General features: G+C 44.3%; 11 protein-coding genes across 12 annotated transcripts; 6 read left to right on the top strand and 5 right to left on the bottom strand.

The window, feature by feature from the left end:
- The first annotated feature begins 1017 nt into the window (after positions 1 to 1017).
- On the top strand, positions 1018 to 4475 carry zbtb45 (zinc finger and BTB domain containing 45). The gene is made up of 5 exons (XM_038978897.1): positions 1018 to 2088; positions 3006 to 3140; positions 3391 to 3537; positions 3647 to 3911; positions 4075 to 4475. The coding sequence occupies exons 1-5, from the start codon at positions 1018 to 1020 to the stop codon at positions 4473 to 4475; spliced, it is 2019 nt and encodes a 672-aa protein (XP_038834825.1).
- Positions 4476 to 10459: 5984 nt separating this feature from the next.
- LOC120032702 (delta-like protein A) lies at positions 10460 to 14896 on the bottom strand. Its single transcript, XM_038978896.1, has 11 exons — positions 14801 to 14896; positions 14385 to 14687; positions 14055 to 14115; positions 13681 to 13938; positions 12822 to 12882; positions 12555 to 12685; positions 12158 to 12327; positions 11777 to 11993; positions 10811 to 11627; positions 10590 to 10713; positions 10460 to 10465 (listed from the first exon to the last, which is right to left on the bottom strand). The coding sequence occupies exons 1-11, from the start codon at positions 14852 to 14854 to the stop codon at positions 10460 to 10462; spliced, it is 2202 nt and encodes a 733-aa protein (XP_038834824.1). The 5' UTR covers positions 14855 to 14896.
- Positions 14897 to 23205: 8309 nt separating this feature from the next.
- LOC120032701 (rho-related GTP-binding protein RhoU-like) lies at positions 23206 to 25118 on the top strand. The gene is made up of 3 exons (XM_038978895.1): positions 23206 to 23458; positions 23782 to 23840; positions 24621 to 25118. The coding sequence occupies exons 1-3, from the start codon at positions 23206 to 23208 to the stop codon at positions 25116 to 25118; spliced, it is 810 nt and encodes a 269-aa protein (XP_038834823.1).
- A 14373-nt stretch (positions 25119 to 39491) lies between these two features.
- On the bottom strand, positions 39492 to 41616 carry LOC120032700 (centriole, cilia and spindle-associated protein-like). The gene is made up of 3 exons (XM_038978894.1): positions 41253 to 41616; positions 40133 to 40482; positions 39492 to 39671 (listed from the first exon to the last, which is right to left on the bottom strand). Exons 1-3 carry the CDS (start codon positions 41614 to 41616, stop codon positions 39492 to 39494), a joined length of 894 nt encoding a protein of 297 aa, XP_038834822.1.
- Positions 41617 to 43522: 1906 nt separating this feature from the next.
- On the bottom strand, positions 43523 to 47468 carry LOC120032577 (actin, alpha skeletal muscle 2-like). Its single transcript, XM_038978716.1, has 7 exons — positions 47386 to 47468; positions 45723 to 45862; positions 45087 to 45411; positions 44810 to 44971; positions 44487 to 44678; positions 44205 to 44386; positions 43523 to 44059 (listed from the first exon to the last, which is right to left on the bottom strand). The coding sequence occupies exons 2-7, from the start codon at positions 45849 to 45851 to the stop codon at positions 43916 to 43918; spliced, it is 1134 nt and encodes a 377-aa protein (XP_038834644.1). The 5' UTR covers positions 45852 to 45862; positions 47386 to 47468; the 3' UTR covers positions 43523 to 43915.
- Positions 47469 to 49761: 2293 nt separating this feature from the next.
- Positions 49762 to 61996, bottom strand: LOC120032601 (nuclear pore complex protein Nup133-like). The gene is made up of 26 exons (XM_038978764.1): positions 61869 to 61996; positions 61658 to 61773; positions 61423 to 61526; positions 61080 to 61184; positions 60653 to 60784; positions 60202 to 60372; positions 59948 to 60103; positions 59255 to 59325; positions 58981 to 59128; positions 58570 to 58720; positions 58076 to 58233; positions 57787 to 57878; positions 57139 to 57308; positions 56883 to 56977; positions 56371 to 56595; positions 55979 to 56101; positions 53686 to 53785; positions 53203 to 53460; positions 52823 to 52956; positions 52139 to 52297; positions 51809 to 51944; positions 51469 to 51587; positions 50776 to 50856; positions 50618 to 50682; positions 50293 to 50381; positions 49762 to 50036 (listed from the first exon to the last, which is right to left on the bottom strand). Exons 1-26 carry the CDS (start codon positions 61994 to 61996, stop codon positions 49900 to 49902), a joined length of 3423 nt encoding a protein of 1140 aa, XP_038834692.1. The 3' UTR covers positions 49762 to 49899.
- A 362-nt stretch (positions 61997 to 62358) lies between these two features.
- LOC120032773 (TAF5-like RNA polymerase II p300/CBP-associated factor-associated factor 65 kDa subunit 5L) lies at positions 62359 to 65744 on the top strand. The gene is made up of 5 exons (XM_038978954.1): positions 62359 to 62517; positions 62961 to 63102; positions 63343 to 63447; positions 63605 to 64386; positions 64568 to 65744. The coding sequence occupies exons 2-5, from the start codon at positions 62964 to 62966 to the stop codon at positions 65363 to 65365; spliced, it is 1824 nt and encodes a 607-aa protein (XP_038834882.1). The 5' UTR covers positions 62359 to 62517; positions 62961 to 62963; the 3' UTR covers positions 65366 to 65744.
- A 2034-nt stretch (positions 65745 to 67778) lies between these two features.
- LOC120032775 (calpain-9-like) lies at positions 67779 to 76293 on the top strand. The gene is made up of 19 exons (XM_038978958.1): positions 67779 to 67949; positions 69010 to 69079; positions 69326 to 69444; positions 69662 to 69795; positions 70062 to 70230; positions 70514 to 70683; positions 70797 to 70874; positions 71045 to 71205; positions 71513 to 71670; positions 71843 to 72051; positions 72285 to 72321; positions 72411 to 72491; positions 73236 to 73293; positions 73547 to 73611; positions 74952 to 75020; positions 75158 to 75236; positions 75467 to 75583; positions 75747 to 75805; positions 75937 to 76293. Exons 1-19 carry the CDS (start codon positions 67779 to 67781, stop codon positions 75961 to 75963), a joined length of 2031 nt encoding a protein of 676 aa, XP_038834886.1. The 3' UTR covers positions 75964 to 76293.
- A 1940-nt stretch (positions 76294 to 78233) lies between these two features.
- On the top strand, positions 78234 to 90366 carry LOC120032817 (protein LTV1 homolog). Of its 2 annotated transcripts, none has more exons than XM_038979003.1 (11): positions 78234 to 78408; positions 78839 to 78970; positions 80063 to 80269; positions 80649 to 80736; positions 80841 to 80973; positions 81207 to 81432; positions 83460 to 83587; positions 83742 to 83887; positions 84080 to 84132; positions 84353 to 84553; positions 89782 to 90366. In XM_038979003.1, the coding sequence occupies exons 1-11, from the start codon at positions 78406 to 78408 to the stop codon at positions 89893 to 89895; spliced, it is 1431 nt and encodes a 476-aa protein (XP_038834931.1). In that variant the 5' UTR covers positions 78234 to 78405; the 3' UTR covers positions 89896 to 90366. The 2 variants fall into 2 exon arrangements, with proteins under 2 accessions (XP_038834931.1, XP_038834930.1); XM_038979002.1 differs by having other exon boundaries at positions 80646 to 80736.
- A 1133-nt stretch (positions 90367 to 91499) lies between these two features.
- Positions 91500 to 100936, bottom strand: LOC120033013 (interferon gamma receptor 1-like). Its single transcript, XM_038979301.1, has 7 exons — positions 100776 to 100936; positions 98117 to 98234; positions 95826 to 96001; positions 93357 to 93508; positions 92774 to 92933; positions 92430 to 92572; positions 91500 to 92175 (listed from the first exon to the last, which is right to left on the bottom strand). The coding sequence occupies exons 1-7, from the start codon at positions 100840 to 100842 to the stop codon at positions 91780 to 91782; spliced, it is 1212 nt and encodes a 403-aa protein (XP_038835229.1). The 5' UTR covers positions 100843 to 100936; the 3' UTR covers positions 91500 to 91779.
- Positions 100937 to 129061: 28125 nt separating this feature from the next.
- LOC120032699 (small integral membrane protein 28-like) lies at positions 129062 to 130634 on the top strand. The gene is made up of 2 exons (XM_038978893.1): positions 129062 to 129172; positions 130236 to 130634. Exons 1-2 carry the CDS (start codon positions 129062 to 129064, stop codon positions 130632 to 130634), a joined length of 510 nt encoding a protein of 169 aa, XP_038834821.1.
- The last annotated feature ends 6017 nt before the right edge of the window (positions 130635 to 136651 follow it).

Below are 136651 nucleotides of genomic sequence, written 5' to 3'. Positions count from 1 at the left end.
GCCAGCTAGTCAAGTTAGCCATGCTAATTGGACCCTGGTAGGTGTCAGCTTTGGTTATTATAATTTATTGTAATGTCAATAAATGTCTACCAACCACATGCTCGTAGTTGCTCATGCAAATGCACACCGACGGTGTTTGTGTGTTCACGAGACTGAATTCGTAAAGAAGAACGTCAACATACATAACATTAGCTTGATAGCTAGCTAGCATATGGTAGCATTTACTGTGACAATTTGACAGTTATTTGCCTGTCTGGTTGCATAGATATTTTTGTCTGAAATAGTCTTATTGACATAGCTATGTCTTACGAAATATAATATCATGATGCATTACATTTATATCATCGACATTATTGCAATTCACACATACCGCTCTTTCCACTGTCACTCAACTACACAAAAAGGGCTTTAGTTAGTTATGCAGATAATTCTTCCCAAAAATGATTAGCATGGGCTGTTGTCTGCCCCACGCGCCCACTTATTCCCGCTCTTATAAATCACTTGTCATGGTCAATCAGGCATGTTACCTGTGGTCATTTAGTACAGGCCACAGCCACCTGCTAATTATTTCCTATTAAATGTAAGTTTGTACCTGTGAGATAAAAACAAAATATTGTAAGGATTTAGCTAGGTCAGTTATATTATGTTACAGCACATACAATACTCTGTTGAACACAATTTTATATTTTCTTCCAGCAGGGTTGCACTGAGAGCTTGAGGTGACAGACTGCATGGTTAGGGGAGCCCTGCAAGACTGCCAAGGAAACCCACTGATCAAAGCAGGTGCATAACTCAGTTAACCTCACACATCCTATTATACCTGCAGACACAGTGGATACAACTTCATTACCTCTAAGCAGCCCGATGATTGTTTAAGGGGAGGCACCCGGCCCCGCAGTGGCCCATGCTCCGTACCCACTTCCCTCCCTGCCTTCCCTCCCCTTCAAGCTGATTCAGAGCCGACAGACACCCTCCCGGCACCACCTCCCCACCCACCCCGTCCTTCATCCTCAGGCCATGGCTGCGGGCACGGAGACGGTGCACTACATCCACCTGCACAACTCCAGCCAGTCTGTTCTGGAGGCTTTACGGACGCAGCGGCGTGAAGGCCTCTTCTGCGACGTGACGGTGCGCATACATGACGCCTCGCTGCGTGCCCACGCCTGCGTGCTGGCCGCTGGCAGCCCCTTCTTCCAGGACAAGCTGCTGCTGGGCCACTCTGAGATTTCGGTGCCGCCGCTGGTCCCCGCTGAGACGGTGAAGCAGCTGGTGGATTTTATGTACAGCGGCTCGCTAGTGGTGGTGCAGTCACAGGCCCTCTGCATCCTCACCGCCGCCAGCATCCTGCAGATTAAGACGGTCATCGACGAGTGCACCCAGATCATCTCCCAGAGGAAGGTTGCTGCTGCGGCAGCAGCCGCAGCAAGTGGAGGTGGAGGTGGAGGGGGGATGACAGTTGGGGTCCTGCCCAAGCAGGAGGAGCGGGGAGGGGGTAAAGGTAGGGACAGCGGTGGTGTTTGTATTGGTGGTGGTGGCGGAGTCAGCGGTGGTGGGGGTTACCAGAGCTTCTCGAACTTCGCCTTAGGGGACTGCGGAGCGAGCAACATGGTCACAGGCCTGGGCGGATCTAACTTGAGCGTTAATGTTAGCGAGAGTGGCCCAGGAGGCGCCCTGGAGCAGGCTAACCCAGTGGGGCTGATGGCTCTAGCTGACATGGGCAGCCCCGGGGCCCTTTGTGGGGCTGACGGGCTGAGCTCAGGGGCCGGCGGAGTCCTCATGAAGAACTCAAGTTGCACTCAGGATATGAGGTACAAGCTGAGAGACCTGCTAGCGGCAACCGCTAACGGCGCCAATGCCGGAAGCTCAGGGAATCTCTCGGTCGGCTGCAGCTCTGGTGTCAGCAGCGTGGACAGCATTGGCCGGGACAGTATCCGCAGCAATGCGGCTGACCTCTCGGAAGAGCTTGTGGGGATGGACAGATACTGCGAGGCGGAGGAGATGGATGGACATCACAGAGGGAGAGACTTGGAAAGGGACAGAGGAGCAGGAGGACACAGCCGCAAGCAGAGGCAGCCACTCAGGCTTCAGGTAAGATCCCCATGGTTACAGTTGTAAGGCAGGCATATATGCAGCCAGACATCCTAAAGTGAATAAAGCAGGACTTCAAGACGGCAATTACCCTCATTGTGTCATTGCTGGAATTAAGCTATAGATCTGAACGTGTCAGCAATAAACATAATTGAAAGGAAGTTGCTGTCCAGAAGTCTTATATTAGGCTATCCTCCTAGATAATGTTCCATGGACTGATTAAACAGTGAACACCCCTTCTATGGGTCATTAAACATGTTAAGTCTTGGATATAGTGCCAGCTAGCACCTCTTTTCAGTTGTTGTTACATTATACCTAAGCCAATTCTGTATACTCAGAAAAAACGGTTCCAAAAGGGTTCTTCGACTGTCCACATAGGAGAGCCCTTTTTGGTTCCAGGTAGAACCCTTTTGGGTTCAATGTGGAACATGTAAACCAAAAGGGTTCCACCTGGATTCAAAAAGGGTTCTTCAAACCCTTTTAGGTTCTAAATAGTACCTTTTTTTCTTCATTTGTACATTGAGAAATTGATATCTAAGCAATAAGGGGGTGTGGTCTATTGCCAATAGTCCACAGCTAAGGGCTGTTCTTATACACGATGTAACGCATAGTGCCTGGATACATCCCTTAGCCGTGGTATATTGGCCATATACTACAAACCCCCAAGGTGCCTTATTGCTATTATGAACTGGTTTCCAACATAATTAGAACAGTAAACAAGTATTTTTTTGCCATACCCATGGTATATGGTCTGATATACCACGGCTTTCAGCCAATCAGCATTCAGGGCTCGAACAACCCGGTTTATAATTCTCTTTTTACTGTCTTCACATTCCAGACCATACACCACAGTTTGAAGCACCAATTTTAGACTCGATACTCTAATTGACTATATATTTTTCTTTAACTTCTCTTAGGTTCTTGTAGGAGAGGAAGTGGTGGTGAAGGATGAAGGAGTACAGGAGCCGGAGGGAGGTGTCTTCGGCTTGGAGGAGGGAAGACGAGTTGAAGGGCAGGAGGGCACACAGGAATCCATGGCAACCTTCGGCCAGGTGAGTCTTGTCTTGTCCTAGACAGTAACTTGTTGTTGGAGCATGGTGCTGGCAAAAAACACCAGGGTTGTGGGTTCAAAACCCATATGGGCTGGATGTTCTGAATCTGTAAATTGCTTTGGATAAAAGTGTCTATACTCATTCTTTCATCATTATCACACTTTTTTAGAGACTTTTCATGGTTATGTATTAGGGTCAATTAAGTTAGGTAATATTCATAAGTGAATTTTGTCTCTCTGTCTTACAGGAGGGTGTATTCTATGATGAGGCTGGCGTTTTCTCCCCCGAGGCTTTCTGGCCCCAGAACGAGCCAGCTCAGGCCATGTCCTTCAACCCCAGAGGAAGAGGAAACAAGCTACTGTCTCCCCCTACCTCCTCACAGTCCATCAACAACCAGGTCAGTTACAAATGTAAACATAGTTTTAAAATAGTCATTGCAACAATTTGTCAACTTGAATCATGAAAGTCGTTGGTGGCCATTATTTCAATACCTGTTTCCCTTTCAGCTACTTTTTCAGTACCCAGTCAGCCAATCACAGCCATCAGCCTCATTCTTTGTGGGTGGACCGATGGTTATTGACAGCATGGCAGGAACAGAGCACAGCCAACAGGCTCCGCCCCCAACACCAATGACCCCTGTTCTGTCAACCTGTGGCACGCCAGGCCCCTCACCTTCCTCCCAGGGATCTGAGACGTCCTTCGACTGCACTCACTGTGGGAAATCGTTACGTTCCAGGAAGAACTACAGCAAGCACATGTTCATACACTCCGGTAGGCCACCACTTTCTATATATACTAGTTACTATCACTTCCTTTAAAACATTTACTGTTCATGATTGTTGTATACACATGTTAAAACGCCACATAACACATAGTCCTACTCTGATACCTATGTCATACTAACAAATCCTATTTTCTGTTGTGTGTGCCTCAGGTCAAAAGCCTCATCAGTGCAGCATCTGCTGGCGCTCCTTCTCCCTGCGCGACTACCTCCTCAAGCACATGGTGGTGCACACGGGCGTGCGCGCCTTCCAGTGCTCTGTGTGCGGCAAGCGCTTCACACAGAAGAGCTCACTCAACGTGCACATGCGCACGCACCGGGCCGAGCGCACCTTCCAGTGTACCGTGTGCCACCGGGCATTCACCCACCGCACCCTGCTGGAGCGCCATGCTCTGCAACACACCCACCATGGGGCCACCCAAGGGCAAGGACAGGGCCTCCAGCAGACCCCTAAACACAGCCCTCCAGCCCTGCCAGGGCCCTCGGGCATGTGCGGCTCAGCTGGGATGGGCGGCACCATGGCCAACATGCCCAGCCACGGGCCGCCCTCCTAGAAGGAGAGAGAGGGGGAGGAGGGCCCAATCCCAAACTGATCCGTCACCCCTATCCTGGAGCCCTTTTCTGATCTGAGAGGATTGCTAGGGATGAGCAACATGGTGGATGCTCCATCTAGACCTATTGGAGGCTGGATGGGGTTTGTGCCATATTTCTTACACCTATGAAGCCCTTGCAGATATGCAAGAGGGAGTTGCCAATAATGGAAAAAAGGGGAGATAACTGGTTTGGGATTGGGAAAGAAAAGGAGAGGAAAAGGGAGAGAGAGGCAGAAAGCTGTTGGAGACTAATTGCAGGAGATTGAAGGGAGGAAATGTAGGAGGGCTAAGAAAGAGAGAGACATAAAAGGGGGAGGGAGAGAAAGCAAAATAGGAGAACAAGCTACGGCTAGAAAAAGAGTGCAGGGTGATGAACCGATGAAGAAAAGAGCGTATTAATCTATGAGAGTTACCATCATACATCAAGACGGCATAGGAACACTATTACATGCAGGAGGCACTGGACGACCCAGGATCATATACCTCGAAACAGGAAGAGACAGGAAATTAATTAAGGACACAACTTTTATTTTGAAATGTGACAAACGTTTTAGCATGTTTTACACACCTCAAAGAATACCTCGGCGGTCCAAAGACAGGCATTATGCTACACATGTTTAATAGCTACATCAAACAGCAAAACAGTGGGAACTAAAGCTACCTGAAATCCCTTCCTTTTAGAACCGTACAAAAAAATGTTTTACATAATATTCCTTTTTCATTGTCGATATGAGTTTATTTGTCGCTCATTTGTGATTTATTGATGACGAAAACAATAAGGCAATTCATTTAAAAAAGTGAAAAAGGATCTTTCAACTACAGTGGGGCAAAAAAGTATTTAGTCAGTCACCAATTGTGCAAGTTCTCCCACTTAAAAAGATGAGAGAGGCCTGTAATTTGCATCATAGGTACACTTCAACTATGACAGACAAAATGAGAGAAAAATCTCAGAAAATCACATTGTAGGATTTTTTATGAATTTATTTGCAAATTATGGTGGAAAATAAGTATTTGGTCAATAACAAAAGTTTATCTCAATACTTTGTTATATACCCTTTGTTGGCAATGACAGAGGTCAAACGTTTTCTGTAAGTCTTCACAAGGTTTTCACACAGGCCTCTCTCATCTTTTTAAGTGGGAGAACTTGCAAAATTGGTACTTCTTTCAGGCTTTTTAATCCATGTGTATGTGGGGTTATTACAATTGAAGTCGTAAGTTTACATACACCTTAGCCAAATACATTTAAACTCAGTGTTTCACAATTCCTGACATTTAATCCTTGTAGAAATTCTGTCTTAGGTCAGTTAGGATCACCACTTTATTTTAAGAATGTGAAATGTCAGAATAATAGTAGAGAGAATTATTTATTTCAGCTTTTATTTCTTTCATCACATTCCCAGTGGGTCAGAAGTTTACATACACTCAATTAGTATTTGGTATCATTGCCTTTAAATTATTTAACTTGGGTCAAACGTCTTAGGTAGCCTTCCACAAGCTTCCCACAATAAGTTGGGTGAAATTTGGCCCTTTCCTCTTGACAGAGCTGGTGTAACCGAGTCAGGTTTGTAGGCCTCCTTGCTTGCACACGCTTTTTCAGTTCTGCCCAGAAATGTTCTATAGGATTGAGGTCAGGGCTTTGTGATGGCCACGCCAATACCTTGACTTTGTTGTTCTTAAAGCCATTTTGCCCCAACTTTGGAAGTATGCTTGGGGTCATTGTCCATTTGGAAGACCCATTTGTGACCAAGCTTTAACTTCCTGACTGATGTCTTGAGATGTTGCTTCAATATATCCACATAATTTTCCTCTCTCATGATGCCATCTATTTTGTGAAGTGCACCAGTCCCTCCTGCAGCAAAGCACCCCCACAACATGATGCTGCCACCCCCGTGCTTCACGGTTGGGATAGTGTTCTTCGGCTTGCAAGCCACCCCCTTTTTCCTCCAAACATAACGATGGTCATTATGGCCAAACAGTTCTAATTTTGTTTCATCAGACCAGAGGACACTTCTCCAAAAAGTACGATCTTTGTCCCCATGTGCAGTTGCAAACCGTAGTTTTGTCTTTTTTGTGGCGGTTTTGGAGCAGTTGCTTCTACCTTGCTGAGCGGCCTTTCAGGTTATGTCGATTTAGGACTCGTTTTACTGTGGATATAGATACTTTTGTACCTGTTTCCTCCAGCATCTTCACAAGGTCCTTTGCTGTTGTTCTGGGATTGATTTGCACTTTTCGCACCAAATTCCGCTAATCTCCAGGAGACAGAATGCGTCTCCTTCCTGAGCGGTATGACGGCTGCATGGTCTCATGGTGTTTATACTTGCGTACTATTGTTTGTACAGATGAACGTGGTACCTTCAGGCATTTGGAAATTGCTCCCAAGGATGAACCAGACTTGTGGAGTACTACAATTTTTCTAAGTTCTTGGCTGATTTCTTTTGATTTTCCCATGATGTCAAGCAAAGAGGCACTGAGTTTGAAGGTAGGCCTTGAAATACTTCCACAGGTACACCTCCAATTGACTCAAATTATTTCAATTAGACTATCAGAAGCTTCTAAAGCTATGACATCATTTTCTGGAATTTTCCACGCTGTTTAAAAGCACAGTCAACTTAGTTTATGTAAACTTCTGACCCACTGGAATTGTGATACAGTGAAATAATCTGTCTTTAAACAACTGTTGGAAAAATTATTTGTGTCATGCACAAAGTAGATGTCCTAACCGACTTGCCAAAACTATAGTCTGTTAACAAAAATTTGTGGAGTGGTTGAAAAAGGAGTTTTAATGACTCCAACCTAAGTGTATGTAAACTTCCGACTTCAACTGTATATGTGCTTTTGGGGGCGCTTGCCAATGAATGGGAAGGTTTGTTGCTGAGAACTATAACTTTTTTCTCCAACGGCTTCATTTAATACTTTTAAATGTTTTTATTGTAACTAAATAAATCATGAGGAAATACAATCACCCAGAGTGTATTTGATTACCATGGTAATATTTATTACAATTTGACAATGATTACTATGCACAGTACATTTTTGCACATTGTGTAATTTAATTCTGCTTTATATGTTGTCCTACCCTAGATATTTGCCTTTAGAAAAATATATTTGCCCTAAGATTACTAATGTATATCATGGAGAACATAGAATGTTTTGTTTTTTGTTTCCAACTTCCCACCTTAAAGGTGATTTTAGATATGCAGTATATAGACCCTACTAGACATAAAAGCCAACTGAGCCAGTGAGACCAGCAAAACCCTTTTAAGATCCCTTCTGGTCCTCACTATAAACTCTAACATAAAATGTCCCTTCACAATGAAGAAACATTCTGCTTGATCAGGATGATCTCATTGAGCTAAGCACTGTTCTGCTGATTCACTAATCTCTATAATGGGAATCTGTTAAAGCCCTGTTAATAGGAAGCTGACATGATTTATAGATCAGTTAAATCTGTTCTGCATATAGTTCAGGCCAACCCTTGTGAACAAAAAGTGATTAGGCTGTTCCAGAGATTTTTGTATCCTCAGCAACTCAAATGTTTCTTGTACATTTTGTCTGAGGTGGACCTGTGTACAGTACTGTATTATGTGTGCTTAAAGCCATGTCAGAAGAATGCATCTCATTGTAGTGATGTACTGTGTTTTGCCTTTTTTATTTAGCTTTCTTTGAGTGAGGGGGATGATAAATGTTATTTTTTTTTTTTTTTTTGCAAATTTGAGTACAACTGCAAGTCAAATATGTCATAAGAAAATAAGTAATTTTATAAAGCACCAATCATGCTATGTATACCACGTTTTATGTATGGAAAAGCTAAAAGGCATGATATTACTTTTTATGAAAAATTACATGTACGTACTTCAATGACTTTATTGAATTTTAAAACATCATTTTAAACATTTCAAACATTTCTTTCTCCAAATAAAGTCTTATGGCTACAAGCCAACTTGTTGTCCTATAGTTGATTATTTTACCAAAAGGTATAGGGGGTAAAACAAGCATATTTATTCTTATGAAAATAATTTTGAATCTCTTCTTTGTTTTAGGTTTGGTTTTATCCCATTCTAAAAACAAGTAATACATTTTGCTGTTGACCAATTTCACAGTTTTCTGTTAAGTCTATATCCCCTCGATCCTAACCAATTTATATGAAAGACAATATAAAAAGCTTGCTTTTCTTAAACGCTATAGATAATCTGTTTCTTTCCAGATCGAGCCTTTGAACGTCTGGCTGGTAGTGCCGGAACTCTGGCCAGAGGGCATCTGTTACTCAACAACATCTGTTCCTGTTATTCTCTTTTTTTCCCAGCATGCCGAGGGACACAGGCTCTCCCAAGGGTGGCCTTTTGTGTGGCCCCATTGTCAATTCCATCATTGTCTACTGCTGAAGTCTGTTCCCATGATGCCACGAGGCAGGCTATAGTAGTATACCCGCCTTTAGAGGCCAACCTTAGGGGTGACAATTTACAGTTACTTTATTGTGTCCCAACTTTTTTGGGCTAAAAACAAATATGATTTTATTCGCTAGGCAACTAAGGAATCGAATGTGTAGAAAATAGAAAAATGTTAAAGAATCGTAAATGGGTAATTCCATGGGGAAATTCTAAAATCTTATTTTTGAAGAATTTGACTACAGATATCATCAAATATTATTGTAGATGTATTATAAAGCATATTCAACAAGAAAAACATTTGGATAAGTTACATTGACTGGGTGTTTGTCAGTTTTCTGGACAGAACTTTCATCAATAGTTTTCATATAAGGATGTTTTAATGCAGTAGTTTGCATTTATCACATTTTTCCACCGGAGTAGAAATCGGAGTAGTACATCTAGCGTGGGGACATTGTTTTTTATGAATAGCCCCCGTTGGTCTCCACGGAAACACTTTCAACTCCTGGCAATGACCAACAGCATCGGCATAGAATAGCCCACCATGGGGTAGCCAGGGGAAGACAACAGATGTTACTGATTAACTTTCCTCACAGAACCCAAAGAACGGCTAGGCATGGGCTCACAAACCACAGTCACACACAAAAAAGTTGTACTTTCAATTATATTTATTCATTAAAAAACAGTAGCAGAGGCAGTAACAATAATAAAATGTTGTACAATCCCTCTTACTTTAAATAACATTTCTTTAAAAACAAATTCCTTGACCTGAAGTGCCTTTGCAAATATCAGCATTAAAAAATGTACTTAAATAATCATAACAAACATAGCAAATATACAATATAATTAAAAAATAAAAATAATACAAAATTATTAAATTAAATTAAATCATACATATTTTTTTCATCATACATTTTTTTTTAATTTTTTACAAATGGACAAAATCCGTATCGAAGCAAAAAAATATTTTAAGACAACGTGTTCATCTCCAAAAACAATCAATACAATGTTATAAATGGTTCGGAGGGCTTTGAAACAGCACACTTCAGTTTTACACAGTGATATAGTATACGTAGTACAGTCCTCACAGGTCTAGAGATTGGATCAGAATCCATGTTAACAGCCTTGTGAAGGACAGGCCAGTATGGCCAAACATCCACCTTTTGATGCAGTTCATGTGCTCAGCAACGGCTTGTTGGGCTAAAGAAAAGGGCTGGGTGCAAATGTTGCAAAAACTTCAAACCTACATTTCTGTTACAACCGAAACCGAAGACATCGTACATCACCTCTATCGTGACGGTTTGTCCATTTTCCAATCTCGTTATAAAAATCTTCGCTTGAGGTCGCTTTGAAAGGTTAAAAAGATTTGCCCCACCGGTTCCTATCCCACAGGCCTCCACTGCCTGCACTTATTTTCCAGTAGAGAACCAGCTCACTCTGAATATCAGTTAAACGTCTCAGTATCAGCAGCAGTCTCAAGGCGGGACACCTCCCCCTAGGGTTAGAGCAGCATTTAAAGGAGTATAAAAACTCTCCCATAGAGCAAATTGGTGGCTTGCATTACACCTATGGAGACAAGAGAGAAACAAAATGGACATTAGTTGTTGTTTACAAAGCTCTTAGTGAAATGCAGTGACTTTATCAAACAATTATAAATGAGGAAAAGTGAAGAAAAGTATCCCAAACTCACCTCAGTTGCAATTATACATTCATCCTTCTCCTCTGACATGACAAACACGGATTTGTACTTGGTGTCTGCACATGCAGACATTTCTGGAAGTTTAATTTCATTTCTTGAAGTTTCTGATGCGTCACTGATGGAAGATAGACAAAGATCCACATTAGTCATCTGACACTCAAATTTTTTCATGTTATATGATTACATCTATTATCTTATTGGGTGTGCTTTACCTTTTTAAATGTTTGCTGCGTTTATTTCTGCACTCCTCATACTCAAAACCCGAGTCCAGAGCTTGGCATTTCTCTTCACAAGCCGAGGCCTCCAGGCTCAGCATCGACTCTTTGGCCGCCTGCTCGTACTTCACCTCATGCACAAGGTTATAGTCCGCCGGCAGGTGGCGGCTCTTGTAGCTGCTCCGACACGACGGTGGTGGTCCGTCCATGTCGGCATCGCTTCCGAAATCCATTTTCTTGTTGATGTTCTTGATGCCTGGCTGTGGCCCGAGCCCTACGACGCTTACCGACAGGTCCTTATCACTCCGGTGACAATTATTGGTCAGGTTGTTTATTGTCTCGCCTTCGCCGACGGTGGCGTCGCCCTGGCTACCGCGCTGCATCTTGTTGCGGACACAGCCAACCAGCACTGCACACCCTGCTAGCAGAAGCAGCACCAGAGCTGTCCCAGACCCCACCGCCATCCAGGGGATCTCCGAGCCTCGAATAGCTGCATGGTCCGGGAGCAGGAACTGGCAGTTGCGGCCACCATAACCAGGCACGCAGGCGCACACGTAGCGGTTATTCCTTTCGTGGCAGGTGGCGCTGTTGTGGCAGGGGTTGTGCTCGCAGCGGCTTATGGGAGAACTGCAGTTGCGGCCCGTGTAGCCCGGGGGGCAGATGCAGGTGTAGCCGTCAAGACCCTCCTGGCATGTACCATCATTTTGGCAGGGGTAGATGGAGCACTCTTTGCCGGTGTGGTCGCAGTTCATGCCTGTGAAGCCATCAGGACACTGGCACAGGTAGGAATTGACGAGATCCACACAACGGGCACCTGGTGTGAGAGGCAGAGCGATTGGGAATTAATGGGTGGTCAATAGTGTGGGGGCAGGCTGTAGTCTGAAAGGTAACTGTTTAAATTTAAGAAGTCGATAAATTGAGATCTGAAACCACATCTGTGTAAGTTGTTCGATTAGCCCTTACCATTGGAGCATGGGCTGGAGGTGCAGTGGTCAATCTTCTTCTCACAGTTGAAGCCAGCGTAGCCGGTGGGGCACTGGCAGAAGTATCCGCCATCAGGGTTGTCGGCACAGCGGCCTCCGTTGAAGCAGGGACCATCGGCGCAAGTCATGGCACTCAGTTCGCAGGTGTTGCCGTAGAAACCAGGAGGGCAAGCACAGGCATGCGTGTTCTCCATATCCTTTGAGAAAAAGATTGAAACATAAGCTTAACAAATACATTCCTCCAAAATGCATTAGATCACCATCACAACAACAGTGCTATTCATGATTGCCCACATCTTCCTGATCCTAGTTGTAATTGAGTGTACATTTTAACACAATGATGTAATTGTACAGTACTTACAGTGCAGCTTCCTCCATTTCGACAGGGGTTCAGGGTGCATTCGTTGACCTCAATCTCACAAGCATCCCCAGTGAAGCCCGGTCTGCAGGAACAGGTGTAGCTCCCCTGGCCAGTGTTGCTACAAGTAGCTCCATTCATACAGGGCTTGTGGTGAGTGCAGTAGTTCAGATCTGGAGAAGAAGAAGCAGCACATGTGGATTAGTCCATTAGTCCCATTGGAACATATGGCAGAACAACAACAGCAGCAGCCCAGCTAATGTCTTTCTGCCACTCTCACACTTTTTTCTTACACTTTTTCACATTTTCTCTCACAACACTATCTCTTTGTCTCTGTTTGTGTCATCTCTCTAAATCCCCCTCCCACTCTCTCTCTCCCTCCCTCTCCAGTGGGACTCACCTTGGTTACAGAAGAGGCCTCCCCACCCCTCCTGACAGTTGCACTGCCATGGCTGCTGGCAGGTCCCATGGAGGCAGCCTGGGTAACGGATGCACTCATCACAGTACCGCCCTTTGAAACCCACTCTGCACCTGTCACACAATAATTACAACACATTGGTTAGAAACCCACTCAAGTTTCTCTTTATGTCACAGATTATTTCTGAAAATATTAACTGAGGAAGTGTTTTAATATGTGAAAATCATAGTTGTCTTTTCTCTAACTTACTTGCACTCCCCAGGCTTCTCACAAAAGCCGTGTTCGTCGTCACATCCTGGAAGGCAGAGAGCTACAAAGGAGACAAACACAAGGTAAGAACCATGGCAAAATAAAAACACTTCTTACACATATGCTCTTTGTTTAGTTTGGCGTTGAGCAAAAAAAAAGTATTGCTTAAATCTGAACAAATTCATTAAAAAGGGGGGCAACTAAACCCATTAGCTGTTTTACCCCCAAAAAACACTCTCCTTGTCATGGTGAAAGAATATTCCGCATAACATAGTGCATAGAAACAATGGGAGGGTGCACACAGCAAACTCTCTCTCTCGCTCTTTCAGTACAGGCCCCTTTTTTCATCGCTGTGGGTCAAAACTCTTTTATTCATTCTGTGCACACAACTCCCCTTAATGTCTCGGATTGGGGCAGATAAGAGTGGACAGCTGGTGAGTATGTTGCCAGTGCGTGACAGCTGCTCCATTGTCTACTCTCTCCCCGCAGCTGCCCACTTCAAACAATACATCACCCGCCTCAGCCAATCAGCGACCAACCAACTCCAAGAGTAACGAATCGGACGTAGCATGTAAATTTATGGCACGCGTGAGATTATTCCGAAAACTTTCCTCCGCCCGATTTGAATAAATAAAGTGGTCGTGTTTGTGGGAGCGTGGTGTTTTCGTACAAGTTGCCTCAATTTTTCGATGTTTATAGACACGCCACCTAACATAAAAAGTAACCTCTATTCATCTACCATAATAATGTTATTTGACATGACCCCAAACGTATCTATACGTAAAACATGAATAACATTGTTCTATCATATTTTGTAAAATATTTCCCCCAAAACAACTGAACAACAAGTTTCACTTACGTTCTGTGCAGTAATGGCCTTTCCACCCGGCGTCACAGACAATCTCTCCGCGCTCTCCACAGGTGAAGTGGCCGAAGGCATCGTCTCGTGGACGGCAGAAGACCGAGCAGCCATCGCCATAGTAGTGCTCATCACAGACAAAGCGGTAGGAGTACTTCAACTCGGTTCTTCCTCCAGTATGCAGGTCCTGAGACCAGTCATCTCCCACCGTCAGATGTCTCTGAGTGGTCATTGTGCTGATAACACGGTCTGGGTTTTCTGCAGATGGAAATAAGAACGGAACTTTAGCTAAATGTGTGTAAATGTAAATTATCCTTGACTAGATCACACCACGTAAAGCCAAACAACTGTACGGCAGTGTATTTTGATCCTACCTATCGAAAGATCGTCTTTGGAGTCGGTGTGCAGAGCTTCAATGATCAGCGAGAACGTCCCCTGAGGACATAAATAAATATCATCATAAAACAGGTGGCCAACGGAGATGGGGAAAGAGATAGGCCCATCTAACATGTTCTCTATACTTGAAGATAAAATAACTATAATACAAACATATACAAGACTAACATGTTTATATATACGTTTAGTCATTAATAGACCACTCTATATAAATTAACCAACTTGTACGCACAGATTTTTAAAGACCTCGTGGGTAGAGGTTTATATTAATTACTTGTTTATTAATTATTTCAAGGCAGAGTACTCACCGGCCATGTGAAACCGAAGTTAATTCTGATGGGATTGGTGAATGAACTGTCAGACATGGCTTCCGGAACTTGGAAAGAGTTTGACCCAAGAACAGGCGTTATAGCGCCGCCGTAGTTACAAGGTGGCTCTGGTGATGCGTTTGGCTGATAATGTTTCAGACAGATTCTGAAAAACGTTTTACATTCACACTGTTGCTGATAAACCGACGTCAACCCTCCCTTGCAGCAGTTCATGTTGCCCTGAACCCCTTTCTTGTTCAAAAACTCCTGCAACTTCAGTTCGAAAACTCCTGAACAAAAACCCTGTTGAAATAATTGTATTTATTACACAATCATTAACATAGGCTATGTGATGTAAAATCTTGAAATTGTTATCAATTGAATAGTACGGTAATTGTGTTATGTAGTTGTCTTACCTTGCATATCAAGACGAACATAACCGCAACTGTCAGAAGAATAGCGCGCCCCATATTAAATAAATACAAATAAATAAATAGGAAAAAGTCTTGGAGCGACTCAGCTCAATTTAAGCTCAATATGCCTCCTTTCAAATCATGTTCTGTGAATGAATCATTGAGCACGTTTCTTCTCTTACGATGTCTTCTCATCAGTTTCTGGTGTCGGCCACGCCGATTTCATTCATGTCCAAGAAACAAAAAGATAATCCAAAATAGATATTGGAACTGCCCTGAACTGTCCTCAAAATTCCGTTACAATGCGATAATCCCACTCCAAAAATGTTTTTAAAAAGTATAATTATAATTGACACAGTTCGTTCCCTGTTGAAACGAAGAGGGCAACAAATGTAGGAAATTGCTTTTGTGTGACGTGGTCTATCCCAAGGAAAGATTTGTCACTGATCCAACATACTTCCCCGCCACCTTCTTCCTTCTTTCCTCAACATGAATTGTGCGTCTGTCTTGAGTGAAGGCCGCCTGCCGCCAGTTTTATATGGCCGGCGCATGCTAGGGTAATAAGATGCAAATGAGCCCCCCCCCCCCCCCAATCTGGCTCAGGGGATCACAATGGATACCTCTCCAAGCCCCATCGTCTCAAATCACAAGCTAGTATTGGGTCAGAAAATGGAAAATGGAGGAATGTCAAAGTATTCCAGCAAACTGCATGAGACTGTCTCAGCAACCTGTCCTAGAATGACTCACTTTCCACAACATTAGAGATTGAAAAATGTAGCACATTATAACAAAACAGAATGGCCAATTTATTTATTCCAGTTTAAACCAGATTTCAGTTATAACTATATATCAGTATTTCACATTAATGTATTGTACAAGTCTGCCTACACTTAGTGTTTAAGCTTATTTATGAATATAGATGGGGTAGTTAAATTGTATATTTTTATGTTAGGAAAGAAAACAACATTTATGTTAAGAAACATTTTCAGGGAGAGGTCTGAAAAAGCCAAAATATGTGGCGTGCCATGCGTAGTGTATTTGTCAAACCCTGACTCGGTTGATTGTGCAGCATAACTCCACCCTCTACAAACATTTTGGCATTTCTAGTTGTGGGAAAATCGAATGCTTTGAATTAAGGCTTGAGTAATGAAAACATTCTCTGGCAATGGTGTGTGATGAGGTGAACTAGAAAAAAAAACATTTGTATGGGCACAGAGTTTTTCATTCACTTTTCCTTTTTTCATTCTGTGAGGCGAAGGTGTGTGTGTGTGTGTGTGTGTGTGTGTGTGTGTGTGTGTGTGTGTGTGTGTGTGTGTGTGTGTGTGTGTGTGTGTGTGTGTGTGTGTGTGTGTGTGAGAGAGAGAGAAGTAGAGAGACATCCGCGTGGCCGTCCTGAGGGCACTTTGTTATTGTGTGCTGAAGGAATAAGTTTGCTCTCTCTCTCTCTGTGCGCTCAGCTGTATGGTAATTCCGCAGCACCTGCTCTCCCCTTAATATACAGTGAGCGGAGCTTCCTTGGGCGCGCGCCGCTATCCTCACACAATTACAATGTACCCAACATTTAGAAGAACGAGCCCCTTCCTGAACAAAACTCAAACAGGAGGTCAAATATATATTTGGGTTTTCCCTCTTTGCTCGCATATGTAATGAATGCTCTCTTTCTGTGTTAAAAAAAAATTGAACCCAGCTTAGGGCAGACTATTATTCAAGTAGGCCTACTTTTGTGTAAAGGGAGGCAGAATGGGGGGTGGGGTATAGGGGTCTCTCTTAATTAGGTCGTTCATTATAAGTGTGATTTTCTTTTGGATAATAGGCATGGCCTGAGGTCCATAGTTACCATGCACAGATACATTGCGTCACTGCTAAGATATGCAAGTCGAGGTTCGGGCTTGTTTAAATGACCTTTTATCGAACAGCCAGAGTTGTTGATGTTGTACCTGTTTTCCATTCCTATTGACAACACAAACAGCCCATAGACAGAACGAATACATCGGTGTTGTTTGTGATGAGCTGTGCTGTGATTACGCAAATCATTCACATTTATTTCACAGTAGAAAGGGCGTTGTTTTTGTCATTAAAGTCTCTGAATAACTTTTATAGTAGAGTTCATTCCGTTTGGGTTTGTCATTTCTTCTCGGTGGCCATGACCCAGAAACAGCATGTTGCGTCTAACCATTGCCCAACATTTTTACATATGGCACACTTTGGGCAAATAAATTGCGCAGTAGTTATACATGAGAAACTGCTTTCTCCATTGCACAAAACCCACCCCCATAGGCACCCATAAGAACAACCCTCCGCATACATATTTTTATTCGTGTGCTGCCAACCCACTCAGACTTGAGTTTGGCAAAATGCCCACTTCTCTACTTTCCTACCTTAATTCCTTTCCAAAAATGATGGCTACGGGGGTGACTGTTTAACTAAAGTGCTACTGTAGGGGGCTGTTGTAGTTTAACTCCTGCCCACCAGTAGCTGCTGCTAACAAAAAGGGTGACTCGAGGTCTGACTATTCATCCATTCTCTGCGCTTCAATTTTCATTGATTCTGAATGCACGGGTAGCCCTTGGGGATTCTCCGTGAAGGGAGACACGCCTTCAGACGCGGCCAGACCCTTACAAACCATCTGCCACTACCCAAACGTCGTTTTTTCCTCCTCCCCCTCCCTCCTCCCCAGCTTCCCTCAAGCGCACGGGTCTCTACGCCAGTGTCCACTGGCTGGCTCTGTCTACATTGAACTGGAAGCATGTTAAAGAACCTGTAACGGTATGGCTATGCTGGGCCATATGGCGAGGGGAAGCCAGAAGTTTTCGTCCCCGAAGAGTAGACACCACATGGTAGCTCGTGGGAACGTAAACACGACGCGCATCACACGATATCGATCATAAGTATGTGGAGAAGATGATTAGCTTGAATGGGGGGTTGGTGACTGTTACCAAGTGATCAGTCGACTTACTATTGATTATTTCTGAGCATTCAGACTGTTGGCACGATTCACCTCGGCTACTTATCGGTTCGACCAAAATCGGCAATTTTATTTTCCAAACCCTCACCCAGGCAATAGCTTCTGTCTCCTGAAAAGAAAACGTTGTATGGTCATTTTTCAGCACAAAGAAGATTGGCGACTGAAGGTCAACTTTACATTTGTCTTATCAGGGCTGAGATAGGCCTAATAACAGCAACTCATCTTCCCTGGTCGTGGTTCTCTCCATTTCCATCATTTCTGACCCGCCTGTTTACCTGCTGAAATCCTTGGACTCTGCAGGAGCAGCGCGGCCTTTGTGTCCAGATCAGATTACTATGGCCAGCTGCTTGAAGGGGGGCACAGGCCAATCCATGGGTGCCCCCTAGTCGTGCTGCTGTCACATTTGCATATGTTGTGGCTGAGGACGTGCTGGGCTTAAATTTGGGGAAGAGTACCGCAATAATTACGCGGTGGCCCCTGAAGGTGCACCCGCGCGTGTGTGTGGCGCGAGTGGGATGTGTGAGAGTGTGTGGGACAGAGAGAGAAAGAGGGAGAGGGACAGAGGAGGGAGAGGGGGAGGAGAAGGCGTCGAAGTTTTTCAAGGAGCAGTGGCCTGTCGCGTGCCAGTGTTTATCAAAACACATCTGCCACGTTCCCCCGGGTAACGCCCATGCGTTGGTGCATCACAACATATGCTGTCCCTATGCATAAATCGATAATTCAACATCTGATCATTTGTATGACACATATCCACACACAACAAATACTCATGGTGATATGTGATAGATCAGTGCTTAATCAATACAGATATAGTGAAATGAAGTACATGAAGTAGAAAGTAGTTTTTGATACCCCCAACTCTTTAGTGTTGATAACTCCAACCACATGACATGGAAATATGGGCTGATCAATCATTGTATCGTTCTAGTTTAGTTCTAATAAGAATTACCCCAGGCATGATCGATATTGCTTATGAAAAACTATGTGGGAAGTATAGTTTCGTTAAGACGATCATTTATTTGTAGTACCTCCGAGATTTTTTAAAACTCTTTCTCAATTCTGAAACAGTGAAATCTGGATGAAATTGTCTGCCACAATCTATGAATAGAGAGACCTTGTGAATGGGAAAGTGACACCTCTCTCTCTATTTCTCCCGTCGCTCTCTCTCTCTCCACGACATCTGCCTAGCCATGAACAGATGTAGGCACCTGCGTTGTCGGCCCACATATGCACACATGCCCCTTTCAACCTCTCTGGGACCCGGACCAATCACAATGGGATAGACCAAGGGTGTGGTAACTAAATACTCCCGATCCCCCCAGGACACACGCTCTGTTAGAGGCATTGTCACAAGCAATATCATGTGGCCAGGCCAAGCAATCTGTTCTAAGACTGTTCATTTGAGAGATGGGGGTTTGTAGCATGTAGCATGTATCATGTATTAAAGGGGCTATATAGAGTTTCTTGTTGTTGTTGGAAGTTGAAGTAGTAACATCACACCCATGTTTTAGAGACATGAATAAAACAGCATAGAGAGAGAAGCAATGGAGCTGTATTCAGCCTAGTTTATCATGCGATAGCCTAAGTGGCCGTTTGGGTAATTCTGGAGTGGCCAAGCCAGTGGCAGCAGCAGGCAGGTGTTAGTTGTGGTCCAGTAGAGGAGGCTGATGGGAACAACAAGGAACAGGGCGGGAGCAGGTTAAAGACAGAGGAGGGTTTTGTTCTATGAGGATGAGCGGGGAAAGTAGCCTGAAATCCCACTGGCAGCCCTAGATAATAGGGATAATAGCCCTGTCCCTATCCCTCAGCTGCTGCTGGACAGAGGATCCACACACACCTGTTGTCTTGTCGTCCCCATTGTGTGTGGCTAGCTGGCTAGCGTTAGCGCTACACCTCAGGAATGCTCCAGCCCCATCCCTGCTGCACCACAACCATTAGCCTCTGTCCCAAGAGGGAGGAGGGGAGCTTGGGTGGAAGGTGGAGGGAGGTGAGGGTAAGCTAGGCTACGTGGTGTGGAAACCAGCAGGGGGGCTATAGAAAAGGGTGTGTGGTGAGGGGGTGCCGGTTTAGAAGCAGTGTCCTCTTCATAAGGGGTTCCCTCCAGGGTCTGTCCGGAGAGCCCTGTCCTAAATCACTGCCCCCAGGGGAAAGGCCCTCCTTTGTGAGGAGATGGGCCTGCAAGCTGGGATGCCAGCTGCCACCTCTGTAGCGTCACAGTCTCCACTATGACAATGCTTCTCTCTCTGGTCACACTGGCCAGGCCAGCAGAGCCCATTAAATAAAGGACTTGGAGGGACTCATAGAAGGGCTGTAGGGCCACAACATGTTTTTTGGCTAAATGTTAATGATGACAAACTACCATGTGGGTTATGGTGTATGACATAATAACCTCTAGTGATATCGATTCTCTCTCTGTGGTGAATAAAATGGAGTGTCTAAAGACAGACGAGTCATGATTTGGATGTTATTACATCATGAGATAATCAATAAAACAATGCTTTAAAGTGGTTTCTGGAAGCTGTGTACTGAACTATAGGGCTGTATTGGCTGTTGTCTTGTTGCTTTCATTGAATTGTATGGAGTGAAATGATAAAGGAAAACCTTTCAGTTTGTTTGTAAAGTAACCATTACAACCCTTGAGAAAAGCACAGAACATTTCCTTTCAGTCAAAACTGTATTTTGGAAGGCTGGTGTGTATCCTCTGATTTGAGACTAACAGCTGGTGAAGAAACAATGAAAACAAAAGTACTAAAGCGTATCGCATCCACTAAATTATAAGATGACATCATGAGTGTACCATAAGTCTTCCTCACTACAATATTAGACGTTATATAGCCTAAACGTGAACGTAATATAAAGTACAGCAGATCTCCAATCATGCTCATATAAGCATTTAGGCATTTGTGTATGATATTCCCATCCATAGCTCAGGGAGTTTGTCCCCCCATTGTATGGAGCTCTAATGGTGATTCTAATGATGCCTTGTCCATCTTTGATAAAAAACAGCACGCCCCTCATTAAAGACCCAGGGCTGGTTCTCATGGTCCTCTCCCCCGTCCCCGGAGCTGGGTGGACAGCAGGCGCGGGAGTCGGGACAACACCGTGGCACACGCCTGTTGACCGAGCCACAAAGCAAAAGCGTGTGACACTCACCCCCCCAACCCCCGCCCTGGCCCCATTGTCCCCCGGGGTCCTGCAGCACAGGCACAGACAACCAACCCCCCCACCCCCCCACCCACCTTACCCTCTATCCTAAACTCATACCCCCTCTTCCTTTAGAATCAATTTTACCAATCAGCTGATCCCTAGCTCTCACACCACCAGGAATATTAAGACACACCCTCCATCCTCCTCCTCTCTTTTCTCTCCCCCCCTCCACCCATTCTAGTAGCCCACCCTACCCGACCGACCCTGGGAACATCAGCTGCTAAGGTGGAAATCCATCATTGTGTGTAAGAAGGTTCCCCCTCTGCACATTGCACAGTCATTACCATTCACCATACAGGGGAGGAGGAGGGGTGGGGCTCTAATTCACTGATTCACATGCAGACAGTATTTCTTGGGAGGGTGGGGCCGGGGCTGGGATAGCTGGCTGAGGATGGAGATGGGGCAGGTTGGGTGATGGGGATGGAGATGGTGCTGGTGGGGGGGTACAGAGGGGTTTACGGCTGCCGGGGTCAGGCCTGTCCTGGGAAAGTTGGATTTTTCATTTAAGTCACACATGTTGTGGCCTTCTGGTGGCTGCGTGAATGCCTCACGCTGACAGATGGCCGCGGCCCATAACTATAGAGTCCGAGCGCCCGGTCCCCGAGGGATACAGAGAGAGATGGAGAGAGGGAGCGAAAAGGAGAGAGGGAGAGAATGCGTCGCTCAACTGATCCCATCAAAAAGAGAGAGAGAGGGTAGAGCACGAGGGAGGGATAAAGATAGGAAAGGACGGCAGGAAGGAGGGAGGGGGGTTGGGGGGGAAGAGCCTCAGAGCCCCTTAATCCCAATCCCTAAAATTGAGTAAATATATTTGCCAGCTCTGCAAACTTTAAAAGGGCGCCTGGCGCTCCTGAAGGTTCTGATTAGGTGTCTAGTCTATCAGCTTGTGGGTCTTTGGGAAGATTGTTTGTCCACGGGTGGAATAGTGGCTTTGTATGATGATGGTGTTCACAGAGGATAGGTTTATAGTACCATCTAGTAGAACTGGGGTGCTGGCTGGTCGTCAGTCCTCATTGTGTGACGCTACCTTTTGTCTTTTCACCATGACTCTTCGTTAACCCTATTAATGAAACAAAGTCATCGCCTGGTTAAAGATACCACGACTCTGATTTGCGTATTTTAGGAATCTTCTTTGAATAAAGAGTTAAAATATCACTGGTACGGGTAGACAATGAAGCCCTGAGATGCTCGTCACCATATATACGTATATTGTGGAAATGAATAACAAGGGCTTCCTCTACAACTGTAATATAATAGTATGATAATGGATTTTCTATCTACTATAGTTCTTACGTTACAGGATTTTGTAAAGCAGTATATCATTCCCTGTACTCCCACTTGGTCTCACTGCTGCTCTGTGCATACTCTCACTCCCACTCACTTCTGCTGTGGCTCTACAGGCAGTGTTCTGTTCATTAAGAAATGTGTTCAACTTCGAATAGCATATAAATAGTCCAGTGATAGAAATCAACATTTTCTATCAATTCTACAGCTAATACTCCAGTCATGATTCCACAGCCCTGCCATTCTGCTTGGCCCAAGGTCTACCAAGAGGGAACTATGTTGCGGTATGCCTGTGTTGTGGTTAAAACTGACGTGGGAGTCCTCATTTACTTCATGTAAGGATAATGCAACTTTGTTAGAGATAAAAACTTGTTTGGTTTGACGGGCTACACATTCTTCTTATGTTGTTGCTAAAATTGAACAAAAAAAGAAAACAAATGAATATTCAGAAGACCATATCCTTAAAAATTAGATAAACAAAAATGTGTAGACCTACATTGGTCTAGATATTCACCATATTTACTTGTGTAAATGACAAAGTGGATCACATTATTTACTACAGGGGGATCAGAATTTCAAATGATCTTAGTTTGTTTCACTTTGAAAGCCCTGGGACACGCACCGCACCTCATGTGGAGGGCAGTAAGCCTCTTACAACTATTAACACAACAGATGCAGAGGATGCCAATCAATAGACCATGGGGCGTGGATACATTTAAAGGCAGTCTTGCGTTTACAGAATGCTACACGAGTTCAGCTGTAGTTTACCTGAGTTATTATTTCTCTAAATTTCTATGACTTACTGTCAGAAACGGACAGTCAGGTGCGTGTTGGTTCCATACACTTTGGGAAGTGAACCAACATATGCGATTTCAAGGTGCAGAGATCCAGACGGCTCTGGCTTTATTGAAGCGTTATTCCTCGTGAATTAGGCCAGTTATTCAACGGCACAATGCTTCCACAAGATATAGGAGTGCAGAAACCCCGTCGGATCTCGGATCCGGCTCCACCCGTACCGCCACCGCGGGGCAAGAACAGAGACTGTAATCTTTCAAAGCGCCGGCGGTCGGGCTCAGTACCTGAGCGCAAGGTGAACTGCGTCCTCGTCGGAGATGGAGCTGTGGGGAAGACAAGTCTTATCGTCAGCTACACCACAAATGGTTATCCAACAGAATACATTCCAACAGCTTTCGATAACTTTGCAGGTAATTTGTGAGAGAAATCAGAAAACCCGAAAACGGGATTTATTGTTAATTTGGCCGCTTTTGTCACAGGTTTTACTCATGAATTGATTTGTCCAAATGTTGCAGTTTATATGTTTTCTTGTTTTTGTTTGTGTCTTTTGTGTGTGTGTGTCTGTGTATTATTTTAGATCTCTCTGAATCAATAATAGGTTACTATTTGATATCGTTTGATGGTGCAAAGTAAACGTCACTGATGCATAGTGCTATGACAGGTAGGCATTGAACAGGTGTCTTAACGCTGTCACCATCAATAACGAATCTGTGTACACTCTTCTTCTTCTCAGCTATGGTTGTGGTGGACGGAAAACCTGTGAGACTGCAACTCTGTGATATGGCTGGCCAGGTGAGTCAAAGTTTTGTTTTTGAATCCAAAACTAAACGAGTGTTATTAACCTATAGACACATTAACAAGGATATTCTATTGTAGTGGTAGAGCTAACACATTATGCTTTCTTCACATGCTCTGCTCAAAATGAGAGAAATGGGGGATGGAGGAGGACACTATTAATGTAAGCCGTTCTCTATCAGTGGTCAGTAGTTTGTTTAGATTCCACAGCTTCACTTATTCCAACATAGGTTGCCTCCATATTCTACCTCGTGTCTTGGTTGCCCCCTATAGGGATTCCCCTGCACTCCATCCCCTCTCTGATCCTGTGTCAGTAGTTATCACCCCCTGGCAGAATATCTCTCATAGTCGTTGCCTCCCCCTTGATCCTCAGACTTATATCGCCCCCTGTAGGAGGTTCCTGTCCGTGCCCCCAGAATCTATACCTTCTTACGTTCTCTCTGGCTCTCTGTGCTTTATCGCCCCCTTTTGGACGACTCTCATAGACCTTTCTCTTCCTGACTCATGCCCAATTCCAAATCCAACTCTTCCCCTACTTCTTAATAGGCACCTTTGTAGATCTGAAAGGATTGGATAGGTGTAATAATCAATATGCCCTGAACTCAGAGAGGGAAATGGAAGTATTAGCGGACCACATTGCTAACCATCCAGTAGTCTTTTCAAAATCAGATCTACATGGTATACCATAAGGTCAGGGCTAAGAATCAATTTGGGATTGGGTATCTCTGACCCTTCCACTTCCTCAACTTGAAACTTTTCCCTTCCTGTCTCCTATAGGACGAGCTGGACCGGATCCGCCCTCTATGCTACCACAATGCCGACGTCTTCCTGCTCTGCCACAGCGTGGTTCGCCCCTCCTCCTTCCGCAACACCACCGACCGCTGGGCGCCCGAGATCCGCCGTCACTGCCCCGGGGCGCCCATGGTCCTGGTGGGGACCCAGCTGGACCTGAGGGAAGACGTCCAGGTGCTGGTCCAGCTGGCCAGGAATCAGGAGCGGCCCGTGGGCACCGAGGAGGCCCAGCAGCTGGCGCAGGATATCGGTGCCGTGTCCTTCGTAGAGTGCTCGGGTCTGATCCAGAAGAACCTGAAGGAGGTGTTTGACCAGGCCATCTTGGCCAGCATCCAGCCGGCGGAGAACGTTCAGCAGCTCCAGCAGAGGCAGAGCCTGAGGAAGAAGACCCCGGATAAGATCAAGAGTCTCTCTGAGACTTGGTGGAAGAAGCTGAGCTGTGTTGTTGTGGCAGGAGAGTGTGTGGGAGGAGAGTTTGACTGAACCCCCAAACAGCTGTTTAGGATTTGATATTTTTCTAAGCTTGTGTTTAGTCTTTCGTTTTTTTCACTCCATATATAATAGCACTCAGGAAAACAGACCTGGATCAATAATATGTTGGAAAAAATGTAAATGTATTATCCAAAGATTTATGGAATTGTTTAATATCTAAAAAGGAGAAGCACTAGAAAGAATTATCATTGCTGGCAAGATAATGAATGAAATGCAGAGTTTCAGCGTCAGTGATACCTTATGTGAACTACGGGTAGGACAAGGTTTTGTGTTCCAAGGCCTTGACGAGGGCACAACAAGTCTGAATTAAGTGAATGGATAGCTGGGGAGACTACTAATGAAATGACTGACTTCACAATGATCTCTGTGTTTTTTCTGTGTAACCCCCATTAAGGGTCAAAGGTCACCATTGGAGAATGTTGTGGAGGATTACGAGAAACCAGCCAGTAGAAACTCTAACGCCAAACCATAAACTTACTTTGTGTCTGCCATTTTGACAATGTCTCTCAATGTTATTTACTAACCTAAATCAGATCATGTACAATGACTGCTCTTTCAAGTTCAAGTAGTCCAAAGCACTGTTCCTGTATCAGTTGTTGACATTGCTGGACATCCCAACCAAACACAGCTAAATGATACTGTAGTTTCCCAGTCAGATTGACTCTAATCTGACTCTAATCTGCAGATCAGTTGGTATGACTTTCCCCCCTGATCCCTGGTCAGGTCTGTTGTAGTGATGAATCGTAGTGGTTCTCCGGTGGAGGCCGTACACAGCTTTCTAATAGGACGAGACAGGACCACCTGGATTGGATTAGCTGGGCATATGGTGGCTGACCCAGTCGCCTGAATCCATCACACCTTAGCCCTGCTCTGATGTCAACCAAGACTGTCTGCCTAGGAAGACGAAGCAAGACTCAGTTGCTTGAAATTGGATCTCTTGCTTGTACCAATCCTGACGTATGACGTAAAGGTAACGTAAGGGTAATGGCGGACTGAAGGGATTTATGTAGAGCACCTCAAGATAAAACATAATATTCGAAATATCTGCTAAATTAGACTAAAATATTAGCACTACTTAATCTGGTGAGTGATAACCTTCAATCTGGACAATAACACAAAACAAATCCTAAAACTAGAGACATTTATCGACAAATATTACGAAAACAGGCAACAACCAAACATGACGGAGAGTAAGACAGGGGAACCGATTACAAAACGAAAACGTGACTCTTCTACAGACACTGATGACTTAATATTCTCACCACCGGGAATGGTAAAGGTCGAAACCGATCTGTTAAAATCAATAAATGACAAACTGGGTATACTTGAATTAGTTAGTAAGGATATAAAAGAGTTGAAGGCAAGCCTAGAGATGAGTGATGAAAAAACTGCGACATTGGAGAAGCAAACACACGCGCTAAAAGGGACAGTCAATAAGATTGAAACCGAAATGAATGGAATTAAAAAGGAGAACACCGTTCTGAAGGAAACCTTACTAGACATACAAACTAGATCCATGAGAGAGAATTTGGTACTTACAGGTATCCAAGAAAAAGAAGGAGAAGTTCCTGAATCTATAGTTAGAGAGTTCCTCCTTACAGCGCTTCAGATTCCACGCGAAGTTATCGACAAAATCCAACTTGAACGCGTTCACCGCTTCGGACAGAGAGGGCAGAGGTACGAACGCCCAATCGTTGCCAAATTTGCTTCATTTAAAGATAAAATAATGGTTAAAAGCCTGGGTAAAAGACTTGCTGGGACCAAAATTGGCATGAATGATCAGTTTCCGAAGGAAATTGCAGAACGGCGCAAAGTTCTGTATCCAATTTTCAAAGAAAATAGATTAAAAGCGAAACGAGTAGCTCTCGTCGTTGATAAACTATATATTGATAACCAGTTGTTCAGAGACACAAAGACTACTCCATGGTTATTTTAAAAATTACAAAGTTCTCATAGACGAGGGAAATAAACACAATTCAAGCCCGGTTACTGATTGTAACAATACAACAAAAAATATAGCTTTTCTATAAATCTTCACATATAACTAATTAAACACACAAGCACTAATTCAACATAGTGAAGATAAAAACTAAGTAAACAGAAGGCACAGTATGTGTGGATGGTATGGTTTGTGTTTATTTTTTATTTTATTTGTTATGTTTGGAAAGTTGAGTGAGTGAGTAATGAAATGGTTGCATATCCCAGAGCCAATGTATTGCTGTGAGCCGGGTATGAGAGGGCTTTCAATGTTGTTCAGATGATGGATATACCTTTATAATGAATTATACGTCTTATTTATTTATTGTCCTATCATGGAGAACTACATTTTTTATTTATTTTTTTATAAATTATATCTAATTATTTATTATCCTATTTTAATGGTACGGTCCATGGCACTATACCCTAGACACCCACCTGAATGACCCAGATACTAAGGAGAAGTCCCTAACTGTTTTATGTGCCCGCTGTAAGCGGTCTGTATGCAGCTAAAATGAGGTCAGAGACCAAGAGCAGCACTGCCCCCTCAAGATTCTGAGCCTGCTTGGCAGGGTTGGTCCTGCAAAGCCAAAGCCCCATAAAGGGAGAGCATAATATACAAGGAAATTCTCAAAGCTGCTAATGAGAACCTTGACGACCTTGTACCTAGCCGGTGGGGATTCCGGTGGGGTGCCCCCACCCAGGCAGTGGCAGTGCTGGCAACACTAGCTGCAGTAACCCATGGGGAGGGGGTCACACTCGGACATTCAGAGAGGGGGTATATTATTGTGGCCCTGGCGGCACAAAATCAAAGTCGGACTGCATGGAGATGCGTGGGGACATGGTCATGACGGGAGGCCGTATTGTGGGTGTTTCAGGAATAAGGTGTACATTTGACCTCCATTATCTAGGATATGACAATGGTAAATAAATCTCTCAATTTTTGCTAATTTTTTGTGCGGTCTTGCAGGCCTTCTCATGCAGCTGCAACTGCAAGTGCATTTGTTAATCATGACCCATTTTGAGTTGGGCTCTGGGATGGTGCAATTGTTGAGAAAGTGAGCTTATGGTTGTGTGGGGGTAAGGGCTGAGTGTGTGTGGGTGTATGTGTGTATCCCACAACTGTTGCGAAGGAAGAAGTAAAAGATGTTAGGGACAATAGAGGATGATCCACAGATATATATAATACAAATCGAGGTGAGGGCAATGGAAATGCATATGGTAATTGATCTTCTTCAATTCGGTAAATGGCACTGTATGCTCTTTTCAAAGAATGGATCCCAGTCGGTTCAGGGCTATGGGATACAGGGGGTCGAGGGTGGTCTACCGGGCATTGGGATGACAAGCCATCTCGAGATGAGGCCTTTTAGCGGGTGGAATAGTAGGGACCAATTGGAGGTTTACTTAGTAGAAATGCAAATATCATGGTACAACTATATAGACACTCAATCATTAGGTTACTTTTTAATAGTACGTTTACAAAAATATATTCTGATTAAAAGAATGAAAGGTGTGTCTCATTATGGTAAGTGGTGAAATAAGTATAGCCAGTTACAATTGTAATGGCTTAGCAGATAATAAGAAAAGACGATCAGTATTTACCTGGCTAAAAGAGAAGGATTATAATATCTATTGTTTACAGGAAACCCATTCAACAGTTTTAGATGAAGTTTTGTGGAAAAAGAACTGGGGGGGCAAAATATATTTCTCCCATGGGCAAAGAAATTCAAAAGGGGTGATCGTTTTAATTAACAATAATTTTGATCCAAATGTGCAAATTGTCCGAACAGATCCTCAAGGTAGATGGATTATTTTAAATATGTTATTGGACAATAAACAAATATGGCTTGTTAACCTATACGGTCCGAATAATGATGATCCAAGCTTCTTTGAAAATATATATAAGAATTTATCAACTCTACAAGCAACACTAGACTCTATTATTATAGTGGGAGATTTTAATACGGTCTTAAATACCTCTATAGACCGGAAAGGAATTCACACTACAAACTATCACCCTCAGGCACTTAAGGAAATCATGAATGTCATGGATATATTGGAATTAGTGGATATATGGAGACTTAAATACCCTGATTTAGTGAGATATACATGGCGGAGGCTGAATCAAGCTAGTCGTCTTGACTACTTTCTTATACCATTCTCTCTGGCACCAAAAGTTAAAAAAGTGTTGATAGGGGACAGAATGCGGTCGGATCATCACATAATTGGCATATATATTTCTCTTACAGAATTTCCACGTGGGCGAGGATATTGGAAATTTAATCAAAGTCTACTAGATGATAAATTGTTTAGAACTAGGACAGAAGATTTTATAACTGACTTTTTCAGACATAACATAGGTACAGCAGATCCCCTTATTGTATGGGACACTTTTAAGTGTGCCTTTAGAGGCCATGCAATTCAGTACTCATCTATAAAACAAAGGGAATTTAGATCAAAAGAGTCCATATTAACAAAGGAAATTGAAGGACTAACAGTACAGTTAGATAGCAATAAAAACGGTACCATAGAGGCACAGAATAAGTTAGAGGAAAAACAAAAAGAAATGGAGGAACTTATTCAAGAAAGATCCAGTGTAATATATTATAAAAATAAAGCGAACTGGATGGAATATGGGGAAAAATGCACCAAATTCTTTTTCAATCTTCAATATAGAAATGCTACCAAAAAAAATGTATTAAAACTTGTTACAAATGATGGAGTCACGCATGATTCACCAAATGATATTTTGAAAGAGGAAGTAAAGTACTTTAAGAATATGTTTTCGTTTCAGGCTCCTCCATCTCCACTAACTGAAACTAATTGTATGGATTTTTTTCCTATTAATAATGTAAAATTAACATCTGTACAGAAAGACTCATGTGAAGGCCAAATTACAGAGGAGGAACTGCTTGATGCAATTGGGGCCTTTAAGGATGGGAAAACTCCAGGGCTGGATGGCATACCAGTGGAAGTATACAAAACTTTTTTTGATATACTCAAAGGACCATTATTAGCTTGTTTTAACCACTCCTATATAAATGGTAGATTATCAGACACGCAACAAGAAGGTCTGATATCGTTATTACTGAAACAGGACCCAAGTGGTATATATAAAGATCCAGTCCAATTAAAAAATTGGAGACCTCTTACACTTCAGTGTTGTGATGCAAAAATCCTAGCAAAATGCTTGGCGCATAGAATAAAAAAAGTTTTGTCAGATATTATTCATCCTAATCAGACAGGTTTTTTACATGGACGATACATTGGAGATAATATAAGGCAAGTACTGGAAACAATAGAACACTATGAAATATCGGGGACACCAGGTCTGGTTTTCATAGCTGATTTTGAAAAGGCTTTTGATAAAGTACGACTGGAGTTTATATATAAATGCCTAGAATATTTCAATTTTGGGGAATCTCTTATAAAATGGGTTAAAATTATGTATAGTGACCCTAGGTGTAAAATAGTAAATAATGGCTACATCTCAGAAAGTTTTAAACTATCTAGAGGAGTAAAACAAGGTTGTCCACTATCGGCATATCTATTTATTATTGCCATCGAAATGTTAGCTGTTAAAATTAGATCAAACATTAATATTAATGGATTAGAAATCCGTGGCTTAAAAACTAAGGTGTCATTGTACGCTGATGATTCATGTTTTCTTTTAAAACCACAACTAGAGTCTCTCCACGGCCTCATAGAGGATCTAGATACCTTTGCTATCCTCTCTGGATTAAAACCAAATTATGATAAATGTACCATATTACGTATTGGATCACTAAAAAATACACATTTTATATTGCCATGTAGTTTACCAATTAAATGGTCTGACGGAGATGTGGACATACTCGGTATAAAAATCCCAAAAGAAAGAAATGATCTCACTCCAATAAATTTTTATAGAAAGTTAGCAAAAATAGATAAGATCTTGCTACCATGGAAAGGAAAATACTTGTCTATTTGTGGAAAAATCACCCTGATTAACTCTTTAGTCATATCACAGTTTACCTATTTGCTTATGGTTTTGCCTACACCTAGTGACCTGCTTTTTAAATTATATGAACAAAAAATATTCCATTTTATTTGGAACGGCAAGCCAGATAAAATTAAAAGGGCCTATTTATATAACGAATATGAATTCGGAGGGCAGAAATTATTAAATATTAAAGCATTAGACCTCTCACTAAAGGCATCAGTCATACAAAAGTTATACTTAAATCCAAACTGGTTCTCTAGTAAATTGGTACGAATGTCTCATCCTATGTTCAAGAAGGGCCTTTTTCCCTTTATTCAGATTACACCTGCTCACTTTCGGTTGTTTGAAAAGGAAATAATCTCCAAAATATCCTTATTTTTTAAACAAGCCTTAGAAAGTTGGTTGCAATTTCAGTTTAATCCACCTGAAAGGACGGAACAAATAGTACGACAAATATTGTGGTTAAATTCAAATATAGTAATTGATAAAAAAACTGTATTTATCGAAGAAATGTTTAAAAAAGGTATAATTTTTGTGAATGATATCATAAATAGGACTGGTGGAGTTATGTCACACATGCAGCTCACACAGACATATGGAAATGTCTGCTCTACCCAAAATTACAACCAATTAATTGCAGCATTACCACAAAAATGGAAGAGGCAAGTAGAAGGGGAAAAAAGTAAGGAACTTGTATGTCGGCCCTGTATTAAAGAACATAAATGGTTAAAGAAAAGTGTGATAAATAAAAACATATACCAATTTCATTTAAGGACCAAAAAACTGACAGCTGTGCCATATAAATTGCAAAATAGTTGGGAAGAGATGTTCGATGTACCCATTCCATGGCACATGGTTTATGAATTGATACGCAAAACAACGCCGGATTCAAAACTTCGAATTTTTCAATTTAAATTATTGTACAAAATTCTTGCAACTAATAGAATGTTATATATATGGGGTATACAATCTTCCCAGCTCTGTAGATTCTGCTGTGAGGAGGCAGAGTCATTAGACCATTTATTTTGGTATTGTCCATATGTAGCTCGTTTTTGGTCACAGGTCCAGGAATGGCTGAAGAATTGCAACATTTGCCTAGAACTAACGCTACAGATAGCAATACTGGGGGATTTGAAAAGCCATAGTCAATCAATCAATAATATAATAATTATTTTAGCAAAAATGTTTATTTTTAATTTACAATCTGTAGAAGCTATGAGAATAGGAAGGTTCAAATCTTTTGTGAAGCATCACAGCACAGTTGAAAAATATATGGCAAATAAAAATCCGAAATGGATGATGTTGGAAGATAGATGGGAAGGGTTGAGTGGAACTGAAGGGTGGGACTAATAACAAGATAAACAATGTAGGGCATACGGGATCTGTGAAATGTGTATAGGTGCGGAGCTTTTGTGAAATAGCACAGTTACAAGTGGAAATAAAATTGAATGGACAACAGAAATAGAGGAAGGACTAAGAACAAACAAGAGAGAACTATTATAAAGTAGTCTGTGTCTGTAAAATAGGTATAAGATGTATAAATTGAAGGTAAAAGCAGAAGTGTTTATTAGTTTACTCCAATTGGGGGAGCGGTGGTAGGGTTGCGGGGAATAATAATAAAGGTATATTCTTTAAAAAAGTATGTATGTCTATATAGGTATGTGTATGTATATATGTATATATGTATGCATGCGTGTATGGATATATATATTTACCCAAAAAAATATGGGGGATTGGAAATGATGCAGACAATTACATTGGAAGCAACATTCTTTCCGCAATATTAAGCTGATCCACCCCAATAAAAAAAAAAAAAAAAAAAAAAAAAAAAAGACTCAGACCCTGTCCCCCTGCTGCTGGAGCTTTACCATAAAGAGAACAGAGATCACTGGGGGACGGTGTTCATATCACTAGAGATGCATTTCAAAGAAGCGAGAGAAGTTATTTATTATTGTTAATTGGCAAATACTATCTGCAAGTGGAGATATTTCTGAAGCACATAAAGAATTTAAAGGATTTAAAATAAAGCCTGATATTGATAGGAAACATGAAAGCTTTTACTGATTATTGATATAAAGTTAATGATAAGAACACTGATTCTGTCTGGCCCTAGTGATTGCTATCTTATTTTTTTGTTATAAATTAAATGTTTATTTGCAATATATTTCATAATTAATGCCTCCCATATTCTGTAGTGCTCTTGACGTTTTATTGTTGTGCTGTCCCTATTGACTTACTGGGGGAGGAGAGGACAGGTGCGTGAACTCACTTAATCCTGTCACCAAGAATTGAACAGCTTGAGAAAGTTGACATGCTGGTGTGGCTAACTTGTGAGGCATTTGGCAGGGACAGCTGGCAGCTTAAAATTCATATTCACTCATCCATTAGTTGTCTGTTCCAACGTGTACTCTGTTCCAAAAATATCAAATATTCTTTGACTTCTACTTGATAAGAAAATCGTATATGTCCATAATATAAACACTATTCAATTTTGAGGGAGTTTGTGGAGAGAAAACCCTGCCATCTTCTATTGTCGTGACCGACATTCGCTGCCACTAGAGGTCCCTAAAGCATTACAAAGGCTGAGCTGCAGTTTATGCTCCACAAAGCCTCCAATTGACTAAGGTCAAGTGCATCTCTATCACCTCACATATCTTATTAGTGGCAGAGATCTCTTTATTCTGTTTACAGGTCTGAGTTTAGAGAAGACATTACACAGTGTCTCAGATCTTCATACTATCTGAATTTCAAGACATCAATGCATCATTCAGTTGCCTAATCCGTATAATATAGATATTTATTGCACTATACTGTAGGTCGACAAACCTATTGCACAACTATGTAGCACAAATACATAGTGGCTCCAAACAGCAGACTTTATAGTATTCTAGATGTACTATTGAGTGCCTCTGCCTAGAAGCAACAGGCTGTTTTTAGAGGACCTGGCTGCTCTGGCAAAGGGGGCTATTTCCGTCCCCCCTCTTAGCTGTGCTCTTCAACTTGGCATATTAGCTCTGACTAGTATTAAAGACCTAAGTCAAAGACCACAGCTCTGGCTCTGTTCTGCCCTCCTGTGGCTCAGCAGCTCCTCTCAGAGCAACCACTGCATTTATGGTCAGACACAACTCACTGTTGTCGACACAGCAATTCTCCCTATATTTTACCCAGCTTCGACCATTCAAGCTATTTCATACTGCTGCACCACTCCCACTCCCCCACACCTTATCCCAGAGCCCACCACTTTTTGCAAAACACGTTTTTCAGACACTGTCAATTAGGGAGGGGTCCTTCCCTGCTGGCAAAGGAACATGTGGGCGGCTATATTTAACTCCCAAAGTCCCCCCCCCCTTCAGTCCCAGGCAGCTCTTGGTGTTCCTGAAGGCACCTATTTTGGCCCTATTGCGTTTTGAAATGCCAGGTGGCTTTAAATAGAGTGGGAAGATGTCTGGAGGGTGTAATTCTCAAGCAGAATGTGCTTGAATAGACTTTGGCTCTGATTGAAGGACTCACTGTTGTATGCAGTTGCTTGTCAATGTCAGTTTTACTTTGTAATTCATGTATTACTGTGTTAACAGGGATTCGATTTTATTGACTTCAGACACTCACACGCACACACCGAAAAAGATATCCACACTCATAAAGATTTAAGGAAGTGTTTCTGTCACTTTTAAATAATCAAAAGAGAACCATCGCGCTTTCCCAAAACCCACAAAATTCAATTTGTTTGTCTCTTTTAAACACCCATGTGCGAGCACACACACACACTCTGTCTCTCTCCATCAGCTGCCGGAGGTGGGTATGTGACAGGTGGGTATTTATAGCCAGTGCTAAACCCTTTGTCAGGAGATCTGCATTCTAAGAGGCCCTTTGTCTGAACCTAATGATGTATTATGTACCGGAATTCACTCATCATACATAACATCTGAAATGTCCTGTCTAGTCTGTCATTGTGTCAGGCTGAGGACTTAATACCAAAGCCTTGTAAGCGCTGTGGTGGTCACCTCACTGGGATCATACAGTACTCCGTATCCTACACTGGGACACATGGATCATAGAGGACGATAACGTCAGAAGTATTCCAGAGGGAGAAAATGATCTGGTATGTGATTCTAACGTTTCACTGAACCTTTCCATTACCATAGAGCGCAGATGACCTTACCGAACAAGAAGTCATTTAACTAAAAGAGAAGTGACATAATGGAGTGTCTCAGAGTGTCACAATACCTCACTAACAAATCAATATGGTAGTAAATTGGAGTGCTTGTTTTGACTAAAACAAGTAGTTATATATTTCTCACATTGATGGAGGTTGGTGGGACTATCCATAGATTATCCATAGTAGCAGGATAATATCCATAGATTATCCATAGTAGCAGGATAATATCCATAGATTATCCATAGTAGCAGGATACTATCCATATATTATCCATAGTAGCAGGATAATATCCAAAGATTATCCATAGTAGCAGGATATCCATAGATTATCCATGGTAACAGGATAATATCCATAGATTATCCATAGTAGCAGGATAATATCCATAGATTATCCATAGTAGCAGGATAATATCCATAGATTATCCATAGTAGCAGGATAATATCCATAGATTATCCATAGTAGCAGGATAATATCCATAGATTATCCATAATAGCAGGATACTGTCCATAGATTATCCATAGTAGCAGGATAATATCCATAGATTATCCATAGTAGCAGGAAAATATCCATAGATTATCCATAGTAGCAGGATAATATCCATAGATTATCCATAGTAGCAGTATACTATCCATAGATTATCCATAGTAGCAGGATAATATCCATAGATTATCCATAGTAGCAGGATATCCAAAGATTATCCATAGTAGCAGGATAATATCCATAGATTATCCATAGTAGCAGGATAATATCCATAGATTATCCATAGTAGCAGGAAAATATCCATAGATTATCCATAATAGCAGGATACTGTCCATAGATTATCCATAGTAGCAGGATAATATCCATAGATTATCCATAGTAGCAGGAAAATATCCATAGATTATCCATAGTAGCAGGATAATATCCATAGATTATCCATAGTAGCAGTATACTATCCATAGATTATCCATAGTAGCAGGATACTATCCATAGATTACTGTACTCTACTCTTAACCCTGGTGCCAATGCTGGACAGTGACATCAGATAGACCTCAGAGCAGCAGTGTAGAAAGGGCTGTAGGTTTAAATACCCTAAATTAGGAGTGAAATCTAATTAAAACCAATCATGTTTAATATCACTGGTATTCATTGATCAAATGGTGTCCTTATGGGTCATAGGGGTCATGCAAAAATACATCACAGTGTAATTGTTTATTCAAATGCCCATATAAACATAAACAAAAGCAAACAACTCCTCAAATATTCAAATATGATTTTAATTCACAGCAATGTTTCAAAGTGGATGAAAATATATATCATTGTGCATGTTTTCAAATGCAAATACAGTGATCAAAAATGTAAACATCTGTTGAAATAAAACACAAACATGGTTATATATACTATTGTATGATGCATATATCACTTTTGGGCAAATAATATCTTATGCAAATCAAATCCACACATAAAAATAACTCAAAGCTTTGTTCAGAGAGCTCAAACAATTAATGTCCTATATAAAACAATCAGTTTAGTTTTGAATCAGTGTGTTCCAAACCCCTGAAACAGTACATCACACTTCCTCACATTGTAGTTACAGTAAGACTATAGACAAATCATTAGTGTCTCTTATTCCTTCCTGAGAGATGGTTCTTGGAATGAACATATTCATAAAGGAATGTTTTAGAGGACAATGAATACACAAACACTAGTCAAACCTGTTCGTGATATAAGCAGCTAGCTCTTCAGTTTTCATGACTTGGTCATAACCTGACATTAAATCCGATAACTTCTTATAAATAATGCAATGTTCAAGTAAAGAATGACTCGGTTGTTTTGCCAATCCATGATGACATAGGAGGGAAGTGTCACATGACCACCAATGGAACTTTGAGCACTCTGAATAAAGATGACCGTAAGATAATGCCAGTCTAATCTTCTTAACAGTGAGCTCTCTCTCTGCCCATACAACCACAACCAATCACACACACTAAAGACTCCCCTCTGGCAGACACAAGGGAAGTCTCATCAGATTGTACACGCATAAGTCAATTAAAGCCACACCCATTTCAACACTCCAAAAAACTGCTGGTGTCCTACAAGGTTCCCGGTGAGACGTTCTGGAAACGTCATTCCAACGTTCTCTCAAGGAACCATTACTAAACTAAGATTTGGTGAAAGTGAAATGTAAAAGTATACATTATGAGTAAAAACATTCTGAGTGAATAGCACTATGAATAAGCATGGTAAAAAAAATAGGAAAAGTATGTAAACTGAGCATTATTCACAACCCACAAGAACCAAGATTTCAAATACAACACTTCATTTCTGTCAAAATAGCCCTCCATTTAAATTACAGATACAGAACTTGGTACTGACATCACAATTCAGTATGAATAACCATCAAATAAGTCAACCTACGAAAACCTGTCAAAGACAATGGTGATGGTGAGTGACATACTCGAAAAAGCGTATTTGGTAATGTAGCACATAAGGGCATTTCTTTACCACGTTACATTGCAATTTCAGCCTGTCTACTACAATACGTGAGGCGGTGAGTATTTGTGATTGTAAAATATAAGACAACCCTAAATTAGTGGGCGAAGCTGCCAAGATGTGGCCTCGTACGAACCATCCTGATCTCGCAAGCTCACATTCTGTATCCTTGTAGCGAAACAGAATGTGAGCTCGCGAGATCAGGATGGTTCGTACGAGGCGAGCCAAGATGTAAAGAACAAGAAACATACAGGTGTGAGCGCAATAACTATGTCATACAATGTCTAACACCGTAAGATAAGTTTCTCCAACTTTACAACAATTTCCATGGTACTGTTGATAAGAGCTTTAATGTAAATATTAATAAAACAATCCTCTGGAATGCATTCTAGATTTAGATTGAAATTTGCAACAAAATACAATAAAGCTAATGCAGGATATTAGCCCGCTAACAGTTTCTTTCTCTGCAGCTCTATGCCACAACCCCTTGGCTATGGCTTTTAGTAGTTTGAACATACTGTAATATCTAAAACAATAACTGTTTGGTCCTTTCATCTAGCTCAGGGGTCTTCAACCTTGCGCCCGAGTGGCGCAGCAGTCTAAGGCACTGTATCTCAGTGCAAGAGGTGTCACTACAGTCCCTGGTTCAAATCCAGGCTGTATCACATCTGGCCGTGACTGTGAGTCCCATAGGGCGGCGCACAATTGGCCCAGTGTCGTCTGGGGTAGGCCATCATTGTAAATAACAATTTGTTCTTAACTCACTTGCCTAGTTAAATAAAAAATAAAAATTCCTCCCCAGGGACCCCCATCATACGCTTGCTTTCCCCCCCCGCATGTCTTGTCTTATCATCAGGCGAATGGCAAGGAGAATTAATCAACATTTTTAAATGAATAGATTTGGTAGATAGTTTTTCATTATTTTGACCTCCCCCATTATAATTGGAAGAGGAAGTGTAAACTCTAACATAGCCTATTAGCTAGAAAGGTAACTTCTTCTTAACTTCTTAACTTGTTTTGGGGCCATGTGTTCACAAAAACGAGTGTCCAAGACAAGAAAGCTTACCAGCGGGTGCTTTTTCAAAGCCTACAGTATGTCAGATACTCCAGTGACTGTAATTAGCTCCAATGAGTGTAATTAGCTCCAATGAGTGTAATTAGCTCTAATGAGTGTAACTAGCTCAATATTAGGAATAGAGAAATAAAGTTAAAAATAAAAATATTCTCCTCTTTTCTACTGTAGCTTTTTGTATATATATTATTGCGGACCCCCTGAAGTACTCCCGGTTGAATACCCCTGATCTAACTTCTGGATTTTATGCAGCTGCCTTTGTGATATAGCCTGAAATGACATAAGCAACACAGAATGTCAAAAATGCCACCAAACTAAAGCGAAGTGTAAAGACCATCATCATGCTTGGAATGTCTAATAATACAGTACAAATCATACTCTGTAGTCAGCAGCATAACAAACCAGTCCAATTTCTAGAAGCATAACTACATATCTTGCAATATTCTACTGTGATTGTGTGTCCCTTGTGGAAGAAAAGTGGCATATCGCCAACTCAGCGATCAACTTAACAAATCAACCATACCTTATGATTAGGGCCCTGAGTTCTTCCTTGTCAGGTTACGTGGCCAGGAAAACCTCAGGGCCCTAATTGGTGTCTAAACCAATCCAATTATTTGGTTCTGTTAACCAATCCTCAATAAAGAAACATGGTGTTAAAAATAGAATGGTCGACGGTGGCGGAGGAATACCCATGATCCTTGTGCTCTACCTCAACCGGGCAGAGAAGCAGCGCATGTACTCGGTCATCCAACGGTCATCCACCACGGCCAACTCTGACCGCCGTATCTTCTCCAGGTCGGCAGACCGTGCCCTCCTGCGGTCCACGTCCCAACAGCGTTTATCCGACTCCCGTCTGGTCTGGACGGATGCGTCAGATGTGCGACTCTGTGGAGAGAGAGAGAGAGGTGCCCGGGAGGTTAGGCAAATGAGATAGGATAGGTGCTCGGCGCTCACTTTCGAAATACATACCACTCTTCTATTATTGATCGTTTCTGGGGGGAGTGTTGGATGATGAGCTACGCTTCTCTGGTATCCTTTCCATGAAGATGTGCCAAAAGACTCAAAATGCCCCCCTATTTATTTTCCCTGAAATAACTCGATCTTATTTGCAGAATAGATGTTTGACGCACAGTAAGCCTGCATTACATAAGCTACACAGCTTTCATCCAGTATTCCTATAATGTTAGCCATTTTTGATCATTATACCCTGGCCTAAGAAACCAAATGCAAGCCTGGTACTGAAATAACATAAAATGTAATGAATATCAAAGCATTTTACTAACCTCACATATGCCCGGCCTCTCACACACACACACACACACACACACAGTCACACACACACTTACCTGATTTGTAGACCTCCTAGCAGATGACGCGTGTCTCTCTGCCCAGTCGAGCCGGGACGAAGGTTGTCTGTTCTCCTTCTCTGTGGTGATGGCTGGGGGCTGGCTCTTTGCTCTGGAGGGCTTCCTGACGGGCGCAGGCTTGATGTCGTCACAGGAATAGTCCCTTTGACATAGTTCTGAGCGAGGGACACGATGGCGGTGGCGACGCTTAGGCTCAGTCTTCACCGGTTCCTCGTCTGATGACACCTTGTCTGCTGGTCCCTCATCTGTTGGCGTTTCAGCCACTGGACCATTTTGTACTACTGTCCCCTCATCTGGATCGTTTAGGCCCCCGTTCTCTATTACAGACTCTTTGAATGAGCAGAAAGTGATGTAGTTTTATTATACACTATACTGAGAAAAAAGAAGAAACCCGCACACCGCTCTTGATAGTATCACTGCTCTTTTGTCAAAAGCTCTGACGAAGGCCGTGAGGCTGATACGTAAAGCTTATTAAAGAGCAGTGATACTATCGAGAGCAGTGTGCAGGTTTCTTCTTTTTTCTCATTTTATTCAACTGTTACCATGCTCCTGCAAAAAAGATAGCTCAGATGTGCGAGTGCCTTCTGAATTATACACTATACCAAACATTAGGAACACCTTCCTAATATTGAGTTGCACCCCTTTTGCAGCTCAGAACAGTTTCAAATCATTGGGGCATGGACTTTACAAGGTGTCGAAAGCGTTCACAGGGATGCTGGCCCATTCAAAGGCACTTAAATATTTTGTCTTGCCCATTCACTCTCTGAATGGCACACATACACAATCCACATCTCAATTGTCTCAAGACTTAAAATCCTTCTTTAACCTGTCTTCATCTACACTGATTGAAGTGGATTTAACAAGTGACATCAATAAGGGATCATAGCGTTCACCTGGATTCATCTGGTGATGATCCATCTTTGTGATGGAAAGAGCAGGTGTTCCTAATGTTCTGTACACTCAGTATATAGACCTAACAAGTTAAGACCTTTTTTTTATGTATGTTTGTAGCTCAAAAGCATAGTCTACTGCAGGCCTTATTACAATAGGATCAACATGCAGGTGTATAAAAGTATTTGCAATAGTAGAAGATAGATACCTGTGGGTGGTAGTGCATCCGAGAGTGTAAACTCCTTGGCCTCCAATTCTGGTTCCCCATTCACAGAAGGAGGCTTCGGTTCCGGGCTCTCCCTTGATTCTGACTTCACTGGTGGTGTCAGAAGTTTGATGTCTAAAGGCGCAACTTTATTCCTCACCTTGGGGGTGGACCGCCCACTGGCGCTGGAGTCTGACCCGGTCAAGGTATCCCACCCCTCCCAGAACCACAGAGGTTTGTGAGCGTGCTCCATTACCCGCCTGGTCAACCTGTACTTCACCGAGTCCTCGTAGCACTTGGAAAACGTCTCCCATTTCGGCTCTTTGAATTTCTTCATGTACTCCGTACGGATTTTCTTAGTCACCATGATTCCTGTTATTGCTTAGGTCCAATTTTGATTAGCTCGCAAACTATGGAGGAGAGGAGAAAAGAGAAGTGTTATTACATACATACCCCTACAATGCAACAGTAACTAGGCCTATGTTTCTATAAGAGGTGTAGAATGTGTCATTGTAGGCTGCTGGTGACAGTCCCACCACAGATCTAAAGCCTGTAGCAACCCAGAGCAATTCAGTGCACCTGGGCCTTCTAGAATTACCTGTCAGCGTTTCCCTCCCTCGAATACAGTAACCCATGCCATCTGATGACTATCTTATAGGCTGTGCCCCATAATGCCCATCTGACGCTATAAATATACAGTCTATATATAGCAATAGCATCGTTATTACAATATTATTTAGGCTTAGAATACTGTAACATAATAGATGGGGATAGTGTAAGCTTTTCAATTCATAAACCAGCCACGGCCTAAATTGTTTCCCCGACAAAAATCCGTTTTGTGGTTTATCTGCTTTTTCTGTTGCCCAAATATGGCGCAGCCGATCCTGCTATTTGATTGAGGCAGACATTGCTGACGCCAAAACGGCCGTCTTTATCAAAACACTGTGCACGGGTCTATCGCTACAGAAATGTTATTGTTAGCCCACATACCAAAAGTAATTTATTACATGTAAATACTTAAAGGCAATAGGGTGACGAAAACATGCACAGCTGGTGGCGTCGACGTTGGCTTCTTTCTACCTGCGCACTATAGTGGTTGTAAACACGACCAGAACAGGTTATTATCAGTGCGTATAAGCTTACCCCTCACCCGGACTTCATTATGGAGAATTACAGAACATCATAATTTTCACTTCAAGTATTCCTCCATTATAATTGCCTATTGTCGCGCATATTTCGGCATTGAATCGTCGTCAGAATATAGCCCTCTCAACCCTGGAATTAAAGATGTTTCTCCATTAAAAGCTATAGCCTGTGCAATGCGCATGCCCAGACAGCATGGTACTGGCGCGCGTCTCTTCCTAGGATGTATTTTATTCTAAGGCGTGTAATTGCTTCAACAGGTGTGTAATCTTTTTTTTTTTTTTTTTAGCAAGTATAGATGGATAATGCAAATTCTGTGGGGGGGTTTCAGCCTCATAGGTATTTTTTCAGTTGTGAAATATCAAATGATTAGCCTGCTCATGTGATTTAAAATCAATATCAATATTGGTATTGCAGTCGAATGGCCAAATTCGGTGACAAAGAAGATCTGCTGTGAGCAAGGGTTTGCTGTGACTACTCCTTGGTGAAAGAATGCTATGTCATTGTTTAGTATGAATCTAACACAGAAAATACATTCATTCCCTCTCAGTTCAATAAATGACATGCAAATGTTTGTTAAATAGTTAGAGAGAACAATTCGTATTTTAGGCACATTGATAATATTATTGTAAAATATAGTTAATATTACATAGGTCTGGCTCAATGATTTTTAGCCTTATATCCATGGGGCGGCAGGTAGATGACAAGGTAATAATATGTCGCTCTGCCTCTGAACAAGGCAGTTAACCCACTGTTCTTATGTCGTCATTGAAAATAAGAATGTGTTCTTAACTGACTTGCCTAGTAAAATAAATCCAGGACATTGTTTGTCTTGTCAGGGACGTTTAGAACAATTTCCTTAAACACTTGTTGGCCTACTTGAGCTCATTGTTTGTCCTTTCAGTTCCAGGTAGTCATATTGGCCCTTGTTCTTCAAAACATTGAAAGGCATCCAAATTGAAAGTGTCTCATAATGTTTAGGCTATTTATGTTGCTATGTGCCAAAAAGGAATGAATCTTTACCCTAATGGGTTTTTAATAGTTGCGCATCATAAAACGCACACCAATGCCTATTTTAAGTGGTGATTGTGTTGTAATGCACCTCAAAATAACAAAATAACAGAAACACGTTTGAAAATAGATGGTTTTTATTTCCTATGTGGATCTCTTGATGGTTAGTAGTTGATAATGTTTGTCTCGAGTACAGATGGCACGTACTTCTGAGCCAATATCGGGTAACCAGAGAAAACAACGTTGTGGTCACCCTCTGTCCCTCTTGCTGTCCCCAAAACAGACTGTGCTCACCAAAAAATACCAAATGATGGAAGATCAATAAATAACATTTATGTACATTTTACATTCACATGTTGGTATTTTTCCTCACACGTCGTGATGTTGACGTCATTCTCTCCGTTTTGCTGAGCTTTCGCTGTTACAATGTAACAGTTGTATAAAGTTGTCCCTTGATCGCAAGGCGGTGTGCCGTTGTTGCTTGGATCCTGAGCGAGATGTTGACAATGCATTTAGAAGCACTTGCGGTGGACAATGCTGGGGCCTGCCTCGTCGTATTCCTGCTTGGTGATCCACATTGCCTGGAAAGTGGACAGGGAAGCCAGGATGGAGCCACCGATCCAGACGGAGTATTTACGCTCAGGTGGGGCAATGATCTATGCCAAGTGAGAAAAGCAGTATTAGATACTGGGTACCATAGGTAACACAGGTAACACAATGACAATGAAAACATTATGCAGACCAATGGCATCTCTTTTAACTATTTTACTGTGCGTAAAAGTATTGTTTATTTGTAATTACCTTGATCTTCATGGTGCTGGGGGCCAGGGCAGTGATCTCCTTCTGCATACGGTCAGCAATACCAGGGTACATGGTGGTACCGCCGGAAAGCACATTGTTGGCGTACAGGTCCTTACGGATGTCAATGTCGCACTTCATGATGCTGTTGTAGGCAGTCTCATGAATACCAGCGGACTCCATACCTGTGCAGGTATACAAAGATCAATATTAATATTCAACCACTCTTTAGGCCGAAGATTTTATGTTGGATTATTTCATAGGCCTATAACGGTAAATACGCACCAATGAAGGAAGGCTGGAAGAGGGTCTCTGGGCAACGGAAACGCTCGTTACCGATGGTGATGACCTGACCGTCGGGAAGCTCGTAGCTCTTCTCCAGGGAGGAGGAGGAGGCGGCGGTGGCCATTTCATTCTCGAAGTCCAGGGCGACATAGCACAGCTTCTCCTTAATGTCACGCACGATCTCACGCTCGGCTGAAATGAAACATTTTCGTTAATGCGTAAAAGTATCCCCGTGCGTCTTGCGCTTTTGTGCGTAAAACGTTCTAATACTCGAAATTGACCAAACAAGCATATCTGTGCAAAAACACAAAGTTCATGCTCACCGGTTGTGACGAAAGAGTAGCCACGCTCGGTCAGGATCTTCATGAGGTAGTCAGTCAGATCGCGACCAGCCAGATCCAGACGCATGATGGCGTGGGGGAGAGCGTAACCCTCATAGATGGGGACGTTGTGGGTCACACCATCACCGGAGTCCAGCACAATACCTAAACACAGAAAACACCACAATTCAGTAAAGCAGACAACCCAAACACCAACAACTTGAAATATAAATAGCGGGTTGTGTGCGGGGGAAAAGGCGTGCATGGGGCAAGTTCTTACCGGTGGTACGACCGGAAGCGTACAGGGACAGGACAGCCTGGATGGCCACATACATGGCGGGAACGTTGAAGGTCTCGAACATGATCTGTGTCATCTTCTCTCTGTTGGCCTTGGGGTTCAGGGGGGCCTCAGTGAGCAGGGTGGGGTGCTCCTCGGGGGCAACGCGCAGCTCGTTGTAGAAGGTGTGGTGCCAGATCTTCTCCATGTCGTCCCAGTTAGTGATGATACCGTGCTCGATGGGGTACTTCAGGGTCAGGATACCCCTCTTGCTCTGAGCTTCATCTCCTACGTAGGAGTCCTTCTGACCCATACCCACCATCACACCCTGGAAGAGACAGAACAAGCCAATTGAGACACCGACAAGGACATGGCGCACACGCCTAACAACTACACATTATCATCTAACGGTACACTACACCTTGGATACTAAAACGGCACGTCACACCTGACAAATTACACGTTAGCACTAGTAAACTATACCTAAATGCATTTTTACTTGAATTCGTATATATTTGCCAATGTGCTCTTTATGCATATCTTTGTACTTTGGATATCATAATAGGCTACATCGTGAAACAAGGTATGGTGCCTTCATTCACATAACTATCCATACCTAGGAGTGGTGCTTTTACGTACCTGGTGACGAGGGCGACCGACAATGGAGGGGAAGACAGCCCTGGGGGCGTCGTCACCGGCGAAGCCAGCCTTGACCAGTCCGGAGCCATTGTCGCACACAAGAGCGGTAGTCTCGTCGTCGTCACACATCTTGGTGGGTTCTGAGACAAGGTGCAAAAGGAACACACGTTTATCATACAGTATACTGTAAGTAGCCTACTTACTGCAAGATCTCTCACTGACATTACGCACCTACATTCTGTGCGTAAAAACGACATTCTGTGCGTAAAAACGATACTTTCGGATGTGTTGCTGATGCATCATGTATGCCCACTGAAGATTATCCACTCGTAACAAATTTTCACACAGAATGAATCACATTACACTGAGAGTTGACCAAGAATGCCATCAGACATATTAGGTTGCCTACACCAGTGGTTCCAAAGTGGGGTCCACAATGTATGTTCTTAACCCTTAGATTACAGGTGCCAAACTCATTCTATGGAGGGCCGAGTGTCTGCTGGTTTTCAATCCTTCCTTGTACTTGATTGATGAATCAAGGTCACTAATTAGTAAAGAACTCCCCTCACCTGGTTGTCTAGGTCTTAATTAAAAGGAGAAAAAAACAAAAACCTGCAGACACTAGGCCCTCCATGGAATGAGTTTGACACCCCTGCATTAGATGCACTATAGTACTCCATCAATGATCCATTTTTTCAACTAAATTATTATTGTATTCCCCAAAAATATTGTATTCCCCAAAAATGCTATATTTAAGCTTTATACTGTCCAGGCACTCCACGTTGCATATTGCATAAGAACAGCCCTTAGCCGTGGTATATTGACCATATACCACACCACCTCAGGTCTTATTGCTTAAATATGACACGGTAGTCTGACACGGTGGTCTCGGTAATTTTACCAAAGTGATCATGATAACGTTAGACTTCACATTACACAATGACCACAAAAATGTCAAAAATCGTTCCATGGAGTCATTTTACATTACGTATACGTTTTCTATTAATAAGGATTTCAGGTAACGCACTATAAACCTGTCGATTATCTGGTTAAATAGATCAACAATCAATACACACATCGGGTAACCTATCATATAGGGTAGCCTATAAGCATGTAATGCAGTCGTTCCAGGAACTTTGATTCAATACAAAGTTGTGGATCTCTTTCTCTTCTTGCTCTCACCTGCTGACATAACAGGTTTCCCAATATCCAGTAGACCTATTCAATATTTTGTCTGACATTATCTTAATATATCAAATGAACTACCAAAATGTCATTTGAAATCATTTTATCTCAAAGACCAATTATCATTTATGAATTAAATCAACATACTTTTTTACATGCACGCATTAGCCTACATTATGCAGTTAGACTAATGTATCAAATCAAATTCATTTTAATCCAATCTCTTCTATTATTATAATAATCACAGCCAGGTGAAATCTGTTTAGTTTACGAAAGTAGGCTAAAAGTTAAACTGAGCCGATGATTGGCTGCCAAGTTTCACTGACTGTCACAATACTGTGTAGATTATCTTTGATTTGTTTAATTCCTTATCCAGATTCCATGATGTAATGTCCCAGAGAGAGAAAAAAATCCACTCCTCGTATTGACCTCCTCGTGCAGCAGCGTGGTCTAATATTCCACGGGCCCGTTCTCTTACCTGGTTTTCTTTTAGAAGAAGCTCAGTTACAGAACTTTACAACTGCTGGTTCCAGCTAAGGACTGACAGCAACCGCCGTCAACCTTATATACCCGACGCCATCCACCTTTTTTCGTCTCCTGACAACCATTAGAAATGCCCATCTATTCCACAGGAATTCTCCCGACCCATTCATCCATATTTGGTTCTTGGGACGGGTGCGCACCGGACACTCCCGTAGACGAGCGCTGAAGAGCTCAGGGTCGCACTTCGTAATGCGCAGGACGGTCCATATATGGAGAGGTAGTCCCGAATCCAAACTGTAGCGCTCGGCCCGTGTATGGAGAGCCAAGGGGTGTAATCCGTCGGACTCCTGCATGGCATTTTGAACACAGGCGCGCTTTGACGCAGGACTACACACGTCCATATTCCTCGTTCTATGACAGCATGTAGTGCCAAATCATTCAATGATGCAAGTATATTGACTGTGGCTTTATTTTTTTCTTTAATCTCTTTGCAAATGACTTGCTTTCCTGAGCGCACCTCGTCAAGGTAGCCCATATTCTATTCATGTTATTTTATTGGTTTATGTTGATTCCTTTACAGCTAGAGCAGGCGCGATTTTATAAAGCGTTGCTTAATGGAACACTACAAGTTATTAAATAGGGAATATCTCGGTGTATTTTACCCGATTCTTTGTCAGATGCATGTTATTGTAATTGATAAGAACATGTTAAGTATAGCATCTTTTTTTGGGGGGGGTTGTCTCTCAAATGGTCTTTCAAAGATGTATGTGTAGCTGTTAGTCCAGTAATATTTTGTTATACTAAAAGTTTGAAACACATTCTGCCATTAAAATCTCAAACTTCATGAACTGAATTAACATTGACGTTATTCTCCAGCATTGACAACGGCAAGTAGAGAGGGGGGAAGTTGTGTCAAGTTTGAGATGGGGGTGTTTCTTGTGGTAGCTGGTCACTTGTAACTTCCGCATTTACTACAGTGGCCATGGTCTGGTTTCTCTGAACAGGGGGTAGGTGAAAGCAGATAGGACCCTAGCCATGCAGTCGAACAGCTGCAGCCAGCCACCAAGGCATGGACAATTCCTTTTTTGTAGCCCAGCGTTTAAAAAAAAGTGTCTTTATAAACATATGTTTGTCCAACTTCTTACTCATCACTGCCAAGGCATCCAACTAAATGCACTTGTGGAAAGGTATTTTAGTACAAGAAAACAAAATGTTTAAAATTGCATGTCATTATCCAACTTCCATTGGTCCCTATAATTTATTTGAGCTTTGTTAGGTATGTTATTGATGGGATAGCCTACTTCATATACCAATATTACATTTTTTACATTTGTCACTTAACGGATGCTGTTATCCAGAGCGATTTACAGTGGTGAGTGCATACAATTTCGTACTAGTCTCCCGTGGGAATCAAACTCACAACCCTGACGTTGCATGCGCCATGCGGGGACCAATACTCAGGCTCGTAAATGTTATCTCCATACCAACCAGACACAACACCCCCATCCATGGAGGCATTCTACAAGCCAGACAGGAAGTCCTGTGATCAAATCTTCAGCAGAAGCCTGGCTTCCAAACCTGGAGCTCTGACACAAACTGTCAAAGACCTGTGAAAGATTCTACCAGGTAGTTAGTCACCATCCCTATGACAACTACTCAAAATAGTCCATCAAGACTATTGAGAATGTTGGAAAAGTATGCTTAGAAGCCAATCAAAAGCTATTGGGACACCTTCTCGGAGGGAGTTCTTTCAATCCCACCCCATATAGGGCTACTGAACTTTCAATCCCCCTCCCCCATAAAGGCGGTAGCTGTAATTTATTGTGTATGTCCCTAATTTAACCTCCATTTTCTATTTTTAGGACAAGACACAGAGGCCATCTGCTTCTGCCATCAGTGAAAGTGGATCAGTTGCAGACTCCTCTAAGGGTTGGAGAGACACTTGAGGAGTCAGGCCCCGCTATTTAAACAAGAACCCAATACAGTTGGCAATGTAGGCTACAGCACCCAATGGCTTGCTGCAGAAATCCAATAGCCTTTCATGGCATGTTAGTCAATGAGTGTGGCTTGTTGTTGAGATGGATGTTGTGTTCATTTTGAGCGGCTAGTATAGGAATATTTTCCATGAGGTGTGTACTGTTTCATCTACCTGGTCCTAGCCTAACAGCTTCAGTTGAATCCATGACATTTACTCTCCTGACTAACTCAAGCAATTATCACAGGAGATATATGTGTATTGGAGACTCAGGATGTGTATCTACATATGTTACCATTTCCCAGGTTATCGAGGTAAGGAAATAAAACAATACATTTTGTTTTTCAAAAACTTAAAGCAGTCTTTAGTGATTGCCAAAATCAAAAGAATAGAACATTTACATTTACAGAAATATGACATTTATTTCGAAAATGCAACACGTTATCTTTTTGTCAAGCAAACAGTAAAAATGGAAAGTAAGGAACAAACCAAGTGCAACCTGGGAGACATAGTTGTGAAAGGGGTCAGGGGTCATCAGATCTGTGCTTGCAGGTAATGTTCATAGTTGGCCCGCAGTACAAACTCAAAAGTGGGCTTTGATTTCAAAGCCTCCATCTCGTCCAGCTGAAGAAGGTCTTTGACGTCAGGAAGGTAGGTCTGTAGAGAAACACCTGGAAAACAACAAGAGAACACATTCTGAATAGGTTGGAAGGGTCATAAAGAGGTACATAAACAGAGCAGTGACACTCAATACCCTTTTTCAATTTTTTGTAATTAATTTAAAAAAATATTACAACAATTCAACAATCTCCTAAATATCTCTTAAGTAACTCTTGAAATGTGTTGTTTACAAACAAATGAACTGATGAGAATACAGTGAAATCCTTTAGTCAGACACCGAGCCAAAATGGCTACTGCAGTGCTTACCTTCTTGTATGAGCTTGAGGAGGATCTTGACAAAGATACTGTCCTTGGCTGCCTCCAGAGGGTCATCGTTCCCATCAGCAGACAACCAGCTGTGAGCAACACAGCGGAAAGGAAGCTCAATGAAAACTTACGGTAATAACAATAATGCTTATTAATTCATTGCATTTACTATATAAAGCGCACTGACAACATAAACAAAATGTAAGAAGTGTCAAACGGTGTATTTACACCTATCAAATCCTTTCAGATTTGGAATGAGGAAATTAGCAAGAAAGGGAGTAAGAGTGACATATTAGAAGGATTAGGGCCATTGAGCGGTACTTACTCGTCTTTCTTGAGGGCCTTGCAGAAGATCTCACACTTGAGTCCCTCAATGTCCACAGCGTCCTCCTGCAACAAGAATATGGCCCATATCAGTGAACCCTGACAGACCTGATTAATCAACCCTGAGCTAATGATTCATGCTAGCGACAGTAGGACTACCTCGTCTATGTACTCCAGTAGATCCAGAGCCTTCTTGAAGTCATACTCATTGGCTCGTCGGTTGTCATCACAAATATACAGCTGGTGAGAAAATAGAAAAATTAGGTCAGTCCATTGGCATTTGTAGGAGTTGTATTTTGTGGTTCAGTTGGTGACAGGGAGGATAGATGTGTGTGTTGTATTGTCATCGTGTGTCCGTGTGGCGGCAGGCATGTGGATTTATGTAGAGTTACTGGTTGTGCGACTGCGTGTGTGGTCTACTTAAGCAATAAGCATGAGGGGGTGTGGTATATGGAATCTTAGTTTAGTCCTAGCTTGAGATATAACAACAAAAATGTTATCCCATAATGGGTATCAATGTATGATGTGGTATATGGCCAATATACCACGGCTAACAGCTATTATGCAAAACGCAACACATAGTGCCTGGATACCGCCCTTAGCCATGGTATATTTGCCATATATCACAAACCCCCGAGGTGCCTTATAGATATTAGAAAACTGGCTACCAACGTAATTAGAGCAGTAAAAATAAATGTTTTGTTATCCCCCTGATATACGGTCTGATATACCAAGGCTGTCAGCCAAATCAGCATTCTGGGCTCGAACCACCCAGTTTATAATGGTCCATTGGTAAGGTTGTCTGTGTTGGGTTATGTGGTATGTGAGTGGTCCACTGATGTGTGTTCTTACATTAATAAGGTTGTGAGCGCTGAGCAGGGGCATGGTGTCTGGGTTCTGTTGTTTCTCCTCCAGCAGCTGTTTGGGCAGAGTCTCCTGGTGCAGCAGGAACCGCTCCTGCTCTACCATGTCTGTAGGATGACAAAGAAAACACTGGTGATATCCCTGCAGAACTCACCAATTAGACACCCTACAGTGAACAGAGGTTTCCTTGCTTCTTTTGCATCAAATAGTGTCTGTTGTCTTAGGTCTAAATACTAACACAGTTTAAAATACATGTTCATAACTCCCATTGACAATAATGTATGATTTAAGTGAGAATTAAGCAGCAGTATCTCAAGTAGCCCCTTACCGTCTACTTGTTTCTTCATCACAGCCTCAGGCATGTCTGATGCCAGGGCAGTCAGTTTACTGAGAGCCAACAGGGTCTTCTTCTTCACAAAGTAACGCGTCTCCATGTTGGCCTGGCCATACAGGGTTTTGTGGGCCTGGGAAGAGAGAGATGGTCAAATAAATATCACAAATGCAACACTGTTTCTTTAACATTGGAAACTACACTATGCAACTGCCAAACTACTGTATGTATTTTCATAAGAAGTGGCATGTTCACAAGTTAGCTACTAAGTTCAACTGATGTGTGTGTGAATGAATGAGTGTGTGTGTGTGTGTGTGTTCCACTTACACTGCTGAAGTCGTGGACGTGGATGTGGTGCAGCCAGCTGAGGTGTTCGTGGGACTGCAGGAAGCTGGCCAGCTGCTGGTGCTGGGCGATGGGCTGGGAGAGCAGCTTGCCCCTCTTCCCCTTCTCCATGTACCAGCGGAACAGGAAGTCCGCAAAGTTCTACAGGAAGTGACGTGGAAATTAAATGAAACCCGTAGCATCTATGGAATCTTAGTCTAGTCCTAGCTTGAGAAATAACCCTCAAAAATGTTATCCCATAATGGGTATCAATGTATGACTTACATGCGCAGTCTGAGTAACGGCAGGTAGACTAGCGGTTAAGATCGTTGGGCCAGTAACCAAAAGATTGTTGGTTCGAATCACCGAACCGACTAGGTGAAAATCTGTCTATGTGCCCTTGAGCAAGGCACTTAACCCTAATTGCTCCTGTAAATCGCTCTGGATTAGAGCGTCTGCTAAATAATAAAAAAATGTAACATGCACATATCCCTTGTTAGTGCCAGATTTGATAAAACACCAGTGATAAAATTGGGTCGTGTTCAGTACGGCACACAGTAGCAAAACATTTGGCAACAACAACCAACATCTGTGTTCTTATTGGACCAGTTCAAGTAGTACCCGCCCCATTTCAAAATTTCTCCACCTAATGAACACCACCCTGGTTTTAGAGGATTAGTGTCTAACCTGGTCGGCGAACTTGGCCATGTAGTGCTGCAGTCTGTTTTGGTTGTCAGTCTGCTCACACATCTGGACCAGGATGTCAAAGTCACAGTACTTCTCTCCCAGTGCCGCCACCCACTGGTACTGACCCAGCTCCACTGGAACATAAAGAAAAGTTAACGCCCTTAATATTATTTAAGTGTACATAATACCGTTATAATGGATGCAATAAGCAGTCAGACTTATAATTTATGAAAAATATCAGCTACATTTAGCTATAAAATGTGTAATTCCACTGAAAGGATTAAGATAAAAATGATTTTGATTTCAAAATGGCTTGACCCGGTAACCAAATACTCAAGCCAAAATGTCCACCCGGTATTTTGCGTTCAATCTCCACTCACACAGTGGTGCGAGCAGCTCAGAGCGGCGCTGCGTGTACTCCATCTCCAGGGTGTTGTAGCGGTCCTGCTGGCCCGGACGGCCCGGTCTCAGTGAGGTCAGCTGGGAAACGTAGCCTCCCAGGAGCACGTCCAGCAGCGCTGCCAGCTGCTCGTTCAGGCCATTGCGCAGCTCCGAGTCGGCGTGAGGGTACACGTCACGCAGGATCACCTCGTGCTGGCGGGTGATGACGGTGCGAACCCCTCCCAGACCGCTAGAGGCTGTGGGGAGAGAAAGAGACAGGTTTGGGTATTAAGGGCGCATCTCAATTGTCTTACGTTTGGGAGACTTCTAAATTCTTCTCCATCGCAGTGAAAGGGATCTAGCATTTCGCTTTCACCTATCCTGTCTTTTCAGATCAGTTGACATTAACAAAAGGAGACAAGGCGTTATAAGAAGTTACTTTAGACTACTATGTGTATGTGTGTGTTCAACAGGGAATGTACCGGTCCATGGGATGTATTCTGGCTCAGCAGGGGTGCTCTCTGAGACTCTGTACAGTGAGGCCTTGGTGTCTCTGTACTGACCAGCAGCCTGCAGCATGTCCTGGAATACAACACACAAACGTACACAAATTACTGACTGTGCCATCACAAGAAATACAACCTCACACGCAACATGACCTAGATATATGAACAAAAATCTAAAACGCTAGAGGCAACACTTTCAATGATTTTACTGAGTTACAGTTCATATAAGGAAATCAGTCGATTGAAATAAATTCATTGGGCCCTAATCTATGGAATTCACATGACTGGGCAGGGGCACAGCCATGGGTGGGCATAGGCCCAGCACCTGGGGAGGCAGGCCCAGCACAAGGTGCACCTGTGTAATGGGCATGCCATTTAATCATCTTTTTGATATGCCACACCTGTCAGGTGGATGGATTATCTGGGCAAAGAAAAAATGCTCACTAACAGGAATGTAAACAAATTAGAGAGAAATAACATTTTTGTGCGTATGGAACATTTCTAGGACCTTTTATTTCAGCTCATGGACCAACACTTTAAATGTTCCGCTTATATTTTTGCTCAGTGTATATACAGTGCATTCGGAATGTATTCTGACCCCTTGACTTTTCCCACATTTTGTTAGGTTACAGTCTTATTCAAAAATGTATAAAATTATTTTTTGTTCCTCATTAATCTACACACAATACCCCATAATGACAAAGCGAAAACAGGTTAAGAAATGTTTGCAAATGTATGAAAAAATAAAATACCTTATTTACATAAGTATTCAGAACCTTTGCTATGAGACTTGAAAATTGAGCTTAGGTGCATCCTGTTTCCATTGATCATCCTTGAGATGTTTCTACAACTTGGAGTCCACCTGTGGTAAATTCAATTGGTAGGGCATGATTTGGAAAGGCACACACCTATAAGGTCCCACAGTTGACAGTGCACGTCAGAGCAAAAACCAAGCTATGAGGTCGAAGGAATTGTCCGTAGCACTCTGAAACAGGATTGTGTAGAGGCATAGATCTGGGGAAGGGTACCAAAAAATGTCTGCAGCATTGAAGATCCAACAACACAGTGGCTTCCATTTAAGAATGATGGAGGAAGTTTGGAACCACCAAGACTCTTCCTAGAGCTGGCCACCCAGCCCAACTGAGCAATCGGGCCTTGGTCAGGGAGGTGACCAAGATCCCGATGGTCACTCTGACAGAGCTCCAGAGTTCCTCTGTGGAGATGGGAGAACCGTCCAGAAAGACAACCATCTCTGCAGCACTCTACCAATCAGGCCTTTATGGTAGAGTGGCCAGATGAAAGCCATTCCTCAGTAAAAAGGCACATGACAGCCCACTTGGAGTCTGCAAAAAGGTACCTAAAGGACTCTCAGACCATGAGAAACAAGATTCTCTGGTCTGACGAAATCAAGATTGAACTCTTTGGCCTGAATTCCAAACGTCACATCTGGAGGAAACCTGGCAGCATCATGCTGTGCGAATGTTTTCTGTGGCAGGGACTGGGAGACTAGTCAGGATCGAAGGAAAGATGAACGGAGCAAAGTACAGAGAGATCCTTGATGAAAACCTGCTCCAGAGCACTCAGGACCTCAGACTGGGGCGAAGGTTCACCTTCCAATAGGACAAAGACCCATAGCACACAGCCAAGACAACGCAGGAGTGGCTTCGGGACAAGTCTCTGAATGTCCTTGAGTGGGCCAGCCAGAGACCGGACTTGAACCCAATCCACCATCTCTGGAGACCTGAAAATAGCTGTGCAGCGACGCTCCCCATCCAACCTGACAGAGCTTGAGCTGATCTGCAGAGAAGAATTGGAGAAACTCCCCAAATACAGATGTGCCAAGCTTGTAGCGTCATACCAAGAAGACTCAAGGCTGTAATCGCTGCCAAAGGTGCTTCAACAAAGTACTGAGTAAAGGGTCTGAATAGTTATGTAAATGTGCTAGTTTTTTGTTGTTGATGACATTTGCAAAAATTTATACAAACCTCTATTTGCTTTCTCATTATGGAGTATTGTGTTTAGATTGACGAGGGGGGGAAAAAAACAATTTAAATCAATTTTAGAATAACGCTGTAATGTAACAAAAATTAAATTTGATTTGAAATGTGGAAAAAGTCACTTTCCGAATGCACTTTCCGAATGCACTGTAGATACACAGTGTATAGAAGCACACCATATGATCAAAAGGCAACCATACACATGCATGGGAGATACGTGACTAACAATATGGATGTGGATACAGAGAGCCTGCACTGCCTGTGTTGTGTACCTTGATGATGGTGTTGACACTGAGCACCACTTCAGCCCACTTCACAGAGTCCACAGGGTTCTCCTTCAGAGTCCTCTCCTCCTCTTCTAGTAGACACTCAAAGACTGAGGAGATCTGAGACACCTACACACACACACACACACCTTAATAACCTCACCTGAGGCATAAGACAGAAGCTTCCCACAATCCCAAAGCTAATGTTTTGGCATTGACAAAATTATTTGATGATTTAAATTGGAATCTCAAATCATCTAAATTGTGTGAAGACCCCAACTCTGCTGGGGATATTATCTCTGTCATTGTCACCAGACACCAACTCTGCTGGGGATATTATCTCTGTCATTGTCACCAGACCCCAACTCTGCTGGGGATATTATCTCTGTCATCGTCACCTCTCTGAAGAAGACGTCTGCGGCCGTGAGGCTGGTGGACACGGTTGCGTTGCTCTTCCTCAAGGCAATGAGGATGGCGCGATTGACCAGATCGCCGTGCTTGGCGTGGTGGTTCTTCAGCGTCATGGCGGCCTGTAGCTTCTCGGCGTGTTCACACAGCAACAGGCGCGTCGCCATGGGAGACGAGCGCACCGCGGTCTGGCCCAGCCGGTCCAGGAGACCCACCTGTGGGGGAGGGGAGGTGGAGTGGGGGAGAGAGCAAGTAGAAGAGAGTAAGATATAGGGGTGGGGAGTAATGAGGCAAGGTTGTTGAACTCAGTCATGACATATCAATCTTTATTCATAGATCTGTGAGGAGTCCTGGAATGAAGTCCGATCCCACGGTGACACAGAGGATTAGAATTATTCCGGATTAAACGGGATTGAAATGTATTTCTATGCAGGTGGCCCACAGGATTAGAATTATTCAGGATTATTCGGGACTGAAATATATTTCTATGCAGGTGGCCCACCTGTAGCAGGAAGTCCATGAAGCAGCCGTGGGCCTTCATCTTGTCCTCTAGCTGGTGGAGGATGATGAGGGAGGTCAGGGGGAAGCCAGCACTCTCTGGACACGACAACATAGAAACAAGGTCACTTCTATGTGGAACAATATATTCAATCATTTTGATAGAAAATAACTACAGATTTCCATGTCTTCGCCTGTCTACATTTCTCTCCCTCTTTCTGTTCTCTTTTCCTTCATTCCCCTCCCTCCATCCCTCCCACCGTCAGGGACAGACTCGGCCCAGCGGGGGTCTGAGGCTGGGTAGTCGTCCACCAGGTCCAGGTTGATCCGGATCACCACCAGGTCCAGCTCCCCGCCCACCTCCCCGTCTCCGTCCCCCTCCGGGGGGAACAGCTCGTCTGTCATGGTCTGGGCCCCAACCAGGTCATTCCTGACAAACACACCAGTTACGTTCTACTCACAACATTATAAGGTCAACTCAATAGTAACAAGGTGTATTGCTTAGATCATTTAACCAGGTAATTCCCTAAAACACAAAATAATTTGACATAATTACTTAGTGGTACTCATTTGAAGTGTACACACCCCATTCACTCTGTCTACATGTACACTCTCATACACACACTCACAAACACTCTCTCCCTCTTTCTGTAAAAAACTCTCACAGAGCCCTGCGTCCTCATTTTGCAGTAACAGCTGCTTGAGCTTACCAACAACAGGGCAGATGCAATCACAGAGCGCAAGTAATTACACAGACCTAAATCCACATCGTCCTCAACACAGGGACATTTTTTCAGGGGAGGAACAAACAAATTCCCTGGTTTTATGAAGGTGGTCTGTGTCACTGTCAATAAAACTCAAACTTCAGCAATTGGAGCCAACGTCACACAATCGTTCTGCAGACTTACCGGCAGAACTGCAGGAACGCTGCTTTAAGGAGTTTGGTTTTGTCCTCTTGCGCTACAGGCTCCATCCTAGTCGGAGTCTCCATAGCAGTTGCCTTGAAACAAAAAAAGTGTGAATTCATAAATAACGTACGTCATAAAACAATGTGTACTCACCAATGATGGAAAAAAAATGTAAACATTGCTAGTTCACCAATTTAATGTAATCTCATTATCCACACAAGTCAATTGGTGACCCAGTTCCTTATCAGAGACCTCGCACTGCTTTAATTCATCTGACTCTACTCTCTACCTCAGGGCCGGCCCCAGCCAGGGAGAAGCAGAGGGAGTCCTCCATGGTCTCAGGCAGCATGGAGGCACTCTCCCTGGCCACCACGGCCACCAGACCACTGTTCTGGGAGAAGAACACTGGCAGGTTGGCACAGCAGCCCCCACCACGCAGACGGTCACCTGGAGAGATGAAGGAGGACGGTGAGAATAGAAACATGGGAGGTGAGTCAAGTCAAATTGACCATTCATGAAAATGGATAATGAGCTAAAAAGACAAAAGGTTGATGATATTATTATGATAACTATGAATTACTGAGAGCTGTTGTAGCCATCTACACCATTCACTCATCAATACCATTCTGTTTAAAACATTGGGTGCATGTCAACAGTCTCTAAAGGCTTCCTCTTCTTGTCAATTTTTTATTAAGAAAATGAGATGAGGAAATGGGCCAACTTGAAACTATTGAGAAGCACCCAATGTCCTCTAACCTTGAGTCCATTATCCATGTCTCTTACCAGATGTGTTGAAGGGGATCTTCTCCTCAGGTAGACCTCCTCTGCCGGTACCGGTGGAGCAGGCAAACACCAGCTCCTCGTTGTACATGAAGGCAGCAGGGCTGGAGGCCCGTGGTAACATCAGCCTCATGGCCTGGAGAGCATCCTCACTCTGAGGGGAATAACACAACATATCAACCATTAGACAAATAAACATCGACATTTAAACTGAAGGAAGACCAATATGGTTTATATTTTCATGTCTGAAAAATAGCATTCCAAATGCACGAAGCCTTGAGCGTATTTAGAGAAAGTCTACTTAAGGAACCTATTGCCACTTTCAAACTCATTTAAAAAAAATAACATTTTGTGAACCATAATACACAATTTCAGTTGAAGCCCAATAGTGACCAGGGTTGAGTGAAGACTGACCTGGAAGGGGGGGTTGTACTTGGTGACCTCCACAGAAAGCTCCTCGGAGATGTTGTTGCCGTTGTCCAGCAGGGTGACCAGGCAGAAGTAGGCCAGGCAGGGGGAGTCTGAGGGGTGCCAGGCTGCCGCCAACACTACCAGGCCATCCCTGGAACACAAAATTATAGTCAGAAGTGTGTAGAATCATAAAAAGTTACAGTCACCAGCTGACTTTTACATAAAATAATGTAGTGAGATAAATACATCCAGAAACCTAGATGAGAGCGACACTTACTGGCTCAGTTGCATGTCCATGTAGGTAACGTTCACTCCTTCCTTGATTTCCTCATAGTTGCTCTCTGACCCCTGATAGATGGCGAGAGAAAAATAAACATAAAAATTTACAAAAAAAAACTGTTCATGCCTTCAAGACAATCATCCAATCTACAGGTAACTACCAAAATATAGGAAACACCAACTTAAGTGTCTTAATATGGTGTTGGGCCACCACGAGCTGCCTGAAAAGCGTGGCATAGATTTGGCATTGATTCTACAAGTGTCTGGAACTCTATTGGAGGGATGCAAAACAATTTTTCCACAATAAATTCCATAATTTGGTGTTTTGTTGACAGTGGTGGAAAACACTGTCTCAGGCGTCGCTCCGGGATCTCATAAGTGTTCAATTGGGTTGAGATCTGGTGACTGAGACACACACAAACTTTAAAACCGCTATGCTCCTTTGATACCCCTCTTTCAAAGTAACTGAGATCTCTTCTAGCCATGGTAGCCAAAATGGCTAAACATGATGATATGTTAACTCAGGAAGCACATGCTTTGTGTCCCTCATTTACTCTAGTGTTTCCTTTATTTTGGCAGTTACCTGTACAACCAAGGGGATGGTTCACCTCAAAGTAACGCACCATGATTTAACGCAACCTGACATAAAGTAACGCAACACAACAAACATGTAAAGTGTTGTTCTGCTTACCCAGATGGCGTCGGCGACACTCTCCGTCAGAGCGCGGCTGGAGTCCCAGCTGAGGACCTGGTGCTCTGTGACCTCATCCACCTCCCATTTACTGAGCCCACAGGAGGTCAGAGTATACAGGCAGCCCGTCTCTCCCACCCACAGAACACTGTGGAGCTATAGAGGGAGGAGAGGGTATGTGAGCTGCCATCATCATATTACCAATTAATTACTATAATTTGGGGATTCATAGGACTCCACTAGAAGAAACGTGCATTGTTGTTGGTGAGCGGGGCGAGCATGCCAAACAGGCTGGAGACGCGGCGTCCGATCCCGGAAAGCACCCCCTGGCCCTGCTGTAGCGCCCTCTGCAGCAGCTTTCCGGAGGGGTCCGCCCCGAGACGCATCATCTGGCCCTTATAGGATGACACGATGAAACTACCCCCCTGAGGGATGAGAGGGATGGTGGGATGAGGGAGGAGAGGAAGTGGGATGAAATCAACAGCACAATGTTTAATCAGATTAATATGTTCAAAATGTATGTGTGCTACCGTTTGTTGGTAATTCTCAATCCACTAATAATGAGAACCTGCTCTATACATCTTTATCTGTGATTGAGGAGCAGCATTTTATTCAAAACAAGAACAATGGACCCACAACATAACAACTTACCCTAACAGCCACAACATAACAACTTACCCTAACAGCCACAACATAACAACTTACCCTAACAGCCACAACAAAGTTGCAGAGGTTTTCGCCCATGTCGACCACAGTCTCAGTGTAATTCCCCTCGTGGGCCAAACTGGGCCAGAACCGGGCTGTTCCCTCTGGAGCCACCGCCATGACAGAGATAGACTGAGCATTCAAGACAAAGTCCACAACAGTAAACAACCACGACTGATGGTGAGTCGATTGGAATTTCAGTTCATTTGTTCCTGATTATTAGCCTGGGTGCCAGCTTATTCAGTCAGGAACGCCTTGTCAAAGACAACAATAAGTAGACTAAAGCAGAAAGAGACTGACACTCAGGCTAGCTGCTCAACAGCTACTATAACAGCTATAACAGCTAAGTCATTAGGCAGACATGCGCAAAAAAGTTCCCACCTTCGGAGGTTGAATAGTTTAGTTTCCTGATACAGTCATTGATTACCTGAACAGTGGCAGTCTCCAGAGGGCTGGGAGATGATATGGAGATGAGATCAGCATAGTAGGCAAACTCACTGGCGGGCAGCTGGAGGCCCTTACATACTGACAACTAGGAGACACAACAGAGAAGGTTCACTCATTGGCACTGCATATTTAAAAAAAAATTATAGGACACTCTGTATCAATGCGTTGCATATCTCATAATTATCAACAAGGGTTGTGTATCCAGTGTTGAAACGGAGTCACACAAAGAGAGTAGGGTTCTACCTGGACTTGCCCAATAAGGAGTGCTCATTTTGTGTTCTGTTTCAAAGCGTTTCACTACGGTGTGACCTACTGGACTGTACCTTTGCAACAGCAGTCTGGCAGATCTTCCAGATGATCAGTCTCTCTCCACACACCATCCAGGCCCAGCCACTCTCATCCACCTTCACAGAGATCTGGTCATCGGCTGAGGGACACAAAACACGTGGGAGAGGAGAACATCAGCCAGACTGCATTGATCGGGATGACCTGTACAAAGCATTCTACAGCATGTATAACTCGCAGAGAGATAATGACAGGAAAGAGTCAATGACCCACCATCAGCCATTGTCAAAGCCTCCATGACTTTGACAGGTAGAGAAGAGCCAAACGTCTGGACATCGAAGTGGAGTGCTTCTGAAGTTGAGTAGCTCTGCACACGCGTGGGAGTTGATCTGGAAATGAGAGGGTGAGCAGTTTTTAAAAAACACTCCACGAGTGACTGTGCCTCAAGAGACATTGTTGACAATGATGGAGCATGGACACTCACCTCGCTGCTAACGACGTCCTACGTGGGGAAAAGAGAAGCCCTGTAGGTGTACCGGCGAGACTCTTTCTACCGGTGACCCTTGAGGACTGCCTTCGGCCTGAACTGGGGGTGGGACGAGGGCTAAACATCGTAGCTGTACCCCAAAATGCTCAATATTCATTCAACTCCAGACAGCTCTTCTTATTTTGCGCGCACAATATGAAACTTTAGGCGCATGAAATACACGTCATGAAATACAAACTCAGATTCGCAGTACATAGTTGGTCCACTAGATCGTGCCATTGAATACATTTGTTTGAACACTAATTAATTTTTTACGAATAACATTGTCATTTATGAATAATCCCTTCAACTAAAATTACTGATTGTAAATTGATTGCTTTTTGCAAGTTGCTAGTTGTTGTGTTTGGTTGGCAGTTAACAGAACACAATATAGATTTCCTGCCATCACATTCAGGCAAGATGAGTCGATCGATCGATGACTCCAAGATGAGAGCGAGCTGCTATTTGATGGAAGGGGTGGACATACATGATGATGGGGTTGCTACGAAAGGCAGCGGGATATTTGTGATAAAAACAAATCACATTGCATAAATATAATTTCCTTAATAGCTGTAACTGGCACGGAAGAATATCAGCACGATATGCAGTGAGTGGCCATGATGTTGTTGTTGAAATGTTTTTCGCTAAACCCGCTTAAAGTTCGAAGGGCCTAGGTTAGCTAACTTTAGCTGCTGGCTAACGTTATTTTGCTAATGACAGGACTGCAATACTCTTTGCTTAAATTGTTTGGTGCGTACTTTTACCAGTGCATTTGTTGCTCACTTGTACGGACATTCTCGCAAGTTTGCATGTTAGCTAGCCATATAGCACATTTTTCTCTTCTCCAACAGCATTGAAGTGAATTACTCATGGGTCAATGTAATTCCAGGAATCTATAAATATAACGTTAGCTATCTAGTTTCTAGCAGTGTTTGTAATGAGTTAACTAACATGTAAATGCAATGCAGTAAGTTACATCAGCTAAACGTCTTAATGCAGGTAAAGCCTTTTCTTTTGTCCAGGCTGCTATACTGTTTTGTATTTTCCCAGGTTATGAAGCGGGTACGCACGGAGCAGATCCAGTACACTGTAGCTCAGTACCTGAAGCGGAGGCAGTATGTGGATACTGAAAGTTCCCTGAAGGGGGCTAAACTGTCCCAGTCCGCAGAGGAGATGGCTGCCAACCTCACAGGTGAGGCTTTGAATTGGCAGCTGGCCGGTATCTAATGCAAAGATCAATGACCAAATCAAGTGAAACTAGTATCACAGATTTAATGGGTGAATGATGCCAACTATTTTTGCAGACATGATTCAGCAAATCTCACTTATTGAGAAGCTCAAGCATCATCTTTCAGTTTAGGATGAGTAGTAACAGGTGATTACTCATGGACATATACCTAATCTTATTAATTGTCTCTCTTTCTTTGAGCAGTGCAGACAGAGTCGGGGTGTGCAAACATTGTCTCTGCTGCCCCTTGCCAAGCTGACCCTCAACAGTACGAGACCCAATTTTCCAGACTACGCAATTTTCTCTCAGGTACTTGACAATTGTGTAGAGACTGATGATATGTACGCTGCTATGCAACATTATACTAGCTTACCACTTAGTATGAAGCAATGTATTGTAAATGCTATGCTAGTTATTGTGGGCATAGGATCGTGGCCTTACTCTTTGTTTATTTTCTCCGGTCCAGAGGCAGCGTTGCCATGGGGCCAGGAGGTGAGCTGCGTCCTGTACCCGCTCTTCGTTTATCTCCACCTGGACATGGTGCGCTGCAGCCTGAAGGGGGCGGTGGACGGCTTCTACAGCCGCTTCCACGGCCTCTTCCTGGGGGATGCCGAGCAGCGCTCCACCGTGGAGCAGCTTCGCCACGTCCTCACCCAGCAGGATGTTAACGCCAACCCTAAGCTCCTGGCCTTCCTCGACCACAAGTATGTGGTGAACCTGACAGAGCCGGCCTACAGTTACTTGTTACGCTATCTGCAGAGCGAAGACAACAGTACCCTCTGTAGGGCCCTCAGCACCCAAGTCCAGGTAGAGGTCACCTCCTCACCACGCACCGACTACCAGCTGTATGGGGCGACGGGTGCGGGAGCCGCCGGGGCCGCCACCACGGCCCCCAACTCTACCTCCTCGTGGACGGGAGCAGATGGCCCTGAGCGAGGGGAGGCCGCAGGGGTGGAGGTCCCCACAGGGATCCCGCAGAGCGAGGCGGCCCTGGAGGCACTGCAGGACTGCATTAAGAAGGTGCGTGAGGGGCCGCCGTCACTCACCACCGTGTGCTTCTACGCCTTCCAGCACACGGAGCAGCTGCTGAACGCGGCAGAGGTGTCGGCCGACAGCAAGCTGCTGGCCGCCGGGTTCGACAGTTCGGTCGTCAAGCTATGGAGCCTTAGGGCCAGGAAACTGAAGGCCAGGCCACACCGGGCCGACGTGTCACACATCCGCTTAGCATGCGACGTGCTGGAAGAGGAGGTGAGAGGATTTTCTTTGGTTAGGATTTTTACAGAAATAGTCAGTTTTTTAAGATAAATGGCATGGCGGTTGTTGGTATCCCTGCTGACAATTATGGGAAACTTTCACATATCTAGGCAGTACAATGGTGTTTCCTCTGAAAATGTAAAATGTCAATGGGCTTTTTCCCCCCTGTATTCAGGCAGATGAAGAGGACGGCTCGGGCAGCGAGATCAAGACCCTGCGCGGCCACAGCGGTCCGGTGTTCCGCACGGCCTTCCTGACAGACAGCTCGGGCCTGCTGTCCTGCTCGGAGGACACGTCCATTCGCTACTGGGACCTAGGCAGCTTTACCAACACGGCCCTCTACCAGGGCCACGCCTACCCCGTCTGGGACGTGGACGTCAGCCCCTGCAGCCTCTACTTTGCCAGCGGCTCCCACGACCGCACCGCCCGCCTCTGGACCTTCTCCAGGACCTACCCCCTGAGGCTCTACGCTGGCCACCTAGCAGACGTGGACTGCGTCAAGTTCCACCCCAACTCAAACTACCTAGCCACAGGCTCCACGGATAAAACTGTCCGCCTCTGGAGTACCCAGCAGGGGGCGTCAGTGCGCCTGTTCACAGGCCACCGCGGCCCTGTGTTGTCTGTAGCCTTCGCGCCCAATGGGAAGTACCTGGCGTCAGCGGGCGAGGACCAGCGGGTGAAGCTGTGGGACCTGGCCTCAGGGGCTCTGGTCAAGGACCTGAGGGGCCACACGGACAGTGTCACCAGCCTGTCGTTCAGCCCCGACAGCAGCCTGGTGGCCTCCTCTTCCATGGATAACTCAGTCAGGGTGTGGGACATCCGAAACTCCCATGGGACGACTCACGCGGACAGCTCGTCCAGCGAGCTGGTGGGGCTCTACACGGGAAACACCAGCAACGTGCTCAACGTCCAGTTCATGGCCTGTAACTTGCTCCTGGTGACTGGAACGGCGCAGGAAAAACATGGACAGTAGCCATTTTGTTTTGTCTGGCCTGTTTGTCTGTTTAGTTTTGTTTTAAAAGACTGTTGTGTCTGGAGGGTCTCATCTCAGACATGGTCACCATGGAGACATGTATGTTTTCTTCCCTAAGCCAATTACAGAGAGGTTTAATTTCAGGTCAAAAGGTCACTTGCTAAAATTGCCCACTCGAGGTTGTTTTTGACAAGATCTCTGAGTAGAAAAAGTGATGTTAATCTGAACATACTAAAAAAATGACTTGGTTTTATTTTGATGCTTATATCCACAATGCCAAAATGAGAGGTTGAAGTCAGAAGTTTACATACACCTTAGCCAAATACAGTTAGACTCTACAGTTTTTCACAATTTCTAACATTTTTAAAGTAAAAATTCCCTGTCTTAGGTCATTTAGGATCACCACTTTATTTTAAGAATGTGAAATGTCAGAATAATAGTAAATTTATTTCAGCTTTTATTTATTTCATCACATTCCCCAGTGGGTCAGAAGTTTACATAAAGTACAATCTTTGTCCCCATGTGCAGTTGCAAACCATAGTCTGTCTTTTTTGTGGCGGTTTTGGAGCAGTGGCTTCTTCCTTGCTGAGCGGCCTTTCAGGTTATGTCGATATAGGACTCGTTTTACTGTGGATATAGATACTTTTGTACCTGTTTCCTCCAGCATCTTCACAGGGTCCTTTGCTGTTGTTCTGGGATTGATTTGCACTTTTCGCAACAAAGTACGTTCATCTCTAGGAGACAGAACGCGTCTCCTTCCTGAGCGGTATGACAGCTGTATGGTTTTCTTAGGTCTTGGCTGATTTCTTTTGATTTTCCCATGATGTCAAGCAAAGAGGCACTGAGTGTGAAGGTAGGCCTTGAAATAATCCACAGGTACACCTCCAATTGACTCAAATTATGTCCATTAGCCTATTAGAAGCTTCTAAAGCCATGACATCATTTTCTGACATTTTCCAAGCTGTTTAAAGACACAGTTTTTAGTGTACGTAAACTTCTGACCCACTGGAATTATGATACAGTGAATTATAAGTGAAATAGTCTGTCTGTAAACAATTGTTGGAAAAATTACTTGTCATGCACAAAGTAGATGTCCTAACCGACTTGCCAAAACTATAGTTTGTTAACAAGAAATTTGTGAAGTGGAAAAAATAGTTTTAATGACTCCAACCTAAGTGTATATAAACTTCTGACTTCAACTGTACATGTAAGAGGGTAGATTCATTGGAAATAACTTTGATTTATGGCATTTTCACCAAGAACTACCTGATGGGTTCTACTAGTGAGACCTCATAACTTTTCAGGCTTCCCAAATATTTCCAATAAATTCACATCCAAGTAGAATTTCCATGTAGAATGTTAGCTTGGCATGGTTCCGGATGAGGATTGCATTTTGGGTCTAGTGCCTTGAGGGTCAACACCTGTTTTATTCGGTCACGCACAAAAATCACATTGATCTAAAAAATGGGTCTCTGGCTATTCGATTACTTGAGTTGTTTAAAAATCAGCATCTCCCCAGAATTTGTCCTCATACAGTTGTTAAACGTCATCACCGCTAACTGAGAATGTTGGTATGCTATGAAATGCTGAACTGCGACCAATATGAGAGTAATCACAGGGAAAGAATGACAACTGTACTTTGTTTCTTACTATTCTGCTAGTGGCATTATTTGTAATATGCTGAGAAGTGTAAACATATTTTTGTAATCTCTGACTGGCTGTACCTGGGTTTTATATTTCAAGAGAGATGGCACCCTGTTGCATGTTTGTGGGTGAAAATGAATTGATAAAGTTACGAGAAAGATCTGGACTTGAGTGTTTTATATTGCTTCATATCTATAATGGTAAAGATAAAACAAATGGATAGTCTAGTTAGTTGACAGACATTTTCTGTTTATATCAGCCTTTTATTTGTAATTGACAGTTTATTTTTAAATGGCCTATTAATAACCATTTCTCCACAAATTGATCCTGATGTTTAAGATCTAAAACTTGATCTTGTGCTGTTCCATTTCAAATATGCATAACATGTTAGCAGTGATGACAAATCTGTCACTACCTAAAACCTGACATTCTAGAACACATTCTATAGTGAACTCCTATATCAGAGAGTGAGGAGTAACAGCTATGTTGGGCAGGGAAAGTGGGTGAGGTAAGGTGCGTTGCCGTGGGAATGGACAAACCAGTTTATGTCAGGAGGGTGTGTACCTATCTACCCACCTGCTTGACAGGCTTGTCACGCCGTCCAAACCACATACACATCAAAGAAACAGGATTTGCAAAACACCCAACGCACCTCTCTCTCCCAGTCTCTGTCACTGCTCACAAACAAGGGACATCTCTCCCCCACACACACACACACACTGTCCTTCTCCATCTCTCCCTAGTTTCCCCTTTAGTCTGAGCCCTCAAGATGCCCGCCAAGTCGATCAGCACCCAAGCGGATGGGAAGACGTTTGAGCAGCTGAGGCAGGAGTGTCTACAGAAGAAGAAACTGTTTGAGGACCCAGACTTCCCTGCCTGCGACTCATCCCTCTACTACAGCCAGAGCGTGCCCATCAACTTTGAATGGAAGAGACCTGGGGTATGTAAGCTACAGTACAAATGGTCTACTCCGAGGGAGCTAATGTGACTGAAAGAATACAGTAATTACAGTGGTAATTAGTGTAATTAGAACATTTGCAGTTGATCGTTGAGAGTGAATGGCCTGGATGGGGTCTCTGTTTAGGTAGATTGTGCTCATTTGTTCTGAAGGCAAGACACTTTGCAATGTTAAAGTATAGAAGACTATAATCCTTATATTTACCTTATTCACATTATAGGGGCGGCAGGTAGCCTAGTGGTTAGAGCGTTGGACTAGTAACCGAAAGGTTGCAAGATCGAATCCACGAGCTGACAAGGTAACAATCTGTCGTGCTGCCCCTGAACAAGGCAGTTAACCCACTGTTCCTAGGCTGTCATTTAAATAAGAATTTGTTCTTAGCTGACTTGCCTAGTTAAATAAAGGTAAAATATCAAGACCAACCTCAAGACCAAGCCAGTTCTGTATGAGTACGAGCTTTTATCCAAACATCCCTTTAAAACCAGTTCTGCAAGAGAGGAATGTGTTAGCCGATACTTTTATCTGGCTAATATCTAATTCCCTTTCTGTAGTGTTTGTCTTGAAACTTTGAACTTTAAAATGTCCTATGTACACAAATGAAGCTGGAGATACTGTACGTGCCTGTCTCACGTGTAGGGCACAGTCTTCTGGAATGTAGCCTTGAAGCATGCATTGAATGTTTTCTCTCTGTTGACGTTGCTGGGAGTGGTGGTTGACAGGTTATGTGCTCAGAGAGGTTAGCTAATCTTAAGAGTTTAAGAAAACCATCTCTCCCTGTAACATTAGTGACTAAAATGGGAAAGATCCAACTAAGATCCTATTTGTGATCCTGAAGCATTTCTCTCTTGGTTGATCCTTGTGAATGAATACCTGTACCGTCTCTCTGTGTTTCTGCGTCCCTGGGGACTTTGACTGATTTAAGACGCCAGGAATGTGAACACACCTTCCCGAAGCGGCAGAGTCACTCCAAACCCCATCTCCGTTTTAAACCTGTTTCTCCACTGTCACTAAGCGTCTTACACCTGCTCCTATTCTTTTACAGGATCTTTGTGAGAATCCCGAATTCATAGTTGGTGGGGCTGATAGGACAGACATATGTCAAGGAGCACTAGGTTTGTATACATAGTACTTCTTATATGATACGAATCGTATATCATACATCCATATCCAAACACTAGAAATAACAATGCGATATTTGTCTGGGGACCACAAGACCACAGATTGCGGGCCTGATGTGGCCCCCGGGCCTTGAGTTTAAGACTTAGACTCTATAGCATTATATACGACACCTAAGACGGGAGGTTATGTCCATGGCTTTCAGTGTGTAGGTCCTGACTCATCACGTGTTTTTCACCCAGGGGACTGCTGGCTCCTGGCGGCCATTGCCTCTCTGACCCTCCATAAGGAGACCATGGCCAGAGTGGTGCCCAACGACCAGGGCTTTGACCGCAGCTACGCTGGCATCTTCCATTTCCAGGTAGACTCGCCCACTACACAGCTATCAACTGCCCATCACATTTATTGACAGAACATTGCGTTTTATCTATATGACAATATTACATTATTCACAGAATGTTTGAGTCTTAAATGTTAATTGTTACATAGTACTTACTCTATTGACATCAGTGATTACACAATTCTTTAGTTGAAGGAAGTCATCCGTAAGTATAGTCTGACATGTCTCTCTCCTCCAGTTCTGGCAGCACAACAGATGGCTGGACGTGGTGGTGGATGACCGACTGCCTGCTGTGAGGAATCGCCTGGTGCTGCTCCACTCTGCCTCCAACAACGAGTTTTGGAGTGCACTGCTGGAGAAGGCCTATGCCAAGTATGTGTAACTTGTAAACTTTGAAAAGTACAGGTATAACATTTATGCAAACTAAAATAGGTGTTTTGTACAACTATTGTCACTTATCGTCACGTTTTGCTTGATAGCGTGTAGTTAATGTAAAACATGAGTATTGGATGATTGTAACCAATTTTTCACCAAATGCATGCAGACACTAGCTGCAAAGCTTGGGTTAATTTTCAAATGTCTGCTATTTGACGCCCGTTGTATCCCTAGTTAACCCATTTCATTCCTTGTCCTGTCAGGTTGAACGGGAGCTATGAGTCCCTGAAGGGAGGCTCTACCCTAGAGGCCATGGAGGACTTCACCGGCGGCGTTGGGGAGACGTACGAGACCAAAAGCGCTCCAACCGACCTCTTCAACATCATGAAGAAGGCCTACGACAGAGGCTCAATGATGGGCTGCTCTATCGACGTAAGGGCCTCCTAAACCAGTTTCAGTGGAAGGCCATTATACATGGGGTCCTTAGACACCAGGTCCTGTATTTCGAAAGCGTCTCAGAATAGGAGTGCTGGTCAGATATAGGATCAGTTTTTGTCTTTTAGATCACAATGAATAAGATAATATAGACAGGATGGACCTGATCCTAGATCTGCACTCCTACTACTATGAGACACTTTGTGAATACGGGTCCAGGTCTGAGAGACAGTCCTGGTCTTTGGTGACTGATACAGATTGTGATTTTTCCTCTCTCCAGATCACCAGCTCTGCTGAGTCAGAGGCCCAGACCGCTTCAGGACTGGTGAAGGGACACGCCTACTCCATCACAGGCCTTGAGGAGGTTAACTACAGAGGGAAAAAGGTCAAGCTGATCAGGATCAGGAACCCTTGGGGACAGGTGGAATGGAACGGTGCCTGGAGTGACGAGTGAGTGCAGTTAATTTCCATCAGGCGTTGCTGAGATGAGTAGGAATAAAAACTAGCATACACTACGCATTATGGGAGAGTGGTTATTCTGTCATCTGTTTTCTCTCTTACAGGTCTAGGGAGTGGAATGTGATCGACAGTTCTGAGAAGAAACGCATTCTTCAGAACTCCATGGATGATGGTGAATTCTGGTTAGTAACAACAGCGATTGTAATAGTTTTAGTTTTACGTCTGGAACTACATCCCGCATGTTCAACAGCAATAGGCTTTCCAGTGGCCCTGAACAGTTACCGGACAAGGTCTGGGTCCAATCCTGTATACAGTGAAGACTTTTCTGAATCAAAATGGTTGCTGGTTTCAGGATGGAGTTTGAGGACTTCAAGGCCAACTACGACAAGGTAGAGATCTGCAACCTGACGCCGGACTCTCTGACGGACGACACTAAGCGGAAGTGGGAGGTGAACATGTTCGAGGGCAACTGGATCCGTGGCTCCACCGCAGGCGGCTGCAGAAACTTCATAGGTGAGAGGACAAGGTTGCAGACAGAAATGTAATGAATAGACTTGGCTTGATTCCCTATTGTACATGATTAACATATATATTCTACACAGTACATTTCTATCTGAACGTCTGAGCCTCGTAATGTGACAGTCAGCTTGGTTCATACAAAGTTTGATGACTCAGATAAAAGGAATGCCAATTGTATCTTTGATGAATCCACTGTGCCAGAAGTGACCAACCTTGATTCTGGAATGCCAGAGAGTGTATATAGGCTTTTGTTCCAGCCCAGCCAGCAATAATACAACCATTTAAACCTGTTTTCCCCCAGATACATTTTGGACCAACCCTCAGTTCAAGCTGACCCTGCTGCATGCTGACGATAATAATGATAAGTGCAGCGTGGTCATCGCTCTGATGCAGAAGAACCGCCGTGCGCTCAGGAAAGAGGGACTGGACCTGCAAACCATCGGCTTTGCTCTTTACGAGGTTAGAGACACTACATGCAAGAAACCATATGCACAAACAATAGGAATACATTGGTTTTCAATTTCCTAGTACATGCTACCTATAGTAACAGTTATTTTGTTAAATCAAAGTTACTCATTCATTATTTGAAGGGTCTTTAAAAACATGTCCCTCCCTCTCTCTTCTCCCTCAGGCCCCTGCAGATGAGGACCACCTGGGGAAAGACTTCTTCCGTTACAATGGGTCCAAGGCTCGCAGTAAGACCTACATCAACGTGAGGGAGATCTCCGAGCGCTTCACCTTGCCCCCGGGCAACTACCTGCTGGTGCCCACCACCTTCCAGCCCCACGACGAGGCCGACTTCATCATACGCATCTTCTCTGAGAAGGCAGCCGGAACCATGTATGATATTTACGTTTGGGAGTATTGTCTGTGAATCAGTATTAGTTTCAAGCAGATAGTTGGTTAAGAGAAAGGTTGAATGAAAGCACTTGATGGCTGTAGCCAAACTACACTAAGATTTATTTGACTTTTAATATTGCATGTAGCCTAAATTGTCGTTCAGTGTAAGATTTGCTGGACAAGTTCATGTTTGTGATTTGAAAAAGCTAATCACGGGATGTTGTCATCAACAGGGAGATGGGTAACACAGTAGATGCTGATTTGCCAGATGTAAGTACTCTGCTGTTGAATATCACAAAACTGCAATGCTGAGACGCTCTTTACTTCCTGTTGATGATGTATTGTGATGTATCTCTCAGCCTCCAATGCCCAGTCTACCAGAGGAGGAGACGGATGAGGAGAAGGGACTGAGGAGAATGTTTGAAAAGATTGCTGGTTCGGTAAGAAAATACAAATATTCTAAGAAATGAGGAGAGCTGTTTCTGCTACACTGGCAATGTCCCTGATTCAGATACTATGAGCATGTCGAAGGAAAACAGTAATGTTGTACCCCCTGGCCATAAGACTGTTAAATGGCTAACAACTACTGCTCTCCCTCTTATAATATCCCACTCCCACAGACGATCCACACACTCTACCGACTCTGACACACACACCTTCACTGTCACTCTTTCTCACACGCACACACACTCGCATACAGCCTCACTCACACACTCATAATTGATGCCACACACTTACACCCCCTCACTCCTACGCTGCTGCTAAAATTATTGTTGATTCGATTTATTACTACCATTTACGCTGCGGTTAATTGATTATTGATTTCCATTAGTATCTATCTATTTCTGCTACTGGTCACTGTTACTCCTGTTTACATGTATATATTACCATTAGTACTGTATATTACCATAAGTATTTATATATTCTTGCTACCAGTCACTTTTCAGCCCTGTTTACATGTATATCCTACAACCAGTCACTTTTTATGTATAAACCCGACCACTCCAGTACCCCTGCACATTGAATAAGGTACTGGCACTGACCTGAAAGAGGTCTCGATGTAAAAATTTCACTGTACTGTTTTACACCTGTTGTGTCCTGTGGCGAATAAACTTTGAAACGTGTGCGCCCCCTATTGGTCATAGCCAGAATATCATATTTTGTCTATTGTGTCTTCTGCTTAGGACCAGGCCATCTCTGCCAAGGAGCTTCAGCAGGTGTTGAATGGAGTACTTAGCAGGAGTAAGCAGCCCTCCTCTTAAAAGTCACATCCATTGTGTGTTATTACAACTCAGACGTTAGCATAAAGAGCAATTCAACGAATGTCATTTGAATACACATCCACACGCACATAGGTTGACTCTTGACTCTTTTTAAAGCTAAATTACTTGCACACTCTGGGTCTGTGGGGTTATACCTTCATGGATTACAGGTTCTATAATATTGTCATGATTATTTTAGGAATTTGTTTTGATGTTCCTCTCTTTTCCTTCAGGGAGAGAAATCAAGTTTGACGGTCTGAGTCTCAACACCTGCCACAGCATCATCAACCTGATGGATGTATCCTTCACCTGTCCTAAACGCCTATAATGAGGCTTTGGAAAATGCTTTACTTTGATCAATATTGGATTCATGCTTTTACAATATACACTATATATACAAAAGTATGTGGACACTCCTTCAAATTAGGGGATTTAGCTATTTCAGCCACACTGTTGCGGACAGGTGTATAAAATAAAGCACACAGCCATACAATCTCCATAGACAAACATTGGAAGTAGAATGGCCTTACTGAAGAGCTCAGTGACTTTCAACATGGCACAGTCATAGGATGCCACCTTTCCAACAAGTCAGTTCGTCAAATTTCTGCCCTGCTAGAGCTGCCCCGGTCAACTGTAAGTGCTGTTATTGTGAAGTGGAAACGTCTAGGAGCAACAACGGCTCAGCCGGGAAGTGGTAGGCCACACAAGCTCACAGAATGGGACCCGCCGAGTGCTGAAGCGTGTAAAAATTGTCTGTCCTCGGTTGCAACACTCACTACCGAGTTCCAAACTGCCTCTGGAAGCAACGTCAGCACAATAACTGTTCGTCTGGAGTTTCATGAAATGAATTTCCATGGCCGAGCAGCCGAACACAAGCCAAAGATCACCATGCGCAATGCCTGCGCAATGCCAAGCTTCGGTTGAAGTGATGTAAGCTCACCACCATTGGACTCTGGAGCAGTGGAAACGTGTTTTCTAGAGTGATGAATCACGCTTCACCATCTGGCAGTCTGATGGCTCAATCTGGGTTTGGCAGATGCCAGAACACTACCTCACGTAATGCATAGTGCCAACTGTAAAGTTTGGTGGAAGAGGAATAATGGTCTGGGGCTGTTTTTCATGGTTCGGGCTAGGCCTCTTAGTTCCAGTGAAGGCAAATCTTAACACTACAACCTACAATGACATTTTAGACAATTCTGTGTCTACAACTTTGTGGCAACAGTTTGGGGAAGGACCTTTCCTGTTTCAGCACGACAATGCCCCTGTGCACAAAGCGAGGTCCATACAGAAATGTTTTGTCAATCGTGTGGAAGAACTTGACTGGTCTGCACAGAACCCTGACCTCAACCCCATCGAACACCTTTGGGATGAATTGGAACGCCGACTGCGAACCAGGACTAATCGGCCAACATCAGTGCCCGACCTCATTAATGCTCTTGTAGATGAATGGAAGCAAGTTCCCGCAGTAATGTTCCAACATCTAGTGGAAAGCCTTCCCAGAAGAGTGGAGGCTGTTATAGCAGCAAATTGGGGACCAACTCAATATTAATGCCCATGATTTTGGAATGAGATGTTTGACGAGCATGTGTCCACATACTTTTGGTCATGTAGGTTATTTGCCTTGACAGATCAATCCAGGTTGACAATTCAGGGCAGCTTGAGTTTCAGGAGTTCAAGGTCTTCTGGGAAAAGATGAAGAAATGGATTGTAAGTACAGCATGACTACATGTTGCTGTCTGTTACAATATCATATATATTGTTATACAATAGCCTATGACGTCAATTTAATATTGAACATGTGTGTGGAGTGGAGGTGATAACGATGTCTATGGTGTTGGTTGCAGATGCTCTTCATTTCTTATGACACGGACCGGTCAGGGAAGATGTCCTCCTATGAGCTCCGCATAGCTCTGAAAGCAGCAGGTGAGAGACTACAGCGTGGTACATAGGGTTAGAACAGAATGACTGCATAGAAGGTCATATCTCAATGGTAGAATGCTAGTGTTGAATCCTGTCTTTTGATCTTGGTCTCTTTCTCTGTGAGTACTCCCACACTTTCTCAAGAAGACATTTCAGGGGGCCAGAAAGACAAAAGTGTGACTTTAGGTGTGAATCAGAGCCTAACTAGTAACATTCTGTCTCCACCATCCAAGGCATGCATCTGAACACCAAGCTCCTCCAGCTGCTTGGCTTGAGGTTCGCTGATGAGAACTACGACATCGACTTTGATGACTACCTCACCTGCATCGTCCGCCTGGAAAATATGTTCAGTGAGTACCAAGGGACTGTACCACCTTATGGGATGTATCTGCTCAAATAACTTGTATTTTCATGGAACAAGTAAACACTCAGATGTTTAGTGCTTTGGAGTTGTTGGACATACCCAATGTTATATTGGTTGTTGACAAAAAATATATATTTGTCCTCCCCCAGGGGTTTTCCAAGCATTGGACAACAGCAAGACAGGCCAGGTCAAAATGAACATACTGCAGGTATAATAAACATTGTATAATATGAACATTACAGTGGAAACATATTATACAACATGTAAAGTCCATCTGGTGTGATGTGCCCACCAAGACATGATTTGCTTTTGATTATGAAATAACTTTTGTCTTTTCAGTTCCTCCTCCTTTCCATGAACGTCTGAAGAGGATCCAGCAGAAGAACAAAGTAAAATAACGGGCTTGGGGTGCAATATGTGTTGCTTGCAAATACACTAATATCGAGTCGTTTCTGCTGGGAACGAGGTTAGCGAATACACTAGTTATAATCCATGCATAAAACATATGCTATATAGTTATAGCTATGTTTTAATAGTGTATGCCTTTGTCTCTCTTGAATTCACTCAATAGAGACATTTTGTTTTAAAACGAAACCAACATACTTGTGCCACAGTTTGGAACTTATGCCTCTTGTATTTGACAATCAGGAGAATTTGTGTTAAATTCTGTTTACAGAGTTGCTCCAATAATAAATAATGCACTGATCAAGTTTTAAAAGTTTCATCATGTTGACACCGTTTCAGTTGATTTCTCAGTTTGGGATTTAACAAAATAAAAATTCTATCATGAAAATGTAATATCTGCTGTCTGTGTCTGAGCTTTAGATTTGTCCGTAAATATTCAAATGTAGAATACTTTCTCAGCATGCTAAGAAGAAATTAAACAAATTGCCCTACATAAATAAGCAAATATTTTGGTGGATCTCCAATGAGTCGATATTGATTTTGGGCTCTGACATGACACGCTGCAAGATTCTTCACTTGGTGTTGAGGATTGTAGATACCACGCTGTCTCGAGAAAACAATTATGTTATTTAATGTAGCTACAAGGAGCTGTGGCTCAAAGCAACATGAAATATTTTCAGTCAGACATTCACGCTTGCCAGAGTTGAGATATCTAGCCAACATTTAGAATTTAATAGCATTGCTTGTGAACTTCAACAATGTGGCTTTGATTAAAGGTAAGTACAAACGTATACTAGAGAAGGAGCGATGACTACTGTTAGAGTCTACACGTTATGGGGATGCGAAATAAAGTCATCTCACTGGCTTCTTCTCTGGCGAGCTCTCATTGGCTATTGCTCATCTCACGTTACAAAAGCTTTGTAGATTTCGTGCCAATAAAATAAAACAGACTATCACAACTGGCAGTGATTGGGAGCCCCATAGGGCGGCGCACAATTGGCCCAGCGACGTCCGGGTTTGGCCGGTGTAGGCCGTCATTGTAAATAGTAATTTGTTCTTATCTGATTTACCTTCTTAAATAAAGGTTACACAAAATATCGGGACGTCTTGAGTTGAATGACGCTGCGAACGATTCCTGTTCATTATCGATTAGTTTGGTCGTCTGGGTTATACCAACTGAAGGGGAACACATGTATTAGGGGAATGGGGATACCTAGTCAATGTACAACTGAATGCATTCCACTGAAATGTGTCTTCCGAAATTAACCCAACCCTTCTGAATCAGAGAGGTGCGGCGGGTTGCCTTAATCAACATCCACGTCATCGGCGCCCGGGGAACTGCCTTGCTCAGGTGTTGCTTTATTATTCAGGAAAGTGTCAAGACCTGACCCTCAGAACCTACTTGTTAACAAAATTAACAACGTTTCCTTTAAAATTATTCATAAATATTATCCTGACAACCACTATATGGAGAAGTTTAAGAAAAACAAAATGTTACCTTTTGTAATGACCACCCGGAAACGTGTTGCATCTTTTTTGGCATTGTATTCATGTAAGGAAACTGTGGCAAGACATCAGTAGATTTATAATTGAACACATTTATGGAGATTTTACACTATTGTGTAGAGATGTACTGCTTGGATTCTTTACCTACGATAGAAATAAGTTGAAACCATTTTATGTAATTAATTTCATTATTCGTTGTGCCAAATTTCGTATTCACAAATGTAAATTTACAAACAAAACACATTTTCTTACCTTACAAAAATAAATTGAATTATATTTTAAGACAATTAAATATTCTAACAAAAAAACTGTTAGAAGTATAAGTATGTCTGTCCCTTAAGGTCCTTGTGTAATGTGATATTGTACCCCCTAGCCCAATTGTCCTTTGTATATTATGTATATATACTTGTGTTCCCCCATGTACTTTCTGTATTGATTTGTTCATTTAAAAAAAAATAACTGCCTTGCTCAGGGGCAGAAGGACAGATTTTTACCTTGTCAGCTCGGGGATTCGATCCAGCAACCTTTCGGTTACTGGCCCAACGCTCCTACCCGCCAGGCTACTTACATTCCAGTTGCTTGGTTTTCAATGAACAATTATTTCATACAGAGAATACATACTTTGACAACATAATATATTAATACAAATTCAATAATGTATAGCAATCTGATATATTGTATGAAGTGAACAAACTACACCCCTTTTGTCCTGTGAAATGGTTTGTTCCAAAAATGGTAGAAGCAGCGTGTGAGGAAGGAGTCCGCGTGGATAAACAACATTGACTTCTTCTTTTTTTTAATCCCCGTAAATGACACTATTTTAGCGCGAGATAAACTGTCACAAACGTTTTTGTAAAAAATACTTTGAAAGTGTGTTCACAGCGGTCCAATTGAACTATGGTAAGCACACTTTCAGCTTTGCATTCTATGTCGACAGATAGGTAGCTAGCTAACTTACTAACGTTACATAAATAATGCCAACTGTTGTGCTTGTCAATATCTAGTAAATCAAATATGTTAGCTAGCTAATATGTTGTTTCAAGTGTGGGTGAGATTGATCGTTTAAGCAATAGCCAACCAACTAACTTGTGTGTTGGTTGTTAGCTAGTTAAGCTAAGTTAGCTAACTTGCTAGTCCATGAAAAACATCAATTTACATTTCAGAACAGTTCTTCCTTTCTGTGTACTGCCTAACCCTCATGTACAAAGGGCTTGTGATGAACAGTGACCACTCAACACAGGTCACTGACATATTGCTGCATCTGAGCCCGATGCAGTTGACCCAAAGACTATGTAACAAATTACATTATCTACATGTCTTTCTTTTCTAGCCTAATAAAAGGAAGAAGGCATTCATTGACAAGAAGAAAGCGGTGACCTTCCACCTGGTCCACAGAAGTCAGAGGGACCCTCTCGCTGCTGACGAGAAAGCACCGCAGCATGTCCTCCTACCCGCACAAAAGGTAAGAACGTGTTATTACAGTGGTTCCCAACCTTTTCAGGTTGCTGAGTGTGGTTACATGCACAAAATAATGAGATTATTGTGGATAGTCAGGTTAATATAATAGTTTGATTAAAACATATATACATGTTTTGCAAGAATAACAATTCCCATAATAATCCTGTTTACATGGACACATCTGAAAAGGTTACCTGTTGGCGCTCTGATAAATGCCTAAATCCCTAATCAAAATAAACGGTCTACCACAGTGAACATGTTATTTTTGGGAAGCATATTTGATTCTGAGTTCGGACATGTAAAGTTTGTATGTGGAAAAACGACTTCTAAAACGCATACGTTTAGTTGTACCCAACTCATTTCACTCGTGCTGGTGCTAACACATGCGCAGATCAGAGACACCGCTGGAACGCCGATTAAGTTGTTTACATGTTCCTATTCGAAAGATTGCTCAGAAAAGCAAGTGTTTTAATCGGCGATTTAATGACATTACGCCGATTACGATAAACAAGAGTAAGGTGTTTACATGAGTATTGCATAGAAAACGTACTCACTGTACCGTCAACTGAATTTTGCTCTTGCCGGAGTACCGCTGAAGTACCCACTAGTGTGCATTTTACCAGTAGGCCTATGTTCTTATGAGTCTTGAGAGTCCGTGCTTCTACATCTGCATTGCTTGCTGTTTGGGATTTTAGGCTGGGTTTCTGTATAAGCACTTTGTGACATCTGCTGATGTAGACAGGGCTTTATAAATACATTTGATTGAGATTCGTGTCAAGTACCCCCTGTGGATAGACCAAGTACCCCCAGGGGTTCTAGTACCCACTGTGTTAGTACATGTACCAGACTTTACTAAGGTATTTAGTGTTGCAATGGAAGAAATGGTCACAGTTTTCATCAAAAGACATCCATTGGTTACAATATTTAGGCTACTTATCCTAGTAGGAGAGTTCAACTTCAAGTCAAAAACATATTTGTTTTAGATATTCATTGGCCAAGGACAACCAAGATATTTGGTGCATGAAATCCTGCTTTATGTGCACAATTGTATGTTTCGTGTCAGCCTGTAACCACTTACTCTACTGTCTGTTTTCAGGTGGATGTGGAGAAGCGGCAAGAGGAGCAGAGGGAGTTTGGGGTGTTTTTCGACGACGACTACAACTATCTGCAGCACCTGAGAGAAACGGTTCGGCCCGTAGAGTGGGCTTCATCCGGCAAATCACAGAGAGGCAAACGTACCCATGACCTCCAGGATGGGGATGACGAGGAAGATGAGGAGGAGGAGGAGGAAAAGGCTACTCCTGTAAGTTTAGCAGGAGGTCCAGTGGTTGTTACTGAGTGGAACAGTTGTGTAAATGTTTGGGCTATATATTGGACCAAACCGCTGATGGTGTAAATACAAGTTGAAATGATCTGGTCCTTTGATAACAATGTAGCTAGCTGGAGTAGTTTTTAGAGGCTTGCATTTGTGAGATCAAGTTTCCCCAATACATAGTGTATTTTAGGTTGTGAAAGGAGTGACTGTAGGATGGGGTATGGGGGCAACATTAGCTATCATGATTACATTTCTCTTAATAACCACTACACATTTTATAGCAACAGTGAGCAGGGTAGCCAGTATTTTTGAGGTAATTGTGATAAACGGAAATATTAAAACTATTATGCTTTTGTAACTTCAGCAGACCGTCTCCTTCAACTTGCCCTCCTCTGTGTTTGCGTCAGAGTTTGAGGAGGAGGTGGGAATGTTGAACAAAGCTGCCCCCATCTCAGGTAAGAGGCCTTTCGTCAGTAACAAAACCAAACGCCAGGTCATTATTCTAAATCAGTGAATTCTTTAAGTTTTTAACTCTTGTCCCTCATGTTTTGTCTCAAAGGACCCAGGCTGGACATGGACCCAGACATCGTAGCTGCTCTCGATGAGGACTTTGACTTTGACGACCCAGACAACATGCTGGATGACGACTTCATTTTGAAGGCCAACGATGTCAAAGGAGCTGTTGGCGTGTGGTAAGAATATATATTTTATATCAGTTTTATTTATTTTTAGCAACCCTTAGTACAATTAATTTGGGCTATACCAATCAAGTTACAATTGTTTGGAAAGAGGATTGCTTTTTTGGTTTCAGTTTCTTACTAAGAGCTGGTTAACATCTGCTAATTGAAGTCCTGTCACAATAAAGCTGTGCTCTCCCAAGTCTCTTTGTGCTGTTGGAAACCTCTCTGTCTCTCTCTCATTGCAGTGATGATGATGAAGAGTGGGAGGATACAGACGAAGAGGAGAGCGACTCTGAGGGGGACGTTGACTCTGAGGGCGGTGTCTCTGGTGATGAGGACGGCGAGGGGCGCCCCCGGGAGTTCATGTTCATGGACGAGGAGACTAAAACTCGCTTCACAGAATACTCCATGACCTCGTCAGTCATGAGGAGGAACGAACAGCTCACGCTGCTGGATGACCGCTTTGAGAAGGTCAGTGAGCCCCGGACATACATTTGGGGTTTGGACCTGGGTTGCATTTTGTGACCTTTGGTAAAAGATCAACTGTGGGTGACTGGCTGATCTAACAGCATAAACACTCAGGTAGGGCTGTGGCGGTCAAAAAATGTAGTCAGTCGGTGATTGTCAAGCAAATAACTGTCGGTCTCGCAGTGATTGACCGTTAATTAACATAAACACATTTAGCATCTCCTGGCTTCCACATTTTAAGAAGTCTAATACACGTTGGGCTGTATGTTTTGATTTTTAATACATTGTACGCCTGCATGATGAGACTCTAATGATGATTTGAAATAAGTTGCTTGAAATGCATGAGCTCTGCTTTTGTTTTTTTCCGCAAGCTGTACACACTCCAATAGTCTCTCATTGACAATTCGACAAGCACTTGATAATGCCTCGAATTTCACGGCGGCATCCCCTTTGTGGTCATAATGCACCCTAAAAAAAATCCATACCTTTTGCGGGCCGGTGTGCTGCGTTGTGCCCTTTTCCCTGAGTGCACTGCGCAAGCCGAAGCACGGCTCTCCGATCACGTGACCGGGTATTGTTCACAGGCTACAAGTTAAGACAGATGCAACTGCGGGCGTCCTTATCCAATTCCAAGGTGCGTATTGAAGATATTGGAAGAACTGTCCACATTTACTTTTTGTCAGCCAAGAAGATGAGTAGGCCTAACGAACAGCAAAAGCACTAGCCTATGTCAATCAATAGTACAAAAGTCTACTTATTCTGTACTAGAAATTAGTATTCCAAACATAGTCTGGGACAGTTGTGGGATGCAATGGATCCCAAATTAATACAACCACAAAGCATAAAAATTTTTTATTATGCAATGTGGTGGAAGCAACAGATCTGAACATTTAGCTTAAAATGTTGATAAACTATTCAGCTTTTCCTTCACATTATAAGTGCGAATGTTCCATTAGCGGGAAAACACCATTCTCAAAAGTGACCTAAAATGCGATTATGCATGTAATTTTTTTCACAATAGAGATGTATTTTTATGGTGAAAATGACCTTCCCCAAACGTGAAACTCTTGCGCTGCTTATGTATGCACGTTAGGTTCTACACCCCTTGTAAAGTGGATTAATGTGCTTAATTTTAAGAAGTTATTTAGCCTCATTAATTACGATACAAACCTTATTAAAACATAAAGGCCGATGGGCTAGGCTACATGAGGTGTGCGACTATGATTCGAACAAGTCGCAAATTATAAAAAATTAAAAAAATCTTATGCTGGACATCATTCACAAGTGATAGGCTAATATTGTCAGCCATCAGACTATTCTTAATTTAATCTTGTCTTTGCACATACTAAATAATATATGTGTAACATTTTTACTTATTTAGATTTGACCATTATCATGCACCTGCATGGAAACACGGGCAGCAGGAAAAAATCCATCTCATCTATGCACTTAAATAGTGATGGAGGACGTTTTTCCCCACGGTTTATTTTCATGCCAGCCAGGTAGGCTATACTCCTGTTGTAAAGAGAAAGCAATGTGCTTAATATTAGGAAAGTTGAGAAATAAATATAGAAGGCCTAGCCTATAGAAAGCTGATGGGATCCTCTTCTGTTTATTAGCGGCCATCACTCTGTTTTCTCCTGCAATAGCATAGCCTATAGAAATGTGCCGCAACATGAGCTCATTGGCTCTCATGAAGTGTTTGATTAGATTTTCGTTTACATTTGCGTTGATGTCAGAGTGATTAGAGGGACAATCGAGTGCTGAGTACCAGGCAGTTTGCAAGTTTGGTAGGCTACTGATCACCAGCAGCATCAGCTTGGAGAAGCCTAATTACCGTGACTAAACGCTCACGTGGAATTTGACTGCCTTCATGACTCGTGACCACCGGTGTGGCGGTAATACGGTCACCGCAACAGCCCTACACTCAGGTGCTGATTTCAACTTATGATATTCAGTTAATTAAAACAATGATTTAAATGAATGTCATTGTATCGTTTTCAGAACTTGTTTCTTTCTGTCTCCCATAGTTTTTCGAGCAGTTTGACGAGGATGAGATTGGGGCCCTGGACAACGCTGAGCTGGAAGGGCATATCGAGCCAGACAGTGCTCGCCTGGAGGAGGTCATCAAAGACTACTTCAAACAGAAGGCGTTAGAGTGAGTGTGTGTGTAACTCTATAGCCATAGCAATACCCTTAGATAAAGACAGAGGCGGAAGTCCTCATTGGACACAATGGATTACCATAAGCACGTCTTTATGTGTGTTTAACTATAGATAATGACAGTAATTGAATCAACTGTATTCTTTCAGCTACCAGAGGCCTGACGCCCTGGGTCCTAAAGAGCTGCCAGTGGTGAGGGAGGAGGAGGAGGAGGATGAAGAGGAACAGGAACAGGAGATGGAGACCATTGTCCTGACGGCACCAGCAGAGAAGTGGGACTGTGAAACCATTATCAGTAAGTTAGTCTACTAAACGTGTTGCTATTGTCTGTTCAGTAACTAACACTTTAATATTACCATTGTAGTACATGCCTGATGACAATTATGTTCTGATGACATACGAATTGGCTAGATATTTTATTACCATAATTACTACATTTTCCTTCTTTTTTTTAATGAATATTGAAATCCTTTCTTTACTATCCAAGGTACCTATTCAAATTTGTATAACCATCCAAAAATCATCAAAGATCCACCAAAGGTAAGAAATGTTTTCCTCTGTTGGTTGTTTGAGCGAAGATAACAGAAAGAAATACATTGTTACGTAGTAAGTTGCATGTCTAACATGAAACATTTTGTGAGGCTTTTAGCTCGTCTTCCTACCCAACGTTAGCTACTAAGTTGTGAATTTAAGGCATCAGCTCCGGGCCGTTGTTGCTGTTAATATGACCGTTTAGTGTATTTCTGTGTTCTCTTCTCAGGCAAAGCCCATCCGAGTGTCCACCAGGACAGGCATTCCCCTGGACGTCCTTCCCGGGAGGGGCCTGACAGCCAAGCAGGCGGAGCGCATGGAGCGTATCAATGACTCAGACCTGCCCCGAGTCGCCACACAGCCCCGACCTCGAGAGGAGAGCAAGGGGGAGCGGAAAGCCAGGAAACAGGGCATCAGAGAGGAACGCAAGGTGGGTTACTATACTCACGACTAATAGTTCTGTCTGGCCCTCCCTATTGGGGGTTCATGTGGAGAATTCATTTATTGTTGGCTTGGTAACAAAATGGTTGAAAAAGCTCCTTGAACAATCGTCATAGGTTGGAATACTGTGCTCCATTTTTTTATATATACAGTTGAAGTCGGAAGTTTATATACACTTAGGTTGGAGTCATTAAAACTCGTTTTTCAACCACTCCACAAATTTCTTGTTAACAAACTATAGTTTTGGCAAGTCGGTTACGACATCTACTTTGTGCATGACACAAGTAGTTTTTCCAACAATTGTTTACAGACAGATTATTTAACTTATAATTCACTGTATCACAATTCCAGTGAGTCAGAAGTTAAAATCAAAAATAATTGTAGATCTCCACAAGTCTGGTTCATAGCGCTAAGGAAGGAGACGTGTTCTGTCTCCTAGAGATGAACGTACTTTGGTGCGAAAAGTACAAATCAATCCCAGAACAACAGCAAAGGACCTTGTGAAGATGCTGGAGGAAACGGGTACAAAAGTATCTATATCCACAGTAAAACGAGTCCTATATCGACATAACCTGAAAGGTCACTCGGCAAGGAAGAAGCCACTGTTCCAAAACCGCCATAAAAAAGCCAGACTGGTTTGCAACTGCACATGGGGGCAAAGATTGTACTTTTTGGAGAAATGTCCTCTGGTCTGATGAAACAAAAATAGAACTGTTTGGCCATAATGACCATCGTTATGTTTGGAAGAAAAAGGGGGATGCTTGCAAGCCGAGGAACACCATCCCAACCGTGAAGCACGGGGGTGGCAGCATCCTGTTGTGGGGGAGCTTTGCTGCAGGAGGGACTGGTGCAATTCACAAAATAGATGGCATCATGAGGAGGAACATTATGTGGATATATTGAAGCAACATCTCAAGACATCAGTCAGTCAGTCAGGAAGTTAAAGCTTGGTCGCAAATGGGTCTTCCAAATGGACAATGACCCCAAGTATACTTCCAAAGTTGGAGCAAAATGGCTTAAGGACAACAAAGTCAAGGTATTGGAGTGGCCATCACAAAGCCCTGACCTCAACCCTATAGAGAATGTGGGCAGAACTGAAAAAGCGTGTGCTAGCAAGGAGGTCTACAAACCTGACTCAGTTACACCAGCTCTGTCAAGAGGAAAGGGCCAAAATTCACCCAACTTATTGTGGGAAGCTTGTGGAAGGCTACCTGAAACGTTTGACCCAAGTTAAACAATTTAAAGGCAATGCTATCAAATACTAATTGAGAGTATGTAAACTCTCGACCCACTGGGAATGTGTTGAAAGAAATAAAAGCTTAAATAAATAATTCTCAACTATTATTCTGACATTTCACATTCTTAAAATAAAAGTGGTGATCCTAACTGACCTAAGCCAGGGAATTTTTACTTGGATTAAATGTCAGGAATTGTGAAACTGAGTTTAAATGTATTTGGCTAAGGTGTATGTAAACTTCGACTTCAACTGTATATATATTTTTTTTTTCTTCTCCAGAGCTGTATGTATACATACATAAAGAGACCACTGCAATATTATCAGTTTCTCTGGTTTTACTATTTATAGGTATGTGTTTGGGTAAAATGAACATTTTTATTTTATTCTATAAACTACTGACATTTCTCCCAAATTCCAAATAAAGATATTGTCATTTAGAGCATTTATTTGCAGAAAATGACAACAGGTCAAAATAACAAAGAAGATGCAGTAGTCTCTTAATTTTTTCCAGAGCTGTGTATATTATATCTCAGCAAAAAAAAGAAACGTCCACTCACTGTCAACTGTGTTTATTTTCAGCACACTTAACATGTGTAAATATTTGTATGAACATAATAAGATTCAACAACTGAGACATAAATTGAACAAGTTCCACAGACATGTGACTAACAGAAATTGAATAATGTGTCCCTGAACAAAGGGGGGGGGGGGTTCAAAAGTAACAGTCAGTATCTGGTGTGGCCAACAGCTGCATTAAGTACTGCAGTGCATCTCCTCCTCATGGACTGCACCAGATTTGCCAGTTCTTGCTGTGAGATGTTACCTCACTCTTCCACCTGCAAGTTCCCAGACATTTCTAGGGGGATTGGCCCTAGCCCTCACCCTCCGATCCAACGGGTCCCAGACGTGCTCAATGGGATTGAGATCCGGGCTCTTCGTTGGCCATGGCAGAACACTGACATTTCTGTCTTGTAGGAAATCACGCATAGAACGAGCAGTATGGTTGGTGGCATGTCAGGATGAGCCTGCAGGAAGGGTACCACATGAGGGAGGAGGATGTCTTCCCTGTAACGCACAGCTTTGAGATTGCCTGCAATGACAACAAGCTCAATCCGATGATGCTGTGACACATCGCCCCAGACCATGATGAATCCTCCACCTCCAAATCGTTCCCGCTCCAGAGTACAGGCCTCGGTGTAACGCTCATTCCTTCGACGATGAACGCGAATCCGACCATCACCCCCGGTGAGACAAAACCGCAACTCGTCAGTGAAGAGCACTTTTTGCCAGTCCTGTCTGGTCCAGCGACGGTAGATTTGTGCCCATAGACGACGTTGTTGCCGGTGTTGTCTGGTGAGGACTTGTCTTACAACAGGCCTACGAGCCCTCAGTCCAGCCTCTCTCAGCCTATTGCGGACAGTCTGAGCACTGATGGAGGGATTGTGCGTTCCTGGTGTAACTCGGGCAGTTGTTGCCATTCTGTACCTGTCCCGCAGGTGTGCTGTTCAGATGTACTGATCCTGTGCAGGTGTTGTTACACATGGTCTGCCACTGCGAGGAACATCAGCTGTCCGTCCTGTCTCCCTGTAGCGCTATCTTAGGCGTCTCACAGTACGGACATTGCAATTTATTGCCCTGGCCACATCTGCAGTCCTCATGCCTCCTTGCAGCATGCCTAAGGCACGTTCACGCAGATGAGCAGGGACCCTGGGCATCTTTCTTTTGGTGTTTTTCAGAGTCAGTAGAAAGGCCTCTTTAGTGTCCTAGGTTTTCATAACTGTGATCTTAATTGCCTACCGTCTGTAAGATGTTAGTGTCTTAACGACCGTTCCACAGGTGCATGTTCATTAATTGTTTATGGTTCATTGAACAAGCATGGGAAACAGTGTTTAAACCCTTTACAATGAAGATCTGTGAAGTTATTTGGATTTTTACGAATTATCTTTGAAAGACAGGGTCCTGAAAAAGGGATGTTTCTTTTTTTGCTGAGTTACACACACACACACTTTTTAAATAGAGTCAGTAGAAAGGCCTCTTTAGTGTCCTAAGTTTTCATAACTGTGACCTTTATTGCCTACCGTCTGTAAGCTGTTAGTGTCTTGAAGATTGTTCCACAGGTGCATGTTCATTAATTGTTTATGGTTCATTGACACAAGCATGGGAAACAGTGTTTAAACCCTTTACAATGACGATCTGTGAAGTTATTTGGATTTTTTACAAATTATGTTTGAAAGACAGGGTCCTGAAAAAGGGACGTTTCTTTTTTTGCTGAGATTATATACACTGCTCAAAAAAATAAAGGGAACACTTAAACAACACAATGTAACTCCAAGTCAATCACACTTCTGTGAAATCAAACTGTCCACTTAGGAAGCAACACTGATTGACAATAAATTTCACATGCTGTTGTGCAAATGGAATAGACAAAAGGTGGAAATTATAGGCAATTAGCAAGACACCCCCCAAAACAGGAGTGATTCTGCAGGTGGTGACCACAGACCACTTCTCAGTTCCTATGCTTCCTGGCTGATGTTTTGGTCACTTTTGAATGCTGGCGGTGCTCTCATTCTAGTGGTAGTATGAGACGGAGTCTACAACCCACACAAGTGGCTCAGGTAGTGCAGTTCATCCAGGATGGCACATCAATGCGAGCTGTGGCAAAAAGGTTTGCTGTGTCTGTCAGCGTAGTGTCCAGAGCATGGAGGCGCTACCAGGAGACAGGCCAGTACATCAGGAGACGTGGAGGAGGCCGTAGGAGGGCAACAACCCAGCAGCAGGACCGCTACCTCCGCCTTTGTGCAAGGAGGTGCACTGCCAGAGCCCTGCAAAATGACCTCCAGCAGGCCACAAATGTGCATGTGTCTGCTCAAACGGTCAGAAACAGACTCCATGACGGTGGTATGAGGGCCCGACGTCCACAGGTGGGGGTTGTGCTTACAGCCCAGCACCGTGCAGGACGTTTGGCATTTGCCAGAGAACACCAAGATTGGCAAATTCGCCACTGGCGCCCTGTGCTCTTCACAGATGAAAGCAGGTTCACACTGAGCACATGAGCACATGTGACAGACGTGACAGAGTCTGGAGACGCCGTGGAGAATGTTCTGCTGCCTGCAACATCCTCCAGCATGACCGGTTTGGCGGTGGGTCAGTCATGGTGTGGGGTGGCATTTCTTTGTGGGGCCGCACAGCCCTCCATGTGCTCGCCAGAGGTAGCCTGACTGCCATTAGGTACCGAGATGAGATCCTCAGACCCCTTGTGAGACCATATGCTGACATATGCACATTTGTGGCCTGCTGGAGGTCATTTTGCAGGGCTCTGGCAGTGCACCTCCTTGCACAAAGGCGGAGGTAGCGGTCCTGCTGCTGGGTTGTTGCCCTCCTACGGCCTCCTCCACGTCTCCTGATGTACTGGCCTGTCTCCTGGTAGCGCCTCCATGCTCTGGACACTACGCTGACAGACACAGCAAACCTTTTTGCCACAGCTCGCATTGATGTGCCATCCTGGATGAACTGCACTACCTGAGCCACTTGTGTGGGTTGTAGACTCCGTCTCATGCTACCACTAGAGTGAGAGCACCGCCAGGATTCAAAAGTGACCAAAACATCAGCCAGGAAGCATAGGAACTGAGAAGTGGTCTGTGGTCACCACCTGCGAATCACTCCTTTTTTGGGGGTGTCTTGCTAATTGCCTATAATTTCCACCTTTTGTCTATTCCATTTGCACAACAGCATGTGAAATTTATTGTCAATCAGTGTTGCTTCCTAAGTGGACAGTTTGATTTCATAGAAGTGTGATTGACTTGGAGTTACATTGTGTTGTTTAAGTGTTCCCTTTATTTTTTTGAGCAGTGTACATTGTATAACTACATTTTCTTTTTTTTGTAAGAGTCATCTCTGAATACGGTTCAAGTATTTAGATATCTTGTAGAATGCTTTTTGTCCTTCACCATTGACACCATATTGCTTGAATGTTTATACAGGAGCGAAGAACAGAAAAGAAGGCCAACAAAGAGGCGTTCAAACAGGAAAAGGTCTATCAAGAGAAACAAATGTTGAACCTGCGTTCCAACGTCCAGGGTCTAAAGCTGTCTTAGCTGCCCAGATGCAAGATGAATTGGGACTGACTTTGTGCTCATCCTCTTAACTGGATTACTGATGGACAACAACCCTGCAACCGCCATCTTGCAGAGGACCCCAACACGAGGACTATGGGCCGTGTGACTTTTTTTTGTGAAGTGTTCAGAGATTGATGTAGCCTGGTCCCAGATCTGTTAGTGCTCTCCCCAACTCCTATGGTCATTCTCACGCCAACTCCTATCACCGTGACAGTAAGTCTGCAAGACTGCACAAACAGATCTGTGACCAGGTTAATTCAGAAGTTTTTTTTTATTTTTATAGATCAACTCTTCTGAAGTTAGCATGTCAATCATCAGAGTGCAGCTCACTAACCCTTCTTACCTTATACAATAAAGCTAAAGATTCTTCCTGGTGTTTTTTTGTTGAGAAAAATTACAGAAAAAAGTCCTTGGATATCTTTAGTAAATACTTACGTCTGTTTTATTTTACAGTTGTGTGTGTGACATTCATTTGGTTATTCAATTATATTTCAATGCCCAACCACCAACAATATTTTTACATCCTGAGTAAAGTTTACTGAAGATTAGTTCAGCACACAGATTTGGACTGGCGATAGATTTACAGAAATCTCCATAAAGGGACCATAAAAACAGAAATACAACAGAAAATACAATAATACAGAAAATAACATTATACAAAGTGTCAATCATTATCTAACCAGGTTAATGGCAGTTGGCCTGAAGCTTTGGTAAACATTGAAATAAATTATGCAACTTCCGTGGATGGCCAATGTCGTGGGTGATATTTGCCTTGCATCTCACAGCCTAGTCGGTTAGCTTGGATACTTAGTATTTGGTGTATTGTATCCTACTGTGCTAAATCTTTAGTGCCGTTGATCCACAAGGTCATATTTTCATGGATGAGTGGTTGACGTAAATAAAGCTGGTCGTAAATCCAGTATGACAGGTTGGCCATTGTTGCCAGAGATCCCTATTGTCCTTAAGTGGCTCAGGTGGAAAGAGTGGGACAGGTGTGTAACTGCCTGCCATCTTGGAGGCTTTGAGCACTTTGTCACTGACTGTTCACTGAGTCATCCCGAGTGGCACAGCGGTCTAAGGCACTGCATCTCAGTGCTAGAGGTGTCACTACAGACCCTGGTTCGATTCTAGGCTGTATCACAACCGGATGTAATTGGGATTCCCCTTGGGTGGCGCACAATTGGCCCAGCGTCGTCCGGGTTAGGGTTTGCCTTGTTAAAAAAAGTTTAAAATAAAATGTACAAAAATTCAAACATTTCGCTACTTAATTTAAGAAAATGTAACCTTTAACTAGGCAAGTCAGTTAAGAACAAATTCTTATTTACAATGACGACCTACCAAAAGGCAAAAGGCCTCCTGCAGGGACGGGGGCTGGGATTAAAAATAACAAATAAAATAAAAATATAGGACAGAACTCACATCACGACAAGAGAGACACCGCAACACTACATAAAGAGAGACACCGCAACACTACATAAAGAGAGACCTAAGATGACAACATAGCATGGCAGCAACACATGAAAACACAGCATGGTAGCAACACAACATGACAACATGGTAGCAACACAACATGGCAACAGCAAAACATTATTACACAGACATTATTGGCCACAGACAATAGCACAAAGGGCAAGAAGGTAGAGACAATACATCACGCGAAGCAGCAACACCTCAGTAAGCGTGCCCATGATTGAGTCTTTGAATGAAGAGCTACACCAATGAGGACATGATTGAAAATCAGTTAGGCATGATAGTGTATCAGTGTACCTAGGTAAACCAGTTCTGTGAAGTCAAATGTCATTGTTCTTAATCCATCCATTGAAAGGTGTTTTTTTTGTTACAGAGGCCTGAGTTCAGAGGTGCTCAGGTGGGGCCATAGCCCACCACTACATCTCCTGCACTCATCTCCACCTCCACCTCTGGTGGAGGGATGTGTTGTCTGTCATAGCCAGAAGCTGTGGAATACATGTCCTCCAATGTCATTGAGTCATCTCCACACAGCAGCACAGAGCGTGGCTGTGTCACCTGAAGCTCAGTCCGTAATTGGCTTCTGCTGTCCGATAAGCCCTCCCCCACCTGCCCAGAACTAAAGGGGTTAGCCGAAAATCCAACGCTAGTGGTCGGTTCCTCCTCCTCTTCTGAAGTTTCCAACAGGCTCTGGGATGTGGTGGTAACTGGTTCTATGCCACTGATGTGCGCTATGATCTCAAATTGCAGGTCCATTATATTCTTGTCATGTGGGTTTGATAAGATTGAAGCCTGTGAAAGAATAATACATAGCCAAATTGAGATTAGTCAGCTCAGAGGGTGTATGGTTACTGTTTTGGACCAGAAAATAAACCGATAACATGTACTGTTCTAACAACAAGCAAAAGCATTGGATAGGATGAATTTGTCCCAGAGGGTAAAATAGTATACGACACACAGTACTGCTGTATACATAATATACACTATATTTTACACATTCTACATAATACATTGCACGTTACCCACCATACACATTATGCGCTTACCAAAGTCTTTGGAAAATTGGACAAGTTTCTTTTCCGCATGCTTCTCTGGCAGAGCTTTATCGTCACAAAGACTACAAAGGCCACAATGCCAATGATGATCAATGGCAAAAGCATGAGCAAAGATGATTCCAGTGAAATTGTTTCTGCAGATAGATAAACATATCAGTCACAGAATCTGACTAGCATACTATGTCATTGTAAGTTCACTTTCCATAGCCACTATTCATTTTGACTATAATAATTCATCAAAACTACAATAATTCATACAAACAAAATGTCAGAATTAAATACTTGGACCAGATATAACAAAGAAAATGTAATGTCAACAAAGGTAGTGTGCTCACTGTCTTCATAGCCACAGATGGGTCCTATTCTGCTGAACATAACTTTGTTGCCCATTGCATTCTCCTCCAGACTAACACAGTACTTCTCCTTGTTCTCCAGGACTGTGAAGGGATGACTACAGACTTTGTCTTCTATCTGGCACTCAAATGTGTGATTAGTCTGCAGACAGAAGAAAGAATATGCAATTAGTAAAACATCTAAATGTCAACATCATCGTTGAGTATCCATAGATGTCAACATTAGGTCATCATTACTAATGCACTGAGCAAAGTAATTAAATGGATATGACCCGTGTGTACCCTCTGCATGTATATGTGGCCGATGTGAAATGGCTAGCTAGTTAGGGGTGGTGCGCGCTAATAGTGTTTCAATCGGTGACGTCACTTGCTCTGAGACCTAGAAGTAGTTGTTCCCCTTGCACTGCAAGGCTTTTGTGGCGCGTTGCTTTGTGAGTGACTGTGGTTGATGTGTGCAGAGGGTCCCTGGTTTGAGCCCAGGTTGGGGCGAGGAGAGGGACGGAAGCTATACTGTTACATATACAGTAGATTCTAACCAATTAAGGGCAATTTTCATCATATTTACATTTTCATAGGTTACTTGGTAAAGGAAGCGTTTGTCATCTTCACCAATGCGAGACTCTTTCAGTTCTGTGTACAGGTGGTAAGGGTTGTCGAAGCTCACTGTGACCTTCATATCCTTCATTGACACATTTACAGCAGGGAAATCCAACTTGCCTGAGGTAAAATGAAAAGGGTATTAGAGTAGAGTTAGAGCAAAAGCCTGCAGTAATGAATATACTGACCTGGAGGAGGACTACCTCAATATACTGACCTGGAGGACGACTCCCTCAATATACTGACCTGGAGGAGGACTACCTCAATATACTGACCTGGAGGAGGACTCCCTCAATATACTGACCTGGAGGAGGACTCCCTCAATATACTGACCTTTTAGGAGGACTACCTCAATATACTGACCTGGAGGAGGACTACCTCAATATACTGACCTGGAGGAGGACTCCCTCGATATACTGACCCGGAAAGGGACTATCTCAATATACTGACCTGGAAAGGTTCTACCTCAATATACTGACCTGGAGGAGGACTACCTCAATATACTGACCTGGAGGAGGACTACCTCAATATACTGACCTGGAGGAGGACTACCTCAATATACTGACCTGGAGGAGGACTACCTCAATATACTGACCCAGAAAGGGACTACCTCAATATACTGACCTGGAGGAGGACTACCTCAATATACTGACCTGGAGGAGGACTACCTCAATATACTGACCTGGAGGAGGACTACCTCAATATACTGACCTGGAGGAGGACTACCTCAATATACTGACCTGGAGGAGGACTCCCTCGATATACTGACCTGAAGGAGGACTACCTCAATATACTGATCTGGAGGAGAACTCCCTCAATATACTGACCTGGAGGAGGACTCCCTCAATATACTGACCTGGAGGAGGACTCCCTCAATATACTGACCTGGAGGAGGACTCCCTCGATATACTGACCCGGAAAGGGACTATCTCAATATACTGACCTGGAAAGGTTCTACCTCAATATACTGACCTGGAGGAGGACTACCTCAATATACTGACCTGGAGGAGGACTACCTCAATATACTGACCTGGAGGAGGACTCCCTCAATATACTGACCTGGAGGAGGACTACCTCAATATACTGACCTGGAGGAGGACTACCTCAATATACTGACCCAGAAAGGGACTACCTCAATATACTGACCTGGAGGAGGACTACCTCAATATACTGACCTGGAGGAGGACTACCTCAATATACTGACCTGGAGGAGGACTACCTCAATATACTGACCTGGAGGAGGACTACCTCAATATACTGACCTGGAGGAGGACTACCTCAATATACTGACCTGGAGGAGGACTCCGTCGATATACTGACCTGAAGGAGGACTACCTCAATATACTGACCCAGAGGAGGACTACCTCAATATACTGACCTGGAGGAGGACTCCCTCGATATACTGACCTGAAGGAGGACTCCCTCGATATACTGACCTGAAGGAGGACTCCCTCAATATACTGACCCAGAGGAGGACTACCTCAATATACTGACCTGGAGGAGGACTCCCTCGATATACTGACCTGAAGGAGGACTACCTCAATATACTGACCTGGAGGAGGACTCCCTCAATATACTGACCTGGAGGAGGACTCCCTCGATATACTGACCTGAAGGAGGACTACCTCAATATACTGACCTGGAGGAGGACTACCTCAATTTTGTCATATATACAGTGCCAGTCAAAAGTTTGGACACACCTACTCATTAAGGGTTTTTCTTTATTTTTACTATTTTCTACATTGTAGAAAATGTAGAAGACATTCTCTGGCAGAGCCAGATTGTCACAAAGACTACAAAGGCCACAATGCCAATGATGATCAATGGCAAAAGCATGAGCAAAGATGATTCCAGTGAAATTGTTTCTGCAGATAGATAGACATATTAGTCACGGAATCACTTAACTAGCATACTATGTCATTGTAAGTTAACTTTCCATAGCCACTATTCATTTTGACTATAATAATTCATCAAAACTGCAATAATTCATACAAACAAAATGTCAGAATTAAATACTTGGACCAGATATAACAAAAAAAAATTAATGTCAACAAAGGTAGTGTGCTTACTGTCTTCATAGCCACAGATGGGCCCTTCTCTGTTGAACATATAATAGTGAAGATATCAGTGAATAATAGTGAAGATATCAAAACTATGAAATAACACATATGGAATCATGTAAAAAGTGTTCAACAAAACAAAATATTTATATATGAGATTCTTCAAAGTAGCCACCCTTTGCCTTGATGACAGCTTTGCACACTATTGAAGGAGTAGGTGTGTCCAAGCTTTTGACTGGTACTGTACCTCTCTGTTGCTTGGATGGATGTCATTTTTATGTCACACAAAGAAATCATGTTTCTATACAATGAGGAAAAATATTGGTATGTTTTCAATACCCACTTTGAATACCCACTTTTGAAAACATCGTACTTACAGTATATGTCAGCTATAAGATATCTATTAAATGTGAATATCGAGGACTTCTGAGAGGCCGATTCCTCCGTTTCGTCAATGGCCGTTATCTTCACATAGTAACGATCCGGTTCTTTAGCATTCCACATCAAGGGGGAGAGGTCAAAATGATGATGTTTAGTGGAATTCTCCCACAAACTAATACAAAAAACAGGGAGCATTAGATACATTTAACAGAAAGACGGCACTCAACCAACAAACAGAGTTAGAAACTGTTAATAGATCATGTGTAATAGTTGAATAAGCAGATCTGTTAGGAGGTATCTGATGCCCATAACATACGCATGCTGTTCTTCTCAATCAAATTATATACACTGAACAAAAATATAAACGCAACATGCAACAATTTCAAAGATTTTACTGAGTTACAGTTCATATAAGGAAATCACTGGAATTTACTGAGTTACAGTTCATAAAATACATTCTTTAGGCCCTAATCTATAGATTCCACATGACTGGGAATACAGATATGGTCACAGATACTTAAAAAAAAAAGTAGGGGCATGGATCAGAAAACCAGTCAGTATCTGGTGTGACCACCATTTGTCTCATGCAGTTTGACACATCTCCTTCGTATACAGTTGATGAGAGCCTGTGGAATGTTGTCCCACTCCTCTTCAATGGCTGTGTAAAGTTGCTGGATATTGGCAGGAACTGGAACATGCTGTCATACACGTTGATACAGAACACCCAAAAAATGCTCAATGGGTGACATGTCTGGTGAGTATGCAGGCCATGGAAGAACTGGGACATTTTCAGCCTCCAGGAATTGTGTACAGATCCTTGTGACATGGGGCCTTTGCATTATCATGCTGAAACATGAGGTGATGGTGGGGGATCAATGGCCAACAATGGGCCTCAGGATCTTGTAACAGTATCTATCGATAAAATGCAATTGTGTTTGTTGTCTGTAGCTTATGACTGCCCATACCATAACCACACTGTCACCATTGGGCCCTCTGTTCACAACGTTGACATCAGCAAACCGCTTGCCCACTCGACGCAATACATGCTGTCTGCCATCTGCCTAGTACAGTTGAAACCGGGATTTATCCGTGAAGAGCACACTTCTCTAGTGTGCCAATGGCCATCAACGGGGAGCATTCGCCCACTGAAGTCAGTTACGACGCCGAACTGCAGTCAGGTCAAGACCCTGGTGAGGACGATGAGCATGCAGATGATCTTCCTTGAGACGTTTTCAGAAATTCTTCAGCTGTGCAAACCCACTGTTTCATCAGCTGTCCAGGTGGCTGGTCTCAGATGATCCCGCAGGTGAAGAAGCCGGATGTGAAGGTCCTGGGCTGGCGTGGTTACACGTGGTCTGCGGTTGTGAGGCCGGTTGGAAGTACTGCCAAATTCTCAAAAATGATGTTGGTGGCGGCTTATGGTAGAGAAATGAACATTCAATTATCTGGCAACAGCTCTGTTGGACATTCCTGCAGTCAGCATTCTAATTGCACGCTCCTTCAGAACTTGAGACATCTGTGGCATTGTGTTGTGTGACAAAACTGCACATTCTAGAGTGGCCTTTTATTGTCCCCAGCACACCTGTGTGATGATCATCCTGTTTAATCACCTTCTTGATATGTCACACCTGTCAGGTGGATGGATTATCTTGGCAAAGGAGATATGCTCACTAACAGTGACGTTAACAAATTTGTGCACAACATTTTAGAGAAATAAGCTTTCTTTAGTGCGTATGGAAAATTTCTGGGATATTTTATGTCAGCTCATGAAACATGGGACCAACACTTTACATGTTGCATTTATATTTGTTCAGTATAGTTAGACAAACTCATATTTCATCAACAATTAAAGCATGATATTACAAACATGAATAAACATTCAGGGCCGGTTTCCCAGACACATACTAAGCCTAGTCCTGGACTAAAAATCTATTTGAATCTCCATTGTAACATGCTTCTTAGTTCATGACTAGATTTAATCTGTGTCCGGGATACTGTCCCTCATTGTTCTTTCATAGTGTATATCAGAGGAAGTTATTGGTAGGAGCTATAGGAAGACGGGCTCATCGTAATGGCTGGAATGGAGTCAAACATGTTCTTTATGTGTGTTTGGTACCATTCCATTTATTCCAAGCCATTACAAACCGCCCATCTTCCTATAGTTCCTCCCACCAGCCTCCTGCCATGGTGTATATGTCATATGTAAGCCATTATGAAGGGACGTCCAAAACCAAGTCAGCAGTAGCCTGTAGTAGCTACTACTCATTAGAATACCAGCAGAGCTCACCTGTGATCACCAGTTATTTTCAATCTGAAGAGAGGTTGACGAAGCAGTTCACTGTAGTTCCAATAAACAGTTGTTTGTAAGTTGTTGCAGCTCACCGTCACATTTTCTGGAGGCGGAACTGCCCAGGAAAACGAGACATTCCATTTAGTTAGTAGGCTTATGCAGGCAATGTGAATAACCTGCCATGCAGGTAGTCTCAGTGTTAACATCTTGAGGTTTCGCTCATGAGGGTTCGTACCATGGGAACCTTCACCAGAGTACATTGACTACACGGGTTGCTCATGGCAACAGCTTTGAAGCAAAAGATAAACAGTTCCACCTCTCTCAGTAAAGGGATGTATTCAATCATAGGTGTAATTTCAAATCAATATGTGATCTAAACTTTGAAGATTGAATGTATGCAGTATCTGCTTGTTGATGCCCCTGAGATGATGCAACCCGTTTCCTCTGTAACCACCCCCATGGATAAGCTAAATAAGGTGATCCTCCGTTGGTGTCATTTAGACTCCAGAACAAATCATTAATTTTCTTATTGAAAATATAAATACAATTGCACAATGAGCACTTGTTGTCTCTCAAATACATCATTACAGTTGTTGGTTAGCTAGCTAGCTAATTTTAGCATAGACATGACATTAGTTAAAACATCCCTTACGGAAAAAGATTGCAGTCAGAGTGCACTGCACTGCAGTACACTGTGGTATAATAAAGCAATAAGGCTTGGAGGAGATGTGGTATATGGCCAATATACCACGGCTAAGGGCTGTTCTTATGCACAATGGAATTCCTGGACACAGCCCTTAGCCGTGGTATATTGGCCATAAATCACAAACCCTTGAGGTGCCTTATTGCTATTATAAACTGGTTACCAACATAATTAGAGCAGTAAAAATACATGTTTTGTAATACATGTGGTATGCGGTCTGATATACCACGGCTGTCAGCCAATCAGCATTCAGGGCTCGAATCACCCAGTTTAAAATTGCAGTTAGAGTGCAGTATAAATGCAGTATGCTGCAAATTCTACTTCCAAAATAACACAGGTTTTTATACTGCAGTAATTTTTGTGTGTAACTGCAGATACAGTGCAGTATAACTGCAGTACACTGGAATTATTCTGCAATTACTGGGTCCAAAATACCATAGTTGTTAACTGCAGTTACTGAACTTTTCCTGCAGTTTCAGAACTGCAATCTTTTTTTCTAAGGGATGGTATAAATAACAAGATCAAACTAGCTGAAACGAGCCACCTACGATTCCCCACATGGCAGCTTCTTGTAAAAAAAGAAATATGATTCACATTTTTCTTTTAGCTTCTTGTAATTGTTGCTAACTATCTGGCTATCCAGAATCACAACAACACACGGATTTTTGCCCCAATCAATCGCATCACGAAAAAAATAAATCGCATCACGAAAATGATGCGCGCCCTGGAGCCGTGCTTTGATATGATTTTGTTTGTTTTCAATAAACATATGAAGGATGTATATAGTTTATGTTGTCAACAATCTAAACCAACCCTGTCTGTTTTGCCCCGTAGTTGTGCAAACGTCGGTTTTGGTGCTAAACAACCACCCCTCTATACACTGTAAATCAAATGAAATAATTTGTTAATCAAAGTGTTATTGAGCAACACTAACTTCCTCATGTCAGCGCCCTGGGCAATTCCTGTTAGGCAACTATATGTTCAACCTTACGACACATCACAACTCATCTCAACCAGAGATCTCCATTGACTTATAATGTATTAGACACTGCTTTTTCCCTCCTTGAAAATGGCAGGTAAATATTGGCAGATATGAGGAAGCAAATAAGAGTGTTACTTTGTCCAGGTGAGTTGGGCTACATTGTTGCCCGTCTGCATTCCTTCAAAATGCCTTCTCATAAACGATTAAACCCATTTTGCAACACTGCCTTACCCACAATGAATTGCAGAAAGCACCTAAGCATTGTCCTGCTCATGCTTATCACAGTAAAGTACTGATGTTTTTATGAGCCTACTTGAAAAGAACAGAAAGGTCTGTAGTCTAAGCAAGCACTCAAGAGAATAACCAGTCCAGGGATTTACCACACCCGTGTTAAACCACCTTTGGTTTATTATGGTACCACGGAATCTGATCTTAACATTTTATTATAGTGTAGCTAAGCTAATGTATGACCAAAGTACATTTATTTATGCCTAACAGCTATGTCCGAAGCAAATTCTTGCCTACCTACTGTATGTTAGAATGAAATACAAGACTCATTTGACATCCTGTGGTTAATAGTTACAATTGAGGAGCGGGTGAGACATAATGAGGAGTTGACTGTAGGGTCGGGTTATTCTAAGGGCAGGTTCAAACACATGCAGACTACTCAGAATTACTGCCCATTTGTATTTTTATAACATCATGTGGGGACATTTGGCGGTTAGGATACTGACAAAAGATGATGTGAGCTGATTTAGTACATAGTGTGCCGAATTACTACAAGTGGGCAAATCACCATGACTTGAAAAGATAACCTACAGACAAAATTGTTATTACAGTATTATTACATAGCTAAGCCTATTACCGGAAGTCATCCCTTCCTATTTGTAATCAGAACAATTACAACCCACATTGTTATTCAATCAAAGCAATGTAGTTTTCTAAGTTTTCATTCAGGTTAACCAACTTACCCAGTGTGGAAACCGCTGTGACCAAAACCATCAGGAATGTCAGTGAACCACAAAAAGCCAACATCATGCCTTTTCAAATACAAATCCTCGAAATTTAAGAAACCGAAATAACAATTAGATAGACTTATTCTTAGATAAAACAAAATTTAAAAAAACAGCAATCTACCTTTAACCTAAATTATAAGACATAACCGCAAAGCTAAAATGTGTTATCAGAATAGTATCGGTCGTTGACGTAACAGACGCAGTTTCTCTGGCAGTAAATGACACGGAGGCGTATTTCTTTACAGTTTCTTCGAAAAGACACACCTCCGTTTCGTCATTTCATTCTAAGGACTTCTGTAGGATATATGCTTACCCTATGGGAAATCCTAGCAATTATTAGTCAGTTAACTAAACTAAACATATCCTAAAATGGACTATATGTCCGTCCAATCTGAGTTGAGTACCGGAAACATGCGGGGAAAAACGCGGAGTTCACACCTTGACCTCAACCCAATCTTTCTCCAGTTGCAGGACATCAAATGACAGATAAAAACATGTCAGTAGCCTACCTTGATCAATGCCACCTCCTACTGCTGATTTGTGATAAACTTTACCTAACAACAAAGAATTAACACAAGGAATTCACAATCAATGTTGTTCATTGCACCCGTGTGAAAGTGATATCAAATGCCCACCTTAGAAAACTTTTAAGAATGTTAGGATTGTTGTACAGGCAACAGTGATGACAGATGATATTGTGGCACATGGTCCTATAAAAACGACATATACTTTTTAGGCCTTTGTCTATCAAGGAAAATGATATACAGCTGGATTTCTGGTTGAGATGGACGATAAATGCATGTCAAGGATTTACAGCTAACAGTGATACTCATGCATTTATTTTCTCCTTCAATATAAAAGGGAGATGACATGGTTCATCAGTGAGATTGTATGTCTATTGCTGAACCCTGCTCTCCTGGGGGATATTTATTATTTTAAGTCCCTGTATTTATTACGTAATGCTGAGTTCAACTAGAACTGCAGTAAACTGGCCAAAATCACAGCCTGTGTTGATGTTGGGCCTTTTGAGGTCTTGCCCCTTTTTTAGGTGCTTGTAGTGACTGTTTTAATATATAGTTCCTAGTTGGCACACTTTGCATAGGATCAAGCATGACATGCAAAATAGGTTGAATTTACATTTACAGCAATACTCAGTGATCCTTTATATGGCGTCTTGTTGATAACAATTGTATCATTTATTTCAGTTAAATCTGTGGTAGGATTTTACACTGGGATTCTCTGCCTCTAACCCTATTACAGGGGCTGAGTCACTGGCTTACTGGTGCCCTTCCATGCCGTCCCTAGGAGTGGTGCGTCACTTGAGTGGGTTGAGTCACTGACGTGATCTTCCTGTCTGGGTTGGCGCCCCCCCTTGGGTTGTGCCGTGGCGGAGATCTTTGTGGGCTATACTCGGCCTTGTCTCAGGATGGTAAGTTGGTGATTGAAGATATCCCTCTAGTGGTGTGGAGGCTGTGCTTTGGCAAAGTGGGTGGGCTTATATCCTGCCTGTTTGGCCCTGTCCGGGGGTATCATCGGATGGGGCCACAGTGTCTCCTGACCCCTCCTGTCTCAGCCTCCAGTATTTATGCTGCAGTAGTTTATGTTTCGGGGGGCTAGGGTCAGTTTGTTATATCTGGAGTACTTCTCCTGTCTTATCCGGTGTCATGTGTGAATTTAAGTATGCTCTCTCTAATTCTCTCTTTCTCTCTCTCTCTTTCTCTCTCTCGGAGGACCTGAGCCCTAGGACCATGCCTCAGGACTACCTGGCATGATGGCTCCTTGCTGTCCCCAGTCCACCTGGCCGTGCTGCTGCTCCAGTTTCAATTGTTCTGCCTGCGGCTATGGAACCCTGACCTGTTCACCGGATGTGCTACCTGTCCCAGACCTGCTGTTTTCAACTCTCTAGAGACAGCAGGAGCGGTAGAGATACTCTTAATGATCGGCTATGAAAAGCCAACTGACATTTACTCCTGAGGTGCTGACTTGCTGCACCCTCGACAACTACTGTGAGAGAGAATAAAGTAGATGTCACATGTCAAAATGTTGATTTATGACCCTATGTCCTGCTGACGTGTGCATGCCCATATTTGGGCTTCCGGTCAGGACATCCTGGTGGGGTGGGGGGCGGGGGGAGGAAGTGACCATGTGTTTGGGCATCCTGTTCCTGGTTCTCACGGTTTATAGGGTGAAAATAGTTTTATAGTGTCTTTGAAGTTGTCATGATGTTTGATGTCTAGTGTCCTCTTTGAACAGGGTGGGGGAATGAACATTTCAAAGAGTAAGCATTTCAAAGAGTAAGGTCCCCCTATTGTATTGCCCTCAGGGTTGTTGTCTATGAAACACGAATGTCCTGGGGTATTGGGCTTTGCAGACGCCTTATAAAGCCCCAGAACAATACATGCGTAAGACTGTACATGATAACCCCCGGAATATTAAACAAAAATGACACCTATGCCAATTTTCAGTATGTTATGCGCGTCTTGTCATTAACCCAGTGACTAAAGCATTGAGGAAGTTCTGTGTGTCACGCCCTGGCCTTAGTATTCTTTGTTTTCTTTATTATTTTAGTTAGGTCAGGGTGTGACATGGGTATTTATGTGGGTTTTGTAGTGTCCAGGGTGATTGTAAGGTTTAGGGGGTTTATTTAGAGTAGTTGGCTTTATGTTTAGTATAGTTGTCTAGCTGTGTCTATGTTGTGTGTAGTTGTCTAGGAAAGTCTATGGTTGCCTGAATGGGTTCCCAATTAGAGACAGCTGGTTTCTGTTGTCTCTGATTGGGAGCCATATTTAAGGTAGCCATAGGCTTTAGTTTGTTGTGGGGGAATTGTCTATGTAGAACGTTTGTAGCCTGTGTGTGTGCACTACGTTATTTAGCTTCACGATCGTTTGTTGTTTTGGTAGTTTGTAAGTGTTTTGTTTCGTTTTGCCTTCTTCAATAATAAAAAGAAGATGGCTTATTTTCCACATGGTGCGTTTTGGTCCGTCTCTCCTCCACACGATCGTGACAGAATTCCCCACCACAACAGGATCAAGCAGCATGATCGGAACCAACAACAGCGGCAAAGTAAACAGGACTCATGGACATGGGAGGAGATCCTGGACGGCAAAGGACCCTGGACTCAGCCAGGGGAATATCGCCGTCCCAAAGCGGAGCTGGAGGCAGCGAAAGCGGAGAGGCGGTTTTATGAGGCAAAGGCAAGGCAGAGTGGCTGGAAGCCCGTGAGTAACACCCCAAAATTTCTTGGGGGGGGGCTAAAGGGGAGTGTGGCGAAGCCGGGTTGGATACCTGAGCCAACTCCCCGGGCTTGCCGTGGAGTAAGAGGGCGTCGTACTGGTCAGACACCGTGTTATGCGGTAAAGGGCACGGTGTCCCCAGTACGCGTGCTTAGCCCAGTGCGGGCTATTCCACCTTGCCGCACTGGGAGGGCTAGGTTGGGCATCGAGCCGAGTGCCATGAAGCCGGCCCAACGTATCTGGTCTCCAGTACGTCTCCTCGGGCCGGCGTACATGGCACCAGCCTTACAGGTGGTGTCCCCGGTTCGCCTGCATAGCCCAGTGCGGGCTATTCCACCTCGCCGCACTGGCAGGGCTACGGGGATCATTCAACCTGGTAAGGTTGGGGAGGCTCGGTGCTCAAGAGCACGTGTCCTCCTTCACGGTCCGGTATATCCGGCGCCACCTTCCCACCCCAGCTCAGTACCACCAGTGCCTACACCACGCACCAGGCTTCCAGTGCATCTCCAGAGCCCTGTTCCTCCTCCACGCACTCTCCCTATGGTGCGTGTCTCCAGCCCAGTGCCTCCAGTTCTGGCACCACGCACCAAGCCTCCTGTGCGTCTCCAGAGCCCTGTACGCACTGTTCCTTCTCCCCGCACTCGCCCTGAGGTGCGTGCCCTCAGCCCGGTACCTCCAGTTCCGGTACCACGCACCAGGCCTAGAGTGCGCCACGAGAGTCCAGTGTGCCCTGTTGTTGTTCCCCGCACTCGCCCTGAGGTGCGTGCCCTCAGCCCGGTACCTCCAGTTCCGGTACCACGCACCAGGCCTATAGTGCGTCTCAGCCGGCCAGAGTCTGCCGTCTGCCCAGCGGCGCCTGAACTGCCCGTCTGCCCAGCGGCGCCTGAACTGCCCGTCTGCCCAGCGGCGCCTGAACTGCCCGTCTGCCCAGCGGCGCCTGAACTGCCCGTCTGCCCAGCGGCGCCTGAACTGCCCGTCTGCCCAGCGGCGCCTGAACTGCCCGTCTGCCCAGCGGCGCCTGAACTGCCCGTCTGCCCAGCGGCGCCTGAACTGCCCGTCTGCCCAGCGGCGCCTGAACTGCCCGTCTGCCCAGCGGCGCCTGAACTGCCCGTCTGCCATACGCCGTCTGAACTGTCCGTCTGCCATGAGCCTGCAAAGCCGCCCGTCTGCCATGAGCCTGTAAAGCCGCCCGTCTGCCATGAGCCTACAGAGCCGTCCGCCAGACAAGAGCCGCTAGAGCCGTCCGCCAGACAGGAGCCGCTAGAGCCGTCCGCCAGACCGGATCAGCCAGAGCCTTCCGCCAGACCGGATCAGCCAGAGCCTTCCGCCAGACCGGATCAGCCAGAGCCTTCCGCCAGACCGGATCAGCCAGAGCCTTCCGCCAGACCGGATCAGCCAGAGCCTTCCGCCAGACCGGATCAGCCAGAGCCTTCCGCCAGACCGGATCAGCCAGAGCCTTCAGCCAGCCATGACCGTCCAGAGCCGTCAGCGAGCCATGACCGTCCAGAGCCGTCAGCGAGCCATGACCGTCCAGAGCCGTCAGCGAGCCATGACCGTCCAGAGCCGTCAGCGAGCCATGACCGTCCAGAGCCGTCAGCGAGCCATGACCGTCCAGAGCCGTCAGCGAGCCATGACCGTCCAGAGCCGTCAGCGAGCCATGACCGTCCAGAGCCGTCAGCGAGCCATGACCGTCCAGAGCCGTCAGCGAGCCATGACCGTCCAGAGCCGTCAGCCAGCCATGACCGTCCAGAGCCGTCAACCAGCCAAGAGCGTCCAGAGCCAGCCAGCCAGGATCCGCCAGTCATTCTGGTGTTGCCCCTCATTCTGGTGTTGCCCCTCATTCTGGTGTTGCCCCTCATTCTGGTGTTGTCCCTCATCCCGGTGTTGCCCCTTATCCCGGTGCTGCCCCTTGTGTCGATGTTACCCAAAAGATTAAGTGGGGGTAATATGAGGGTGGTCATTTGTAGGGGGAGATATAAGCTGGGATTGACTATGGTGGGGTGGGGACCTCGCCCTGAGCCTGAGCCACCACCGTGGTCAGATGCCCACCCAGGCCCTCCCCTAGACTTTGTGCTGGTGCGCCCGGAGTTCGCACCTTAAGGGGGGGGCTATGTCACGCCCTGGCCTTAGTATTCTTTGTTTTCTTTATTATTTTAGTTAGGTCAGGGTGTGACATGGGTATTTATGTGGGTTTTGTAGTGTCCAGGGTGATTGTAAGGTTTAGGGGGTTTATTTAGAGTAGTTGGCTTTATGTTTAGTATAGTTGTCTAGCTGTGTCTATGTTGTGTGTAGTTGTCTAGGAAAGTCTATGGTTGCCTGAATGGGTTCCCAATTAGAGACAGCTGGTTTCTGTTGTCTCTGATTGGGAGCCATATTTAAGGTAGCCATAGGCTTTAGTTTGTTGTGGGGAATTGTCTATGTAGAACGTTTGTAGCCTGTGTGTGTGCACTACGTTATTTAGCTTCACGATCGTTTGTTGTTTTGGTAGTTTGTAAGTGTTTTGTTTCGTTTTGCCTTCTTCAATAATAAAAAGAAGATGGCTTATTTTCCACATGCTGCGTTTTGGTCCGTCTCTCCTCCACACGATCGTGACACTGTGTGAAGCTCCAGAATGTTTTAAAGGAGTTTTGGGTACGAGTGAGGGACATATGTCTTACATATTCCAGCCGGAGGATTCTACGGTAAAGATATTCACAGACAGTGGCCCCAAACCCCTTTACCAGGCAAAACCTGGGATTTTTTCTCCTGCTCTGGGGATGAGAGAATGGCTGGCGCTCTGTAAAATTGAACAGGCCCTGAGTGGTACAAATGTGCATAGAAATGGGTCAGGCCTCTTGCTCAATAGCACAAAGCAGATCATTCAATCAATGGTCTTACTGGTTCTAGACTATGTTGAAGTAATCTAAATTAAATGCAGCGGACACTTCATTAAAAACTTTAGATACATTTGACCGTAGATCGCTATGTTTTATAAGGGGTACATGTTCAGTACACATCCCTGCATTCTCTATTATAAAGAAGGCTGTCCTTTGAGGTCACGTAGGTCAATTTGTTGCTCTCTTTGCCTTTATACATCTAATTGACCTACTGTAAACTCCCTCAGGTGTAAACATCTACAATAATCCTTAGACATACGAGTCAGAGTTATCATACCCAGTGTCAGGGTTTGCTAACTCTGGAAATTCCTTTGGTATGTACAGGGTTAGGTAAATCAGCTCTTTGCCCCCCTTACATGGGGAATAATCTCCAAGCTGCTCCAAACGTTGATGTTTTTGGTGTCTCTAGGTTAATCTCTAGACTGTTGAATGAGGCCTGTTACAACTTTCTTACAAAACCTTTAAAGGGAGTTTGTGAAACCACTCAGTTATGGCTGTATGTAAAACATATTTAACACGTATTGCAGTTTACAGAAGACTCCTGTTGTACTTTGAATCGCCACTCATCCCTGTTACATCATGATGTGATGGCTCTCTAACATGTTTATAATCCACATAGTGTGAATATTGTTTTCCCTAAAGTTATTAACCCCCTAAACCGAAATATGAAATTACCTTTATGATCTTTCTTACCCCCTATTACTTTTGAGTTCTAATCTCCCGCGTAAGGCTTGCTAGTTATGTCGAATGTTAGGAAGCCCTGTTGGTTGTAACAAAAACCAAACATAAAAAATACATTTGACCCCCAGCTTTTCACATACTGGGTCATTTTAATTTAGCCTGTTGTATGTCTCCAGCCACTTGGAGGCTCGGTGCATCTACATAGAAAAAGTACCAAATTCAACCATTGGTGGATGGTAACTAAAAATAATGTCAGGGCATGTAGTCATGTTAAGATTTTCATTGTTTTCTTGTCAGAGTTTTATGGTTTTGCATATGTCTGTGCATTATAGGATGTCGTGATAGGTTTGAGGATCAGATCACGCTTATTGGTATTCTTGATAATTTATTGTTCCAAAAAAAAAAGACCCACAACTGTTCTGGGTTAATTCCCTAGCTGTTTGCATGGCTTGGTAGTGTATTAGCCTGGTATGAGGCAAGATAAATAATACAATTTAAGTAAAGTATAAAATAAACCGTATTATCCTAAATTGAGAAATACATTTTTTTAAATCACATCAACATCATAATCTTTCAAAATGTAACTGTTTTCCATATAGAATGCCATGTATACTGATTGTATTACAACTTTTTGTGTTTTGTCTTAGTGATTGTTCTTTAGTAAATAGGAAACTCTACAGTGTGTTAGTCCGAGAAACATTATTTGTGATATTGTCACGACTTCAACCGAGGCAGGCTCTCCTTCCCGTTCGGGTGGCGCTCGGCGGTCGTCGTCACCGGCCTACTAGCTGCCACTGACTCTTTTTCCTCCCCCTCCTTATGTGTTGATTTGTATCACCTGTGTTTAGTTAATTGTTTATTAGTGTGGCTTTATTAGTCAGCCAGCCCGTACGCTTCTTTGTGCGGGATTGTTACATTGTAGCTTTTTGGATTTCGGGAGTGGAGATTATTATTGTGGACTGGGTTTGTTTATCGTGTCGTTGGACCGTTGTGTATGACACCCAGTACGTCCGTGTTGGACATTTCGTTTGCCAGTTGGGTATTAAAGACTCAACATATTGAAGCTTTGCTGTCTTGCGTCTGACTTCGCACCCCCCCGACACCCAGGTCGTTACAGAATCCCGCACCAACCATGGAGTCAGCAGGAGCAGCAGCCAACCCTCTCCCATCGATGGAGGAACGGGTTCTCCACCACACCACCGTCCTCCATCGGATCGGATCAGCCATGGACCAGATGATGGAGAGAATGGAGCGATGGGAGAGGAGTGGGCTCCTCTCTCCACCTTCGGCTCCCCTTCCTCAGGACTCTCCATCCCCCGGCTCCAGCGCGCTCCGTCTTACGCTCCCGAGGGATTATGATGGAGCGGCGGCAGGGTGCCAGGGGTTTTTACTCCAGCTGGAGCTATACCTGGCCACTGTTCGCCCCACTCCCTCGGGAGCGGAGAGGGTGAGTGTCCTCGTCTCCTGCCTAACGGGTCGTGCTCTGGAGTGGGCCAACGCAGTCTGGAATGGCCCGGACTCAGCGAAGGAGCACTACCCGGAGTTTACCCGTCGTTTTCGTGCCGTGTTCGACCACCCCCCAGAGGGCCGAGCGGCGGGTGAGAGACTGTTTCATCTTAGGCAGGAGAAGAGGAGCGCACAGGATTTTGCGCTGGAGTTCCGGACCTTGGCCGCGGGATCAGGGTGGAACGACAGGGCCCTTATTGACCACTACCGGTGTAGTCTCCGGGAGGACGTCCGCAGGGAGCTAGCGTGTCGGGACATCGCTCTTTCTTTGGATGAGCTTATCGACATGTCCATCCGACTGGACAATCTGCTGGCTGCCCGCGGGCGTTCGGAGAGGGTCCTGTGCGTTCCACCACCCAGCGCCCCGGCTCCCATCCCAATGGAGTTGGGAGGGGCCGCGCCTAGGGGTACCGGAGGAGGAGGCCTCCCCTGCACCAGCTGTGGTCGGAGAGGACACACGGCCGATCGGTGCTGGGGGGGTCTGTCTGGGAGTCGAGATGTCAGGCGGAACGCTTCTCGATCACCCCAGGTGAGTCAGCACCAAACTCACTCAGAACCCCCTGTTGGTCACATGTTTGTCTCAATTTTTTTCCTTTATTTTTCCCTCTCTTCCCAGCATAGGGCACTAGTCGATTCAGGTGCAGCTGGGAACTTTATGGATCGCGGACTCGCCCGAGAGTTGGGCGTTCCGCTGGTGCCGATAGATTCTCCCTTTCCCGTGCACTCCCTAGATAGCCGGCCATTAGGGTCAGGGGTGGTCAGGGAGGCCACAGTTCCCCTGGACATGGTGACGCAGGGGAATCATAGGGAACGTATCAGTCTCTTTATTATTGATTCGCCTGCGTTTCCAGTGGTGCTGGGTATTCCCTGGTTGGCCCGGCACAATCCCAATATTTCGTGGAGACAGGGGGTTCTCCAGGGGTGGTCAGAGGAGTGTTCTGGAAGGTGTCTGGGAGTTTCCATTGGTGCCACGTCGGTGGAGAGTCCAGACCAGGGTTCCACGGTGCGCATTCCCCCCGAGTATGCCGATTTGGCAATCGCTTTCTGTAAAAAGAAAGCGACGAAATTACCACCACATCGACCGGGTAGGGATTGTGCGATAGATCTCCAGGTTAACGCTGCGCTTCCCAAGAGTCACGTGTACCCTTTGTCCCAAGAGGAGACGTTGGCTATGGAGACATATGTCGCGGAGTCTCTGGGACAGGGGTACATTCGGCCCTCCATCTCACCCGTCTCCTCGAGTTTCTTTTTTGTGAAGAAAAAGGAGGGAGGTTTGCGTCCGTGTATTGATTATAGAGGTCTAAATGCCATCACAGTGGGGTTTAGTTACCCACTACCTCTCATCGCTTCGGCGGTGGAATCATTTCACGGAGCGCAGTTCTTTACAAAACTGGACCTCAGGAGCGCGTACAGTCTGGTGCGTATTCGGGAGGGAGACGAGTGGAAAACCGCATTTAGTACCACATCGGGCCACTATGAGTACTGCGTCATGCCGTATGGGTTAAAGAATGCTCCAGCTGTTTTCCAATCCTTTGTAGACGACATTCTCAGGGACCTGCACGTGCAGGGGGTAGTTGTGTATATCGATGACATTCTGATCTACTCAACTACTCAAGCCGCGCATGTATCTCTGGTGCGCAAAGTGCTTGGCAGACTGCTGGAGCATGACCTATACGTCAAGGCTGAGAAGTGTGTGTTCTCCAAACAAGCCGTCTCCTTCCTGGGTTATCGCATTTCCACCTCGGGGGTGGTGGTGGAGAGTGACCGCATAAAGGCCGTGCGTAATTGGCCGACTCCAACCACGGTGAAAGAGGTGCAGCGGTTTTTGGGTTTTGCCAACTACTACCGGAGATTTATCCGGGGTTTTGGTCAGGTAGCGGCTCCCATTACCTCACTGCTAAAGGGGGGCCCGGTGCGGTTGCGGTGGTCAGCGGCGGCGGACGGAGCTTTCAACAGGTTGAAGGCTCTGTTCACGGATGCTCCCGTGTTGGCGCATCCGGATCCCTCTTTAGCATTCATAGTGGAGGTGGACGCGTCCGAGGCTGGGGTGGGTGCCGTGCTATCACAGCGCTCGGGTACGCCACCAAAACTCCGCCCCTGCGCTTTCTTCTCTAGTAAGCTCAGTGCAGCGGAGCGTAACTATGATGTGGGGGATCGGGAGTTGTTAGCGGTGGTCAGGGCTCTGAAGGTGTGGAGACACTGGCTTGAGGGGGCTAAGCACCCCTTTCTCATCTGGACCGACCACCAGAATCTGGAGTATATTCGGGCAGCTCAGAGACTGAACCCGCGTCAGGCAAGGTGGGCCATGTTTTTCACCCGGTTTAGGTTCACGTTGTCCTACAGACCCGGCTCCCAAAACGTAAAGGCTGACGCACTGTCTCGCCTTTACGACACGGAGGAGAGGACCACCGAGCCCACTCCCATCATCCCCGCCTCGAGGCTGATAGCGCCAGTGGTATGGGAGGTGGACTCGGACATCGAGCGGGCGTTACGGGCGGAACCCGCGCCTCCTCAGTGCCCGGCGGGCCGTAAGTACGTACCGCTTGGTGTTCGGGACCGACTGATTCGGTGGGCTCATGTCCTACCCTCCTCGGGTCACCCTGGGGTGACGAGGACAGTGGGGAGCCTTCGGGGAAGGTATTGGTGGCCTACCTTAGCTCGGGACGTTAGGGTTTATGTCTCCTCCTGTTCGGTATGCGTTCAGAGTAAGGCTCCTAGGCACCTTCCTAGAGGGAAGTTGCAACCCCTCCCCGTTCCACAACGGCCATGGTCTCATCTGTCCGTGGACTTCCTGACCGATCTCCCCCCTTCTCAGGGAAACACTACGGTTCTGGTAATTGTGGATCGGTTTTCTAAGTCCTGCCGTCTCCTCCCGTTGCCCGGTATCCCTACTGCCCTACAGACTGCGGAGGCCTTATTCACTCACGTCTTCCGGCACTACGGGGTGCCGGAGGACATCGTTTCTGATCGGGGCCCCCAGTTCACGTCCCGAGTATGGAGGGCTTTCATGGAGCGTCTGGGGGTCACGGTCAGCTTGACTTCCGGTTTTCACCCCGAGAGTAATGGGCAGGTGGAGAGAGTGAACCAGGAGGTGGGTAGGTTTCTGCGGTCCTATTGCCAGGACCGGCCAGGGGAGTGGGCGAGATGGCCCAGAACTCACTACGCCACTCCTCTACTAATGTGTCCCCCTTTCAGTGTGTGTTGGGGTACCAGCCGGTCCTGGCACCATGGCATCCGAGCCAGACCGAGGCTCCTGCGGTGGAGTGGGTACAGCGCTCAAAAGAGACCTGGAGGGCCGTCCAGGAGTCCCTTCAACAAGCTACTAGGAGGCAGAAGAGGAGCGCTGACCGCCACCGCAGTGAGGCTCCCGTGTTTGTACCGGGGGAAAGGGTCTGGCTCTCGACCCGAAACCTACCCCTCCGCTTGCCCTGCCGGAAGCTGAGGCCGCAGTGTGTAGGGCCCTTCAAAGTCCTGAGGAGAATAAACGAGGTGTGTTATCGATTAAAACTCCCTTCCTATTATCGTATTAACCCCTCGTTTCATGTGTCTCTCCTCAGGCCGGTGGTAGCTGGTCCCATGCAGGACGGTGAGGTGCCGGAGGTCCCTCCCCCCCCTCTGGACATCGAGGGGTCCCCGGCGTACACGATACGGGCCATTCTGGACTCGAGACGCCGGGTGAGGGGCCTGCAGTACCTCGTGGACTGGGAGGGGTACGGTCCGGAGGAGAGGTGCTGGGTACCGGTGGAGGACATTTTGGATCCATCTATGTTAAGGGATTTCCATCGCCTCCATCCGGATCGCCCCGCGCCTCGTCCTCCGGGTCGACCTCGAGGCCGGTGTCGGCGCGCTGCGGGAGCCGCGCGTCAGAGGGGGGGTACTGTCACGACTTCAACCGAGGCAGGCTCTCCTTCCCGTTCGGGTGGCGCTCGGCGGTCGTCGTCACCGGCCTACTAGCTGCCACTGACTCTTTTTCCTCCCCCTCCTTATGTGTTGATTTGTATCACCTGTGTTTAGTTAATTGTTTATTAGTGTGGCTTTATTAGTCAGCCAGCCCGTACGCTTCTTTGTGCGGGATTGTTACATTGTAGCTTTTTGGATTTCGGGAGTGGAGATTATTATTGTGGACTGGGTTTGTTTATCGTGTCGTTGGACCGTTGTGTATGACACCCAGTACGTCCGTGTTGGACATTTCGTTTGCCAGTTGGGTATTAAAGACTCAGCATATTGAAGCTCTGCTGTCTTGCGTCTGACTTCGCACCCCCCCGACACCCAGGTCGTTACAGAATCCCGCACCAACCATGGAGTCAGCAGGAGCAGCAGCCAACCCTCTCCCATCGATGGAGGAACGGGTTCTCCACCACACCACCGTCCTCCATCGGATCGGATCAGCCATGGACCAGATGATGGAGAGAATGGAGCGATGGGAGAGGAGTGGGCTCCTCTCTCCACCTTCGGCTCCCCTTCCTCAGGACTCTCCATCCCCCGGCTCCAGCGCGCTCCGTCTTACGCTCCCGAGGGATTATGATGGAGCGGCGGCAGGGTGCCAGGGGTTTTTACTCCAGCTGGAGCTATACCTGGCCACTGTTCGCCCCACTCCCTCGGGAGCGGAGAGGGTGAGTGTCCTCGTCTCCTGCCTAACGGGTCGTGCTCTGGAGTGGGCCAACGCAGTCTGGAATGGCCCGGACTCAGCGAAGGAACACTACCCGGAGTTTACCCGTCGTTTTCGTGCCGTGTTCGACCACCCCCCAGAGGGCCGAGCGGCGGGTGAGAGACTGTTTCATCTTAGGCAGGAGAAGAGGAGCGCACAGGATTTCGCGCTGGAGTTCCGGACCTTGGCCGCGGGATCAGGGTGGAACGACAGGGCCCTTATTGACCACTACCGGTGTAGTCTCCGGGAGGACGTCCGCAGGGAGCTAGCGTGTCGGGACATCGCTCTTTCTTTGGATGAGCTTATCGACATGTCCATCCGACTGGACAATCTGCTGGCTGCCCGCGGGCGTTCGGAGAGGGTCCTGTGCGTTCCACCACCCAGCGCCCCGGCTCCCATCCCAATGGAGTTGGGAGGGGCCGCGCCTAGGGGTACCGGAGGAGGAGGCCTCCCCTGCACCAGCTGTGGTCGGAGAGGACACACGGCCGATCGGTGCTGGGGGGGTCTGTCTGGGAGTCGAGATGTCAGGCGGAACGCTTCTCGATCACCCCAGGTGAGTCAGCACCAAACTCACTCAGAACCCCCTGTTGGTCACATGTTTGTCTCAATTTTTTTCCTTTATTTTTCCCTCTCTTCCCAGCATAGGGCACTAGTCGATTCAGGTGCAGCTGGGAACTTTATGGATCGCGGACTCGCCCGAGAGTTGGGCGTTCCGCTGGTGCCGATAGATTCTCCCTTTCCCGTGCACTCCCTAGATAGCCGGCCATTAGGGTCAGGGGTGGTCAGGGAGGCCACAGTTCCCCTGGACATGGTGACGCAGGGGAATCATAGGGAACGTATCAGTCTCTTTATTATTGATTCGCCTGCGTTTCCAGTGGTGCTGGGTATTCCCTGGTTGGCCCGGCACAATCCCAATATTTCGTGGAGACAGGGGGTTCTCCAGGGGTGGTCAGAGGAGTGTTCTGGAAGGTGTCTGGGAGTTTCCATTGGTGCCACGTCGGTGGAGAGTCCAGACCAGGGTTCCACGGTGCGCATTCCCCCCGAGTATGCCGATTTGGCAATCGCTTTCTGTAAAAAGAAAGCGACGAAATTACCACCACATCGACCGGGTAGGGATTGTGCGATAGATCTCCAGGTTAACGCTGCGCTTCCCAAGAGTCACGTGTACCCTTTGTCCCAAGAGGAGACGTTGGCTATGGAGACATATGTCGCGGAGTCTCTGGGACAGGGGTACATTCGGCCCTCCATCTCACCCGTCTCCTCGAGTTTCTTTTTTGTGAAGAAAAAGGAGGGAGGTTTGCGTCCGTGTATTGATTATAGAGGTCTAAATGCCATCACAGTGGGGTTTAGTTACCCACTACCTCTCATCGCTTCGGCGGTGGAATCATTTCACGGAGCGCAGTTCTTTACAAAACTGGACCTCAGGAGCGCGTACAGTCTGGTGCGTATTCGGGAGGGAGACGAGTGGAAAACCGCATTTAGTACCACATCGGGCCACTATGAGTACTGCGTCATGCCGTATGGGTTAAAGAATGCTCCAGCTGTTTTCCAATCCTTTGTAGACGACATTCTCAGGGACCTGCACGTGCAGGGGGTAGTTGTGTATATCGATGACATTCTGATCTACTCAACTACTCAAGCCGCGCATGTATCTCTGGTGCGCAAAGTGCTTGGCAGACTGCTGGAGCATGACCTATACGTCAAGGCTGAGAAGTGTGTGTTCTCCAAACAAGCCGTCTCCTTCCTGGGTTATCGCATTTCCACCTCGGGGGTGGTGGTGGAGAGTGACCGCATAAAGGCCGTGCGTAATTGGCCGACTCCAACCACGGTGAAAGAGGTGCAGCGGTTTTTGGGTTTTGCCAACTACTACCGGAGATTTATCCGGGGTTTTGGTCAGGTAGCGGCTCCCATTACCTCACTGCTAAAGGGGGGCCCGGTGCGGTTGCGGTGGTCAGCGGCGGCGGACGGAGCTTTCAACAGGTTGAAGGCTCTGTTCACGGATGCTCCCGTGTTGGCGCATCCGGATCCCTCTTTAGCATTCATAGTGGAGGTGGACGCGTCCGAGGCTGGGGTGGGTGCCGTGCTATCACAGCGCTCGGGTACGCCACCAAAACTCCGCCCCTGCGCTTTCTTCTCTAGTAAGCTCAGTGCAGCGGAGCGTAACTATGATGTGGGGGATCGGGAGTTGTTAGCGGTGGTCAGGGCTCTGAAGGTGTGGAGACACTGGCTTGAGGGGGCTAAGCACCCCTTTCTCATCTGGACCGACCACCAGAATCTGGAGTATATTCGGGCAGCTCAGAGACTGAACCCGCGTCAGGCAAGGTGGGCCATGTTTTTCACCCGGTTTAGGTTCACGTTGTCCTACAGACCCGGCTCCCAAAACGTAAAGGCTGACGCACTGTCTCGCCTTTACGACACGGAGGAGAGGACCACCGAGCCCACTCCCATCATCCCCGCCTCGAGGCTGATAGCGCCAGTGGTATGGGAGGTGGACTCGGACATCGAGCGGGCGTTACGGGCGGAACCCGCGCCTCCTCAGTGCCCGGCGGGCCGTAAGTACGTACCGCTTGGTGTTCGGGACCGACTGATTCGGTGGGCTCATGTCCTACCCTCCTCGGGTCACCCTGGGGTGACGAGGACAGTGGGGAGCCTTCGGGGAAGGTATTGGTGGCCTACCTTAGCTCGGGACGTTAGGGTTTATGTCTCCTCCTGTTCGGTATGCGTTCAGAGTAAGGCTCCTAGGCACCTTCCTAGAGGGAAGTTGCAACCCCTCCCCGTTCCACAACGGCCATGGTCTCATCTGTCCGTGGACTTCCTGACCGATCTCCCCCCTTCTCAGGGAAACACTACGGTTCTGGTAATTGTGGATCGGTTTTCTAAGTCCTGCCGTCTCCTCCCGTTGCCCGGTATCCCTACTGCCCTACAGACTGCGGAGGCCTTATTCACTCACGTCTTCCGGCACTACGGGGTGCCGGAGGACATCGTTTCTGATCGGGGCCCCCAGTTCACGTCCCGAGTATGGAGGGCTTTCATGGAGCGTCTGGGGGTCACGGTCAGCTTGACTTCCGGTTTTCACCCCGAGAGTAATGGGCAGGTGGAGAGAGTGAACCAGGAGGTGGGTAGGTTTCTGCGGTCCTATTGCCAGGACCGGCCAGGGGAGTGGGCGAGATGGCCCAGAACTCACTACGCCACTCCTCTACTAATGTGTCCCCCTTTCAGTGTGTGTTGGGGTACCAGCCGGTCCTGGCACCATGGCATTCGAGCCAGACCGAGGCTCCTGCGGTGGAGTGGGTACAGCGCTCAAAAGAGACCTGGAGGGCCGTCCAGGAGTCCCTTCAACAAGCTACTAGGAGGCAGAAGAGGAGCGCTGACCGCCACCGCAGTGAGGCTCCCGTGTTTGTACCGGGGGAAAGGGTCTGGCTCTCGACCCGAAACCTACCCCTCCGCTTGCCCTGCCGGAAGCTGAGGCCGCAGTGTGTAGGGCCCTTCAAAGTCCTGAGGAGAATAAACGAGGTGTGTTATCGATTAAAACTCCCTTCCTATTATCGTATTAACCCCTCGTTTCATGTGTCTCTCCTCAGGCCGGTGGTAGCTGGTCCCATGCAGGACGGTGAGGTGCCGGAGGTCCCTCCCCCCCCTCTGGACATCGAGGGGTCCCCGGCGTACACGATACGGGCCATTCTGGACTCGAGACGCCGGGTGAGGGGCCTGCAGTACCTCGTGGACTGGGAGGGGTACGGTCCGGAGGAGAGGTGCTGGGTACCGGTGGAGGACATTTTGGATCCATCTATGTTAAGGGATTTCCATCGCCTCCATCCGGATCGCCCCGCGCCTCGTCCTCCGGGTCGACCTCGAGGCCGGTGTCGGCGCGCTGCGGGAGCCGCGCGTCAGAGGGGGGGTACTGTCACGACTTCAACCGAGGCAGGCTCTCCTTCCCGTTCGGGTGGCGCTCGGCGGTCGTCGTCACCGGCCTACTAGCTGCCACTGACTCTTTTTCCTCCCCCTCCTTATGTGTTGATTTGTATCACCTGTGTTTAGTTAATTGTTTATTAGTGTGGCTTTATTAGTCAGCCAGCCCGTACGCTTCTTTGTGCGGGATTGTTACATTGTAGCTTTTTGGATTTCGGGAGTGGAGATTATTATTGTGGACTGGGTTTGTTTATCGTGTCGTTGGACCGTTGTGTATGACACCCAGTACGTCCGTGTTGGACATTTCGTTTGCCAGTTGGGTATTAAAGACTCAACATATTGAAGCTCTGCTGTCTTGCGTCTGACTTCGCACCCCCCCGACACCCAGGTCGTTACAGATATTGTAACAACAGTTTTTTAAACGTTGGTAATTGTATCAAATATATATCTTTGCATGTTTGAATTAACGCTCCTTTAAAATGTTTTCATCACGGCCTGGTAAACACATTCTTGTAAGTTGCCTACGCTGACATTTCTGGGTATGTCTCGCATGTAACATAATAATACTAAAGATTCTAATCATTTTTATATTACTTTTTATAATAATACAAATCTGTCAACCAAATATATTTCTGGAAACCCCTTTTTGCATCTTCAATAGTTGTCACATTGTGTTTTACAGATACCCTGTCTATAAAATCTAAGACCTATCAACACTCAGGAGTCAATGTCCTATCTCTTGTCTTTTTCATAGCCTGAGAGAGAGAGAGAGAGAGAGAGAGTATATTACCTAAAGTTGTCGCAGCTGCACACTATGTAACACATTATATCGATAATTGCCTAAAATTGTATTTCATTGTCTTTCATAAATGTTGCATTACCTGATGTTGAAACGTTGTTAAATATTTGCTACTTTGGTATACATTGAGTGGAAGGGTATACTTTGAGAGAGAGAGAGAGAGAGAGAGAGAGTAATATTACACACTTAAATAATAGCTCATCATTCACACACATACAGCCCTGTCTTCATAGTTGTTCATAGTTTATTATCATAGTTTTGTCATAGCTTCTAATTATCGTTTCTAATCACAGATTGAATATAGTTGGCCATGGTTTCTAATCATACTTTCTGGTCTGAGAGGTCTGATTTAATAAGCGGTTCAAGTAGACCCTAAGGGGGCAGAAGCTATTGTTTACATACAGTATGAATAAAAACAATACGCCGAAAATAGTGTATTAGTGAATGGGCTACGTAAAGGACCGGGCGCAGTTTGCTTCTGAGAATCCCCGTCTAACTCTGTCGGTTCCCAATCCATTATGCCCTGTAGCCTCTGGGTATCATACAGACGTTAGATAATGTTAACCTGTATTTATACGAAATAGATACATTTTAACTTATAAGAATACGTCCATTTAACATATTGCCTAAAAAATATATTTAAAAAACAAATTATCTCGTAAAATTCTGTGTCCATCCGTTGCTCTTCGGAATTCCATTCTAATGAAGGCGGTTCCATATTATTTATCCCCGGGATGCAGTTGGCTTAATGTTGCATATCCTGCGAACGTTAGATAATATTAACATGTTATATACATTTTTAAATTACATGAATATGTGCATTTGACTTAAATAAAATAATAATTGTTGTCATCGGTTTAAAACACATATAACTCCTGTTTAATATTACTATAACATCCACAATGTTCAAACAAGTCACCGCATCCCAAATCTAATATATACGTTTTCACGAACTCACCTTCAGAAAGCGGAAGGATTTACAGATGATCTTGTCTGATAACTATTCTGGGGCTGCTGTCCTGCATGTGTGTAACTGCGCTAAAACGATGCGAACAGAGTGGGAAACTATCTGTTTCACTAGACTCGTTGAGAAGTTTGCGGCCTTGGCTCAAAAGTAGTGATAGTACGGAATGAGTTTACAGAGCAGGGGGTGACGTGTTTTTTTCCCTTTTTTCCCCGGGCGCTATCCGTTATATTTGATTACTAAATTAGTGGGTTCAAACATTAGGATTGGGGTGTCGAGACAGTATTACCCTTTTGATATTCTATAACCTCCGGGGGGCTAGCACCTCGATGCTGGGGGGTCGGTCTAGACATCGCTATTATTTCTGGGCTGTTTGACTTTTTAGCCCCCACATCCTCTGGGGGTGAGCTAAATTAGGTTTTGAAAGGCTGTTAATGAAGCGTAAGTGTCCGTAAGACACAGACACACTTTTTTGTTTGGGGGGTAGGCCTCTGTTTTGCAGGATATTGTAAAGAGCGAGAGAGCCTTGAGCGCAGCCGCATAGCCATTTATGAACACACACCCCGCCCCCTTCTTTGTTTTGAAACACACACACATCCACTACTGCACACGCACGCACACACACGCGCGCACATGGCTTTTTCCGGGGGCATGCTTGGTGATAGATGGAAAGGACATAATCCCATCGTTAAAAGGTGAGATACAATTTTAAAACCATTTATTTAATTCAAAATATTTAGTACATACAGTTTATAGCCGTTCATAATTAATGTCTTTTACTATGCCTTTCTTACAGATATAAGTCCTGGTTAGCCCTGACCATTATTCGTTTCCAATTCACGATCGCTAAAACGCTTGCACACTCCATCAAAGCTCCGTAAATTTTCCCTCCATGGGTAGATAATCCGTCCGGCATGTAAATCCTGGGTATGCCCACAGCATTAATGAATAAGATGGGTAGAAAATGAATCTGTTTAAGTCATAAGTAAAGGCCTTTCATAAAGAGGCTGTCATGATTGACTGTGGCCCATATTTAACACGTATTGCTTGTTACCTAAGACTATTGTTGTACATTGAATATCCACTAGCAGATTTGTGTAGCATGTGTAACGGATGTGAAATGGCTAGCTAGTTAGCGGGTACGCGCTAGTAGCGTTTCAATCAGTTACGTCACTTGCTCTGAAACCTAGAAGTAGTGTTGCTCCTTGCTCTGCAAGGGCCGCGGCTTTTGTGGAGCGATGGGTAACGACGCTTCGTGGGTGACTGTTGTTGATGTGTGCAGAGGGTCCCTGGTTCGCGCCTGTGTCGGGGCGAGGGGACGTGCTAAAGTTATACTGTTACACATGCATCTCCACTATATCTGTCATGTTACTGTGGTCTTTTTAAAAGTCAATAAACATGTGTGTAAAATGTACACTTTTGTTTCACTGTAGATTTGTTTAAGCCCACCTAGAAACACCTGATTTATCCCACAGCATTAATGAATAAGATGTGTAGAAAATGAATCTGTTTAAGTCATAAGTAAAGGCCTTTCCTAAAGAGGCTGTCATGATTGACTGTGGCCCCATATTTAACACGTATTGCTTGTTACAGAAGACCACTGTTGTACATTGAATATCCATTCATCCCTGTTACACCTTTATGTGTTGGCTCTCTATGTCTGTACATAGTGTGAAATGCGGTTTCACTAAAGTTATTATACCCTAAACCTGAATCTGAAATGACCTTTAGGATCTTTCTTTGTGGTTCTAATCTCCCCGGTGTACATGCACCGAACATCCATAGGCTGGAGCCACCTGGAAGCTCGATGCATGTACATATAAAGACAACTAAATAGGAAACTCAACAGTGTGTTAGGCCTAGAAACATTATTTAGATGGCTGTTTTATTGTTGTTGAAAGCTTGAAATGTACACAATGCGAAGTGACCTTGTTTCTAACACACACACCCACACACACACACACACTACATCACACACACTCGCGCACATGGCTTTTTCCGCAAGTCTTTTTCTCCGGGACAGACTGTGGTAAGAGTGAAAAACGAGAGAGTACAGGACGTGGTGAGATACTGCTTTTAAAAACATCTTTATTTCATTCACAAAATCATGTACATACAATTTATAGCCGTTCATAATTAAGGTCTTTTACTATGCCTTTCTTACAGATACAGGGGCCTGGTATAGCCACCCCCCATTATCCGTGTCCAATTCCCCATCAAACTGCCTGGCTCTCTTGCACGGTCCATCAAAACTCCGTAAGTTTTCACTCCAGGGGTATATAATCCGTCGGGCCTTTAGGTCCTGGCTATGTCTCAAGGACAGCCGCGGCCAGCGCTGTAATTGTTCACGATTTTGGAAAAGACTGTCCAGCTTATTCATAAGTGTTATGAAAATTGGATAATCCACCCATTTAAAACTAAACACAGGAATAAAAAAGTTTACATCTTTGCATGCTGTGGAAGATACAGGAGAATTGACAGACTTTGTCCCATTAGCACCATCATAAAGTTCACAGGCTAAAATTGTCACTTTGGCGTCAGGGCTATAGGCCATTGAAGCGATTCTTAGGGCCTTCAGATCACTGCGGTCGCAGACCTGTTCTTCCAACGCATATCCGGGCACATTTGTACCACTCAGGGCCTGTTCAATTTTACAGAGCGCCAGCCTAATCTTTAGCCATTCTCTCATCCCCAGAGCAGGAGAAAAAATCCCAGGTTTTGCTTGATAAAGGGGTTTGGGGCCACTGTCTGTGAATATCTTTACCGTAGAATCCTCCGGCTGGAATATGTAAGACATATGTCCCTCACTCGTACCCCAAACTCCTTTAAAACATTCTGGAGCTTCACACAGAACTTCCTCAATGCTTTGGTCACTGGGTTCATGACAAGACGCGCATAACATACCGAAAATTGGCATAGGTGTCATTTTTGTTTAATATTCCGGGGGTTATCATGTACAGTCTTACGCATGTATTGTTCTGGGGCTTTATAAGGCGTCTGCAAAGCCCAATACCCCAGGACATTTGTGTTTCATAGACAACAACCCGGAGGGCAATACAATAGGGGGGCCTTACTCTTTGAAATGCTTACTCTTTGAAATGTTCATTCCTCCACCCCGTTCAAAGAGGACACTAGACATCAAACATCATGACAACTTCAAAGACACTATAAAACTATTTTCACCCTATAAACCGTGAGAACCAGGAACAGGATGCCCAAACACATGGTCACTTCCTCCCCCCCGCCCCCCACCCCACCAGGATGTCCTGACCGGAAGCCCAAATATGGGCATGCACACGTCAGCAGGACATAGGGTCATAAATCAACATTTTGACGTGTGACATCTACTTTATTCTCTCTACTGTGATTATTATTATTTGACCATAATGGTCATTTATGAACATTTGAACATCTTGGCCATGTTCTGTTATAATCTCCACCTGGTACAGTCAGAAGAGGACTGGCCACCCCTCATAGCCTGGTTCCTCTCTAGGTTTCTTCCTAGGTTTTGGCCTTTCTAGGGAGTTTTTCCTAGCCACCGTGCTTCTACACCTGCATTGCTTGCTGTTTGGGGTATTAGGCTGGGTTTCTGTACAGCACTTTGAGATATCAGCTGATGTAAGAAGGGCTATATAAATACATTTGATTTGATTTGATGTCCACGTACTGTGGGTGTTTTTATGGCAAAGCTATGACAAAGCATGTTTAGTACTGCACCATCAACACCGTGGGACTTTATGACAAAAACTAAGGCTCTTATGAGATTACAGCTGCAGTCTTTTACAGAAGCAGACAGATAAAAAGAGCTGATTAAAAAATAACAACATTCTCTCTGTATATAGCGTCTTACACCCAAACAAGGGCACTGCGTTCATCCACCTCTGGCCTGCTCGCCTCCCTACCTCTGAGGAAGTACAGTTCCCGCTCAGCCCAGTCAAAACTGTTCGCTGCTCTGGCACCCCAATGGTGGAACAAACTCCCTCACGACGCCAGGTCAGCGGAGTCAATCACCACCTTCCGGAGACACCTGAAACCCCACCTCTTTAAGGAATACCTAGGATAGGATAAAGTAATCCTTCTAACCCCCCCCCTCCCCCTTAAAAGAGTTAGATGCACTATTGTAAAGTGGTTGTTCCACTGGATATCATAAGGTGAATGCACCAATTTGTAAGTCGCTCTGGATAAGAGCGTCTGCTAAATGACTTAAATGTAAATGTAAATGTAAATGTTGGGAATTGTTCTCGATAACACTTGGGTCTGTGTGTAGAGTGTATCCAAATCCACACAGTTTAATGTGCTTTCCATAAGCGCTTTGGCACACGTGTACCTGATTGCATGTTATGTAGCCTATGATGATAATATACAGTACATACTATGTTACGAAATGACTGGGCTTTTACATGCCCTGTGGGATTTTCGCACAACAGCCAGCCATGATGGAAATGCTAGTTTATTATCACATATAAATCCATACAAGTCTGCTTCTTTTATCACCTGTCCTTCCACTCCTTTCCACCTACCCTGTCGTTCAGTGAGTCACGCTCACATTAATGAATAACCTTGCCTGAGACGTGAAACTGTCATTAATGCTTAGGCTTGAAGCTCATCGGACTAACACAGTCTTGTTTTGCCCATTAGACCCAGGTTCGGACCCAGTCGGTCACACCAAGCCCATGGCGTGAAAGATATTCTATCACATTGGCCTATAATCCAGCTGTAGTGTTAACTAGGATGCCAGGATCACCTTAGAATGGGTTCATATGTCTGAACTATGCCTCCCTCTATGCTCTATTTTCTCTTTATTGCAGGGGAACCACTACACCAGGCAGACTTTAATGGCACCGTATTCCCTATATAGTGCATTACTTTTGACCAGGGCCCTAGTTGTGCACTAGACAGACTGATCGGCCCACTCTGGACGCCACGTGAGCTGTAATTACAGTCCCCCGCACGCCTCCCAAATCCCCCCTGGCTCGGACAAATCCCAGTCTACCTCCTGTTTGACATCTACAGACCGATTGAAGACAGATGTTGAGCCTGACAGCTGGACCCACTGCAGTCAGCGGACATCATACATGGCTCAATCTGGACACAGGGAGAGTGGATGGAGATGGATGCAGAGAATAGCTGAACAGTGGGCGGCCATCTTTAATTAAGAGAAAGGGATATAATTATCTCAGTTTCTGCTGCACAGCTTTAGAGTATGGAGATAAATCCATGGAGAGCAGGACCGCAAAATAGGAGTTCAGGCACACTGAAATCCCCTGTTCAAATCATTCCCAATATAATCCAAACTGTAATTTTCAGTCTCTGGGTTAAATAAGGGGGCAGAAAAGCTGAGGAAGATTGCTCTGTTTGTAAGAGCCCGTCTTTTCCATGAAGAGGACACTCAGCCTCAGACATAGACAGACAGTCAGACAACACACAATTTAGCATCAAAAGGTTGATGGGAAAAAATAAATACATGATTCTAGAATTTAGGGCACCGCAAGCAAATCTCCAGTAAAAGGTGTTGTGTAATGTCTCAAACATGTGGGTCTTTGGTTTTACAGTTAAGGAACATCTCTGAGCAAGTGAAGATGAACGCAAGGGGCTTTTGGTCAAACAAAGCATTAATTCAAAATTCAAAAGGCACTCGCACATCTGAGCAATCTTTTTGCAGGTGCATGTTAACAGTTGAACAAGATGAAGGAGAAAGGAAACCGCACACTGCTCTTGGTAGTATCACTGATCTTTAATAAGCGTATGTATCGGCCTCACGGCCTTTATCAGAACTTTTAAAAAGAGCAGTGTGCGGTTTCCTTTTTCCTTCATCTTGTCAAATAAAGCCTAAATTACAACGGTGTTAATACTTTGTTTATCTGTCGTCTCAAATGCTTTTATATAACTAGTTGATGCATTTCACTGGCAAATAGTGACATGGCTCTGTTTGACAAGACATTCGGTGTGTAAATGGTTTCACACACAGAGAAGTAGAGACAGCAACAGGTTGACAACATTTAGAGGTAAACGCTTATATGAAAGAGATATGATTATTGTCGAAACTTGAATTTAATGTTATCACATTGGGTTCTCTGATGACACAGTAAAAAAAAGAATCACACATATTGAGGCCACACAGACAATACACAGGGACCATCATTTCCATACCATATGTGTAAGGACTGGGTGTCGGAGTGCGAAGTCAGGCGCAGGAAAACAGAGGATTCAATAATAATGTTCATTTAATGTAACACGGAGAACCTCGGCCACCCCACTCGACACTGGGTGCTCACAATAAACTGCCCCAGACACGGGGAACGAAAACAGTCCAGTATTATACTCGAACATACACAAACACGTAACGTCTGATAACAAACACCAAGCTTACAATAAACAATCCCGCACAAAGAAACGGGCGGGCCGGCTGACTAATAAAGCCCAACTAATTAGAACAAACACCAAACAGGTGTAACCAATAAACACATAAGGAGGGGGAGAAAAGAATCAGTGGCAGCTAATAGGCCGGTGACGACGACCGCCGAGCACCACCCGAACGGGAAGGAGAGCCTGCCTCGGTCGGAGTCGTGACAACATGTTTCATCCAATACATTTCTTGATGAAGCTAGTTGATGGTTGACAGCTGATGGTGTCCAACCTAAATAACAGGTTAGCTTTCAACACCATTAATACCCTTTATAAGGGATTCATTCCTGTAAACCTTATGTTTCCTTGTCCTAAATCCTGACCTTATTCTCTGTCCCACTGTTCTAATGCATCACTTCACAACTGGATATGTCCTGTTTGGCTGCTGTCTGTGGGATACTTGGCACTCCGTCACAACCTCAATCTCTTATCTGCCAGTGTGACCTCTTTAGCTCTGTCTGTCCTACGCCTGAAACCAAAGAGCAAACAGACTGTTTGAGTCAGGATTTTAGGTTTCTATCAAGGGTGTGTGCGCATCAAATCAAAATCAAATTTTATTTGTCACATGCGTCGAATACAACAGGTGAGTAGACCTTACAGTGTAATGCTTACTTACAAGCCCTTAACCAACAATGCAGTTACGAAAAATAACATTAATTAGAAATAAAAAATGATTAAGGAGCAACAATAAAATAACAGGGGGTTCCGGTACAGAGTCAATGTACAGAGGCACCGGTTAGACGAGGTACTTGAGGTAATATGTACATGTAGGTAGAGGTAAAGTGACTATGCGTATATAATAAACAGAGAGTAGCAGCAGCGTAAAAATGTGGGGTGGGGTGGGGACAATGCAAATAGTCCGGGTAGCCATTTTATTAACTGTTCAAGAGTCTTATGGCTTGGGGGTAGAAGCTGTTAAGAAGCCTTTTTGACCTAGACCTGGCGCTCCGGTACCGCTTGCCGTGCGGTAGCAGAGAGACAAGTCTATGACATGGGTGACTGGAGTCTTTGACAATTTTTTGGGCCTTCCTCTGACACCGCCTGGTATAGAGGTCCTGGATAGCAGGAAGCTTGTGTTACAGGGTTGGTTATGTTTCCACTTGAATCTAAAGAAATGTGAATTTAATGTTCAAGCATTCTTATTGGTTGGTTCAATTCCAATGACAATAAGGCATGTTGTGATTGGCCCCGCTTGCAGATAGGGGGAGATCGCGAACGTCAGGTCTCCCCAGTATGAAAATGTGATGCAAGGAGTAGGTCACGTTCTGAATACTGTTTTATATTTTATATTTTACAATGTGTATACGTTTGCTTTACATTGCTGATTTATACATGTGTGGGTATATGGTACCTGTTAGGGATTGAGGGGCTTTCTGGGATGTGTTTTGGTATATGATTGCTGTATATAAGTGTGTTAGCTAGCATGCTGGTCACATAAGCCCACTGCTAACACAGTTGTTTTCATGCTACAGATTTGACCATTGAGAGCCATCAATACCGTTAAGCCCTGCACAACTAACATGCTGTTTCCTATTTAACAACAGATAATAAATAATGCTCAACTGGGACCACTGGCTGGGGTGATTTATTTGTACAAAACACAACGCAAGGAGAGTACGATCAACATCTGTTACACTTGTCCCCAGTGATGTTGATGGGGGGGTCACCTTGGGGTCATGATAGGGGCTGCACCAAATGTTTGATGTATTAGAATAATTGATTATGTTTATGTTGTATTAATAGAAGGGGAAGGGCTATAAGACCCTCCCTCACTACATCTATAGGGTCCTGGACTACAGATTAGCAATATATATATATATGCATTATAAGGATTAATATTGTTCCACAGATCTTTTCTAGTCTCTGCTTCTTATAAGAAACGGTCTGAGAGATGTGTGCTATTGCAGTCTAAACAGGGTGTCTGTAAGAAAGTGCCTCAAGGCTAAAAGAGATTCATAGACACAGAACCCTGCAGGGGAGTGAAAGAGATAAGAGACTAGTCAGACATACCACTGTAAAGCAACTTGGGGAGTGGAAAATTACTGCCGAGCCCTTAGAAAACACTGGAACTATTGTCTCTCCTTCAAGTTTGTATAACTGTATATGCATGGGCGTGGTCTCATGAGTAGAAGGTGTTTACGTAGGCAGTTACATCACTAGGGGTTGACTGTAAGCCTATTAAAGCAACTTGTACCCTTTCCTATTTTGCAGAACTTACTCGGAAGCATGCGTGCTATGTTCCCGTTGTCAACTTCTGTCTGCAATTGCGTTAATAAAGGTTTTTGATTGATTTACTTAAAGATATTGTCTGATTGCTGATTTCACCAATAAGCAAATGATTGACAAGGAACAAGGAACCTACCCCAACAATGTACTGGGCCGTACGCGGTACCCTCCGTAGTGCCTTGCGGTCAGAGGCCGTGCAGTTGCCATACCAGGAGGTGATGCAACCAGTCAGGATGCTCTCGATGGTGCAGCTGTAGAACCTTTTGAGGATCTGAGGACCCATGCCAAATCTTTTCAGTCTCCTGAGGGGGAATAGGCGTTATGGAGCCCTCTTCACGACTGTCTTGGTGTACTTTGTATTTCTGTCGTTTCAAATGCTTTTATATAACCAGCCAAATGTTTCATCCAATGTTTCATCCAATACATTGATAGTTTGTTTGTTGGTAAAACAACACCAAACTCAATGGTCCAGCAGCAGCTGTGTAATATATATTTAATCTTATCGTCTGTATTGTAAGATATTCAATTATCCTGCCCAAGTAATTTCTACGTGGCTACTAGTCTAGACTCTCAGCCACCAAACCCCCCCATCACACCAATGTTGACTGACAACTGGGGACATTCATTGTCCCCTCCCTCCCTGCCTCTATTTTCTCCAAAATGCGAACACTAGCTACCACAAATCCCCCCAAGAGGAGATTGCCCTAGGACTTTTAGCTCCACCGTCATTGGGCGGTTCCCTGGCCTGGATCCTGTTGTGCCCTGCATGTGCAGCCATGTGAGCAGCTGCTTAAAGCACATGACACCTCCCACCACACCCTGCCCCTCCCCTCGCCCCCCTCACTGCACTGCTTTCTCTGTCTAACTCTGTTCGGGCACCAATGGACACACAGCTGGATCGCTATCGACCGAATCTCTCTCTAGTCGGACGTGTTTGTCTTGAGTTCTGCTACTCAGTTTGGTCCTTGTTTGCCTACCACGACACCACGTCAGCATGAGAACGCTACTGGACAGCAGCTGGATAAAGTTTGGGCCAGCCGGCAGAGGGTCCATTGATTGGGTGACTGGGTCACCTTCTCCCCCAATGGTGGAGAGACAGTTACAGGTAAGGGATAATCAGCTTGCTGTTACTGAGTGAGTCTGATTCAGTAGTAGTCTTTACATATAGACTGCTGTGAGACCCAGAGATTTGTGGTAGGCCCAGGAGGTAGGCAACCCGAGTCCTGGAGAGCTGCAGCATATTTTGAGTTTACTTCTTTGCTTAACACCTGGGAGTAGGTAGGTGGTGTAACAGTATAGCTTCCGTCCCTCTCCTCGCCCCTACCTGGGCTCGAACCAGGGACCCTCTGCACACATCAACAACTGCCTCCCACGAAGCATCGTTACCCATCGCTCCACAAAAGCCGCAGCCCTTGCAGAGCAAGGGGAACAACTACTTCAATGTCTCAGAGAGAGTGACGTCACCGATTGAAACGCTATTAGCGCGCACCCCGTGAACTAGCTAGCCATTTCACACCGGTTACAGTGGCATACTGTTTTAACAATCTAAAGAACAGACTGAAAATGATTCTGAAAAATACCTTTTTAGGTGGATTGTTTTTATTTTATATTATCTTTTATTTTTCCTCACTGGAGGAGCGCTGTCCAAGGTACTTCAGCCAGCATCCACATACTGTGGGCTATACAGACCTTTGCAGGCTACACACTCTTGCTGTTGTTAATTGAGTGCCTTAAAATAGTATTGAATGTCACGACTATGACGAGTGCTTGTGAGTGCAGTTCATGTCAGGGCAATGGCAAAGGAAAGCTTTTCGGGACTTTCAGCTGAGTGGAGTGATGTTGATGGGTCTTTAGTCAGTCATCCAGATGAGGATCAGCGTTATCTGAGCACTGAAACCGATTGGTCGGGTGAATTTGGGACGCTGATTGTGTCAACAGGGGAATATAACACTCAGGCAATATCAAATGGCATAAGCCCTATTGAGCCTCTGTAGGATATCTTGATTTCACAACCGTGTAGTTTCAGTTTTGAGAAGATGGAAGAGGATCATCACTGATCCGATGGAACACATTACTGATTTATCATCCTGAATGTATTTTAGAGGAATCTTTTTTTCTGTCCTTTCAATGACGTGATTAATTAACTCTTTTCCCTCCAAAACCACCAGGGCTACAACTGGAATGAGCTGAGCCTCGACCAGGAAGTGAGGTCAGAGCTGCTCCTCTACGTGGTCCTCCCCGTCGCCTCCCTTCTCATGCTGGGCCTCCTGGTACTCCTGGCCTACTGGAGGTTCTCCCCTCCAAAGCTCAGCCTGGACCTCCAGGACCCCGAGAGCAGCGCGGAGTTCCTCTCCTCGCTCACCGGTCACGGCGAACGCCACACCAGCACCAGCTCTGACATGTCGGACAGCGTGTTCGTCATGGTCTACCTGCCGCCGCCCTACGAGGAGACGCTGACCAAGATCACACGCGCCGCCAGTCTGACCAGTCGGAAAGAGTCCATGAAGATAGAAGACCTGGAGGCCCGGCTGTGTCCGGAGATCAAGTCCAGTGGACGCTACGTGTGACTGGGGAACACTGGGACTGTCTCTTAAATGGCCCCCTATTACCTATATAGCCCACATAGGGCTCTGATTAAAAGTAGTGCACTATGTAGGGAGTAGGGTATATGGTATCATTTCGGACTAGAACTAAGAGATTGCTTTTGAAGGGACTCCATATACCAAGCTCTTTAGAATAAGGGGATTTCAATGGACTATGTAAAAACATCAGACCTGAGTTCATCTTTTGTGGGTACCAGCTTTCTACACAGAGGAGTGTGCAACTGCATGAAAGCTGGAAATTGCATTGACTGGCTGTCCAGGATACAGTACATCTAGATTCTCTAGAGAGGATATATGCTGACTATGTACAAACTGTAGGTCACAGTAGGCAAATAAATCTCCTTCAATGATACAGAAAATTATATACAATTAATTTGCGTTGTTTTTATCTCCTAAATGAAACACGTGATCCCCATTTTTACTTCCACACATTGTATGAGCCGTACCATGCTTTCAACCCTCCTGTTCCTGTGTTGATTTACAGTTTGTTCCCTGTTTGGAGACTTAAGAATGTCAATGTGCAAAGTGCAAGAATGTTACAGAAGTCTTGTATATAATACTGTATGTTATTTGAATTTTATTTCAATTGTATTTAAATGTAAGAAGGTACAAAGACCTAGCCTGGGCACCATGTGTTTGACAGAAGGGACAAGACTGGTTAGACTGGTACCCAGACTTACAAAGACCTAGTCCAGGTTAATAATTCCCTTCATTCCTTGGAATCACATCATGAATGTACTCCTAAAAACCTCAAACCTGATACGTTTTATAGACTACATAACAGATATGCATTCTAATTTACAAGTAATATGTTTGTACAAAGTGTTATATTGTTTTTAAATAAAGAATAAGAAAAATATCTTAGCATGGTTATGATTGAGAGAGTTCCGTCATGATCACTTATGAAACGAGGTTGCAAAGTTATAATCCCATGCTGCCCCACTATGATACATCTTGGTCATATCATGTAGACTACTGAATGTAGAGGTGAGCTCTCCTTTCCAAACACCTGCCTGACATTACAGCTATGGTCTTGCTGCGTTTCTGAGCAAGATTGTCAAGAAGTGTTAGAAATGTCCAGGGGTCCAACTAGATCTTTTTCACTTAAGGCCAAACAATCCTCAGAAGCAGCTACAGCATTTCATATTCTACTCTTTGTACCATTTATTCTTGTAAATGATCCGTTTCAGATAGACTATTGATGGTAGCGTTTTTATTTCAAGTATATTTATTCACCAAATGTTCATTGTTGTTAATTAACCAATTCATTTGAATAGTCTACTGTCTAAATTATCCCAAAAGCCCAAAATTCGAAACATACTGTTTTTTCATCAAAGTAAATGTTCATCTAATCAAAAACCACAATTTAAAACACAGATTTTCAGGCTACACCATAAAACAATAAATATGATGGTTATTGGTTACATTGAGCATCAGGCTACTCTATATGGAATTTAAAATATATATATCAGAAATAAAAGTCATAAAAGACATGTCTTTAGAAAAAAAGTCATGCAAAATACATTAAAAAGAACAGTTTATTTTTCAAATAAAAATGTACAGAGAAAATTGTTTGGTGCCAAAACATAGCCTCTGGTAAGCTATAAATACACATCCTGTATCACAAAATGGAAAATAAGACATACTATTAGACAGGCAACACATGATGTCTGTTTGGGATCTGAGGTAGGCCTTGTTGTTATATCTGTCTCTGTGTAAATGTGTGTGCGTCCATACGCTTGGTTTGTGTGGATGTGATTTCTAGTATCCGCGCCTGCGACAATCCTCCATCCACAATTCTTTCGCAGTTTTTTTCTTACGGCCAAACAAACCCCAGAACCAGCCACAACCCTTCTTCTTCTCCTTCTTCTTCTTTTTATTATTTTCCTCCTCCATCATTGCCATCCGTCCCTTCATCCAGAAGGGTTTGGGTTCCTGTGAACAAACAGAGTTGGTGAGTGGAAACTACAGGCACCTTAATTGGGGAGGACGGGCTCATAGTAATGGCTGGAATGGTGTCAATGGAATGGTATCGAACACATCAAACACACGGTTTCCATGTGTTTGAGGCCATTCCAGTTACTCCATTCCAAACATAATTATTAGCCCTCCTCCCCTCCTGTAGTGGAAACAAACCTCAGGAAGCCATCACCATCAGCAACCTTTCAATGCTGAAGCTGCAGCTCAGTACGGGACAGACAACATTCAAATTGACTGATATTATCAATGAGACAATACAGAATACCATGTAGCTTACCTTCTCAAGTGGGGTGAGGAGTTTCTTCATTCTGTCGGTGTTGGCTTTCTCAATGCAAAGCTCCAGCTTGGTCTTGTCTAGGGGAAATGGAAATGTGACAAGATAGGACATTTGAACGGAAGGGAAGAGTTCAAGTTGTTATTGTCCAACTGGTTCATTGACTGTGACATGTAGCTGTTTACTCTACATCGGAATTTGTTGTGAAATTGTGAATTACAGAACATTGTGGAATACAAGTCATTTACAAGAGACTAGGCCTGATTCTGAAGATACCACACCAACAGTAGCAGTGTTCTACCTGTATCATCCGGGGTTCTGGTCTCTCTCTTGACCGGGATGTTGATGCAGTATGGCCGGTCATCACCTTTCTTGGTGTCCTTGGCGAAGGTCAAGGTAGGCCTCAGGTGAGTCATGATCTCTCTGACCATGATATCGCAGACCAGCAGAGACTGTATTTCTGGGTGTAGCTGGGCTTTAACCAATGGCCAGTCATTGAAAGTCCTGAAGTACTTGCTCTTGATAGAGAGTGAGACGTCTTCTAAGAATGTGGCCATCTTGTCTGGCTCATCGTTGAGATTCCTCAGAGTGCGTAAGAACAGTCTTTGGTTTTGGTATTTCAATGCCTCTTTCTGAACCTGGATATGTATGTGCTCTACCATATCATTGCAAAGTGGGACGTCTTCCCATGAACCGTATTGCTGCTTGATTGTACATGAATCTGAGAAGACAGAGTCAAAGACTTTCCTGACAAGAATAACAGGAACAATATCAAGGTTTATCACCTTTGGTTTGTTCCTCTCGGTCTCCTTCGGAGCCTGTTCTTGCACAGGCTTTCCACAGTCCTTTGTGGTCGACTCAAAAACATCAGTCTGTGGGAACTGCTTCAAAAAGGCAGCCTGATTGACGTCGAGAGCAAGAGGATTATCAGGCATTGTGTTGCTTGATGTTACAACCTCTTCATCGTCGTCCCCAACAAAGTATTTGGGGTCGATCCAGACTACATCTCTGTTAGAGGAACGAGGTAGAGAAACACGACGGATGTATTCCAACTTGATGTGGTCATTCAGGGGGAAAGCCTTCACGAACAGTGGCAGTTTCCCGACCCGGGACCCGTAGTGATTGTAGATGGTCTTCCTAAGGTCCTCGGGTAGGGCTACTGCAAAGAGTTTGCTCTCCATAGCCTCTTCGCAGCTCCTAGCTATTGGACGCTGTGGGCCGAGGACTTGAAGCGGATAGGTGTCACTGATGCCCTTGTACACCATCAGGATCCCCTCACAGATAGCGCTGGGGATGGTGGAGATGATCACAGTGTCCTTCATGCCAACCAGCTTTTTTATCTTGATTGTCGTGCCAAACTGATGTATCATGGCACTCTGCATGTGCAACACTGTCTGCCTCATGTTGCAGAAGGGGGCGCACAGATTTTCATCCACAGAAATACCTGGAATCTTCCTCAAGATGTTAAAAGCAACGGAGGCCATTTTAACGACCAGTAAGAGCAGAGCCTGTTGGTCAAGCTTTTTAGTACCGCGTCCATTCATTGGATGAAGTTTTAGAATAAACTTCACCACAAAGTCACTGAATAGTTCTCCACTAATGATCAATCTAGCAGGTAGAGGACAGATGTTCACCATATCCTGACTAATACGTCTCTCCTCTTCAATGGCAGCATAAACAACGGGCACTGTCTTAGCAATGCATAGACCTACGAGATGAACAATGTACCTTGTCAAAATGTGTGACCCGATTCCCAGTGCTCTCGTCAGCACAGGTTTTGGGCCTAGCACTTGCTCAAGGTTGTTGATGACAGTCTTAGCCACCTCATAAGCATCAATGGACTGCTGACCGTTCGACAGCTCCTCCTCCTCAGTGACCTCGACCCAGGGAATCGACCACAGAAGAGCTTGGGTGTCGTTGATGATAACAGGTTTCTCCAAATAGACTCCCCCCTGAAAGGCTTGGGGATCTACTTGAAGAAGAACCTGGGTGATGATATGCTTAACGGTGGAACCAAGTACCACAACCTTCTTCGGCATGATCTTGTATGCAGTCTTCATCACGGTCTCAGTGTCTGTGAGGGCCGTTTGGAGTATGGGACATGTGCTAAGGTCAAGAGCCTCAACCTTCTTTGCCTTCACATAGAAGAGAAAAGAGGCATTGCAATACTTCACTACCTATCACGTCTTGTAGTGTATTTCTTATTACATGTACAGGTTTAGTACTACACTTAGAATAAAAGGTGCTATCTAGAACCTAAAAGGGTTCCTCTGCTGTCCCCATAGGAGAACCCTTTGAAGAACCCTTTTTGGTTGCAGGTAGAACCCTTTCTACAGAGGATTGTATATGGAACCGAAAAAGGTTCTACCTGGAACTATAAAGGGTTATCTTATGGGGACAGCCGAAGAACCCGTTTGGATCCCTTTTTTAATAGTGTAGTATACAACAAAAGTTCACAAATAAAGGATCCAGTCTTACCTTGTCTGCCTGGCTGTCCAGGACCTTTATGACATAAACGTCTGAGGATGAGGGAGGATAGGGGTTCAGGGTTGCCACGAGGACCTTAGCCTTCTCCTCCTGGGCTTCTCCATCTGCCACCTTGTCCAGCAGGCTGTCCATGACCTCCCTGACCTCTTGTGGAATCTCCACCTGGGTCTGGCTGAGGAACTCCACCTGGAGCATCTCATCTGACCTGATCTCAGGTTGGGCCTGTTTCTCTGAGAGAATATCTGCCGTGTCGCCACTCATCAGAGCTGCAGAACCAAGAGGCTCATGGGAAGGAACTGATGGCTTGGCCTTGTCAGTCAGGAGCTGCTGCCCCTCCATGGTTACCTTCAGATGGAAGAGAGGAAGAAGACATTAGTTCAAACTGTTCCTTTGTGAACTAAATGTGCAATAATAGGTAAATAAACAGTCTATGTGGGTGATAGCAATGGTGTACTATAATTTAGGGAATGGAAAAGTAGGAGTATACCTCTCCTGGAGACTGGTGACATTGGCTTGGTGACACGCTCAGCTCTCTATGAACTTCCTGCTCAATCTCATGGAGTCTCTGGTGACCCTTCACCTTCAGCATCTGTACACACAGTAGGGGTTTAATATTAGCATTGGAATCACACAGGACATTTTATGGCCATGACAGTGTCATTTTGTTCAGGATATCAGATTTATCATGGATGTGTTCGGCCCAAAACATATTAAATACTAAAGGAAAACATCAAAGTAGATGCTTAAACACATGAGAACTATTGTATACTTAATGGCAAACTTACCTGCTCATCAAGGTAACAATCGACCCAAGAAGACCCTTGGATGGATGTAGAGTCATCCATATTTGCTCCAAGTTATCCAAAGGAGACCAGTAAGCTAGAAAATATTTATTTATAGAAAACTGAACTAAAACTTCAAAACTGTACTAGAACTAAATCCTAAATAAGAACTAAACAATCGAGCAATGCAACCAACACGAGTGGGGTATTATAGCAGTCTGAATTCAGAATACATGTGTATAAATATAGAAGTATAGAATGCTCAAATTTAGAACTTTAGAATCTTTGGCAAACATAAGACATTGTGATGTCACAACTAAATGGTTCAAGTGAGCAAAAAAATACCTGCGGCAAGGACAGCGCTAGAAATTGTTCTGGAACAGAAGGGTCTCCATTCTGAAATACCTAGTTGTCACAGTGGGCTATTTTGCGTGATAGAACAGCACTGCAAACGTGAA

This window comes from Salvelinus namaycush, chromosome 39 (assembly GCF_016432855.1).
Source record: "Salvelinus namaycush isolate Seneca chromosome 39, SaNama_1.0, whole genome shotgun sequence".
In the NCBI taxonomy this organism is placed as follows: Eukaryota; Metazoa; Chordata; class Actinopteri; order Salmoniformes; family Salmonidae; genus Salvelinus; species Salvelinus namaycush.
This window is presented reverse-complemented; position numbering and strand designations above follow the sequence as displayed.

What these genes read in the sequence shown, in the direction of transcription:
- zbtb45 (XM_038978897.1), top strand. Translation starts at nt 1,018, where the DNA reads ATGGCTGCGGGCACGGAGACGGTGCACTACATCCACCTGCACAACTCC. An exon ending in CCATGGCAACCTTCGGCCAG is followed by an intron (nt 3,141 to 3,390) that starts GTGAGTCTTGTC and finishes GTCTTACAGGAG; the next exon opens with GGTGTATTCTATGATGAGGC. An exon ending in CACAGTCCATCAACAACCAG is followed by an intron (nt 3,538 to 3,646) that starts GTCAGTTACAAA and finishes TTTCCCTTTCAG; the next exon opens with CTACTTTTTCAGTACCCAGT.
- LOC120032702 (XM_038978896.1), bottom strand. Translation starts at nt 14,854, where the DNA reads ATGGGGCGCGCTATTCTTCTGACAGTTGCGGTTATGTTCGTCTTGATA. An exon ending in CAAAGACGATCTTTCGATAG is followed by an intron (nt 13,939 to 14,054) that starts GTAGGATCAAAA and finishes TTCCATCTGCAG; the next exon opens with AAAACCCAGACCGTGTTATC. An exon ending in GAAATGGAGGAAGCTGCACT is followed by an intron (nt 11,994 to 12,157) that starts GTAAGTACTGTA and finishes TTTTTCTCAAAG; the next exon opens with GATATGGAGAACACGCATGC.
- LOC120032701 (XM_038978895.1), top strand. Translation starts at nt 23,206, where the DNA reads ATGCTTCCACAAGATATAGGAGTGCAGAAACCCCGTCGGATCTCGGAT. An exon ending in AGCTTTCGATAACTTTGCAG is followed by an intron (nt 23,459 to 23,781) that starts GTAATTTGTGAG and finishes TCTTCTTCTCAG; the next exon opens with CTATGGTTGTGGTGGACGGA. An exon ending in TCTGTGATATGGCTGGCCAG is followed by an intron (nt 23,841 to 24,620) that starts GTGAGTCAAAGT and finishes TGTCTCCTATAG; the next exon opens with GACGAGCTGGACCGGATCCG.
- LOC120032700 (XM_038978894.1), bottom strand. Translation starts at nt 41,616, where the DNA reads ATGGTGACTAAGAAAATCCGTACGGAGTACATGAAGAAATTCAAAGAG. An exon ending in GGATGCACTACCACCCACAG is followed by an intron (nt 40,483 to 41,252) that starts GTATCTATCTTC and finishes GCTCATTCAAAG; the next exon opens with AGTCTGTAATAGAGAACGGG. An exon ending in CTAGGAGGTCTACAAATCAG is followed by an intron (nt 39,672 to 40,132) that starts GTAAGTGTGTGT and finishes CTCTCTCCACAG; the next exon opens with AGTCGCACATCTGACGCATC.
- LOC120032577 (XM_038978716.1), bottom strand. Translation starts at nt 45,851, where the DNA reads ATGTGTGACGACGACGAGACTACCGCTCTTGTGTGCGACAATGGCTCC. An exon ending in CGCTTCCGGTCGTACCACCG is followed by an intron (nt 44,972 to 45,086) that starts GTAAGAACTTGC and finishes TTCTGTGTTTAG; the next exon opens with GTATTGTGCTGGACTCCGGT. An exon ending in CCAGCACCATGAAGATCAAG is followed by an intron (nt 44,060 to 44,204) that starts GTAATTACAAAT and finishes CACTTGGCATAG; the next exon opens with ATCATTGCCCCACCTGAGCG.
- LOC120032601 (XM_038978764.1), bottom strand. Translation starts at nt 61,996, where the DNA reads ATGTTTAGCCCTCGTCCCACCCCCAGTTCAGGCCGAAGGCAGTCCTCA. An exon ending in AGTACAACCCCCCCTTCCAG is followed by an intron (nt 58,721 to 58,980) that starts GTCAGTCTTCAC and finishes TATTCCCCTCAG; the next exon opens with AGTGAGGATGCTCTCCAGGC. An exon ending in TGGCTGGGGCCGGCCCTGAG is followed by an intron (nt 57,879 to 58,075) that starts GTAGAGAGTAGA and finishes TTTTGTTTCAAG; the next exon opens with GCAACTGCTATGGAGACTCC.
- LOC120032773 (XM_038978954.1), top strand. Translation starts at nt 62,964, where the DNA reads ATGAAGCGGGTACGCACGGAGCAGATCCAGTACACTGTAGCTCAGTAC. An exon ending in ACTACGCAATTTTCTCTCAG is followed by an intron (nt 63,448 to 63,604) that starts GTACTTGACAAT and finishes TCTCCGGTCCAG; the next exon opens with AGGCAGCGTTGCCATGGGGC. An exon ending in GCGACGTGCTGGAAGAGGAG is followed by an intron (nt 64,387 to 64,567) that starts GTGAGAGGATTT and finishes CCCTGTATTCAG; the next exon opens with GCAGATGAAGAGGACGGCTC.
- LOC120032775 (XM_038978958.1), top strand. Translation starts at nt 67,779, where the DNA reads ATGCCCGCCAAGTCGATCAGCACCCAAGCGGATGGGAAGACGTTTGAG. An exon ending in TTGAATGGAAGAGACCTGGG is followed by an intron (nt 67,950 to 69,009) that starts GTATGTAAGCTA and finishes ATTCTTTTACAG; the next exon opens with GATCTTTGTGAGAATCCCGA. An exon ending in CCGCCTGGAAAATATGTTCA is followed by an intron (nt 75,584 to 75,746) that starts GTGAGTACCAAG and finishes GTCCTCCCCCAG; the next exon opens with GGGTTTTCCAAGCATTGGAC.
- LOC120032817 (XM_038979002.1), top strand. An exon ending in TCCTCCTACCCGCACAAAAG is followed by an intron (nt 78,971 to 80,062) that starts GTAAGAACGTGT and finishes GTCTGTTTTCAG; the next exon opens with GTGGATGTGGAGAAGCGGCA. An exon ending in GGACTGTGAAACCATTATCA is followed by an intron (nt 83,888 to 84,079) that starts GTAAGTTAGTCT and finishes TTACTATCCAAG; the next exon opens with GTACCTATTCAAATTTGTAT.
- LOC120033013 (XM_038979301.1), bottom strand. Translation starts at nt 100,842, where the DNA reads ATGATGTTGGCTTTTTGTGGTTCACTGACATTCCTGATGGTTTTGGTC. An exon ending in TCTTATAGCTGACATATACT is followed by an intron (nt 93,509 to 95,825) that starts GTAAGTACGATG and finishes ATTTTACCTCAG; the next exon opens with GCAAGTTGGATTTCCCTGCT. An exon ending in CATCTGTGGCTATGAAGACA is followed by an intron (nt 92,573 to 92,773) that starts GTGAGCACACTA and finishes ATCTATCTGCAG; the next exon opens with AAACAATTTCACTGGAATCA.
- LOC120032699 (XM_038978893.1), top strand. Translation starts at nt 129,062, where the DNA reads ATGAGAACGCTACTGGACAGCAGCTGGATAAAGTTTGGGCCAGCCGGC. An exon ending in TGGTGGAGAGACAGTTACAG is followed by an intron (nt 129,173 to 130,235) that starts GTAAGGGATAAT and finishes CAAAACCACCAG; the next exon opens with GGCTACAACTGGAATGAGCT.